Source organism: Giraffa tippelskirchi, chromosome 13 (genome assembly GCF_054371585.1).
Source record: "Giraffa tippelskirchi isolate mGirTip1 chromosome 13, T2T-mGirTip1v1.2.pri, whole genome shotgun sequence".
Taxonomy (NCBI): domain Eukaryota; kingdom Metazoa; phylum Chordata; class Mammalia; order Artiodactyla; family Giraffidae; genus Giraffa; species Giraffa tippelskirchi.
In genome coordinates this window covers 9,026,435-9,145,819 of record NC_137287.1, presented here as the reverse complement: position 1 = coordinate 9,145,819, position 119,385 = coordinate 9,026,435, and the positions used below count along the sequence as shown (strand labels likewise).

The window sequence follows — 119,385 nt, the reverse complement described above, 5'->3', positions numbered from 1 at the left end:
TGGACGTCTGTCACAGCAAGATCAGAAACTCAGCTGCATCACTTGGGTGGTTTATTCTCTCCGAGCCTCAGTTTTCTCATCTGCAGAAGGGGTTTCTACCACAGCCCAAGGCCTTCAGTGAGTTCAGCCCCAGCTTGACACAAGGGCGGGGCCCAGGTGCGGCAAGTGGACGAGCTGGAACTGGGGGTTGTGGTTGTGGCATCTTCCGTCTGAGCTCGGCTCAGATGGATGGGGGGCCCTCGGCCTCAGTTTCCCCCTCTTGAGTCTTATTAAAAGCACAGGTCCAGGGGCTTCCCTGGAGGCCTGGTGGTTAAGAATCCACCTTCCAATGCAGGAGATGCGGGTTCCATCCCTGATGGAGCACCCGAGATCCCACAAGCCGTGGGGGCAGCTGAGCCCTCGCAATGCAACTGCGAGTGCCCTAGCGCTCACACACCACAGCTAGAGAAGCCGGCGCACTGCAACGGAAGATCCCACGTGCCGCAACTAAGACCCAATGCAGCCAAATGAATAAATAAATATATATTTTTAAAAGCGCAGGCTCAGACCCTTTCCAGAGGTGTGTTGGCTCAGACACTGGAGGGGTTGGAATTTTGTACTTTAGTACCCAGTCCCCAGCTCTTTCTGATACACATTCAAGTTTGAGGAGCATTAGCTTTCATGTTCTCCAAGGGTCATCTTTTGCTTTTGAATTGTGGTGTTGGACAGCAAGGAGATTCAACCAGTCTATCCTAAAGGAAATCAGTCCTGAATATTCATTAGAAGGACTGATGCTGAAGGTGAAACTCCAATACTTTGGCCACCTGATGCAAAGAGCTGACTCATTTGAAAAGACCCTGGTGCTGGGAAAGGTTGAAGGCAGGAGGAGAAGGGGACGACAGAGGATGAGATGGTTGGATGGCATCACTGACTCAATGGACATGAGTTTGAGTAAACTCAGGGAGTTGGTGATGGACAGGGAAGCCTGGCATGCTGCAGTCCATGGGGTCGTGAAGAGTCGGACACGACTGAGCGACTGAAAGGAACTGAACTGAAGGGTTGTCTGGGTTCCGGCATCTGTGCTTTATCCACTCCCAGCCCCGCAGGTCCGGTCCACAGCCACGTCCCTTGTGCCACATGGCACTCCACACTGGCTCCTCTGTCACAGGCTGCCAGTGCCCAGCCCAGCAGCCAGGGAGGCCTGACATCTGGTTGGGCCATATCAGGCCTGCGATGGGGGATTCCACACGCAAGCACCCTCTGTGTAGCAGGCATCCTGTAGACCCATTCGCCACCGGCCCCTGGGAGCTCTGGGCCAGGCATGAGCACACAGTGTGGTCTGTGAAGCACTGAAGTGGCCCTGGGCACTGGAGCCAGAGGGTCACCCAGCTCAGCCTGAAGAGGAATGGGTTGCCGAGGCCGCGTCCTCTGGCCCTATGGGAAATAGTGAACCAAGAGCACAGCCCTCTCTGGCCTCCACTCCGTGGGCCTACTGGTCCAGGGCCTCAGCAGGTGCTAAAATAGTCCTTTTTGCTCCAGGATTTTCTGCTGCATCCTCTCACCCCCAGGAGAAGGCATCACATAGGGTCTCCCTGTCTCGCCCACCACCCTTCCATACCACTCCATCCTCCAAGGGGAGGTCTGGTCCAGGCCTTGAAGCCAAGTCTTTGCTTGTGCATCAGCACATGCAAGCGGGTCTTTGCATGCCCAGTCCTTCTAAATCCAGTGTCCTGCATGCCCCGCCTGGTCAGCTCCTCCTCCTCCAGATCTCAGTCTTCTTGACCGCACTGATCCCGGCCCCCACCCCACCAAGGCTCTCAGAGCTGCTCAGGAAAGAGCAGGGGGAAACTCTGAGCCCTGGCTCCAGTTGGAATTGTATGTTGGGTGAGTAATGATTGGAGCCCTGTCTGACTCACCCATTAAACTCATGTGAGGGCGGACGTGGGGAGGGGTCCTGGTGGTCCCCCGCACCCAAGAGCACTGTAGAGCTCTACAAACGTTTGCTGAATGAATGAATGAATGGATGGATGGATGGATGAATGAAAAGGGCCTCATCTGTCTGCTGTCACGTGACTTGCTGGTCTCTTGTTTTCTCTCTCTCGCTCTTTCGGTTAATCTCCATCTGCCGTCTGTTTGTTGTCTCTTTGTGAAGTTCTCTCCAGCAAAATGTGCGTGTGAGTCTGTTTCTATGTCCTTGTGCCTGCCCTGGCCTCGGTCTCTCCTCCCTCATCATCTCTGTCTCTCTCTGACTGTGTCCATCTCTCTGTCCGCATCAGCTCCTTCGTGGGGTGCTCTCTGGCATCTCTGTCTCTCCCCGAGCCTGTGTCTCTCCCAGCTCTCCCGGGGTCTGTCGTCTCTCTCTGTCTCTGCGTCTCTGTGTTTCTGTCTCTCTCTCTCTCTGGGGGTCCTCGTGTCTCTTGCTCCCTGCAACTCTCCTTGCGCCCCGGTTTGTGCCGTCTCTGCTCTCTGCCTCCTCCTCCGACTCTCCTCCACTGGAATCTTTCAAGAACAGAGAGAGGCATGTAATTGAGCTGGGGCCGTCTCCATGGTTGCAGCTGTGGAGTAACTGAAAGATCAATTTGGAACGACCGTCTCTGTAATAATTGCACTGTAATAGTTTCTGGGAGACAGAGTGGGGCTTGGTGTGAGGTGGCCAGGACGGCTGGGGACCCTGGCGGGAAAGGGCCACCTGCAGCGACCAGTACCCCAGGGCCAGGCTATGGAGGGGACGCTTGGCCTTGGCCAGAAACAAGAGGGGAGTGGGTGAGTGGGGAGGGAGGCCAATCTCATGCCCCCACACGCCCTGGCTCAGAGGTGTCCCTGCCTCCCTGTGCCTACCGCCGGGCCCTGCTCCTGTTTATAATTTATGCTTATGATCGGAATTATCAGCAATAATGATAACATGATTATAATTGCCGAGCTGCCTGGCTCGATTGCAGCACTGTTGGTAAATATTATGATAGAGAGTAGCATGAGGTCACTGCCTCCCAGAGATGAAGATGGGGTGGGGGACGGGGAGCCACAAGGGGTTAGGTGGTCCCCACCCCCCCCAGCCGCTCCCAGCCAAACCGACCTGCCCCTCCCCAGACAACTTCTGCTCGGCCAGTTGCTGATCCATTTTAACCCCAATGATCCTCCCCACACCTGCCTTAAATCATTCCTGCTTTAGGCTCAGCCATAAGCTTTTAGAAGGCTGCAGGGTGTCACCCCACCAGCAGAGGGCTCTGCAGAGCTCTCACCTGGGAGGTGAGTGTTAAGTCATCCAAGGACAGGGAGGAGACGTGCCCACCACAGCCACCCAGGGGTCCACTCTGAGCTGAGCCCACTTGGTCTTGGTGGGGCCAGCCTCTCCCTAAGCCTACATCCTCCAGCAGCGTGGAGTGACCGTCTGTCTCTGACGCTATTAAGTGTATGGTTAAAAAAGACAGGGATTCCCTGGTGGCTCAGCTGTGAAATAATCTGCCTGAGATGCAGGAGACCTGAGTTCGATCCCTGGGTTGGGAAGATCCTCTGAAGAAGGAGGAGACTACCCACTCCAGTATTCTGGCCAGGAGAATTCCATGGACTGCAGTCCATGGGATCGTAAAGAGACGGACACGACTGAGCATCTTTCACTAGAAAAGACAGGTGGGCTCTGAGAGTCAGATTGAGGCCGTGAGCGAGCACAGCGGTGACCCAGGAGAGGGCCAGGGTGGTGGCAAGGACAGACTAGCCTTGTACGGGCTGCCTTGTGGGTGGCAGGGCAAGGCCCAGCACTCCTGTCTTATAGCTGGGGCCTCAGAGGCTCAGAGACACTTTCCAAACACACAGGGCAGCAAGGGGGCACAGCCAGGAGGTGCCCTGGGCTTGCCATCTGTGGCGACTTGGAGCCTTCCCGGACAGGACGGAGCCCGCACGGCCCCCAGCCTCCACCCTCCACCACAGCCGTGAGCTGCATTATTCATGAGTCCCACATCCCCCCGGGGATAAACATTCAGGAGGAGCGTTGCAAATCCACTTTCCTGCTCTGAAAATAAATAAATGAGCAGAGAATGCCAGCGCACATGGAGGCCGTGGGCTGAGACTCCTTTGAGCCCTGGGAAGGCTCACAGATGGCCTATTTCTGTCCCCTCACTCGGGGCCCCTGACCGGCAGGGCCTGAGACCCACATGCTGGGCAAGCTGGGTCGAGCCCAGAGGAGCATCTGAGGCCAGAGGCCCCTCTCTGCCCGCTTTGCCTGCCCCGGCCCAGGGAGAGTCCACCCCGCCCCTAATCCAGGTGACCCAGGTGACTCTCTGGTCCTTGGCACTTCTTAGGTCCTCCCAGGCAGTTGGCACAATCTTGGGATCCTCCAGGGACTGGAAGCTGGCCCAACCTGGAGGAATGGCCTTGGCTTGTTGCCAGGGTCAGGCTGAACACTCACTTAACTGGTGCTTTTGTGGCCTGAAGAATAAATATAAGACACAGCACACTCCTGTCTCCACCACCTAGAAGATGCTCCTGCACCACCCCCTTCCCCACCATCCCTTTGGGAAAAGCATGTCACCCAGGAGGCCCTGGGCCCAGAACTCAGGGTGGACCCTTCCCAGAAAGTGCATCGAAGATGGGAATGTTAGTTCAATTGAACCCACGTCAATGGTAATTAAGAAAAGGAGGTCGGTGCTCTAGGCCAAGGTCACAGAAGATGGACTTGGCTTCAGCAGCAAGGGGGTAAATGGAGCACTGCCCATTTGAAGTTCAAGTGGAGACCTTGCATGGTCAGAGAGCTGCAGGAGCTGTATCTTCAGGGCTGGGCTGATGGATGAGGGAGGGCTGGGCAAAGCCATCCGGGTAGCAAATTCGAAGGAATTCATTCAACAAACTCATCAGCTCTGGCCCCTGAGGAAGGCAGAGTGGTGGGCAAAACGTGTGTTCCTGTTGTTCAGGAGACAAGGGGGGGATACACAGACCTGAGAAGCCAGGGTCTCACCCTCAGAGTCTCCCTCTCACATCCCCATAACCAAGGTCCCACTCCAGGGCCACGTCCTGCTGCCAGCAAGCTGAGTGGGGGTGAGATTTCAGCCTCCTCCCCGTTGGCACAAACTGCCCAGTCTTGGAGTTCTCGCCTCCCAGGTCCCAGGAGACGGAGGGACCCTTTGAGATCTCAAAGGGGAAGTGTCCTTTGGGTGCCAGCATGGGACTGTTGGCTCTACTCTGGAGCAGGGAGTCAGGAATTGCTATGCTACTGCAGGCAAGTTCCTTTCCCTCTTTGAACCTGCTTTCTTTTTTTCAAAATAGGAGGAGTTATCTAACACTTGAATGGATTCCCCTGGGCTTCATCCAGTGATCTAAAAAGGGCCATCTAAGCCAGAACCTAACAGAGCCAAGAGATAAAGAGAGATTGTTCAGACTGACGGTTAAGAGTGCAAATCCCAGCTGTGGCCCTTGCTAGCTGTGTGTCTTTGGGCAAATAACCTCACCTCTCTGTGCATCAATGACCACACTGATCAAATGAGGATGAGGAGCTTGCGCACCGTGAAGAGGTGCCGTGGGAGGGAGGGCAATGAGTCTGTGCATCTGAATGGTCAGCCCTCTGTCTGGCACGTGTAAGCCTCCATGGCATCATCTATGAGTGCCCCCCACCTTCAGCTCTGAAGGACCCTCTTGGGGAGGCAGGCCAGGGACCTGGAAGGACAGACACTCTGGAGATCCACACTGACCGAGCCAGGCCTAGGTGACAGGGGCTGATGTCCAGGCCCCCCTCAGCTCACCCGGGCTCAGTGGTGTGAGGTTGCTTCCACCGTCAACTCATCACGGTTAGTGCCCAGCACAGCATCTGCCCAAAGCAGAGCCACGTTCTCACGTGTTTGGAGGCGACCGGTCCCGGCCCTCTGGGCCCTCCTGAGAGGCAACCCTCGACATCTGTGGAATCTGGGTCACCCTCCCAAGCTCCTGGAAGACAATGTCTAGTTCTTTTTATGGTCATGCTATGCAGCATGTGGGATCTTCCTCGACCAGGGATCGAACCTGTGTCCCCTGCATTGGGAGCATAGAGTCTTCACCACTGGATCATCAGAGAAGTCCCACAACATCCTATTCTGAGATCCAACTTATCCAGGCATGGACCTGGAGCTTCCTGTTGCCACTGATGACCAAGACCATCTTTCCCCAAGCTCTCTCTCTTTTTAAAAAATAAACTTATTTATTTATTGGCTATACTCAGTCTTCATTGTGGCGCACAGGCTTCTCTCTAGTTGTGAGCGGAGTTGCGGTGCCAGGGCCTCTCTCTGCGGTCACTTCTCCTGTGGCTGAGCACTCCAGGGCATGCAGGCTTCAGTAGCTGCGGCTCCTGGGCTCTAGAGCTCGGACTCAGTAGTCGTGGTGCACAGGCTTAGTTGCTCTGTGGCATGTGGGATCTTCCCAGACCAGGGATCAAACCCGGGTCTCCTGCATTGGCAGGCAGATTCTTTACCACTGAGCCACCAGGGAAGCCCTCCCCAAGCTCTTGATCATTTCCAATCAGCTGTCTCCACGCATCTAGGACTCTAGTCTGTGTCGTTTTCTCCTCTGTGTCCTACACCCAGAACATTGCCAGAAGTACAGTAGACGTACATTCATTGAATGTGGAGTGGATGAACCTAGGTAGGGCATGGACCTGCAGGACTGGGGTCCCTGTCCTTGGGATACCATCTTCCAGCTCGCCTTATGATGGGTCCTCAGGGGTCAGTGCCAGGCTGTATGCAGCTCCCGCTCAGGTGGACACATGTGCCAGAGCCAGGCATTCGGAGAACCCCAAGGCTCCGAGGTGGGTGGCCACTTGTCGTCCTCAAAGCCTCTGGTCTGCCTGCCAGCCTTCTGTTCACCTCTCCAGGCTCAGCTCTCATGTCACTACCTCCAGGAAGGAGTCCCTGATCTCAAATTGGTCAGCGGCCCCTCTGGGCCCCCCATGGACCCACAGCACTCTGACCCTGCTCAGTAAGGTTTGCAGAGACTTGAATAAAGAAAAAGAAAGCCACACAGCACGTACTTCTCTTCCTACCTCAACCAGGAACGGGCCAGTGACAGAATTTCAGAATGAAGACAGAGGAGTGGAGTGGTGTGTGCCGTTCCACAAGCAGGAAAAAGTGTGTCCTTAAGAGTTCTAAAATATGAAACTTTTTCCTTTCCTCTGCAGTCTCTCTTTCAACTTATCATGGTGTTTTAAAACATTTGCTATTTAATGTCATTCTAAGAAAATGTTAAATGATTAGCATTATGCCACTTTATTCTTTACCATTCATCTTTATATTGTTTATATTATATCCTGGTGGCTCAGAGGGTGAAACGCCTTCCTGAAACGCAGGAGACCCGGGTTCGATCCCTAAGTCAGGAAGATCCCCTGGAGAAGGAAGTGGCACCCCACTCCAGTACTCTCGCCTAGAAAATCTCACGGACGGAGGAGCCTGGTGGGCTACAGTCCATGGGGTCGCAAAGAGTCGGACATGACTGAGCAACTTCACTTTCACTTATATTGTTCAATGCCAGTTTTAAATAAAGCTGAAAGGGAGAATCTCCTGGCGGTCCAGTGGTTAAGACTCTGCGCTTCCACTGCAGGGGGCAAAGGTTCGATCCCTGGTCAGGGAACTAAGATGCTGCATGCTGGGAGGCATGGCCAAAAAATTAAAGAATAAATAAATAAAACTTTAAATGCAGCTGTGAGAACATTTAACTCATATGTGGAAACTCCTCGAAGTTACACAATTTATATCATGCTTTGTACATGCCTGTGTATTTTATTCTGACTCCATTAGTGGGAAGATAGTGCAAAACCAACTCAGCTCTCTTAATATTCGATACACACACATTAAACTAACTCCCTTGACCTTTGGCTTTATGATGTGTGAGGAAGGATCAAAAGGAAAAGAAACCCTGAGTTTCCCTATCTTTTCTTTTCCTTCTATGTCATCATTTTGAGCATGAGTAGTTGGTCATGCAGGGAAGTAAGAAAGGATATGATAGGGTTCCCTGGTTCTTTGTGATTCTTAGAATGTCATTGCCTTTGGACTTCTCTGGTGGTCCAGTAGTTAAGAATCTGCCTGCCAATGCAGGGGACATGGGTTCGATTCCTGGTCTGGGAAGATTTCACATGCCTCGGGGCAACTAAACCTGCGCATAGCAATGAAGACACAGCACAACCATAAATAAATAAATAACTGGGGGAAGAAAAAAAAGTCATTGCCTTCTTTTTGCATCTGAAGCAAGTTCTGGTTTGAACAGAAGGCAGGACTTCTCCAGGTTGTCAGCAGCCCCGACGTCTGGCATGCTCACCTTGCACTTGCTTCGAGTCTCCTGCTCTTGGTGGATCCACGGGAATCTCACGGCCAAGTGGAAGGGGTATCCCCTCTGTTCCTGCCCACGCTCATTTTCCTGTTGGACTTCACTTACAACGCACGCGCACATCCAAAGATAGAACTATTAAGAATTTCAAGATGGCAACAACAGGGCATTTAACTGAGCGAGCAACACTTCTGAGTTCAGGGCCCCGCGTGGCCCAGGATGTGGGTCCTGCTGAAGGGAGCAAGGTTGGCTCCTATGCCTGTTGACACATCATCAGTGCCCACCTGCAGGACTGGTTCATTTTGGTGTCCAAAGGGAGTCTGCGGAACCCTGGAGGTTTGCCTGAAGCCCCCACCACAAGGCTGGTCAAAGGCATCGTCCCTAACTGGATCCTCCTCATAGACCCAAACTTTGGTTTCAGGAGCTCGTTTTCTGCTCCCTTCACCCTCGCCCCCTCACCCCCCATGCTGGTCCTCCTTCCCAGAAACCTGAGACCTGCCTGCCTGCCTCTGCTGCTCACCAGCCGTGCATCCTTGAGTAGGGTACCTCCCCTCTCTGGGTCTCATTTTCCCTGGGGTGAGATGAGAGCTGAGAGCCCCGATGACGTGGCTGTTTCGTGGACTTGCCATCAGCCAGGCCGGCTGGGGGGAGGTGTCCTTCTCCCTTGCCCATCTCTTTGTCAGATGTGGGGACGCTTTTAAGGAACTGTCGGTGTTGACGGTCAGGCGGCCAGGCCCCCTTCCTGGGGCGGGGGTGGGGATGTTCATCCCCAAGTGCATTGGTTTCCTACCAGTTGGAGTTTCCACTGACACCGTTGTATTTTCAGTGCTGGCATTGTGCTTGTATTTAGGTCAGGCCTATTTTAATTCCACTGGGACCAGTGCTGGGCCAAGACCGCCTTCCAGGCCTGCCCAGAGGAGTACTGGGTTGGTTCAGCCCGACTGGGCTGCCGAGGGTTCTGGGAGGTGGCAAGGAGAGGAGCCAGGAGGCATGGAGGGAGACGGGACTGGACAGGCGGCCCTGGCCCCCAGATCCTGGCCCACCTGGAGCCCCTCCATCCTGGCTGGATCCCCCAACACACGCACTTAGCTGTTGAGGAGGAGAGAGACTCCTGGATGGAGCCTCCAGGAACAAGGTTTCAATCCCACCAACGTGCAGTATGATTTTGGCAAGTGATGCCCTCTCCTGCCTCAGTTTCCCCACCTGTGAGGCAAGGGGCCTCTTGATGACCCTAGCCAGCATCACAGGGGCATGCTAGGTCCTCGCGTCCCCATGCTTAAGAGTCCAGACTGGTGTCCTCACGTGGCCACTTGCTAGCTGTGTGACCTTGTCAAGTTATGAGACCTCTCTGTGCCCGAATGGCCCCAGCTGAAAAAGGGAGATAAAAATAGGACCAATCTCACGAGGCTGGAGGGAGTGAAATGACAGAAAGCACATAAAAGTGGTCACGTGGGCCCCGCCTGGAACTCAGGAACTGCTTGGCAGGAGGGAACTGGCAGTGGAGGGTTATTTTCATCACCAACGTCCATCCAAGGTGCCCCTCAGCTCCCAGCCCCCCGCCTTGGCCCAGGCCCAAGCCACGGAGGCCAGGCGTTCATCGACATTCTGACCGCCAGCATCCTTACCTGGCCTGAGTCAACCTACCCCGCATCTATCACTAGATCTGGTAATTAAATACCCTTGATGGTTTTTTATTGGAACGAGGCAGGACCTACACATGACTTGCTTTTTAATTAATAACCAGCCTCTCTCCTCGCTCCCCTCTCCTCCCCCTGCTGTCCTTGAGGACAGGCCAGGGTGAGGGACCCAGAGTCAACCCAGGCCTGTTCGGCCAGCTCTGGAGGGAGGCACGCAGTTATTCCTGATACCCCTCCACCCCCCCGAACATGCTCTGTGCAGAAGAGTCGCCTCTGGGTGGGGCCAGGTCCAACGGAGGCACCTCCGACTTTGGGGAGCGTGTAGTGCCCTGGGGTGGCTAGACCCACAGACGCATCCATTCTAAGAGCAGGCGCTAGAGGAGAAGTCTCTGGAAGAGCAGAGACAGCCAGGCAGCCTGGCTGACCTGGAGACGCCGAGAAGGTGCCTTTGAGCCGCTAAAGTGAAGGATGTCGTAGCTCTCCGGGTGGCAAAGAGGAGATGCAGCTCCCGCAGGAGCGAGAACGGCCCGTGCAAAAGCTGCTCTGAGTGTGGGCGCAGAGGTGGTTGCTGTTGTGCAATAGCTCAGTCATGTCCGACTCTTTGTGACCCCATGGCCTGCAGCACGCCAGGCCTCCCCTGTCCTTCACCATCTCCAGGAGTTTGCTCGCAGAGGGGATGATCAGAAAGGTTGGTCCCTGGGCCGGAGCGCCAGGGAGCCCTGAGGATTCGGGGGGAGAAGGGTCTGAGGGAGCAGACAGGACAGGACTTGAGCACAGGACTGAGGGTAAGTCTCAGGGCAACAGACAGCTACAGCAGGTTGTATACAAGAAGGAAGATCCCCTGAAGAAGGAAATGGCAACCCACTCCAGTATTCTTGCCTGGAGAATTCCATGGACAGAGGAGCCTGGCGGGCTACAGTCCACAAGGTCGCAAAGGGTTGGACACGACTAAGCGACCATCACTCAGGAGGGTGGGGTTACAGAAGCCCCAGGGAAGAGGGATGTCTGAAATGATGATGAGACACCCCAGAAGTAAGCATCTGTGGTAAAAGGTTGCATCTTTGCCCTTTTATTTATTCAGTTATCTCAACTGTGCCTCGTTTCAGAGAAGATTTAAGGCCACTTTCAACAACACGTATATAACACTCATGTCAGTTGGGTCACCCTGTCCCTTATCAAATGACATCACGTCTTTGCAGTGACTTGTTCCTTAAGGCATCACTTCCCCCTCCAGCAGTGTATTCTACGGTTCATCGTTAACCTTGCCGGTTTGCCTCGAACCCCCTTGCTCAGACAAAACACATCCTTTCTCGTCTTTGTTAGGTACATGAGGGTAAGTTTCGTGTACTGGGTTTTAATCTTTTTGCTTATTGATTTGTAGAAATTCTTTATATATGATAGATCCCAATGCTTCTGTGTAAAATTTTAAAACATGTAGCTATATGCACTGCAAATCTTTCCCCAAACTGAGTTAATGTTCACTTCTTTTCAATATTTATTTATTAAAAAAATTTGATTATTTTATTAGAAGTTTTATATTTTAATTTAGTCATAGTTGTCAATATTTTCCTTTAACATTTGCACTGTTTGCATTTTTTCTTTCAGAAAAATTGTTCTATGGCTGATGGTGTTGGTTGCCTCCAATATTAATTCTACCCTTCTGCCTTAGTAACAGAATTCCAGTTTTTAGCTGGACATATTGCCACACAGCTTAAAGACTACATTTCCAGTCCTTTTCCCAGTTGGGTAGGGCCATTAGACTGATATCTGGCGGATGGTATGAGAGTGAAAGCATTCTTTGGGACTTCTGGGACATTTCCCTTCACTACCTTCTTCATTCTGCCATCTAGAATGTAGATGTGATGTCTGGAGCTCCAGAAGTTATTTTGGACTTTGAGGCAACCTCAGAATGGAAGCAACATACTGAATATGGCAGGGTAAAAGTTAGAAGCCTAATTCTTGGTATCACTGTGAATCAGTCATAACAGTTTTTCTGGTTCTGTTTAGTTCTGTTTCATTGTCTATGTCTAGAGTGATTATACCTGAGATATACATGATATTAAATAAGAGAGCGCTTACTTAAGCCACTATTGCTTTGGGTTTTTCCAGTTGAATACACTTCCCTATCCTACATTTTCTTTTCAAAGTTTCACAACTTTACTTTCCACACATAGTTCTTTAATTTGTCTGCAGTTGATTTTTGCTTATGTGGGAGGTGGGAATCTAATTTTATTCTTTTTCCATATGGACAGCTAATTGTCCTAGCATCGTTTATTGAGTAGTTCAAAACAAAGTAAAAGGTGTTTTGGAATACATTTAGTAAAAAGTTACTCAAGACCCACATAGATAACATTGTAAAATTAACTTTGGGACACAAATATGAAAAAAACACTTAAATACAGGGGCTTCCCTGGTGGTCCAGGGATTAAGACTCTGTACTTGCACTGCAGGGGGCCTGGGTTCAATCCCTGATTAGGGAACTAAGATCTTGCAGGCCTTGCTGCTGCTGCTGCTGCTAAGTCGCTTCAGTCGTGTCTGACTCTGTGCGACCCCATAGATGGCAGCCCACCAGGCTCCCCTGTCCCTGGGATTCTCCAGGCAAGAATACTGGAGTGGGTTGCCATTTCCTTCTCCAGTGCATGAAAGGGAAAAGTGAAAGTGAAGTCGCTCAGTCGTGTCCGACTCTTAGCGACCCCATGGACTACAGCCTACCAGGCTCCTCCGTCCATGGGATTTTCCAGGCATGAGTACTGGAGTGGGGTGCCATTGCCTTCTCCTGCAGTCCTTGATGCTTGGCCAAAACAAACAGACAAAAAAACACTTAGATAAATGGAAAGATATACCAGCTTACAGATGGAAGGATAATTCATGGATGGGAAGGTATTTCTCTCCTCAACTAATCTGTAAATCCAATGCCACCCCCAATCAAATCCTAATGTAGGTTTTTCAAGTTATATTTGCAAAGATAAACAAAAACAGGTTAGGAAATTAGGGAAAATAAGAGCAGGAAAAGAAGAAAAACACAGAGATGATGGCTCTTGTAATTGTCAGAGATGGGCCACAATTACCCTATGAAATTTTTGGCATCTGATATATGGAGGGAAACATCTACTTTTATCCAAAAGGTAAGAGCAGACCAGACCACTTTCAAGCAGGAGCTGTGCATTCAATGCTTGGCTCGGGAAGATTCCCTGGAGGAGGAAATGGCATCTGGCTCCACTATTCCTGCTGGGAGAATCCCATGGACAGAAGAGCCTGGCAGGCTACAGTCCATGGGGTTGCAAAGATCTGGACATGACTGAATGATTAAGCAACAATAATAACAAGGTAAACACAATTGTTTCTGGGAACAGTGGAGAAATTTAGTGGGTAACAGCTCAGGGGCACAGGGTTTCTTCGGGGGGTGATGAAAATGTTCTAAAATTGGTTGTGATGAGTCACACAACTCTGTAACTATATGAAAAACCATAGCACTTTAAATGGATGAGCTGTATGGTATATGAAATAGATCTCAACAAAGCTGTTAAAAAAAATAAAAAGAGAACAAAAGAACAACACGCAGTAAGGTGTCATACATGTGTGGGTGTGAGCCCCGAGGCTTCCAGGCTGTAAATAAGACCCCAAACTCAGTGGGGTGACTCGCAGAAATGGGTTGTTATCTAAAAGTCTTTAAAAACCCAGAGCATCTCCCAGAGTCATGAGCTGGAATGGTGGGTCTGAGCCCTCTGACTGATAATTAGCAGACGGGCCAGACCTGGTCTAGGCCCCGGGAAAGTTAAATCCTCTGCCTGCAGGAGAATGCTTCCTTTTTTTTGCTTTTTTAAAAAAAAATTTAGGGACTTCCCTCGTGGTTCAGTGGTTAAGACTTCTCCTTCCAATGCAGGATGTGAGGGTTTGATCCCTGGTTGGGAAGCTAAGATCCCACATGACTCTTGGCCAAAAAAACCCAAAACATTAAAAAAAAAAAAAAAAAGAAAGAAGCAATCTTGTAATGAATTCAATAAAGGCTTTACAGATTTTTTAAAATTTTTATTGAGGTATTATTGTGTACAGAAAAATACACATGACACAAGTGTACAGCATATTGGATTTCATAAACTGAATACTTCATGTAACCAGCACGTAGGTGACGAGATCGAATTTTCCAGGCCCCCAGAAGTACCCCCATACCTCCTGCTTGCCACACCCTGACTTCCAACACCACGGATTATTGTTGCAGGTTTTATTCTGTATACAAATGGGATTGTACAATATGCACTGTTTTGCCTGGCACCTTTTGTTTTTAACAGATCTTTTTTTTTTTTTGAACTGCCTACTACGCTTCTATTCTTTATCACTGGGGGTGAAGGCTGGGAAGGAGGTGAGACAAGCCCATTCTAAGGGATCCTGGTGACCAGTGTTGGTCCTGGCAGGAAGAGGCTGAGGATGGGGAGGTAATCTAAGGGTGGCCTAAATCATGAACCCCAAAGACGATCTCTGTTCACAATAAATTCTGAGAAAGCCAGCTGCTCCTTGGCCCTTGGCCCACCAGGAGGACCTTCACACAGCATCCCTGCATGGCACTACATGAATAGCGCCCCCTGGAGTTGTGCAACATGGTGGCTTGGCTTTCAAGCAGCCTTTCAGAGAACAAGACTGGACCATCCAGGAAATAAGTGTGTCAGGGCAGCCTGGTGTAAAACTGGGCCAAGTTCCTAGTGAAAACACTGTCTTGCCCTCCATCACCAGCTACAGGACCCCAGCATCAGTTCCCATTTAAGACCAGGTGGCATGGGTGGGACCTCCCGCCCAGCATGGCCTCTGGGTCCAGCCATTCTCCTGGCAGAATCTGTTCTGACTCCAATGATGTGGGCATCAGAGATCATGGATTCTAAAGCATGCAGATCCTTAATGAAAGCCTGGGTGGCCTGGCTTGAGATTTGAGGCAACCACGTGCTTCAGTAAATCAAGGTGACATTTGCAAAGAGGCTAGGGAGACTCTTGAGTCTCTTGGAACGAGGTTTTGGGAAAAAGCAGCAGTGAACGGGGAGGGAGATGCACGGGGCTGCCTGAGGGGGCCTGCGAAACAGTCAGGGGAATGAGACAGGATCTCCGAGTAGGGCCACGTGGACTCTTGGGGCGAAGCAGAGGCCGGAGCCAGGAGTGGGGGAAGCAGAGAGTGAGGGCCTGGACTCGGCCATGTGGCCCGGGTTGGTCATCCCTCCGGCCACTCAGGTCACTCCTATGACCTCCAGCAACTGTTTATCCTCCTTGCATCTCATCTGCTCACCTTTCAAACAGGGTTGATGACAAACCTTGAACACCAGCAGCGTAGGGTTTAATGAGGACAAATGCCGAGAGGATGAAGAAAATATAATCCCTGAGAAAAATGATGATTTTAAACTGAGACGATCAAAAGCCAGTGAAGACGTAGAGAATTTTTTTAAATGAGAAAGAAAATGAAGATGACAGCTTTAAATTGTGTATATATAACACAAAGTTGTAATCAACCAGGAAATCGGGCTTAAAGGTTACCCTTAACGAGAGATGAAAGTTAAGAGGTTTAAAATTATGATAAAATAAAGTGACAAAATGAATGTGATTTAAGATCGAAGATCAAAGCCTAAAGTCTGAGATTAAAAGATTAAACTTGGGAAAGGTAAAGAGGTAAAGAGTTTCAGAAGATGCAAACGACCACCCACGAGATGAAGAGAGATTTTTCAAGGAGACGGGACCCTGGATGAAGATGTGACTTTGCAAATGAAGACAGTGCTGTTTACCTTCTAAACAAGAAGTAAACTTGAAAGAGGACTAAGAGAAAAACCTTTTTAAAGGGAACAACATCAAAAAGCTTGGAGAAGATTACAGACGCAGAAAATAAACTGAGATTACAAGTGAGTGAGAACAAATAAGAGACTTTTAAGTGGCTGCATTTTTAATTTTTTTAAATACCTAGTATGCACAATTGTCTGGAGAAGGAAATGGCAACCCACTCCAGTATTCTTGCTTGGAGAACCCCATGGATAGAGGAGCCTGGCAGGTTACAGTCCCATGGGGTTGCAAAGAGTCAGACATGACTTGGTGACTGAACAACAACAACGCACAATTGTACATTTATTTTTACTTGTTTATTTATATTTGCCTGAGCTGGATCTTCCTTCCTGCATGTGGGCTCTCTCTAGGTGTGGAGTGTGGGGCTACTCTTCATTACTGTGCGAGGGCTTCTCATTGCAGGGGCTGCTCTTGTTGTGGAGCAAGGGCTCTAGAATCTGAGGGCTCAGTAGTTGTGGCACACAGGCTTAGCTGCCTGGCAGCAGGTGGGATCTTGCCAGACCAGGCATCGAACCCATGTCCCCTGCATTGGCAGGTGGATTCTTAACCACTGGCCGCCAGGGAAGTCCCAAGGGCTACATTTTTTAGAACGGAGGGCAAACCGGGGAATGTTTGGAGCTCAAGGAAGACGACCGTGAGGAGGGAGAGGTTAAAGATTTAGGTGTGTGTCTCAGGGTGGGGATAGAGCCATCTGACAAAGTTTATTGAGAACCTACTATGTACAGGCACTGGGCTCAATGTGAGGGATATGGATGAGCAATACGTAGTGCCTGCCTCTGGGAGAGGTCCTACCTGAACTTGACACACAAGTTCAGACTGTGGTCTCCGCCATGAGGGGGTGGGGAGCGTGCAGAGGGAGAAAAACGTGTGTGTGTGTGTGCGCGCGTGCACGCACGCGTGAACACGTGCTTGGAATGGTTTCTCCAAGGCTGTGGAGTCTGAGCCAGGATCTGAGGGTTGAGCCCCGATGAGGGTGATGGGTCCCTGGGGGAGGGCCATGCGGGACTGAGGGATGAAGGATAGGAAGGGATGAACCTAATGAGTCTGGGGATGCACGCCTGGTTCGGGGGAAGAAGAAGACGCCCCTGGTAAGTTTCAGGCTCGAGGCTTCTGGGAAATTGGAGGCAAAGTTGTCTGTGTAAGTCAGAGGCCAGGGTGGTCAATGTGAGCGGGAGAGGGAGGCTGTGAGGGGCGTCTCGACGGGTGTGAGGGAAGCCCTGGAGGCAGCAGGTCCTTCCCTCTGCTGGGACACCCGAGGGAAAGAGAAGAAAGCTTTGCCCAAGATTTCAGAGAAGATTCTAGAACTAAGTCTCCTGTTATTTGCTCCATGTCATATTGTCTCCTAAATTTACACTAGGCCCCAAACTTCTGAATTAAGACATTTTTCAGCCCCTTTTGGGGAGTAGGAGGAGGAACAGAAAAAGTACCCTGAGTTGGGGCTGGCCGGGGGGACAGGATGAAAAGGTTGAGGACAGAGGTTCTAGGTCTAGGAGACAGCTCCACGGAGCGGGGCAGGGCCTAGTTAGGAGGGGCGCATTGAGACCCTCGGTGCTGCAGAGCGGGGAGGCCACAGTGACGCGAGGGGGGATGGGTCAGATCCTGGTCTGCAGGGTCCTGGTGACAGAATGAATGTCCACCCCCAGCTGGCCTTGGTCCCACACAGATACTCGCATAGAGGCCGGAAGCAAGACTGGGAGTCCACAGGGGCAGAGAGCTGTAGGGCCACACGCTGGGACGTCTGGGCCCGCATTCGGCTCTGGTTTGTGAATGTGGCCATGTGCCTTCCGTGCTCGGGGCCTCAGTCTCCCCGTTCAGGGTCAGTGGATGGATATGCGGCTGTAAGAGGGCCGAGGGCGACACCTGGCGGCTAGTGGGAAGTATCGCAGGCTTGGCCGGTTGGATGAGTCCCCAGGCAGTCAGGGGGGTGTGTTTCATCCATAGGAGTTTCACCCACAGTTCCCTCTGGAGGAGACGGCCAAGACCTCCCAAACGACCTCGAGGGTCCGACTGATGTCTCCCCGGGGCAGGCGGAGTAAAGAGAGGAAGTGGGACAAGAGAAATCCCAGATCCTGAGACCTGCTTCCTCCAGGAGACAGACCTTGTGTTGGGGAGAGGATGTCACAATTGATTGTCACAACAACCTCATGTGATGTATTCCACTGCCCCTACCAAAGAGAGAGGGAAAAACGTGGCTCTGCGAGGTTTAGGGGTCTGGCGAAGGTCATAAACCTGGTTAGTGACTGAAATTCAAAACCAGACCATCCAATTCTTTTTGTTTGTTTGGGAATATTTTCTTTGGCCACGCTTCACAGTATTCTTGCCTGGAGAATCCCATGGACAGAGAAGCCTGACGGGCTACAGTCCATGGGGTCGCAGACAGTCAGACATGACTGAGCGACTAACGCATATCACAGCTTGTGGGATCTTAGTTCCCTGATCAGGGATCGAACCCGGGCCCTCAGCAGTGAACGCACAGTCTTAGCCACTGAACTGCCAGAGAATTCTCCACGCTGTCCAATTCTTAAGGCTGCTCAGGTTCTTTGCACGTCCCTAGGAGCCACTCTCCAAGGGCCAGTGCTGTGAACATCGGGGCAGAGGTGTCGTGGGGACATCCCACTATTCTCTGAAGTCCCCAGGGGCTCAGTCCCACACCCCAGACACTGCTGCTCTAAGTCTTAATCTTCCCAAAGATCAAGGGTCCCCAGGAGGAGGGACCCAGAGAAATGCTCCCCCCACCCCTGCCCAACTCACCATTCCCAGCATTTCCCTTTGTGACCCTGACTCCTCACACCTGAGGACTGTTCTCCCCATGTACAGATGAGGACATTGAGGCCTTGCTCAGAGCTGCAGGTGAGTTAGGGGAGCCAACAAAAGGCACTCCCAGTGGCAGGGCCAGGACAACGTGAACAACAAAGTAAACAGCAATTGTATTGGATAATAACACAAAGGACAGAATAATTATCTATGAGTCCGTGAAGTGAAGTGAAAGTCGCTCAGTCGTGTCCGACTCTGTACAACCCCATGGACTATACAGTCCGTGGAATTCTCCAGGCCAGAATACTGGAGTGGGTAGCCTTTCCCTTCTCCAGGGGATCTTCCCAACCCAGGGATCGAACCCAGGTCTCCCACATTGCAGGTGGATTCTTTACCAGCTGAACCACAGGGGAAGCACAAAGATACTGGAGTGGGTAGCCTATCGCTTCTCCAACAGATCTTCCTGACCCAGGAATCGAACTGGCGTCTCCTGCACTGCAGGTGGATTCTTTACCAGCTGAGCTATCAGGGTAGCCCCATGAGTCCATAGTGAAATAAATAAATAGATAGATAAATGGGGGAGGGGAAACAACTCTTTCTTAAGGAAGAATTCTAGTCAATAAATGAAGACAGAATAAATGGAGAATTAGAAAACCACTGCTAGAATATCACAGTAATAATCACAGCAGGCAAGCTCTGCAGACAGATGCAAAAATCAGTGGAGGGGGAATTCCCTGGCGGTCCAACGGTTGCAACTCCGAGCTTTCACTGCCAAGGGCACGAGTTTGATCCCTGGTCAGGGAGCTAAGATGCCACAAGCTGTGCAGCATGGCCAAAAGATAAAAAGAAAAGAATCAGAGGCGAAACTTTAAGAAGAAAGGGGGGCATTTGCATAATCTCAAAGCATTTCCTCCAAAATAGTTACGAATTATAAATGGACAAAGGAGTAAGTTGATGGTGGAGAATCCTAGCACACATCACCTTAACCAAGTGATCCAAGTTAACCCTCACTGGTAATAAGACAGATGAAATCAGGTACCCCCGAAATGGCACCCCGACCGGGCACATCACCTCAGGGCTCCATCTAATTTTGAGAAAACACCAAACTGGGGGACATTGGGCGAGATAACTGTTGGGTGTTCTTCAAATGTGTCAAGGTCGTGAAAGACCAGGAAAGTCTGAGAAACTACAGACTGGATGATGAATCCATGCCCTGTGGGATCCTAGCTGGAATTCCGGAACAGAACAGGGATATTTAGAGAAAAAACTAGTGAAATTCAAATAAAATCTGTACTTGAGTTCACAGTACCCTACCAGTGTCAATGTTCTGGTTGGATCACAGTCCTATGATCGGGCAAGAAGTTAACAGGAGAGGAAGCTGGTAAAGGGTATGTGGGAATTCTACTTACAATTCTTCTGCACGGCTGACATTATTTTAACACTTCAAAGTTAGGAAAGTCGACCCAGGGGTTGGTGTGGAGACACCCTCTGTCTGGAGTGGCAGGCTCCCACCCCCTCCCACCGTACCCCAGACCTGGTCCTGGGAGAAGCACTCTTGCTGCCTCTAAACTGGACTGTCCAGGGGCCCAGCAAGCCAGGGGTGGGGGCTCCCAGAGGCAGATGGAGAAGGAGCAACTTTCCTGCTTGGATGGGAAAGTGAAGAAAACCACCGGATGCAGCCTTTAGCCTAAGGGCTTCTGTGGACTCACTTAGGCTCCACAGTGCACAAGATTGGTTTTTTGTTCTCCATTTTACAGATGAAGAAACTGAGACTCACGGAAGTGAAGCAACGTGCCGGGTGCACAGTCAGAGGGTGGTGGGCTGGGATGAACCCCAAGGGTGCCCAGTGCTTGGTCTCTTCCAGGGTGACGCGGTCAGAGACCACTCCCCCGCCCCCGACCTCCACCAGCTGAAGGGTTCCAGGCTGCCCTCCCAGGCTTTGACTTTGTAGCCACCTCTCTGAAGCTGTCTATCCCCCACAGCTGCAGCCCTGGGGCTTCCTACCCACCCCCCACCCCAGGCTCTGAGCACCCTGTGAGCAGGGCTCTGTGGCAGACCGTCGTCACCGCTTCACGCCTGGTGGAGGGACCCCTCACCCTGCTCCAGGTGCCCTCCTTCCATCCTCCACCTTCTGGATGCCAAGCCCTGAGCAGACAAGGACTCAGGAAGCTCCTTTCGTGAGATTCAAGCCCTTGTCCACCCAGCCTCAGGTCCCACCCACCCACCCTCTGGTGGCAGTAAGGGCCAGAGCCACCAGGCCCCTCACCCTCCCCATGACAGTCCCTGTCTGCCCCCACTTCCTTCCTCCCTGCCTCCCCTCACAATCCTTTCTTCACAGCAGTTAACATGGGGTTCCAATGACTGCTGCCCTGGGAGCCATGAGTGGGTGGGGATCTCACTCTTCTTTGACCACGAGCCCCCAGCGTTTCCACCAAAGGTTAAACTAGTCCCTGAAATGCTTTACCCTGGGGAGGGTGACCCATTCAGTGTCATTACCTGCCAGGGGACAAGGCCAACCCAGTGCCTTGGGTAAAATGGGGGAAAAACACATAGGTCACAGTGGTGTTTGGTCTCAGAGGAAAGAATCTTTCTGCAGAAGCTCTCTGAATTTCAAAATACTGGCATGATGAGTTCTGGAAAAATAGAGACCATTTATTTTTGAGGCAGCGGAAGCCTAAGAACTGGGTGCTGTTTGAATCCATCCCCAGCACTTCCCTGGTGGCCCAGTGGTTAGCTCCCTCCACTGCAGGGAGCTGGGGTTCCATCCTTGGTCAGGGATCCCAGAGACACGCAAAGAACCTGACTAGGTTTAAGAACTAGACGGTCTGGAGAATTATCTGGCTGTCCAGTGTTTAAGACTCTGTGCTTTCACTGCCGAGGGCCTGGGTTTGATCCCTAGTAAGGGAACTAAGATTCCACAAGCTTGAAGCACGGTCAGAGCAAAGAAAACAAACAAACAAACAAAAGAATTGGACGGTCTGGTTTTGAATTTCAGTCACTTACCAGGTTTTTTACCTTCGCCAAACACCTCATGCTGCTGCACAGCAAAACAAACAAACAAAAAAACAACAAAGAAACACAAACAAAACCACAAAGACAACAAAACCCACCCCCAATCTGTCTTTCTGCGTTAGTCCCCACGTTGCCTCCCCATCTCCAGCTTGGCGGTGCCCCCAGGGAATGACCTATACAGCCTCCAATAGGCTCCTTTGCCTTGGGTTCAGCCAATGGGAGGGGCCAGCAGAAGTTCAGCCAATGGAAGGGGTCGGCAGAGGTTCAGCCAATGGAAGGGGTCGGCAGAAGGCAGGGGCGGGAGTTGAGAGAGAGGAAGCTGCTGTCTTAGGGCTTCCATGATAGCTCAGTTGGTAAAGAATCCGCCTGCGATGCAGGAGACCCCGGTTTGATTCCTGGATTGGGATGATCCCCTGGAGAAGGGAATAGGCTACCCACCCCAGTATTCTTGGGCTTCCCTTGTGGCTCAACTGGTAAAGAATCCGCGTGCAATGCGGGAGACCTGGGTTCGATCCCTTGGTTGGGAAGATCCCCTGGAGTAAGGGAAAAGCTACCCACTCCAGTGTCCTGGCCTGGAAAGTTCCATGGACTGTATAGCTCATGGGGGTCACAAAGAGTCGCACCTGACTTTCACCTTCTTTTTTTCTCCATCCCTACCGGGCCACACTGCCCGCTGGGGTCCTCTCTGCAGTTGAGTCCTTTGTGTGTCACCGTCCACACCTGACCACACAGCCCCTCCTTTTAAGCTCCCATTACCCCACTGCACAGTCTCACTGCTTCCTCCAAGACTCTGCTGATGCAGTGCCCAAGAAAGGGCACAAAGCTGGACACATTCAGCTGGTAACCTCAAGAGCCTTGTTTGGTCTCTATGGAGAGGGGTGGGGGGTGGGAGGGGATCCTCAGTTGCACAGCCTGCAAAATGACCATAAAGCTGGCAAAACAGTGATTATGTGATTTAAAGACATCTTACTGCAGGAGACAGCATTAGCTGTCTTAAGCGTTCTCACTGGACTCATCAAATTTGTTAGCTGATCCGTCACTATTTTGTACAGGGGAGACTTCGATTTTTCCTTGTGGGCCCACTTAAATCTCCAACAGATTCAAATCCAAACCCTCATGCCTCTCTGGCAGCCTCACCTGGCTTCCACAGCTGCCCCCTTTCTCTGGTTCTCTGCCGCTTTTGTTGAGCTCCCTCTTCTCGGACAAGGCAGCTCACTTCCACACTTGTTCCACACCAGGCCCCCTGAGGCCCTTATCAGCCATTCACATTTGAGTAAGAATTAGCTAGCAGTCCACCAGGAACAGGATCAAGTCAGACTCCTGGCACCTGGGTGTTCATGAACTAGGAGATGTTGTGGGGAGGCCACGAGGCCCACAGAGAGAGAAGCAGAAACTGTAGGGGTCCTGGACCTCAGTCACAAGCTTTATTGTCTCGAGCACGGACTCGCCACACTTCAACAATTCCACTTTGGGGGAGGGAAGGGGAGGGTGCAGGAGGGCTTGGGGAGGGGCACGGCTGAGCACACACTGGGCAGGCGCAGATGCTCATGGGGAAAGCGCTTGCCACCTGCCAGCCCATCCCGGGGGGCTCAGCTCCTCTCAGAGTGGGCTTTTGGCTGTTAGTAGACTAATCAGTGCCTCCAGTGGGCAGGGCAGCTGCCTGATTTTGCTGGAAAGAGTAGTATTTGACTCTGGGTTAAGCCACTACAGCATTGCTTCTAGACCGTTGTTAATGAAACCGCATGCAAGAGCTACCGAAAGCCAACGGGGAGCGAGGAGGGGCCGATAGGACTAACTGGCCGCCCCCAGGGTGGGCTGCTTTGGGGCAAGGACGTGAAGACCACCCACCTGTATCTGGGAGCACTCAGGGGTGACCTGGGCACCACCTGCATACCTGTCCTGGTGCAAATGGGGAACACTATGCTGGACCATCAGGCACCCCTCTACCCCTAGGGGAGAGGCCCCTAAGCTGGGGGAGGTGGGGCAGGCCTCCATGGAGACGCTGCAGTGCAACGCAACCACCTATGGGTCTCCCGGCTCTAGAGGTGGGGCTTTGGGCAGACTCTGGCTTTCCCATCGCAAACGAGGCTGGAGTAACTTGGCAGGCTTGAGGGGAGGTGGGGAGATTTTTCTTCCCCAATCAATCCTTGGGTTCTTTTCTTGGCTACAGGAGACAGGACTTAAAATGCCCCAGGCAGATGCCTTTACCACTGAAAGGGGGCTGTTGGGCTGTGTGTTCAGATGCGTGTGCGTGGCCATGCCTCCCTGAAGGCTCACACACGTGTACCTGGCTGATTCTGTGCACGATGAGGCTGCAGGCACGTTTGCAGTGTGTGCAGTCGCAGCCCTGCCAGGCCTGGGGCTCCATCCTGGAGCCCGAGGGTGAGCGTCCGCGTGGTCCGAGCATGACTGACTGCAAAGGTCCCACCCACATGGCATGTGCACATGCGTGACCCCTCTGAGTGTGCCTGTGCCAAGGGTCAGAAGGTGTATACGTCAGGGTCTGCATGGGTGAATCTGCCGGGAGGCCGGTTTCAGAACATTAAGTCAACCCGGGGGACGGCATATGACCTACCAGTCAAAACACACCCAAAGGGCTGGTTTGGAGCCTCCCTGTGACCTCCCTGCCCCAGCTCCAAGCCAGGTCTCTGGGGATGGGTGGGGGAAGGGAAGGGGCTTCCAGACTTTCCTAATACTGTGGCTCCTGGCCTTGGGGACCACCCTCCGGACAGCAGCAGTGTGGAGCTGCGTGTGCGCTGGGGTCAGAGCGAAGAACCCACCTCCCAGCACTTTGAACCCAGGGCCTTGCTGGGCAGACGGGCTGAGGGGAACTTGTACCACTGTTTGAAAGAGGCTCAGTGTGTGGGGACAAGAAGCCCTGGGGACTGCCTTAGTCTGGAAGAGGCTGCAGAAAAGGGGGTCTCCTCCTGCCTCCTAATGACGGGACTTCTCTCCTTGGTGCCTGAAGGGGAAGCCAGGGCCCTCCTCTGGCCCCTTCCTGGGACAATGGCTCTCGGGGGTCTGAGAGGGACCCCCACGAGAAGGAGGGGAAGAAAGCGAGTGGGGACATGCCCAGGGGCCAAGACGGTCCTCAGGGCAGCGCCTTCTGGGGAGAGGGGCCTGTTCGGATCGCCCCGGCCTCCCCAAGCCAACGCCAGAAACTGCCGGGTGTCCAGGGCGTCCAGGCTGCAGGTCCCAGGGGCTAGGCCAGGCCTGTACTGCTCTCCATGGAAGGTCGTACTTGAGGAAGCCACCTGGTCCGGCAGGGGGGTCGGGGGGTGGGGGATTGTCCACGGCGGTGGGTAGGTCATTGTTACAAACACTGTTCTCGTCTTCAAAGTGACAGTCCTGCCCCCTGCCTGGAGGGGGCGCCGCCGGGGCAGGCTGGAGGGGCTCTGGTCTGGACCGGGCTGCTCCACGGTGTCCCTCAGGGTCAGTGCTTGTCCTGGAGAGAGCAAGGGCTTGGTCAGCAAGGGACTCAGGAGGCTCAGAGGCAAGTGGCAGAGGGGGTGGGGTGGGGCTGGGGGAGGAGAACCGGCCAGTGCCAGGTAGTGGGAACAGCAGGTGCAAAGGCCCTGAGGCAGGAGCACTTTCTGTGCTGAGCGTTTGGGGCACAGAGTGACAGGAAGCAGGGTGGGAGCAGTTTATGGGAAGCTGAAGGAAAGAGGCGAGAGCAGGCAGGATTTACAAAGAGCTCCGAGGGCCTGCGTGGAGGCTGGATCCGAGGAAAGAAAAACTGGTGTTGAGACTCCAAGCCTCAGTTTTCACATCTGTAAACTGGGATGACCCCCGTGTGCCTCGCAGGACAAAGCCACACAAGGTCTGGACATAAACTCCCAAGGGGCCCAATATGGGCGGCTCCTCTGCAGACACATCTCCGACAGGTCCTGCTACAGCTTCCTGCTTCTACCCTACTCTCAGGTCTGGTGAGGGGTCCCCACCTCCCCACATCCATCTCTCTCTGCTTCTCACCCCCAGGGCCAGGCCCTCGGCAGATGCTGTGGCCAGGGTTCTCTGGTCTCCAGGGGAGTGCCTGCAGCCATGGCTCCATTGCCTGAGTTGGAAGGACAAGCCTTCTTTCCTCCAGCCCAAGGTCACACTGGCCCAAGGTCACACAGGGAGCCAGGGACAGAGCCTAACTGGGCTGGCACCTGGGCCCCAGGTGGGCTCTCTAACACTGCAGGAGAATGGCAGGAGCTAACTGTGGGGTGTGGGCCACCAGACACCCCCTTAATACAGAACCCAGCAAAACACATTCCCAGCAAAGGAGTCAGGCCCATGAAAGTCCTGGGAAACCAATTTTCCACCCACAATTTTATAAAACGTAGACTTTACAGAGACGGCTTAAGAAAGAAAGAAGATGCTATGTTTAAAATATTCAGTTGAAAAAAAAACCAGGAGGTGAACTTGAATATTAGAGCATGCTTTGTTGCTGTTCAGTCGCTAAGCTGCGTCCGACTCTTTGTGACCCCATGGACTGCAGCACGACAGGCTTCCCTGTCCTTCACCATCTCCCGGAATTTGCTCAAACTCGCATCTGTTGAGATGGAGCACTCTATCTACTCCATTACATAATTTAGGGAGCGGTGCAGTGGTTAGGATTCCACCCTTCCACTGCAGGAGGCCAGCTTAGATCCCTGGTTGGAGAACCAAGATCCCACAAGCAGTGTGGTATGGCCAAAAAAACTAAAATGAAATAATTTACGTGGTACTTTGCAACCATCACAATAAAGACGGCTCAGGCAAGATTCATAGACCGATGATGAATCCAGGGGGCATTTGAGTCAGGAACAGAGAATTCACAAGGTCTTCCAAGGTCTCCACTGAATGTTCATTCAGAAAGAACCAGTAACCGTACAGTAGGAGTCAGACAACACCTTGACCAGGTGGTTAAGATTCACACCTGGAATGAAGGGCAGATGGACATCACATGCCCCAGTCGTGATGCCTGGAGAAGAACATGACCTTGACCGAGTATTTCAGCCTGAACTGCAGAACCCGGCTCTAATCACCCCAAAGGACAGTCAAACCCCAAAGGAGGAATCTTCTATTAAGCAAAGAGGGAGGGATTGTGTTTCAAAAATGCCAATGTCATAAAAATCCAAGCGAAATGGAGGAAATGTTCCAGATGCAAGGAGACTAAAGAAGACATAACAAGTAAATGCAACAAGCGTCATTAACCTTAGATTGGACCCTGGACTGGGGCAGGGAGAGAGCCGTGAAAACACGCCAGGGTCAACTGAAGAAAACAGGTAGGGAGTGTGATTGGCTATATTAACAAACCTCATAACAGCATGACATTTGCTGAGATTAATAACTGTACTGTGTTTACGTAAAATCATGCCCTATTTCTCAGGGAATACAGACTGAATATACAATTATACTCAAATGGTTCAGAAAAATATTACATGCATATAACACACATCTACACACAGAGAACAAAAAGTAAAGCAAATGGGGCAAAATCTTAACCACATGTTACGGGGGGAAAGGAGAGCTGATGTTCTAGGTGCTATTTAGTTTTAGTTTGTATCTGTGTATAGGTATTTGTGGGCTTCCCTGGTGGCTCAGCGGTAAAGAATCCGCCAGCAAGGCAGGAGACGCAGGTTTGATTGCTGGGTCAGGAAGATCCCCTGGAGGAGGGCATGGCAACTTACTCCAGTATTCTTGCCTGGAGAATCCCCATGGACAGAGGAGCCTGGTGGACTACAGTCCATGGGGTCACAAAGAGTCAGATAGAACTGAGTAACTAACACTGTCACTTTCAGTTATTTATTTATTTGGCTGCACCAGGTCTTAATTGCAGCACGAGGGATCTTAAGTCTTCATTGTAGCCTGTGGGGTTTTCTAACTGTGGCCTGTGGGATCTAGTTCCCCAACCAGGGGTCGAACCAGGGCCCTCTGCACTGGGAGCTCGGAGTCTTTGCCACTGGACCACCAGGAAAGTCCCTCTAGGTGTTTTTTTTTTTTTTAATTCTTGTAACTTCTTTGCCGATTAAAAATTATTTCTAAATAAAAAGAATGTATAGGGACTTCTCCTGGTGGTCCAGTGGTTAAGACTTTGCCTTCCCACGCAGGACGTACAGGTTTGATCCCTGGTCAGGAAGCTAAGATTCCACATGCCTTGGGGTCAAAAAACCAAAACATAAAACAGAAGCTAACATTGTAACAAATTCAATAAAGACTTTACAAATGGTCCACATTAAAAAAAAAAATCTTAAAAATACAATTGTAAAAAAAAGCAAGATTATGTATTAGTCGCTCAGTCATGTCTGATTCTTTGCGCCCCATGGACTGTAGCCCGCCAGGCTCCTTTGTCCATGGAATTCTCCAGGCAAGAAAACTGGAGTGGGTTGCCATTTCCTCCTCCAGGGGATCTTCCTGACCGGGGATCAAACTCGGGTCTCTTGCACTGGCAGGCAGATTGTTTACTGTCTGAGCCACCAGGAATAAAAATTTTTTTTAAAAAGTTAATGTGTACATAGGTTTATAGACATATATACACACACACTATGAACTGTGGAAAATTCTTAAAGAGATGGGAATACCAGACCACCCGACCTGCCTCTTGAGAAACCTGTATGCAGGTCAGGAAGCCACAGTTAGAACTGGACATGGAACAACAGACTGGTTCCAAATAGGAAAAGGAGTACGTCAAGGCTGTATATTTTCATCCTGCTTATTTAACTTAAATGCAGAGTACATCATGTGAAATGCTGGGCTGGATGAAGCACAAGCTGGAATCAAGATTGCCGGGAGAAATATCAATAACCTCAGATATGCAGATGACACCACCCTTATGGCAGAAAGTGAAGAGGAACTAAAAAGCCTCTTGATGAAAGTGCAAGATGAGAGTGAAAGAGTTGGCTTAAAGCTCAACATTCAGAAAACTAAGATCATGGCATCTGGTCCCATCACTTCATGGGAAATAGATGGGGAAACAGAGGAAACAGTGTCAGACTTTATTTTGGGGGGCTCCAAAATCACTGCAGATGGTAACTGCAGCCATGAAATTAAAAGACGCTTACTCCTTGGAAGGAAAGTTATGACCAACCTAGATAGCATATTAAAAAGCAGAGACATTACTATGCCAACAAAGGTCCATCTAGTCAAGGCTATGGTTTTTCCAGTAGTCATGTATGGATGTGAGAGTTGGATTATGAAGAAAGCTGAGTGCCGAAGAATTGATGCTTTTGAACTGTGGTGTTGGAGAAGACTCTTGAGAGTCCCTTGGACTGCAAGAAGATCCAACCAGTCCATCCTAAAGGAGATCAGTCCTGGGTGTTCATTGGAAGGACTGATGTTGAAGCTGAAACTCCAATACTTTGGCCACCTGATGCAAAGAGTTGACTCATTGGAAAAGACCCTGATGCTGGGTAGGATTGGGGGCGGGAGGAGAAGGGGACGACAGAGGATGAGATGGCTGGATGGCATCACCAACTCGATGGACATGAGTTTGGGTAGACTCCGGGAGTTGGTGATGGACAGGGAGGCCTGGCGTGCTGCGATTCATGGGGTCGCAAAGAGTCGGACACAACTGAGGGACTAAACTGAACTGATACACACATATAACAATCTTCGTTATTTGCAGGAGTTCTGTTCTATAGAATCAAACTGTCATGGAACCAGCAAAAACTCAACCATTGCTCCCAGTGGAAATACAAGGTTCCTGCAAATCTCTGATCTGACATTTTCATCGATCAATCAACAGGTAACCATGTTTCATGCGTGCTTCTGTTTAAAACACTTCACTGAATATATATTGTTGACTCATTAATAATGAACTCAAGGCCGGCAGCACTATAACTCATGCCTGAATGGAGCTTCTCTAAAGTATTTTCTGGAAGGCACGTTGCAGCCTTCCTGCCCTTAGGAACACTAGACGGCTCTTCCAGAACACAAGATGACGCTTGGGGGCCATTTTAAACAGTGGAAATCACCAAGAAAAAAAAGGATGAAAATGTGAGAAACGTGTCACTAAATAGACCATGAAAAGGATGCTTGTTTGCAGAATGTTTGTACAAGCATGCTGTTTTGTGCAAGCTCATCTGGGAACGTGCCATGTCTCAGGCGATTCCATTATTCTCTGCTCTGTATGTGCCCATGAATGACCACAAAAGTGCTGTCAGTGGGGAGTTTGGGGTTACAGATAAATGTTACCAAGCAGGTGAGTTTGCAAACAGGGAATAGTTCGGACTGGCTGTACATGTGGACATACATACACATATGCACATGTGCATGCTGAGCAAAGTTCAGGAAGTATGTCACTTAAAAATGTCAACCTTGGTCATCTCTGGGTAGAAGAGCTACTGGTGAGTGTTTTTTTTTCCTGGCCATGTTGCACAGCTTGTGGGATCTTAGATCCCTGACCAGAGATCAAACCTGTGTCCCCTGCAGTGGACGTGTGGAGTCCTAACCACTGGAGCACCAGGAAATGTCCAATGTTTTCTTCCTTATGTATTTTTGAGTTTTTTCCCAAAAGTTTCCCAATAGCACATATTATTTTATAAGAAAAGGTTGTTTTGGAAAGAGGAACAAGGTTAAAAGAGCAGGATGGGAACTGAATCAAGTTTGACTCCACGGCCCCTCCTCTATGAGCGACCCAAAGGCTCTTGCAAAATGTGTCTTTGTACTTTTGGTGCCTTTTCAAAGTTTCCTCTCCAGAGAAGTCAGCCTGTACGCGAGGTCCGTGGGAGTGACAGAGCAAACCCCCCCGGGGTCAGGGTGCCCCTCACCTCTTGTTTGTGGGCCTTGTCTTGCTGGTGGATGCCGTTTGCAGAACCGGAATTGCCGACGGCCTGTTAAAGAGTCAAGGGCGAGAAGCTGAGCCAGGTTCACCAGACAGCATTTCCCGGTTCGTCCACTAGATGGCGAGATCTTCCCAACGGGACCATCTCAGGCTCGGAACTCCGAGCGTGTGTATGTGAGCGCTAAGTCACTTGAGTCGTGTCCCACTCTGTGCGACCCTATGGACCATAGCCTGCCAGGCTCCTCTGTCCATGGGATTTCCCAGGCAAGAATACTGAAGTGGGTTGCCATGCCCTCCTCTACGGGATCTTCCCTACCCAGGCATCGAACCCGTGTCTCTGTGTCTCCTGCACTGCAGGTGGGTTCTTTACCATCAGTGCCACCTGGGAAGCCCGGAACTCTGAGCAGAGCCCATCAAAATGGGGAAATCTAGGCTCTCAGGACAAGGCTGCATCTCCACCCTTCGTCTGAGCTCCTCAGAATAAAGCCACGGGCCCCTCGGGCTGGGACTTCCAGGGGGCAAGGCTGAAGCTCTCCCCCCAGACCTGGGGGGCACCCAGCTCACCTGGGACTTGTCGGGGCAGCTCCTCATGGCCTCCACGAGCCTCTCCACCTGCTGAGCCTGGTCCAGCGCGTCCCGTAGCGCGTCCTCCGTGCTTATCAGCTGGTGCTGCAGCCGCAGGAGCTCTGGTGCCGAGGACGAGGACGGGTCGATGAGGGAGTAGCGCCTCTGATCCGACAGGGACTTCTCTTTGTCCTGGAAGCAGCAGGAGAGAGGACGAGTGTGTGTGTGCGCGCGCGCGCGCGTGTGTGTGTAGAGAGGAAGAGTGTGTGTGTGTGCGCATGCATGCATGTGTGTGTGTGTGCATGTACGTGCTACGGGAGGGTGACCTCTTCTCTGGGCAGGAAACTTGTCTGTCCCACGTCATCTCTGGGTCTGGCCTGGGCATCACCAGGATGCCCCTCAGGCCTCCCCCCTCACCTGAGGGTCCCCACAGAAGCATCTTTCCTGCTCCCTGCCCTGGATTCCCAGGTTCTATTAGATGCCCCATGTTTTCCAAGTCTCCAAACCTAGTACCCCTCCCTCCACTCTTTCCTTCCTGTATCCCCCTGACTCCCTCCACACTGTCTTACGTGGGTCCTTCCTCTTTACCCCTAGACCACCTACAGCCTCATCCCCTGAACCCCTCCTCAGAAGCCCCCACCGCCCGCCTCAATAGGACATTCCTTCCCTTCTCTTCCAAATGCTCCGCAGCTGCCCCCGCCCACCACGGTACCGGAGATGGGCAGACCACAAACCCTCCCTGCACTGCCCTCCTTGGGCGGGTGCTTCTATGTCCTTCTGCTCTGCTCTGATCCTCTACCCAAGCCTCCCTCTCCATCCAAACCTCCCTCACTTCAGGAGGTTTCTAACCACCAAGCGCACCTCTAGTTCACTGTGGTGCTGGGGATGGTACAGGGGGGACAGGGGAGAGACTGGTCACGTGTAAACTTGACCAGCTTGTGGTTCATGGAGACAGCGTGGCTCCACCTCCTCCATGCAGCTCTGGCAAAATCTTGGAATGGTAACTCCCAAGTCCCCACCAGCCCCGGGGTCTTGGTTTCCAAGTTATGCCCAGGCTCACAGCACCATGAGGACCACAGAGGGGTCTGTAACCACTCTCTGGTGGGTAGACCTGCCAAGACTGAAAGGGTGCAGGGCAGCTGGGCCCAGTGGTCCCCACGCCCACAATCTCAGTGCAGAGAGAATAATGGACATCCCCCTCCCTTAACCCTGCAGGTCTAGGGCTGCTCCTGCGGCAGCAGGCCAGTCTTGGGCTCTCCTCCAGCCTGCGAGGACCCTCTTCTTCCATCTCCTCCAGTGTGGCTGAACCCCTGTGGCTGGGCAGGTGGGCAGTGAGAGGCTTTGGAGCAGCTTCCCCTGACAGTAGGCTCCTGGACCTAACCTGTACACACCCTGGAGTTGGCCAGGCCCAGGAACGGGCCACAGGCTTGTCTTGAATGCTGACCAGTGGGGGATGGAGTGGGATGGTTCTGTCCTGCGCTACCAGCCTACCCCACCTGCACTTCTGGGGACTCCGCTTAGTCAGGCCTCTGTTTCCCTCTCGTCCCTGAGATGGATGCATGAATCGCCACTGCGGGACCCTGAACAAGGAGCTGGCTTCTGGTTGATTACTTCCCTGGATGGGGAGCTCACCACCTGGCGGTAGGCCACCCCACCTCTGGACTGGTCAGATTCTTAGGAAATCTTCCTTTGCATTGCATCACCCAGACAGCCACACAACCAGCCGTGATGTCTACAAAAGGGGCTTCCTGTGGCCCTTCCACCAGCCACACTGCTGACCCTGCCAGTGGTTCTAGGGGATTTTGAACCCTCACTGTGACTTGGCAGTCCCTGGGGTGGCTCCAGGAGGTCACCAATCCCCATGGCCTGACAGCAGGTCGCCCCAGCCCCTCCCTGGTGTCCCCCATCCCCTGGCCACCCCCTTCCCCATGTACCAGCCCGGTCAGCTTTTCCCGCAGGACCCGGATGTCATCCTTGAGTTTCTGTTCCTTGATCCGCCACTCGGCCTTGTGGACCTCACGGCTCAGGTCCCTCTCGGGCCCCGGGGAGTGGCGATTGGCCTCCAGCAGCAATACCCGCAGTTCGTTCAGGCTCCTGGAGGGGGGCAGGGGTGCACAGAACTGCAGTCAACCTGGGTCCCTCAGCTCTCGTGCTCCACAACTGGCCAGGTGCCTGAGACTGGCCACCCCAAGGGGGATACCGGCTACTAAGACACAGCATCTGTGCCAGGAGGGCCCAGAGAGGAAGTGTGAGGCTTGAAACCACAGCTGGAGAGATTTGGGTTTGGGAATCAGACAGTCAAGAGGACTCAGCCTTTCTTAGAATTTTTTTGAAGGTTTTTTTTTTTTAAAGAGAATATAATATTTGTTTAATTAAAAATAGTACAGAAGTAGAAATATAATGTTGTATACACAAAACTTATATAATGTTATAAATAAATGTAACTTCCATAAAATACTTTTTATTTTATTTACTTATTTTAAAAAATATTTATATATTTATTTGGCTGCATCAGGTCTTGGCTGTGGCGCACAGGCTTAGTAGTTGCAGCACACAAGCTTGTTGCTGTGCGGTTTATGGGATATTAATTCCCCGACTAGGGATTAAACCTGTGTCCCCTGCGCTGCAAGGCAAACTTTTAACCACTGGACTACCAGGTAAGTCCCAATAAAATACATTTTTAAGGTAATAATAAAATTAAATTAAATAAAAAATAAAGCATTTATCCAAGAGAGCTCGTGGGGCAAGACATTTTAAATACCTGCTATCAAATAAGTTTTACTTCCTACATCAACTCTGGAAGTAGCTGCCTGGAATACTGTGGTAAGACTGATTCTGAGGCCACATCTGGGCATTGCAGAAAAAGACTGCAGTGATCAATTAGCAATGGCAGAGGCTGGGAGAAAATGACACACCCCTTCTTAGCTCTTCCCCTTGCCAGAATCTATTTTAGAGGAGGGGAAAACTCCCTCTCTAGGTGGCCATGGGTAGTTAAGAATAAAGTAGAAGTTTGCTGGCACTGATCCTTTCCCTTCCTTCCTTCTTCCTACTCTGAATGATGGCACCTGATGGCTGGAGCTTCAGCAGCCACCCTGCAACCATGAGGAAGAGTCCATGAGGAAGAGTCTAACAGAACCCAAGAGAACAAAGGTGTTGGCATTGGTACCTTGAGCCACTGAACCAAATGCCAGCTGTAGCTACCTCCAGATTTCTTGTTATGTGAGGAAAATAAATCTCTACTCGTTTAATCTGCCGACACATTTCTAGCTGGTCTCCCATTCCCATCCTAAGTACCAAAGAAGCAACGAGCAGCTCGTGGTGGCCTACATCAACCAAGGAGGGCTTCAAGGAAGAGGAGGTGGGAGTCCTCAATAATTTTTAAGAGTTTCAAGGGGTCCCCAAGACCAAGATATTTGGGAACCACTGATCTTTCCTATGAGCTCTGCTTGGAGAACTGTGTTAAGAAGGATTCTGAGGCTTTGTTGGAGCTTAGCAGCAGACAGTATGGTGATCACTGGTGATACCAGGTCTATCCCTGCCTCGCCTCCAAAAAAGACTGGGTACTATTAGCTGGGTGGAGTGAGGGTCAGGCTGGTCTGACCACTGCCCACGGCTGACTCACCGTTCTTTCCGGAGCAGCTCCTGGCTGATGAGGACCAGCTGGCCCGAGGCATCGTGGGTCTTCCGGGACACGGCCTCCAGCTCTGCTTCCAAGCGCCGCTTCTCTTTCTGGAGGGTGTCCGCCTTCTTCTCCCCCGACCTGCACTTGCTCTCCAGTGCTGAGGCCAGCCAGCAGGGCAGGGAGGGAGAGGGTTGGGATCGCCACGGGAATCTGTCCCACTCGGGGGCCAAGGCCCGGGCAGGGAGCAGGCTTTCCCAGGGAGAGGGGGGTGTTAACAGGGACACGCTCCACTGAGCGGACCTCTCTCATCCAGCAGGCCAGGCAGCAAGGGGCCGAGAAGAGCTACTTAGGAAAAGCAGACCACGGCCCCACACAGCAGCCGGGCCCTCGGGTGTCAGGAAAGCAGTCCAGCCTTCGAGAGACAGGGCCTTGGCGTCTACAGTGTCGCCTGGATGAGGGAAATCTACAACTTCACCTTGGCCCCGGAGGAATCTGAGGTCAACTGACCTTTGTCGGGACCCATTAAGCCACGTAAACATGATGGGGAGTGGACAGAAGGGGGGGTGAGAACCATTTCCTAGGATGGGGGCTGACTCACGGGCACCACCACTGGCATTCTGGTGGACAAGAAGCAGGGCCAGTTTGTCACCAAGTCACAGATTCCAGACCCCCTACCATTCCCCCCGCCCCCACTAGGCTACCCTCTGGCTTCATCCTCATTTCCCCTGGGCCTTGTCTTTTGCTGCAGCCAAAGTCCTTCCCCTCGCAATTCTGAAATCCTGGTATTTCTTCCAGGGGCTGGTGCCCAAATACTATACCAAAAGGTAGAGAGATTGAAACCCAGGGGTCTTCAAGCCCAGAAAGAGAGAAGTCGTGATGCAATTGCAGAACACAGGGAACAGAGACCTGGCTCTGGGGAGAGAAGGTGGCTGGGGTCCCCCATTTGTTTTTTGAGGCTGTGCCATTCGGCCTATGGGATCTTCGTTCCCCTACCATGGATCAAACTACTGACTCCTGCATTGGAAGCGCAGAGTTCTAACCACTGAACCGCCAAGGAAATCCCTGGGGCCCCCACTTATATTACAGATTAAGTGTGGGCTACTGCTCCCCTCTCACCGCTGCCCAGGTGGAAGTCCAGTGCAGGCCAACTGGGCCAGGCTGACTTCTCCTCGAGGCAGAGTGGGGAAGGGCACCCTGACCAGCGTCATCTCCCCCTCCCCTGCTGGACTGGCACATGGCCCAATGAAAGCCCCCGCATCTGCCCTGAAGGAGGGAGACTTACCACTTACTTGGGCCCTGAGCATCTCGGTCTGAGATGTTAAGGCTGTCACCTCTTTGTCCCTCTTGTTCAGCTTGTCCTGCAGGCCTGGGGAGAAGGGAGATATGAGGGGCCATCAATACCCCAGAGCCAACACTGCAGTCCGGTGGACGAGGGGGTGGCCCTCCCATCCAAACCCTAAAATGACATCACACTTGGCCTCCAGAGTCCAAGTTCTTTCTCAAGACAGTCGACCTTCTGGGTGAAGTGAAAGTCGCTCAGTCGTGTCCCACTCTTTGCAATGCCATGGACTACACAGGCCATGGAATTCTCCAGGCCAGAACTAGAGTGCATAGCCTTTCCCTTTTCTAGGGGATGTTCCCAACCCTGGGATTGAACCTAGGTCTCCCGCATTGCAAGCAGATTCTTTACCAGCTGAGCCACACAGGAAGCCTGGGTAACCCACCCTGAAGAAGAGGTGCCAGTGTTGTATGGTCTTGAGCAACTTAACTCTCAGACTCTCAACTTCCTCAAGTGAAAAATGGGGCTAATAAAGGTGCCCACATCACTTGGCCACATGCATTCAACACTGGATAGCCCAGGACAGTCATGAAAAAGATGCATGGAAAGTTCTAGAAATGTATTAACTTTCTGTACATTAATTTATAAAGTCAATGTGATGCCAGTAAAATGCCAGCCAGACTGTAATTTTTGTGGAATCAGATAAGCTAATTCTAAAATCACTCAGAAAAAAATTTTTTTAAATAAGTAAATAAAAATTTTAAAAAAGGAAAAAAATTTAAATAAAATAAACAAAGTCACTTGGAAAAATAAGCATGATCAGCCAAGAGTATCTGGCAAAAAATAAAAAACTTCAAAGAATTAAACACACAGTTACCATGGGTGTGCGTGCTCAGTTGCTGAGCTGTGTTTGACTTTTTGTGAATCCATGGACAGTAGCCCACCAGGCTCCTCTGTCCATGCAATTTTCCAGGCAAGAATACTGGAGCGGGTTGCCATTCCCTTCTCAGGGGATCTTCCTGACCTGAGTCTCCTGCATTAGCAGGCGGATTCTTTACCACTGTGCCACCAGGGAAGCCTGCAATTCCTATACAATTTAACAATTCCCCTCAAAGAGCTGAAAACAGGAACTCAACAAATACCCCCACATGCACACTTATAGCTGCACTATTCACAATGGCTGAAAGGCGGAAGCAACCCAACTGTCCATCGACAGGTGAATGGATAACAAAATTGGGTGCATGCATACGATGGCCTATTGGTCACACATGGGAATGAAGCACTGACCAGTGCTATAACGTGGATGAACCTTGAATATATTATGCAAAGTGAAATAAGCCAGACATAAAAGGCCACATGTTATATGATGCTATCTATATGAAATATCCAGAAGAGGCAAATCCATAGAGACAGAAAGCAGATTAGCAGTTGTCAGCAGCTGCAATGAGGGGAAAATAAGAGAATGACTGATAATGCATATGGGGCTTGCTCTTGGAGTGATGAAAAAGTTTTGGAACTAGACAGAAGAGATGATTGCACAACACTCTGAATATATCAATGCCCCTGAATGGTCTGCTTTAAAATGGTTGATTTTATTTAAATTCTGTCTCAATTAAAAAAAAAAAAAGGTGGAAGGGGGGACTTCCCTAGTTGTCCAGTGGCCAAGACTCTGTGCTCCCAATGCAGGACACTCAGGGTTCAACCCCTGGTCAAGGAATTAGATCCCATATGCTGCAACTAAGACCCAGCAAAGACAAATAAATAAAAAAAGAACAGCTGAGGGAATTTTGAGAAAACAGAGCCGAAGACCAGCCTTGCCAGTAACTGAAATATAAACGAAGCTTCAAAACACTGTAAAAGCGGTGCATGAACAGACAGATAGGTCGTTGGAAAAGAATAAAAAATCTAGAAAGAGTCAATTTCCTGATGGAATTTAAAGATTTGGTAAGTCTGGTTCATTCAAATCAGTGGAAACAGGGAGATGAGATTTTCAAAAATGGTGCTGGGGTAAGTGGGCAATCTTGGGGGAAAAAATAAAAGCGGATCCTTACCTCACACCTGGAGTAAGAATTCGACATGAATCAGAGATTCACACAGAAAAAGAATAAACCCAAGATCCCAAGAATAAAAGATTGATTTTAAAAAATCTACATGGCAAGGGACTTCCCTGGTGGTCCAATGGTTAAGACTTTGCCTTCCAATGCAAGGTGTGTGGGTTCGATGCCTGGTTGGGGAGCAATATTGTAAAACTTTTAAAATGGTCCACATCAAAAAATACCTTGAAAAAAAGAAAAATAACAAAACCAAACACACAATCAAGTTCTCAATAAATAGCCTTCGCCCTCCTCCCTCGGGGGGTGAGTGGCTGGTGCCCTCCTCCCGCGGGGGGTGAGTGGCTGGTGCACGCAGCAGGCAGCTCTTGCTTGTGTGTGCTATGTCACTCAGTCGTGTGCAACTCTTTGTGACTCGATGACTGTAGCCCGCCAGGCTCCTCTGTCCATGGGATTCTCCAGGTAAGAATACTGCAGTGGGTTGCCATCGCCTCCTCCAGAGGATCTTCCCAACCCGGGAATTGAACCCATGTCTCTTACATCTCCTGCACTGGATGGTGGATTCTCTACCACTAGTGCCACCTGGGAAGCCCAAGCAGCTTTTACCAAATACCAGATGATGCAAAACAAAGTTGAACCCAGCTTGGAGGCAAAACCCACCAGTCTTTCCCCAAAACCCCGCATCCCGCCCAGTCCAGTGGCCACTCACCCTCCACAGTCTCCTTCATCCTGATCTTCTCCCCTGAAATGTCGTTGGACTCAATCATCTGAAAGGAGAGCCCTGTAAGGGGGATGCTCGCCTCCCCATCTCGGCCCCCAGCCCCAGCCATCTCACCTCTCCCCAATTCAAGGAGACTTTCATGGACTTGCTGCAGCAGGGGCACAGGTGTTCTCGGTCTGGTTTCCCTGACAAGAGGACCCCCGCTCTGCTGCCAGGGCCCCCCAAGGCTGCTTATATAGCATCCATGTGATCACTTCCTGTCCTTTCTTGTTGGCAAATGTCTATCTTATTAAACAGATGTCTCCTTCCTGGGGATGCCTACAGAGATCGGTCCTGGGACTCTGTTTCCACCATTATCCAGAGGCAAGACTCCCAGCCTCGGTTTCCCATCCATAAAACAAGAATCGACTGCCATGGGGCAGCGTGTGCAGAGCACGCCCAGAGACAGCTCCCAGAGGGACTTCAAGAAATGCTACTTTCTTTCTCTGTGTGCGTGCGTGTGTGCTAAGTCATTTCAGTCGTGTCTGACTCTGCGCGACCCTATGGACTGTAGCCCACCAGGCTCCTCCGTCTATGGGATTCTCCAGGCAAGAATACTGGAGTGGGCTGCCATGCCCTCCTCCAGGGGATCTAACACTTCCTTTAAAAAACAAACCCAGAAGCAAAGAAGCAAAAAATCAACTAAGAAAAAAAAAATCTGCATGGCAAACATCAACGGGCTCCTGGCTGCTTCTTGGCAGAAATTTCTGGCTTCCTGCACAAGCGAAGCTGGCCATCCTCTGAGCCTGCAGTTTGCCAGACCCTAGCACTGTGTGTCAGGGCAGCACAGAGTTGAGCAGGCAGTCACCTCCATCCGCCTGCCCCTCATACCTCTGCTCATACATCCCCAGCCCTGCTTCAGCCAGTCTGGCGTGATTAACAAAGCCCCCTAGGTCTTTATTCATACACATTGTAGGGAAAACGAGGCACACATTAAACTTTTTTTAAAAGTCCCATACTTACACATGAGAACAAAAATCAAGTTGTCCTTGAACTTAAACCTTTGAATCTGGAGGGCATTTGGGTCCAGACCAAGGTCCCATGTGTGTGGAAATCAATGGGCATTTCTAAGGTCACCACCCACCCCCTGGTGTGAGGTCTGTGACAGAGGGGCAGCAGGCCACCCTGTGGAACCACAGCAACCCCCAACCTCCCTGTTAAGGGAGTCTGGGTCCTGGGGCCCCAGGCCTGACCCTCCTGCCCTGAGCAGCCAACCAAGCCATGTGCACACAGCTAACCTGGGGCTCTTCTCCCCTCTGCCCAGCATCCTGGGAGGGCACTTGCTAAGAGAGGCCCCCGCTTGTGCGAAGGGGGCAGATGGCTGGTACAGCGGAGCCTCAAGGCATGACATGGGCAGGGCTCCTTTTACAAAAAAGGCACCACCTGTATGGAGAACTCCTGAATACTGGTTGTTCAAACACTAAACTCTAGATTAAATGTACAAGGGGAACCAGAAGCTCAAGAACCATTGGGGCTGATAAAAAGGCAACCATCTTGGGGTTTCCCTGGTGGTCCAGTGGTTAGGACTCCAAGTTTCTACTGCAGGGGCCCGGGGTTCGATCTCTGGTTGGGTAGCTAAGACCTTGCAAGCCTCGAGGTGAGGGGGAGGTAGAGGGAGGCAACGCTCTTGCTGCAAACTGCCCCTTCATATAAGATTTTGTCATTCTGGTACTTCTCTGGCCCTTAGGCAGCGGGGTTCGACATGAACCCTGCCACTGATGGGCAACAAACTCCGGGAAAGCTACTCTGCCTTGGAATCTCGGTTTGCTCATCTATGAAATGGAGCCAATATGGACCCTAAGGGAGTCCAGGTGAGATGGGGCATCCTAGGGCCTGCACCAGGTGTGCTGCCCAGAGCCACTCATGAGGCCCTTCCTGGCCCCGCAGGAGCACCCATCCATGACACCTGGGGTCCCGGCCTCCCCAGCGTGCTCAGCTGGGACTTCTAGATTTGGAGTAAAGCTGATACGGGTGGCAGCAGTCTTCCCAGGGTCACACCCCTCTGGCCTTCCAGAGCCCACTCCCAGGACCACTCCCCTACCCCACCGCTCCACTCGGAAAAGTGGCTGCTGGACTGTTGTTCTGTCTCATTGGGACTGGCAAATAGGGGGCCACCCTCAGGTCCCCTAGGTCAGCCCTCGGGTCAGAAATGCAACTCCCTTACCCCTGCCCAGCGGTGGGCAGGGTTTGCCTTCCACATCTCTGCAGCCCAGTGCTGGAGCTCCCAGTACCAATGCTCTGGGGAGGCCTGGGTGCCTGCCAGCTGGGGAGAAGGCTGCTGTCTGTGCCCAGGGACACTCCTCTCCAGGCTGGTCTGTGGGGACCCAGCCAGGTCTGCTCAGACTGCTTGGGGGCCCCATGGTCACTCAGGCCTGCTGCCCTTCTGAGAGAAGGGCCAGGGGCTCCTCCTCTGAGCCAGGTGTCCTCCAATCTCAGACAGGTATGCTCTGGGTAGGGTGGGCAATGAGGATGCTTCCCTGGGCTGCAAATAAAAGGTCAATAGACGCCTGAACCCTCCCCCAGCCAGGCCCTTGAGCCCGGGGCCGCTTGCCGCCCGTGGGCAGGAGGGGCAGCGGCCACCTACGTGGGTGTGCTGGGCCGAACACAGCGACTCGACGGCCTGCAGTCTGTTTTCGGTGACCAGAAGCTTCTCCCGCAGCCTCTCGGCCTCCTGTTTGCTCTGGGCCTCGGAGCGCTGCAGCAGCTCATAGTCCAGCATCTTCTTCTCGGCCAGGGAGATCTGCTCCTTGAGGAACTCGATGGCCTGCGCCTGGCCCTGGTACTCCACGTCCAGCTTCTCCAGCTCGCGCACACGCAGCTCGGCGTCACGGCATTGGTCCTGGGCCTCCTGCAGCTCCAGCCGGTGCTGGCTGGCCTGCACCTCCAGCTGGGCCCGCCAGTGCTGCTGCAGGGCAGCCAGCTCCTCCTGGGCCTCCTGCAGCTTCTGCCGCAGGCCCTCCTTCTCCTTCACGTGCACAGCCGTCTCGATGTCATGCTTGGCCCTCAGGTTGCCCAGCTCCAGCTGGTGCTCCATCTTGATGCCCTCCATCACGGCCTTCAGCTCCCCGATCTCCTTCTGCTGGGCGCCGGGGCCCGAGTTCAGGGTGGCCTTGAGATCCTCCAGGGACTTCTGGTGGTCCGAGGCCAGCGAGTCCAGCTTGGACTTCCAGTTGTCCATGAGGCCCATGTTCTCGCTGGTGGCCTGCTGGACCTTGGCCTTCAGGTCCACCACCTCCTGTGCGTACTTCTCGTTGGCCGCCCGCAGCTTGTCCACCTCTGCCTGGTAGGCCCTCAGCGCCTTCTCATACTTGTCCCTCAGCAGGCCGCTCTCCCGCTGGCGCTCCTTGCTGGCTGACAGCAGCCGCTCCCGCAGCCTCAGGGTCTCGGCGGCCTCGGGGTGGTCGGCAGGCGGCGGGCCGGAGTGGAGCAGGCACTGCTGCAGCTCCTCGATCTCCTCGCGACGCAGGCTCAGCTCCTCCTCCAGCTGCAGCACCCGCGACTTCTCAGCCACCGTGGTCAGCTACCGGGAGAGAGGGAGACCGGGGTCAGCGGGCCACCAGGTGCAGGGGCAGGGGGGCGCGGGAGGACGAGACGGGATGGTCATGGGAAGGACGCCCCATCCCATCTGAGCACCGCCCCCTGCCTTGGGCCCCAGTGATTCGGGGACTCAATGGTCCCCGTTGCCCTAGCCGGCTTGTGACAAATCTGTGGTTAGAAGAAACCGTCTGGGGACTTCTCTGGTGGGTCCAGAGGTTAAGACCCCACATTCCAATGCCAGAGGTGAGGGTTCCATCCCTGATAGGGGATCTGAGATCCTGAGTGCTGCGTGGGGCAGCCAAAAATAAATAAACAAAGGGGCTAAGGAAGAAAGTGGTTGGATGGCATCATCGACTCCCTGGATGTGAGTTTGAGCAAACTCCAGGAGACAGTGAAGGACAGGGAAGCCTGGCGTGCTGCAGTCCATGGGGTCGCAAAGAGGCGGACATGACTGAGAGACTGAACAACAACAAAGAGGGGGGAAAAAAGGAAACCATCTATTTGAGGTTATGGTTTTTTCAAGTTTAAGTTATTTTTAAAGGGTGGACATGACAGAGGGGATTTTGCACTATCCTGCTCTAGAAAAGTCTCAGCTAGAATGAGTGGATTCACAGAAAGGCTGTTTGGAGGGGGTGGCCAAAGGGGGTCTGCCATTTTTATGCCTAATGCAGAAAAGAAAAAATGGCCTCAGACCCACCTTCTGATGGAAAACTCTGAGATCAGAGGCTCTACCTGCCCAAATCCCACTTTGATCAAGTCAGTGGTCACAGATTTGAGAGTAATATATTTGAGAGTTTTAAATCTTTTATAAGCTTAGGGAATTTGCTTCTAAAGGTGACCTTTAGTTCAATAAACATGTTTTTGGTTTTTTAAGTAGGGTTGAACCCTTCCTAGAGGAAGATGCCTCGGTGTGGAGGGCTTCAGCCTGTCAACTGTGACTTGGTTTCTGCAAGCAGCCGCTGTGTACACACATGTGTACTGCACACGCAGTCACCTGGCAATGGCCAGCGTGTGGACAGGGACTGTGTGCGTCTGCAGACACCCACAGGCACACACACACTCACTCGTGTGCTGAGGCCAACCTGCAGAAACTGGTGGTCACCCACCCCACACCCTCACGCTATGTACAGTGGTTTTTGTCAATCAGTGCCGGCTGGCTGTTTAACTCTATCACCAGGGGACCTGCAGCTGGGCTGGCCAGCTGTTTGGAGGTGGACCTGCATAGGAGGCCGGTCCCAGGCGGGCATGGAGGGGTCAGCAGTGTCTACAGACTGGACTCAGACCGTGCCCTGGGACCCGGGGGGACTTCACTCCCACACAGAGCTTTCCCTGACCTAGGAACCACTCATACCCTGGGGCTGGTGGAGAATCATATGCCCTGGGACCCCCCACCCCCCCAAAGTCCCATCACTCCCTCAGCCCCAGGTCCTTCAGGCTAGCTCCCGGTTCCCCCGTGCCATCCTATTGAAGACCTTGGATCCCCAGTCCCCCGACCTCTGCCTTCCCCAGCCTGGGGAGAAGGGAGGGGTGGATGGGTCGTCTACACAAGGGGCGGAATGTTCCCAAGAGCCTCCAGTTTCTGAACATGACAGAGCATTGTCTGGGCAAGGCACGGGTGTGGGGTGGGAGAGGCTCTCACGGGACCTTCCCCAGCCAATGGGACCACGAGCTGGGGCGCAAAGTCCCAGAAAACCAAGACCACCCCCCTGCTTCCAACCAGCATCACAAGGCGAGGAGCACAGAAGCACGTTCCTAAACCGCCACTGCCCTCCTAGAAGGGATGCAAAAGGGAGAAACAAAAACCCAACCCAACTGGGAGGAGAGCAGCCAGAGAGAGAGAAAATAATAAAACAGGGAAGCTGACGGGGGCGCCGGCGGGCCAAGGCGCTGGCGGCGGCGGTTACCCGGTTGTCGGCTAGTTCTCGGAGCAGCCGCTCAGCCTGCGCCTTCTCCAGTAGCAGGTTTTGCTCCAGCTCCCCGATGCGTGCGTGCTCCAGCTGCGTCTGGGTCTGCCCACCCGGGGCGGGTGGCGAGGTGGGGACAGGAGAGACAAGCACAGGCGAGAGGAAGCCGGAGGAAGAGAGAGAAAAGAGAGAGAGAGAGGCAGGTCATCTTCTGTGCGCAGGACAGGAGAGCAGGTGGAAGGAAGAGAGGAGGTCTGGGGAGGTGCCCGCCCCTCACTGTGTCTCAGCCGGATCTGTTTAAGGGCGTAGAACAGGCTGCAGCAACCTTGTCCAAGCCGGCCCCTGGATGGGGTGACAAGGGGCACCCGGGTCCCTTCTGTCACCGTCCCCCCACCACGTGGCCCTTCCCCTCGCAGCTCCTGGCGATGAGCCCCTGCCCACTCCCCACCTCTCATCAGGGAGCCTAGAGCCCCTTTCTCACTTTAGGCACAGAAACCTCAACCCAGGAAACCCCCAGGATGGATGGATGAGTAAACGACCCTAGGATTCCTGGTCCCCAGCCCTGTCCTAAAGGTTGAACCAACTGGAAGGAAGGTTTTCAAATACACCCACACCATCATGATTCCCCCAGCTGGGCTCCTAAGTGGAGGCCGGGCTGTGTCTCCCATCGCCCTGCCCCAACCCCGGCCCCAGCAGTGCCCACTCCCCGGGGCCCCCTGCCATGGACGCCTGGTCTCCCGAAAGCACAAGGGCACTTTTGTCCCAGCTTCACAACACCCGCTTCACACGCTAACAAAGCCCGACATTCTCAGGGCATCCAGGCTGGCATTTCGATTTTACCCCAACAGATCTGTGGGGGCAGCAGGAGGCTCAAGGCTCAGGGCATCCAGAAGGGTCTGGACCCCAAGTTCTCGGCAGGGAAAAGCCAGAGGGTTTGCTGCATCCTTCGGCTCAGCCCGTCATCACCAAGGAGAGATAAGGCGATAGCAGACCTGAGCGGCAGTTCTGGGGAAGCAGGCCGAGCACCACAGCACTACTGCGTAAAACCCAAGAACACACACCCAACACAAGCAAGGCAGACGGTGGCAGTGCAGACTGATAGAACTGTCTCAGAAACTCGCACGCAATTCATCAAGAGCTATCGAGACCTTTATGTCCTTCGGCTCCCAATCTTATTCCTGTGAATTTTCCTAAAGGAACAAAGGTGTCCCTCTCTCCCCCAAGAGGGCAGCATGGTGCAGTGCTAAAAGACAGCCATGCTTGGTCTCTTTCGGAAAGTTAAGGGCTAAAGATGGTTACTCAACTCCAGCCTCGCAGGGGCCAAGTTCCCCCCTGCTTCTCTCCCCCTGATGGTGGGCACGGCAATCCTGCCCGGGGCCCACACGAAATTGAAAAAAAAAAGTGCAAGTGTTGCTAAGTCGAGTCCAACTCTTTGCGACCCCAGGCACTAGACACAGCCTGATCACAAATACCATATTGGTGGTCCCAAGGGCAAGAAAAAGCCTCTAGCTTCACAATTTCAAGGTCAACTTCATTTGGTGCCCCAACCACCGCAGAAGCCCCCTTCCCGTCACTTTCAGAACTCTCAGCCTCTTGTTCCCTGGGCTGGGATCGCCCTGTGGGCACAGGGGAACTCATCAGAGGTGCTTGCTTAATTTAATTAAGTTCAGTCCTAGGAGTTTGGGGAGGGAGAGTGCCTCTGAAGGCTAGATTTTAGGGAGATGGACAATCTGGCTTTTATTCTGCTCCAAGGATACTGCCCAGGATGTGAGGAGCAGCAGCCACCTCGCTCATCCGCAGGGTGGTGTAAGAGCGGATGTAATTTTTGTCTCACACACCCACTTCAGAACCTACCACATCCCGCGATGTCTCGGCTGTCTCCCCAACTCACAGGAGAGAGAGGCCATGCCAGCAGGACAACCTCAGGCTCAGAATCACCCAGCAACCTGGGACAGCGTGAAACCTAGAACTCAGATGTCTGGATTTCAGAACTGGGGCCCTTCCCCAAACCAAGCCTGACTCCACGGAGGGGAGACACGGACTTCCGGCAGCAAAACGAAGCAGTGATGGAGGCTCCAGCAGTGGGGCCTCCCTGTGTCCCTGCCCCCGTCCAAATCCTGGAAGCTCGGTGAAGACTGGCCTGAGCCCTTGACCTACCGTTTTTTCTCTTCTCCTTGCATGCACAGTGTCTACCCTACTCTAAAGCACAAAGTCTCTGCCTTGGGACGCCCCTCAGGTAACAGAGTGCTGGTGTTATCAATCAACGGGGGGCTGGGAGGGCGTTTCCCCAACCGCACAAGGGGCTCCTGGAGGTCGTCGCCCCTTTTGATCTCCCTCGAGGCCTGGAGCTGCACACCCAGGTCCCAACAAACAGCTGATTCTGAGTTCCGTCTCTTCCTGTTACAGTGGGTGTTCCCAAGCCAATAAAAAAAACAGCGAGATGCTATTTAATCAATAGAACAGTAACACATGCCCCCTGGATGATAAATCCCCAAATTTCCTATCTACTTCAGAACCTCAGAATGTGATCTTGTTTTGAATATTGTCTTTGCACACGTAAACAGTTAGGATGAAGTCATCCTGGGTTAAGGTGGGCCTGATGACTTCCTTGTAAGGTCACGTGAAGAGACACAGGGAAACACAGGGCGGAAGGTCACGTGACCACGGAGGCAGGGATGCCGCGACAAGCCGAGGAACACCAGCGGCTGCCAGCAATCCTACCAGAGCTGGGAGAGAGGCATGGAATTGACCCTGCCCATACCTCGATTTCAGACTTCTGACCTCCAGCACTGTGAGAGCATCGATGTGTGTTGTCTGGAGCCGCTGCTGAATTGTGATAGTTTTTCTTTCTGCAGCCCCAGAAGGTGCTACAAATGCCTGTCCCTTGCTCCTCCTGGTGGAGATGTCCTGTGGGTATGCTGGTGCGGAGTTTGGGGGAGGGCCAAGGAAATCGCGGGCTTATAAAGGGCATTTAATGCCACAGACTGGACGCTCTCAGATAGAGTGAAGCCTGAGACTGAGCCCCTGGACAGGACAACAGTCAAGGTCAGAAAGGCGGTGAGAGGTTGTCGTGGGACATCTCGCACAGTTGAGGGAGGGAGGACAAGCTGAGAAATGGGGTCACATAGCTGGAGGGGTCCTAGGAGGAGCTCAAGGTGTTCTGGGGGCTTATTTTTGACTTTCAGATGGATGAGGATGAGAGGGACTTGGGTCCATGTGCCTTCCGGTTGCCATGAATATGGTCACAACAGAAACAGCAGCAATGGGACTCCACAGCCCTTGGACTGAACTAGCTGTCCGTCACCGTTTGCCCCACCCTCTTCCTCTCTCAGCCAGGGCTGATTGGATCTGGGGTGGACCGCCGATCCAAAGCAAGACAGCCCATTGGCTAGCCTCGGACCAATCAGCTTCTCTCAAGAGGACAGCTGGGAGGCAGTAAGTGCTGGAGCCTGGGCGGGGCCGGGCAGGTGGATGTCGGGGCAGAAGGGAGATGTGTCAAGAGATATGCAGACGCAGTGACAGACAGACAGACTGACCACGAGTCATGAGAAGAGGGAGGCGAGTGAGGGGGGAATAGGCTCCGTTTCTGATGCTGCTCCTCCTTCCAGTTCTCTGAACTGTCTGCCCTTGGTGCTGTGAGATTTCCCTGCAGCCTTTTAGTAACCCGCCCACCCACCCCCTACCCCGTGATGACTGAAGTTAGCAGTTACCAGATGTCTTTGCAATCACAGGTGCTTTTCCCGGGAGCGACCTCCACCCCCAATCCCTTTGGGAGGGCAGCCACCCCACGGAAGAGCTTGCTAAATGTCAACCACATAACCAGCTCCTTGGCTAAGCGAGAAACTTACATTGGAACACCAGATGCCAGGCTGGGGTTCCTACACCAGGTTGTGCCCCAGTAGCCATCCTTTAAGCTCAGGCAGCAAAACCCGTCCCAACAGGGGCAGCCGTCAGTGACCCGAGACCACACACATCCCTCCCCAGCCAGGGTCATTCAGGGATAGGACAGCCATTTGTACAATTTTGCTGAATGCTGGAAGTCAGAGGGGTTTTAACACGGCTCTTTCACAAAATCAGAAACTGTAGTTTCCCATCGGAGCTCAGAAATGATCCAGTGCAGTGATTCCCAAAGTGTGGTCCCCAGGTCAGCATCACCTGGCAACTCGTTAGAAATGCAAACCCTTGCATCCCACCCAGACCTACTGTATGGCCACCTGGATCCAGAGTTCTGGGTCTGAACACACCTACTGGGTGACGAATTCTTAAGCTGGGAAATCACTGACCTGGTTTAACCTCCTCATTTAACAGAGGAGCAAATGGAGGTCCAGGGAGAGGAAATGGCTGCCCAAGACCAGTTAGGGTCAGCACTGGAATGTGGAGAGGGACTGAGCTGACCGCCTTCTGCCTCATCTGATGGCTCCGGGAGTGCATATTTTCTGTCACCTCCCAGGGAGCAGGGAGGGTCATGGCAGAAAGGCATTCCTACCCACCCAACTGTGAGCAGGCCTAGTGAGCCCTGCGAACTCCAGATGGTTTGGTGAGGAGGGCTGGTGTCTGTCTTGGGTGGCAGGAGTCCTTAGGTGCTTCACTGATTGATGTGAGTGTCCTGCATCCCTCAGCTCAGAAAGGGTGGGTGGGATTGGAGAGTGAGAGTGAAATTCCACTTGTGCCCAGATCCTTCAGCCAGGTGGTGTGACTGGAAGAGGTGCTATCACTGGCCATCCTTATGGGCTACACTCAGGAGTCAGGAGTCCTGGGTCCTGGTCCCAGTGGCTGCTGATGTGCTCCATGACTGGGTGAGTCCCTTCTGCCTTTCTGAGCCTGTTTTCCCATCTATAAATTCTGTAACTCAACCACAAACTATTTCCAGCCAAAGTTTTAGCTGGAATTCAAGATGAACGGAGTGCCCAGGGAACACCTTTAGGGATACTGCCCAAGAAAGAAGGGACAGGGAGCCCAGCCACCATGTCCTCAGGCCCAGCTCTGTGGATTCCCTGGGTCCATCCCTCCCAGCTGCAGACACGGGAAGCGTGGTCCCTCTGGGGCTCCTGGAGCTGAGCCATTCCCACTTCTGATGCCTGAGTCTCTTGTGACTGGCCCCTCTCCACTCTCCCAGGGTATGATCTTTGACTCTTCCCCAGTTTGTCTACCTCATGGTCCCCATGGTCCCCTCCCACAGGGCTCAGAGTTGCTGCCTGGACCTCATGATGATTTTCCCTTTGAGGGCTAAGCCTGGGGTGCAAGCCTAGGGGGAAATTTGGGGGCCTTTGACCATTACCTCCAGGTCTCCCTTGGTGATGGACTCCTCTTCCACTCGGAACTGCAGGTCCTCCACCTTCCTGTGGGGGGGAGAGAGGAGGCTGAGCAGGTTCACCCAGAGGGGTCCGTCTGTGCTCCTGCTCAGTCGTGTCTGACTCTTTGCAACTCCCTGGACTGTAGCCCACCAGGCTCCTCTGTCCATGGGATTCTCTAGGCAAGAATACTGGGGTGGGTTGTCATTTCCTCCTCCAGGGATCTTCCCAACTCAGGCATTAAACCCATGTTTCCTGCATTGTAGGTGGATTCTTTACCAGCTGAGCCATCAGGGAAGCCCATAAGTGACCCCTACCCAGAGGGGTGGGCTTTTCCAAGTCAGCAATGGCAGAGAGAGCCAAGGCCACAAGAAGCCACAAGTCCACATTCAGAGTACCCAGAAGGTACTATCCCAGAGCCTCATGGCTGATGGGGGCGGAGCCTCCTAGAAACCCCCAGCCCTCCCAACTTCCTGGTCCATGCTCTACACAGAGAACATGGACTTCTCTAAAATAGGAGTGTAAGGGAGACACTGCTTAAGCAAAAGATCCCCGGTGTTCTCCTTACTTGCTGCAAGCAATAAATCCTTCCTTTTCCTGCAAAATAGTTGTCTTTAATGCAGCATCTTTCCCCTCTAGAGTGGTTGTGGGAATAAATGATAGAATGGATAGTAAATGGATATTTATTATCCATTACAGCTCTGTTTTCATCATAGCAGGGAGCAGATAGGCTGCAGGAAACAGTCTGTGGGGAAGGAGGGAGGGTGGGCTTCTTCCCCTACTGACCCCATCCTCACTCCCTCCCCTCAGAATCAGGGCCCAGAGTTCCAGCCCCCACTGCTTGGGCTGCTCCCTGATGTGCAGGGCCCCCAGTGCCCTGCTGCAGGTGTGGGGCCCACCCTCAAGGATACCCTCCCACCCACCCACCCCCAAGAGAGCACCAGGGAGAGACACAGGCACGTTACAGCTCAGAAAGCGGCTGCTCCTGGGGCCTCGTGACGGCTCTCAGCACACAGAGGATGAAACTGAGGCCCAGAAAGGGCCAGTGACCTGCCCAAGGTCACACAGCAAGCGCCGGGCAATGCTGGCCCTAGTACCCAGGACTTCCTGAACGCAACTCCCACGATGTCTCAGGGATCTGTTTTTGTTTGTTGGCATCAGGCGCGTTGCCATGGGAACCAGTTGTGTGGGCCCTGCCGACGGGCTCAAGCAGATATAAATAAGCCCTCCTCTCTCAGAGTCAGACAGTAACAACAGCCCCTGGAGCACATGCCTGGGCTGAAAGCCCAAGAGTAGACCCAAGTTGGGGGAGGTGAGGGGCTGGGGCTGGGGGCTGCCTACTGCACAGGGGGAGCAGAAGAATCTGCAGAAATCTGTATGTCAGCAGCTCAGAGACAAAGAAAGGCTCCTGGGCTGAAGGAAACCCTGGCCCTTGTGGGCTCTGAACCCTGCCAGGTGTTCCAGGAACAAGTCAGCCCAGAGACCCCACACGGAGGGAACACAAACCCCACTCACCACTCTGGCAGGTCACAAAGAGCCAGCGGCACCACTAACAAGACTAGTGACCTCAGGGGAGTCCCTTCCCTGCTCTGAGCCTCAGTTTTCTCATCTGTGAGCTGGGGGCAATACCTGCCTCCCGGGTTAATTGTAAGACAGAGAGATGGTGCAGGTAAAGCACCCAGCCCGGGGGCTGACCCTAGGTGCAAAGTGTTTTCAGTGCCCTTTTCCTGCTGCTTCTGAGCCTCAGTTTCCTGACACATGAAATGGAAATGAAGCTTCAGGACACAGGCTGCACGCTCCACTGACAGGACCCACTTGGAGCAGAGGCGGGTATTCCCTGTGCTGAACTGGGTCATGGCGTGGGCACATGGGGTACACGTCTCCCTAGTGAGAGGTTTCCCCCCACTGCCCTCCCTGGGTGTTCTCATGATGCTGCCCGAGCCAGGCAGGGCAGCAACAATGAACCCCACGCAGGAAGGAAAGCAGTGACAAACACGGGGTCTCCCATGTGCCCAGCGCTGTTGCCAGGCACTTCATTAGGGTTATCTTGCAAGTCCTCCCAACAGCCTGCAGAGATGGAGATCATCATCCCACTTTGCAGATGAGAGGACTGAGGCCTGCAGGGCTCATGTCACCAGCCCAGGTGACACAACCAGTACACGGTGGTGGAGGCAGGGTTTGGACTTGCTGGCCCCGAGCCATCCTCACAGAGACTCTGGGAGTGTCCCCCCAGGACGGGGCCCGGGGCGGCACGTACCTCCTCTCCTCCTCCAGCTGGTTCGACAGGTCCACCTTCTCTTTCCGCACACTCTCCACCAGGAGCCGGGCCCGCTGAAGCTTTTCTTCTGCTTCTGCAACATACTGGGCCCCGAGCGGAGGCCCCAGACAGGGTCGGCCTCCTCCCGGGGGACCGGGAGCCAGGGTAGGGAGGGATGGGGAGAAGCAGCAGAGATGCAAGGAGGCAGGCCTGGAATCCCAGTCACCCCTGCTCACCCTCCAGCCCAGTCAGGCAGGAACTGTGGGTCTAGATGTGAAGGAAGGAGGACCAGCCTCACCCAGCGGGAACCGCAGGTCCACCTGCCCCCAGGACCTGCCCTGTCCCTCCACCCTTGAGGGCCTATAAGACCTTCTGTCTTGTGAATGCCCTTGTCACAGCACATACGTGAGCTTGGCCTTAATAATTCCAGAACCCGAGGGAAGAGGGAGCCGGGCTCCAAATGGGGACAGGGGCCCAGGAGGGAGCTCCCAGGTAGGGGACAAGCGCCAGGGAAGAAGAGACACGTGATGGCGGCAGAATCGAGGTGATGGGTGACGCCTTCCTTCCCTGAAACCCGGCCCAGGAATCTGCTCAGAAACGTGATCTGAAATGTGGACATCAGTACCCCCAAAAAAATTTAGTACTAGAAATTATTTAGAAAAAGTGAGGAATTGGAAAACCACGTGAACACCAGCAGGGAACAGGCCACGTGGGTAAGGACACAGCCTGTGATAGATAGCAACGCAGCCCTTCAAACGGGGAAGAATTTTCCATGACCTAGAAATCATGGTCATCCTATGTGTGTCAGTCGCTTCAGTCGGGTCCGACTCTTTGCAACTCCACGGACTGTAACCCGCCAGGCTCCTCTGGCTTTGGGATTCTCCAGGCAAGAATACTGGAGTGGGCTGCCATTCCCTTCTCCAGGGGATCTTGCCGAGCCTGGGATCGATCCCCGGTCTCCCACATTCTTTACTGTCTGGGCCACCAGGGAAGCCCTGCTCACACTATAGGAAGTAGGAAAAAGCAGGATACACAAGTCTGTATCCAGGTTCCGGAGGAATGTGGACCTGCCACTGGAAGGAAAATCACCAGGAGGATGGGGGAGGTTGGTAACCCGCATCTCACTGTCTTTTGCACACCCCGAGTGCTCCTCTCTGAGCGTGAGGGATGCAGAAGACTGGCCCGAGGAGGCCGCTGGGGACCCCACCGCCCCAACCTGCCCACCCACCTGCTCGTGCTGCGCCTTGAGCAGGGCGATCTCCTTCTCCACCTCGCAGATGTGGCTCGTGGCCTTGGCCACCTCGGCCCGCTCCAGGTCCCGTTCGGCCAGCAGCTGCTCTATGTGCTGCTGCTTCTCCTTCAGCGCCTCCTGCAAGGCCGTGGTGCCCGAGATCTTGCGGGCGTATCGCGAGGAGGTCTCAGTGAGCTGCGGGGAGGGGCGGGGGCAGGCGGGACTCAGGGGTGTGGCGCTCCATCCAGACCACCCCCAGTCACCCCACAGGCGGAGGGCAGGGGGGGGGGCGGGGCCCAAGTGCCTGGACTCCTAGGGTCCGGCTCCTCCCCCCTCCCCAGGGCCCCAGACACTCTGCCTACTTACGTGGAGGGAATCGTGATGTTTGAGATCCAGGGAACTCCCTGCTCCCAGGAAAGTTACAGCCCCTGGGGCTCCACCTCATGGCAGGGTCCCTCATCTGGGCTACCTTCTCCTGGACTAGGAGGAACCCCGTGTAGACAGAGCTCTGCACGGCAACCTCACCTTCTCTCCTCACCCCAGGTGGCTGTACCAGCCTTTCTAAACTGCTTGCCCTCCACCCGTATGACCTACTCTGCATTTGTATGACCCTCTTTAATTCCTAGGAAAGGGTTTTAGACTACTGACACAGCAGTAATAGAAAAATAATAAATGTAAATGGGTCAATTTCTCTGTTACAAAAATGTATACTTTCTTTTTTAAAATTATTTATTTGTTGGTGGTGCTGGTGGTGGCACGTGGGCTTTCTCTAGTTGTGGCCTGTGGGTTCAGTGGTTGTGGCTCACGGATTTAATTGCCCTGTGACCTGTGGGATCTTAGTTCCTGGACCAAGGGTTGAACCCATGTCCCCTGCATTGGCAGGCAGATTCTTAACCACTGGACCATCAGGGAAATCCTTACACTTTCATCTTTGTTCAATAACTCTAAACTTCTGCCTTAGCACCTGAAATGTATATTTCAGTTTAAGAGCCTAAGTTACCAAGTTTCCATGTTCTTTTATAGAAACTTCTATTAAATATTTAAAGAAGAAAAAAAAAACACCCTCCAAACTGACAGACGCCTGGAGCCACAGCAAGTCAGAGGACACCTGAATCTCTATGGCCCCACCCTCCATATCCCCATATACACACCAGGGTAGCCCTCCCCAGGGCCCCATCCTCACCAGGCCACTGCGGCTGGGCCGGCCACCCACGGAGGAGGCCACGGAGCTGACAGAGCTGATGGAGGAGCTGCTGGGACTGTGGGTCAGCGCTGACACACCCATGGCCATACGCTTGGTCTTCTTGGCCTTGGCCGGGCTGGTGGACGGGAAGCCGATTCGGATCACCTTGTGGATGGGCGCGAAGAGACCAAACTTGGGTGGGCACTGGAAGTACCTGGAGGGACAGGACAGACCATGCTGCCATTACCGCCCCACAGCCTGGAGCCTGGCCAGCCTTCCCCACCTTTTCAGAGCCCAAAAAATGGCAAGAGGTTCCTCCTTGGGGACCCATCACCCAAGACCAACAGGCAGGACTCCCAGAAAAGGAACAGAGGTGAGCAGTGTCTGCTATTCTGCACAGCCATTGGACATATTTCTGGGGAATGGGGGAATAACAATCGATGAGCATCTGCTCTCTGCCAGTCCCTTTTCATAAATGCTCATTTCAATCCCCCGACCACATTATTGTTATCCATTTTTCACAAATGAGACTTAGGCTCAGAGAGGTTAAGCAACCTGCCACAGTCACACAGCTGGTTAAAAGGCAAAGTCGAGACTGGACCCAGTGGACTCCAAAGCCCTCATTGCTTTGCCTCTGCTCACACACCAGAGGCCCCCAGCCATATCTGCAACCCTAATCTCCTGGATGCCCCTGGACCACCCCCAGAGCCAAGATTCTCTGCCCATGGAGCTCCCTGCATGGAGAAGCAGAAACGGGAAGGAAGCACCTTAGGGGTGGGGTGGGGGATGCTGACCAACCTTCCTCTGAATTCTGAAAGCAAGAGAAAGTTGAGAGAAACATTCGCCTTGAAAACAGGAAGGCAAATGTTGTCATGGAAACTCTGGAGTATCTTCTCTCAAAACCTCTCTGGCCGTGGATTCCACACGGGACCAGGAAACTAGTCCTGCACAGTTTCCGGCTCACCGTGAAACTGCCATGCCATCCCGCCGCTTCCTGCATTTAGGTCTTTGTTCAGGCTGACCCCCAGCCTAGCAGACCTTCCTTCTCAGAGCTGTCCCAGCCTCACTTGGACCGCAGAATCCAGCCCAGGGACAAAAACAGGCTTGCGGGCCACCTTCTCTTAGCCTCACACCCCTGACACTGCTCACTCATCACATCACCCTTCCCATCCCCAATGGGCCCATCCGCAGTCTTAGACCCTCCGGATCCAGAATTCCTGACAGTCAGTTCCCTTTAATTAGAGATGCTGAGAAACCTGGGACCCAGCTGTGAGCCTAACCTTGATTGTAGAGCACCAAGCACTGATTATTTCCTGTGTCACCCCAGGCATCTCCCAGAAGGCAGGGACCACTGCCTCTCCTTTTCTGGTACTCCTACTGCCTTTAGCCAAGGTGGCATGGGGAAAGGAACACAGGGACAGATGACTCTCCTAGCACTTGTTCATGACTCTCTGCATGATCTCGAGAAATGACCTCTCTGGCCTTGGTTATCTCATCTGTAAAATGGGAGTGACAGTCCCACCACCTGCTTCCATGAGCTGCTATGACAGGAGGGAGGTGGAAGCACCTATACATGGTATCAGGCACAGCCACCGGATGCTCCACACTGGCATCCTCAGATGCCCCAACCCCGTCCCATGAACCCATCCCAGAAGAGGACCCCCCTTCCTCCTGCCCCAGGGGAAGCCCACCATACCTGGTACCCGCCACCGCCCCATCGTTCTTCCCAAGGGGCTCGTCCAGTTCCACGCCACACCACTCGCCCTTGGCAAAGTCTGTCTCCCCCACATACCGCACCACGCCAGTCTTCGTCCCGCCAACCTGGTGGCACACAGAGAGACTCAGGTCCAGAGGATGCAGTGGGAAGAGCAGAGATGGCACAGGTACCCAGGCGCCCAGGCTCATCCCACCCCTCCCTTCCAGCATGCAAGGTTTAGGGGAGATGGAGGGAGCTCGCGGACAGCTGGGAGGGATACAGGTGTAACCAATGCTTCCCAAGGCTGTCCTGAGCAAGAACTCTGGAGTCAGAAAGACAGATTTGTATTCAAACGCTGCCACTTACAAGCTGTGTGAGCTTGGGCCAGTTACCTAACCTGTCTGAGCTGTTAGCACTGCTTCATCTGTCAAAAGAGCTCTGGTGAGGATTAAGTACTGTTTGTGCAGTGTCTGGTACATACAAGAGCTCAATAAATATCCTTAAAAATGGTTTGAATGGGGGTTGCCAGGAGCTGGGTGGGAGGGGAAATGGGGTTATTGTTTAATGGGAATGAGTTTCAGTTTCACAAGATAAAAGAGATCTCTTGTACTACAACAATATGAATCTATTACTTAACATCACTGCATTGTACTCAAAAATGGTAAGAAGGTAAATGTTATGTGTATTTTATTTTTTTAATTTTTAAAATTAATTTTTATTGGAGTATAGCTGCTTTTCAATGTGGTGTTAATTTTTGCTGTACAGCAAAGTGAATCAGCTATACATATACATATATCTCCTCTGCTTGGGATTTCCTTCCAATTTAGGTCAGCACAGAGGACTGAGGAGAGTTCCCTGTGCTGTACAGCAGGTTCTTAGTTTTCGATTTTATACCTAGTAGCGTATAGTGTAAATGTCAACCCCAATCTCCCAGTTCATCCCACCTGCTTGTTATGCGTATTTTACCACAGTTAAAAAACTCATAGAACAGGCCAATAATCAGGAATATTACTGTAAAAAACAGTTGAAAAAACTTTTAGTTAAGTTTACATATATATACATAAAGGGGCTTCCCTGATGGCTCAAACGGTAAAGAACCTGCCGGCAATGCAAGAGACCAGGGTTTGATCCCTGGGTGAGGAAAATCCCCTGGAGAAGGAAACGGCAACCTACCCCAGTGTTCTTGCCTGGGAAATCCCATGGACAGAGGAGCCTGGTGGGCTACAGTCCATGAGGATGCAGAGTCGGACACGACTGAGCAACTAACACACAGGTATACATAAAGAGTCAAATACTTACAAAGCCTTAAAAAGCCCTGGGAGTTTCCCTACCTCTCCCCAGAAGCACTTCAGCTGTTCACGATGAAGTTTTTGGTGCTGACTGCATATTTCTAATTGACATGCTTATATTGCTACTTGCCAATTTTTCAGTTTGGAGTGACATCCATTGACTTCTCATCAAGGAAGGGGAGGCTGAACCCAACCCTACTGGCTCTCCACTCTTTCCACATATCAATGGCTTAATTTTGATCAGACTCCAGGCTGATGGTGCTGGGACTTAAGTAAACACTAGTCACAGACACAGATGGGTGGATACAGAAACTTTTCCTTCCCACGACCAATTTTCCCTACAGATAACAACTGACTTCTATGATTGATTGTTATGTTTTACAACCTTCACATTAGGTTAACCCCAAACTCTCTCAACCCTCTAAAATCTCCTGCCAAGATGTGTAGAGGCATTGAGAACTCCATTAAATTCTTTCTGGAGAAGACTCTCCTGGAGCTGGGAGTCCCTCTGCTGTGTAGCCACCACTCCAGGGCCACCTGTCACCATTGCCCTGAGGGGGTCCCTCTTCTTCCCTCCTGGGCTGGATTTCCCATTTCTTGGATGCAATATCTTCTTTTTTCTTGGTTTATTCACTTATTTTGGTAGAGCCTTCCACTGCTTTCTAAGAAGAGGTGCAAGAGGAAATAAAATATTTGAGCCTTTGCCTATCTGAAAAAAAAATTTCTTTTTTGTCTGTGCAGCTTGCAGGATCTTAGTTCCCTGACCAGGGGCTGAACCTGGGCCAAGGCAGTGAAAGTACCAAATCTTAACCATTAGGCCACCGGAGAACTCCTGAGTTGCAAGGTTTAGTATTCAAATCTTCAATGTGTCTGTTGCATAGCTGGTCCTTAAGAAATGGTGGGAATGAAGCAAGTTTTAATCAGGGAGCTGGTTCCTTTGGGGGCACACACCTGAGGCATACTTAGGGGTGTCAGAGAAGGTAACCTTTAGAAGGTCCTATTTTGGTTCAGATAAATATGGTAGGGGCTTCCCTGGTGGCTCAGACAGTAAAGAATCTGCCTGCAATGTGGGAAGTCCCGAGTTTGATCCTTGGGTCGAGAAGATCCCCTGGAGAAGGGAATGGCTACCCACTCAAGTATTCTTGCCTGGAGAAGTTCATGGACAGAGGAGCCTGGCGAGGCTACAGTCTATGGGGCCACATAACAGCGGGACACAACTGGGCGACTAACACAAACATGGTAGATAAATAACACACTTATTTTCACCCTTTCTTGAATTTGCACTAGAAAGACAGTGAAGGGACTCTTTTTTTTTTTTTTTTAAGGTATTAAGCCCTCAAAAACAAAGAGAACAGGAGAAAAGATGGTAGACATAGCACTGGAAACCCAGGGCAACTAGGTCCACAGGCAGCTGCAGGGAAAGCAGAAAAGCAATCAGTGTTTCTCTCAGAAGCCCCCTGAGGCAGATCCCTTTATAATTATGGGATAATTTTTTCGGACCACGTCATGCAGCTTGCAGGATCTTAATTCTCCAACCAGGGATCAAACCTGGGCCCTCGGCAGTGAAAGAGTGAAGTCTCAATCACTGGATTACCCAGGAATTCCCAAGAAATATATGACACATATCCACCATTACAGTATCATACAGAATAGTTTCACTGCCCTAAAAATTCTCTGTGCTCCCCAAAGACCTCGAATAGCCAAAGCAATCTTGAGAAAGAAAAACGAAACTGGAGGAATCAGGTTCCCTGACTTCAGACTATGACAAAGTTACACTAATCCAGACAATATGGTACTGGCACAAAACAGAAATATAGATCAATAGAACAAGATAGAAAGCCCAGGGATAAACCCACGCATCTATAGTCATCTAATCTATGATAAAGGAAGCAAGAATATACAATGGAGTGAGGACAGTCTCTTCAATAAGTTGTGCTGGGAAAACTAAACAGCTACATATAAAAGAATGAAATTAGAACACTCCCTAACACCATACACAAAGATAAACTCAAATTGGATTACTAACGCAAGGTTGGACAATATAAAACTCTTAGAGGAAAACATAGGCAGAACACATTTTGACATAAATCACAGCAAGATCTTTTTTGATCTACCTTCTAGAATAATAGAAATAAAAACAAAAATAAACAAATGGGATCTAATTAAACTTACAAGCTTTTGCACAGCAAAGGAAACTGTAAACAAAATGAGAACACAATCCACAGAATGTAAATTGTACAACCATTGTGGACAACAGTATGGAGGCTCTTTAAAAAACTAACTACAGGCCCAGAAAGGTTAAGACACTTGCCCAGGGTCACACAGCAACAGCCTCCAGAGCCCCTACTTCACTTGTCTCGCTGGTCCCTCTGTGGTTCTGACTAAGTGTGGGTGCCCCAGCTTGAATCCCACCCGAGCCCTGTAGGTCCCCCGCCCTGCCCAGGGTGGGGAATCCAGCTCGCCCACGTGGGGTGGCGGTGAAGGTGGGGGCAGGGACTCACCAGCACGCGGTCTCCCAGGCGCAGATCCTTGTCGCCGCGCTTCACGGAGCCGCTGTCGGAGAGGTTGGAGCCCGACTCATTGCCGGTCTTGACGGAGCTGTTGAGGACGCTCTCCCGCAGGGGGATGACGCGGCTGGTGAGCGGCGGCGTGGCGGTGCCCGAGTGCAGCGACAGGTTCTGGGCGGTCAGCGACTCGACCGAGTGGGCGTCGCTGCCCGAGCCCTCAGCCGCGGGCTGCCGTGTGAGCTTGGAGGGCCGCGTGAAGATGCCCTGCAGGGCCGGGCACTCGAAGTAGCGCACGCCGCCCACCGCGCCGTCGTTCTTGCCCACCGGCTCGTCCAGCACCACGCCCGCCCACTGGCCCGGCGCGAACTGCGTCTCCCCCAGGTACTGCACCACGCCCGGCTTCACGCCGTTCACCCACACGCGCTCGCCCACCACGAAGTCCCCGGCGAACTCGTCGCCCACCTCGGCCGCCTTGGCACCGGGCTTCTCAGGGGCAGCGGGGGCCGCAGCCTGGGGGCCCGAAGCCTGCTTGTGCAGGGGGGAGCCTGCGGAGAGAGGACAGAAGTGGAGGTTAGGGCTCGGGTCCGGGGAGGGGGTGGGGGGCTGGACCCTCGTTGGCCCCCCAGAACGCGGTCTGGCTGGGAGGGGGCCGGTGCCGGCTGAAAGATGGGGAAACTGAGGCAGGTGGGGCTGGGAGTGGGGCTTGGGGTGGGTCTCGTGGCTCCTGGGCCGCGTAGGTATCCCCTACTCTGCCAATCCCTCTGGAAGATTCCAGGGATGAAAAGCTCAGGACAGTGCCTCCTCAGAAGGCTTTCCACCCAAAATAAATAAGTAAATAAATAGAGTTATAGGGAGTTCCCTGGTTGCCTAGTGGTTAGGATTACCGCCTTTCACTGACAGGGCCCAGGTTCAATCCCTGGTGGGGAAACTGAGATCCTGCAAGGCCCACCCCCAAAGAAAAAAAGTTACAGAGGACTTCTCTGGTGGCCCAGTGGTTAAGACTTCGCCTTCCAATGTAGGAGGTGTGGGTTCTATCTCTGGTCAGGGAGCTAAGATGTATGCTAAGTCGCTTCATCTGTTTCCAACTCTTTGTGACCCTATGGACTGTAGCCCACCAGGCTCCTCTGTCCATGGGCTTCTCCAGGCAAGAATACTGGACTGGGTTATCCGTGCCCGCCTCCAGGGCATCTACCCAACCCAGGGATCTAACCCACATCTCACATCTCCTGCATTGGCAGGCAGGTTTTTTACCACTAGGGCCACCTGGGAAGTCCTAAGATCCCACAAGCCCTGTGCTCAAAAAACCAAAACATAAAATACAAGAGCAGCAGTATTGCAACAAATTTAATAAAGACTTTAAAAATGGTCCACATAAAAAAATATTTCAAAAATTTTAAATTTTAGAAAATTAAAAAAAAAAAAGACTTTCCACTGCTCGGGGTCACTCAAAACTGAGGGCAGAATGAACCCATGATGGAGGGTTACAAGCTGCTACTTCCTCACCCCGGTGGGCTCAGGCCCTCAGCTGTTAATCTGAGACCGCCCATGGCCCCATGTGGGACTCAGATCTTGTGGGGGGATCTCTGTGCCCCCCACTTTCCTCCCCAGACAGTTCTGGGCTCCTAACTATTCCTTGACAGCTGGCCACAGACATCTCAGGACAAGGAAGGAGGCAGTAAACCCTCTTACTCCACTCCTGTTATCTTCCCCTCCTCTCCCATCCCCAAGCTGCAGCCCAAGACTCAGGGTGCACAGACCAGGACAAGAGGGGGTGAGGAGTGTGGGAGGTGGAAGCAAGCACTTAATCTCATTCCTGGACTGAACTTCAGGCTCTGTGGCCTGAACTGGGTCCCCTGATTTTGCCCTTCTTTATAGAAAGAATGACCCTGAGGCTCAGGCATGGGCCTTGCCCAAGGCCACACAGCAGAAATGGGGACAAAAACCCTCGCTGGGGGGCCTGACTCCCAGGCCTGGGCTCAGATGTGCTGTAAACTCAGAAAAAGAATGGAAGGGGGACAGCCTGCTCGTATACGTGTGCGTGCGTGCCAAGTCGCGTTAGTCATGTCTGACTCTTTGTGACCCTATGGACTGTAGCCCACCAGGCTCCTCTGACCATGGGATTCTCCAGGCAAGAATACTGGAGTGAGTTGCCATACCCTCCTCAGGGGATCTTCCCGACCCAGGGATGGAACCTGCATCTCATGTCTCCTGCATTGGCAGGCCTGGTCACTCACAAAAGGACCAGAGCAGAGCTCAAACCCACCATGCTTTGTGCATGTCTGGCTCCTGGGCCGAATGCAGGGCCTTGTATGCAAGTGGGTGTTTGGAAAGCCTGCCCATTTAAGCCTCAAGGTTTGGAGGCCACTCCTCCCTCCTGCCAGATGAATTATCAGGCAGGGAAGGATTCAATGTTTTCCTCCTCTACTCCAGAGGCTGATGCACTTGTCAAACACAGACTGAGACAGAAGGCAAGCATACACTGCCATGCCCCTATCAGAGATGCTTGTGTTTCTGGTTCTTTCCACAGGCAGCCAGTAAAGGGGCTACCGGGGCAGCGGCTCCGCCAGCATCCTCCCAGTACCCAAGGTCAAGGAGCCCAGGACCATAGGCCTGGCTGCATGCTGTCTCAAGGCTGGAAGAACAGAGCTCCTGGGGGGATAAGGAAGTCATACGACTCTAAGGCAAGACGCACATACAAGGCCAAGCAGGCAGGTACCCCTCTGGGACACTAGTAGTGGTGGGAAAGCAAGTGATTGCCCAGGGCCTAGGCAGCCAGAATGGGGGTCTTAACTGAGGGGCTCCCTCCCAGCTGTGAGCTGAGCTCCTGGGAAATCTGTGAGCTTTGTACTGAACTTAATTAACAACCACAGTGATCGCACCCATGAACTGATGCTCTGTGCTAAGAGGTGGACATAGAATAGCTGATACGACCCTCACAGTTAACCCTGTGAAGTGATTTTGTGATCCCATTTTACAGATGAGGAAACCGAGGCTTGGAGATATCAGTTGCTTTATCTAGGCACCCAGGCAGGAGGCGGCAGAGCCAAGCTCCAACCAAAGGCCTCTGGCTCTTGGTGCTGGCGCTTTCATTCATCCAACAAATGTGTACAAAACACTCATCACGCCAAGCCCCAAACTACAACCACCCAAACTACAATCTTGGACTCCCCTGCATGGACCCATTTCCTAGATTCTGGCCAAACCCTACGATTCCCTTCGAACAGGGAACAATCTCATCTTATACTCCTTCCTGGAGAGGGATGTGTCCTGTTTCTTGTGGGACCCTGGGTGGGTGGGTCCCCAAGGTTCTTCTCTTCCACCCTTGAGATCCCAAGAGGAAGAGGCCGTGGTGGCTAAGGAAGCAGACTCTGGAGCCCCACCTCGGTCTCCTCACCTGGCCCCCATCACGGGGCTGCTGAGTAATGATGCACATAAAGCCTTAGGAAGGGTGCCTGGGCCACACGAGAGAACAAGTGCCAACCATTCTTATTGTGATGAGAATGACTGATACTCAAATGAAAGGATTAGAAAAAATTTAAAGTCACAAAAGGTCCAGGGGCAGAAGAAGGGCTTCCAGGGAGATTCTGGTGACCTTGGACAAATAGCTCTGCCTCACCCCACCCTCTGGAGCAGCCGACTTCATCCTACTGTTCCCCACGCCCAGGCTGAGCTCTGGGTCCCCAGTTCTCATTTAGGACCATCCTGTTACCAGGAACTTCTGCTGGGATTATACCAGTATGGGGACTGGGAACCCCGCAAAGTCAGGTGGGTCCCTTCCTTAAAAAAAATAATAAGCTGCTCCAAAAAGCAGTCATAGCGGGAGGAAGCCACAAATCAGATGGAGCTCCAACCCCAGGTCCGGAATAGCACTGCCCAAGTAGCCCATGGGTCATGCTAACGAGGGGTCAAGGTTATCATCATTAAAACAGCAGCTACCATTCATTGAGTGCTGACCCCATGCCCTCAATGGACTGGGTGCTTTTTATACATTATATTCTTATCTTGCAGATTAGGAAACGGAGTTTACAAAACTTGCCCAGAGTTACCTAGGCTGGTGTATTAAAAAGAAGAGACATCACTTTGCCGACAAAGGTTTGCCTAGTCAAAGCTATGGTTTTTCCAGTATCCATGTATGGATGTGAGAGCTGGACCATGAAGAAAGCTGAGCACTGAAGAATTGATGCTTTCGAACTGTGGTGCTGGAGAAGACTTTTGAGAGTCCCTTGGACAGCAAGGAGGTCAAACCAGTCCATCCTAAAGGAAATCAACCCTGAACATTCTTTGGAAGGACTGATGCTGAAGCTGAAGGTCCAATATTTTGGCCACCTGATAGGAAGAGCTGACTCGTTGGAAAAGACCCTGATGTTGGGAAAGATTGAAAGCAGGAGGAGAAAGGCTACAGAGGATGAGATGGTTGGATGGCATCATCGGCTCAATGGACGTGAGTTTGAACAGACTCCAGGAGACAGTGAAGGACAGGGAAGCCTGGCGTGCTGCAGTCCGTGGGGTCACAAAGAGTCAGACACGACAGGGTGATTGAACAACAACCCAGGCCAGAGCCGGGCCCAGCTGGTTTGGCTCAGAGCCTCCTGGTAAGGAAGGCCCGCTCCTCAGGGGCTCGGCGGGCATCATTGCCTTTCCCATCTCCGCTTCCAGAACACTTCCTGGAGCAGAGGGGCTCTGTGATGTCTGCTTAACCAAACAGCCATGGCCCAGGTGAGAGCCTACCTGTCGCCTGTGCTGAGAACCCAACAGGGATCCCCGGTCGAGGGGGACCCAGAGTGGCTATTCTTGGCAAGAAGCTGCCTACTCAGCTGTCCTCCCAGCTGTCCCAGCCCACGCAGACCCCCAGGTAATCTCCATTCTTCCTCAATCCCACCCCTTCCAGGGGTCACAGGCCCAGGGACCAGTTGTTTCAACAGCTGCTAAAATCCAGGCCAGGAGCCGGGCAGCCACACTTGGGTGTTCCGCTGCGTTTTTCCTCCTTGGTGGCCCAGCCTGTCAGGCACAAACCTTCATTAAATCCTCCACTCACCCCGGGGCAGCTGGTAGCCGCCTGAGCTGGGGAAGACATGGCAACCCCACAGAGCCCCCTTCCCTCCAGGGAGCCATCCTTCACACGCTGGCTGGGCCCGACCAAGTCCCTTCTCAGGTGTGGGCCTTGGTTTCCCCATGGGACTGTGAAGGGTGAGGTCAGAAATTGCTAGGGTTCTGGGAAGCAAGGACATTCGACAAGCCTCACCTCTTCTCCCAGAGGAGCCAGTATGTTGTCACAGAGCTGGCTGATGGGCTGAGCCCGTGGGGCAGTTCTGGAAGCTCCTTGAAGGCAGGACCTGGGCCTCCCTGCCCTCTTAATTCCCTCAGGGGCCAGCAGCAAAGCCCCAAGAAAGCAAAGAGCAGCGACAGACCTAAACCTCACACCAGCAGCTGATCCCTCCCCAGAAACCAGGCACAAAGGACTGACTGCTGGTTTCAAGTTCAAAGTAGAACTTTGATGAAAAGGGCCAAAGGATGTGATGTGGAGGGACAGCAGCTGGTGGTCTGGTCCAATGTCCGGAGGAGGGGTTGCCCAGATGAGAGTGCATCCTCTCCTTTTTCAGCAAAGTCTTTGGTCCCACTCTCCCTGGGAAGCCATTGCTGTTGTCGTCCAGTCACTCAGTCATGTCCAACTCTGCAACCCCATGGAATGCAGCACACCAGGCTTTCCTGTCCTTCACCATCTCCCCGAGCTTGCTCAAACTCATGTCCATTGAGTCGATGATGCCATCCAACCATCTCATCCTCTGTTGCCTCCTCCTCCTGCCTTCAATCTTTCCCAGCATCAGGGTCTTTTCCAATGAGTCGGCTCTTCCCATCCGGTGGCCAAAGTATTGTAGCTTCAGCTTCAGCATCAGTCCTTCCAGTGAATTCAGGGTTGATTTCTTTAGGATGGACTGGTTGGATCTCCTTGCTGTCCAAGGGACCCTCAAGAGTCTTCTCCAGCACCACAGGTTGAAAGCATCAACTTTTCAGTGCTCAGCCTTCTTTATGGTCCAATGGGCACAGGCATTTTTCACACCTGCTGAATCTCAGCCACCAGGTATCCCATTTGCTGAGCACCCAGTCAAATGCCAGCTCAGCCAAAGGGGTGGGGTGGGGACCTCAGCTACAACTCAGTGGACCTCCTGCCTGGCAAGAAGGCACCAAGGACATAGGGGCCTGGGGTTGGGAAGAGAAGCTCACTGTGAATGGGGGTGGAAGCACCTCCCTGAACCTCTGCCCCGACAGTCACCTGCTCATTCCCCCACCTCCTCCAAGAAGCCTTCCCTGACTGCTTCACCTAAAAGCCCACTTGCCTGCAGCACCCTCTACCTGCTTCATTCTTCCAGAGATCTATCCCATCTTCAAAAATTGTATGTCTGTCTCCCAGACTTAAACGGAAGCTCATAATGTGCTGTGTTTCCTCTCTAGCACCCAGGCCAGGATCCTGTAGCAGGTCCTCAGTGCCAGCTGCTCTGTGCAGCTTGCACAGAACTGGGATCTACCTGGCTCTGTGCATGGAATAGTCACTTCCTGGGCTGCAGGGAGCCAGTCCAGGAATCAGAGGCTCACTCTAGGGACCTTCTGGTTCGCCTGGTCTCCTTTCAGCCTTTGGACCTCCCTGAGCCCTTCCCATTTTCCCTGTGTTTTCAGAGGAAAGCTGAGAACCTCCTTCTCCTTTTAGAAGCAAACCTCCATCCCCCTTTGGTCTTCCCTGGGGCCCGCCTCCCCGCCACCTCTCTCCTCTCCCCACACCGGCCCTCTGACAGAGGACAGAGCCCACGTGTGGCATGCACACCCTCCTGGCCCCCAAAACACCTTCCTTTGCCTCACCCCCCTCCTGCTGTCACCCATTCTCCTTCCCAGAAAACAAGTTTTTCTCCCTCTATTTAAACATTTATTACATGGATCACTCAGGCACACTGCAGAAAAAATTTTAAACATATAATAGTTACTGATTTTTAAAAAAGGACCTAGAGTTCCATCATATAAACAGAATCACAGTTAACATCCTGGGCTTTGTTTCTCTAGGCTTTGTCCTGTGCACGTACGTGTGTGTGTGTGTGTGTGTGTGTGTGTGTGTGTGTGTGTGTGTGTATACACAGTACTTAAAAGTCCAAAACACCAGCCAGGACGTAGTTAGATACTTATTACTCACAGACAGAGGAGGCTGGCGGGTTACAGTCCTCTGTTCTTCTTGCACTGGGTGTTCTTCCACCCAGCAGCATCTAGAAGGGAGTGGTTCCATCCCCCGACGGACCTCTTGCTTCCTCATCCCTCTCTGACCCTCAGCTGCTGACCCCCACCCCAGCCCCCTGGCTCTGGAAACGTCTGCAAGGATGCCATGTCCTCCTCATTCACTGCAGGAGACTCTTCCTGGCCTTGCGGTGCCCAGCCCTGCTGTCCACGCCCCTCTCAAGGCTCCCTGCTCCCATGACAGGACTGGGTCCCCTCTGCCTCCTCCACTCCAGCCCAACCCCAGTGGTCCTCTCCAATGGGGTGGTCTCCATCTATCTCTTTCCACCTATATTCTGGCCAGTGGTGTGCTGGGAAAGGCTTAACTGATTCTCCAAGAGAAAAGAACAGTAATACTGGGTTGGCCAAAAAGTTCATCCTGGTTTTTCCATAAGATGCTACAGAAAAAACTAAATGAACTTCTTGGCCAGCCCAATAATAATCATAATAACCCTGATTTTTAGCCTTTGCCAGTTCCCATAGTGTAAATTCTCCCACCATGGTCCATCTCAAGATGCCAGCATGATGCCATTGAACAGAGAGCTGGAAAGAGATTATATATAGTACTTCCAATACAGAGAAAATAACCTCAAAAACAGGCTTCCCCGCTGGCTCAGCAGTAAAGAATCTGCCTGCAATACAGGATATGCAGAAAATGTGAGTTTGATCTCTGGGTCAAGAAGATCCCCTGGAGGAGGGCTGGCAACTCACTCTACTATTCTTGCTGGGAAAATACCATAGACAGAGGAGGCTGGCGGGCTACAGTCCACGGGGTGGCAAAGAGTCAGACGCACTGAGGCGACTAAGCATGCATGCAACCTCAAAAACACAGATGCTAAAAAATCTTACTAGGAGTAAACAGAAGTATTTTACCAATAAAACAATAGCAGTATTAGGGGTATAAATTAGTGGTATAAATGCTACTAGGAGTACTACTAGAAGTCATGAGTTTTGAATATTTATTACCTTAGTTTTTAATAGAATGTGCTTAATTTTAAGTTCACACAATCTGATTGTTTAAATAAGGGTTGTGAATATGGCTTGCAAAATTCCTAACAATTTCACAGTTGGTTCTCATGAGCCAGTCTGGGCCAGCGCCAGCACACCACTGGCCGTGTCCCAGCCCACACCCTGGCTAGTGGCCCATCTGAGACCCATCTAAATTCTCTAGACCCTGTGAATGAGAGACAGGAAGAGGAGACGGAGAAGGACAAAACCCCTGGCCTGTCTCCAATGCTGGGAGGGGGTGGGCAGGAAGCGAGAGGTAGGAAAAATATTCCTCTTCTGTGGTCAGTACCTGGGAACCCCGTGCTCTACACTGGGCTCCCCTGTAATCTAACCCTCTCAATCTAACCCTCTTCTGTGCCTTTAGCTACTGTTCATATGCTGCCATGTTTCTGCCTTTTTTAAAAAGACGTTAATAAAGTCTCCTTGTAAAAGATCCAAATGATGTGGACACAGTGGGGGAAGGAGAGGTGGGAAGAGTTGAGAGAGTTGCACTGAAACATATACATGATCATATGTAAAACAGATAGCCCATAGGAATTTGCTGTATGACACACGGAGCTCAAACCTGGTGCTCTGCAACAACCTAGAGGATGGGCTGGGAGGTGGGAGGGAGACTCAAGAGGAAGGGAACATATGTATACGTGTGGCTGGTTCACGTTAATGTATGGCAGAAAACAACACAAGCAGTTCAGTTCAGTCGCTCAGTTGTGTCCGACTCTTTGTGACCCCATAGACTGCAGCACGCCAACACAATATCATAAAGCAATTATCTTCTAATTAAAAATAAATTCAAAAAAAAAGATCCAAGTGACACAAAAAGATGGAGAATGGAAAAAAAAAAAAGATGGAGAATGAAGTTGGACCTCAGTTGTTCTTCCCAGTCCAGTTCCCCTCCCTGGCCACCAGACTTGCCCTTCCAGCAGCTGCCTCCTCCTGGATGTCCTCCAGGACTTCACACTTGACATTCTGAACCATAGTGACCCCACCTCTGTCCTCCCTATCTCAGGAGTACCCCCACCCACCCATTTTCTCAGGACACTAACCCTCATTGCTCCTCCCTTTTCCCCCCACCTCCCCACTCCCAATCCAGTTATTCACCAAGTCCTGGAAATTTCACAGAAGAAATAATTCCTAAATCCATACCTCCCTCAAGGGTCTCAGAGACCCCTTCTGAGATCAAGTCCTTGAGATTTCACACCTTGCCCAGCAAAGAAGCTTCCAGAAGGGTTTCCCAGCCTCCAGTCTCCAGCCCCCAGCTTCAGGCCCTCTTCCAGAGCCATCAGAGCAAGCTCCCTGAAGGCAAACCCACCACCTCCTCAGTCCCCCTGATTCACTTAACTCTCGATTTGGGGATCACTTTTTACGTTAACCTTTGGCTTTTATGAGAAGCCCATGTTACCTGTGTAATAAAGTGAATAATGTGCAATAAAAAACAAAATAGAATATTTGAGAAAGAAAATAATAAAATAGGAAATGTCATCTGCGGCCCATTCCCCAAGGAAATCATTTATAAAGAAAAAAACTGACTCAGTGTCTTGTCATTCACAAAACAAAACTCCCAAAATAGTAAGCAGTTATATAAATTATGATCAAGCCTTGCAGATTATTAAGTACTCTTTAAAAATAATTTTTTCAAAAAAAAATTTTCTTTCAAGTGACATGGGGAAGTGTTGATGATGTGATGTTTGGTGAGAAAGGGTTCAAGAGGGTCCCAAGGCAAAGTACATGGGCATGAATATCTAGGCATAGGGGAAATGGGAACAGGGAACAGGATAAAAAGGAATCAACTTAAAAAAAATCAAAAGAGGCCTTGGAGGGACCCACCGTGGCAATACGACACGAACTAAGGGGCATGATGAAGTCGCCCGTCTGCCCCTGAAGGCCAGAGGGGATAAAGTGTATCTGTAAAGGTCCCATGGGGCTTCCCAGGTAGTGCTAGTTGTAAACAGCCCGCCTGTCAATGCAGGAGACATAGAAAGGACGCAGGTTCGATCCCTGGGTTGGGAAAAACCCCTGGAGGAAGGCATGGCAATCCACTTCAGTATTCTTGCCTGGAGAAACCTGCAGACAGAATCCCTGGACAGAGTCCCTGGCAGGCTATGGTCCACGGGGTCCCAAAGAGTCAGACACGACTAAGGAAGTGACTTAACACACACATAAATATCCCATAGAACGTAGGTCCACAGAGTGTTAATAGGTCTCATGGAAACAAAACCTTAATCTCAAAATTCAAACAAACTTGAGAAGCAGGGGCTTAAGGAAAGTTAAGGTGGCTTTGCTGCAGGACTTGTCAGAGCCTTTAATGTGCAAAGGAGCAGTGTGATGCCTTAGGAGGGGCAATGAATAAGGTGACTACATGATTTATCATCCAAAGCCAGACACTGTGGAGAGAAAGCTGACGCTATTAATACCAAGACTGCAAGCATAAACCAGGGCTGTCCCGGGCAGTACATGGTCACTCTGACCTAAAATTACAGCTAAAATTACCTAAAATTTTCCTCTCTGTGTCACTTAAGGAAACCCTGCCTGCCCATCAGACCAGCTCCAGCACCGCTCATGGGCACTGCCATGGAGCTCCACTCTGCCTCAGTTTGCACAGCCTGCCACCCAAGCTGCCAGGGTACATGTCTGCACCGCCCCACCCAGAACATATGTCCTGGGAGGCAGGGTCCACACAGACTGCCTCTCCGGCCCCAAAGCCCCAGGATGGGGCTCAAACACAGCCTGGCTAAGACCCTGACCTCCCCTCCGTGGTGACCCCGAAGCAACGCACATAAATGCCCCACAAGCCCCACAGCAGCTTTCTGCTCTAAGACCCCTGCTCTCCTAGCAAGTATTCAACACAAAGGTCAAAAAGAAGGGATGGGGTCTCCAGAGCATTCCACAAGGGTGCCAACTTTCCCCTTGCCCGCTCCACCTCCCCGCTCCAGCTCCTTGACAGCACATGCCCATATCGTCTCTGGAAAGACCCCTCCCAACCCACTCTGACCAAGGCAGGCCCACCCCTGTGGCCACCACAGGCCCGGCATCTCCTCTGCTACGGTCTTTCCAGCCATCTATCCCCTGAAGAAGGAACCCTCTACCAGCCCACTAAGGACAGATCCCAGTCCTAGGGATCGCTCAGCATCCTTCCTGAGCCAAAGGGAACTCAGAAGCCCCTCTTCCATTCCCCTTACTCCCAAATCAGGCGGACAGAGCACCGACCCAGCAGACTCGGCTGAGGCCCCAGGGAGACAAAGGCACGGGAGGCTTACCCCGGAAAGAGCAGAGCCAGGTCCCCATGGAGAAGCCCTGCTATGGCCACGCCAGCCGCGGCGGGCAGGCGCTGGCAGCTGGGCCCCCACCCCCCCTGCTCTCATCCCCCCCACCACCATTCCCGATCGATTCTGGGCGACGTCAGGAGCATTAGGAGGCTGCCCTGCCCCCCGCTCGTCCTCAGTCCAGCCACAGAAAAGCTCAGCTTGGCTTTCCCCATCCTGAGGGCATAAAAAAAATTTAGGATGTGGTTAGGGGAGGAGAGCGGGAGCATTGACCTTGAAGGGAGTGCATGCCGCCCGGGGCCAGCGCTGGCTCTGCACGAGCAAGCGCTGGAAGCTCCTGGTTCCGCCCAGGCTTGCAAAGCATCTAGGACAAGTCAGTTAAAATGGGCATGATGCCACCTACCCTCCTAGGGAGGACTTCTCAGGTGGCACTAGTGATAAAGAACCTGCCTGCAATGGAGGAGATGCAGGAGACTCGGGTTCGATCCCTGGGTCAGGCAGATCCCCTGGAGGAGAGCATGGCAACCCACTCCAGTATTCTTGCCAGGAGAATCCCGTGGACAGAGGAGCCTGGCGGGCTATAGTCCATGGGGTCACAGAGTGGGACACGACTGAAGCGATTGAGCAAACACACACACACACACACACACCCTCCCTCTTCGGGAGCATGGGGACCAAGCTTGAGAGACACAGACCTCCGGGGTGGAGCGGAGGGGGGGTCAGCTGTGGAATCACAGCTTGCTCTAGGACTAGAGGCCAGCTGTGAAGCTCTGTGAATGCCCCATCCCAGGTATGTCAGGCTGGCTCTCATGTCTGGAGCACCCACAGGGTGTGGGGGTACCCGGGCCCCAGCTCAATAAGCCAGACCTGAAAAGCTCTATGCCCCTTGGGGGAGATCGTAGAATAAGAAGTAGACCCCGTTCTGAGTGGCCACTTCTCGTGTGAAGGGAACGCCCATGCACGCCCGTCCTTGGTCTCCTGTCCTGGATGCTCCGCATGTGGAAAGGCCTCAGGCCCACAGGTCACACAGATCTCATCCTAATGCAGACAGATGGCTCCTCCTACCCTGCCCACTGGCCCTGGGTCTGAGCAGAGTATGGGACTGGACTCAGGACTCCAGCCATCCCAGCCGCCTTACCCCTGGTTGCGGGCAGTGGGTGCCAGCAGCCTGAACCAGCTTTTTTTTTAATTTCTTTCTTAGTTTATATTTTTTTAGCTGCACTGGATCCTCGTTGCTGTGCTCAAGCTTTCTCTGGTTGCGGAAAGTGGCTACTCTCTAGTGGCAGTGCACAGGCTTCTCTTGTTGCAGAGCATGGGCCCTAGAGAGCTTGGGCTTCAGTAGTTGTGGCGCATGGGCCCAGCTGCTCCGCAGAATGTGGGATCTTCCCGGACCAGGGATCGAACCCCTGTCCTCTGCATTGGCAGATGGACTCTCAATGACAAGACCACCAGGGAGGTCCCCTGAGCTGGCTTTAGACGTGTCTCACAACCCCAGTCCTGCCACTTTCTGGCCCTGTAACTCTGGGCAACTCAGCTGAGATCTCCAAGCCTCAGTTTTGTCATCTTTAAAATGGACAGAAGAGCAGTTCTTTCACTGGCTAGTTAACGAGAAAGAGACATGAAAAGACACCTGCTGCTGGGCTGGCTCGTAACAAAGTGAGTGTCAAACGCCATCCCCTGATAGATACGACATCTCTGGGGCTGGGCCACAGTGTGAGGGATGCGAGAGGGGAGAGACCCTCCAAGGACCCACCTGCCCCAGCTGGGGGCAAGGGTAGAAGGACCTCAACAGTGGTTTGTGGTCTGTCCCTTCGCTCAGCCACCCTTGAGTCTCCTCCAGGTCCCTGCGGCCAGTGCTTGTTCCAGAGGGACACCCACAGCCTGGCCTGGCCTGCCCCCGACCTGAGGTTCGGAAGCGGACTCAGAAGGGTGAAGGGTCCTGTGCAAGCCCACCATGGTCCTGTCTTTCCCATGATGGCCCAGCAGTGTTGGACCACTGAGGGCTGCTCCTGACCCACAGCGAGGACCATCACCAGCAGCATCTGGGGGCCTGGAGGCCTGAAATCCCCCTGCATCTTCCTCAGGCCTAGGATAGAGCCCCAATCCCCAGGGAAGCCTGGGTCTCAGCGCCCCATCTCCCTTCCTGCCCCTCTTCTGCCCTGGTCCACTCACAACCCTCCAAGGACCCCTCAAGCTGCTCTCCATCCGTTCTAGTCCTCAGAGACTTCAAGACTCAGAATTTTTGCAGCCACTGCTGCCTGTGCCCGGATGCCCTTCCCCTGACCTCAGCTGGGCAGCTTCCTGCTCGTCAACTCAGATCTTTGCAACCAGTGTCACCTCCTGAGCGAGGACCCCCCTACTTCCACCTGATTTGAAGCAGCCTCCAGGGGTTCCATCCTATCTGGCTGGGCTCCCCTGACCTCGAGCCCCATCCAGGTCTTGGTCCACTGGTGGGTCCCAGGCTGCCATCCTGGGCACCTGCCCTGACCACCTCTGGGTCACCTCCTGGTATGGGAGACCCCCGCCCATGTCCCCCTCCACCCTGGGCCATCCTGCTCCTTGTACGTCACCACTCTGGGAACCAACACAGGCTGGGGTGGGCTGGGGCATTGGTCCAGGCCCGGCCCTTGGCAGACCCTCTGCCTGGAGGCTGAGTTCATACTTTGGGAGGCTGCCACTGCCCTGATTCCCAGAGCAACTGCCCCCTCCAACCACCGCCAGGCTCCAGCTTCTGCCAGGCCCTCTCTCGGCGCCCCAGTGCCCAGTGCCCACCCCCAGAGTCCCAGTGTCCCCTGGGGACGGGCACCTCCAGCACCTTGGGAAGCCGATGGCCCTTCCACGGTATGGGTGAGGGAGCCCATGGGCCAGCAGGAGTTGTAGGGGGACACCGTCCTCTGCTGCTGCTGCCCCCATCCCATCTCTGCAGGGACTCTTGGTATGAGACCTGGAGCTGTGCCAAAAATGCCTCCCTTCCCCTCTCACAGGGTCCTCGCCCTGGCCAACTACTCCCTCCCCCAGCCCAGGGTCTGTGTCTCTCTGACCTGCTAAGGCAGCAGGTGCCAGAGCGGGAAGGAGGGCGGCACCCAGTGCAGCTGCCCCCTTTGGCCGCCAGCATGTCCCTCGGTGGGGGCGTGGCTCTTGATCAGTTGGGCATTCACGGAGTGGCACCCCCTCTCCCCAGAACAGGCCCCCCTGCAGGGATGGGGTCCAGGCAGTCAGACCACCCAGGCCCCACCCTCAGGGGCTCCCAGACCAGGGTGACCAGGAGGCAACCCGCAGGCCCCACAGTGTGATCCGATCCCCTTCCCTCCAGGGAACACGATGATGGAGCCGTTCAAGATGACGGCAAAGATGACACTGCTTAGGGGGGCATGAAATGCACAGCAGTCAGGTGCAGGTTCGGATACAAACCATGCCTTAACTGCTTGAAACAACAAATGCAATAGGAAAGAAGACCAGAAGGAAATAGAGGACGATGGTGGTGGTGGTGGTGGGGTGATTAGGTTAAATGGAGGAGTAATGGGAGTTCCTTCTTTTATCACTCAGATCTTTCCATAATGAGATTATGGATGGATGAAAGGAAAAGAAATTACTCTCTAATGAGCCTTGTGCCTGCAGGCACTTCACGTTTATTAACTCAGTTGATTCCATGAGAGAAATGTTATTATCCCATTTGTGGCTCTGAGAGGTCAAGTAACTCTTCCAAGGTCACACAGCAGGGGCAGAGCTAGGAGGGACGTGAGAGCTGGATCACAGCCAGAACTCAGGCCTCTAGATCAGAGCGGGGGCAAGGAGGAAAGAATCTAGAAGGTGCTATGGGCTCTCCTGAATAGGGAAGAGGGTCAGGGAGGGGCCTCACTTGAGCCCTTCTCCAATCAGTGTGTGTGTGTGTGTGTGTGTGTGTGCACACATGCACACTCAGTCATGTCTGACTCTTTGCGACCCCATGGACTGCAGCCCACCAGGCTCCTCTGGAATTTTCCAAGCAAGAATACTGCAGTGGGTTGCCATTTCCTTCTCCAGGGGATTTTCCCGATCCAGAGATCGAACCCACATCTCTTGTGACTCCTGCACTGGCAGGCGGGCTCTTTACCTGCCGAGCCACCAGGGAAGCCCTCTCCAATCAAGGGGCTACACAACTCCCACCCACACTAGACCAAGCTCAGCCTACTTGGTGCCTCTGCCCAAGCTCTTCCTTCAGGTCCCATGTCATCCTCCTTCACATTTACATTCCTCCAGCCTCAAGATTAACTCACTCACACTTCCTCCAGGAAGTCTTCCCCGCAGCCCACTCATGGTGGTCAGTCCCTTGACCTCTCACAGCCCTGGCAGTGAGTGCAAACATCCTCACCTGGGTGACCACGTGCCTCCTTGCCCTTCTCCCCCTAATCCCGTTTGTAACCCCTGCAACCCTCTCTCCAAGCTTGAAGGATGCTTAGCCAACACCCAGATGTTCTCTGCCATAATAACATCTTCCAACAGGTCCCATCACACTTAAAACAAACCCAGTCCCCCTGCCCTTCATCACCTGCCTCTGCCGCCCTCCCCAACTTCATCTCATACTCCTCATTTCCCAATTCCTTCTATCATATTCCTTTTGATTGAAAATGTCCCAGCAGCTTCCCACCATTAGGATGGAAGTGAAACTCCCTGTATAACCCCAAATTGTCCCCCGCAACCAGTCTACCCCTATCTCACCGGCACACTTCCCACTGGTCGTATTGTAGCCACACTCATTTTTTTACTCCCTCCCTTATACTCACCATGGTCCCTTCTGCCACTGGGCCTTTGCATTGCTGTTCCCTCCGCCTGGAATGCCTTCCCCTCCTCATCTAGTAAACTGTCACCCTCAGACCTCAGCTCACACGTGCCCTTCTCAGGGAAGGTTTTGCTGACCTTCGGGACCATGTCAGGCCCCAGGTAGAGGACCTCACGATACTCCGCACCACCCCCCACCAGGTTGGCAGTCCCCTAAGGGCTGGGACCACATCCAGTTTTGCTCAAAACGAGAGCTCCAGTGGTTAGGACCACATCCACAGAGCAGGCCCTTGATTTATATTTGTTGAATGAACAGGATATTCTACAGCCATTTATAAATGATGGACATGTGAGATTTTTAGTGACATGAGAAAATCCACTTGATCATGTTAAAGGAAAAAAGCATGGAAGCATGTAAATTATCATCTGTGAAACGAATTGCCAGTCCAGGTTCAATGCATGATACAGGGTGCTCAGGGGTGGTGTACCAGGATGACCCGGAGGGATGGGATGGGGAGGTAGGTGGAAGGGGGGTTCTGGAAGGGGAAAACATGTACACCCATGGTGGATTCATGTCAATGTATGGCAAAACAAATAAAAAAAATTAAAAAAGGAAAAAAGCAGATTTTCAGGTTGTATATGCAGCATGATTACAAACAGCTAAGAAAAAAGTGAAAAGATAAAAACCAAGATAATAATACTGGGTTGGCCAAAAAGTTTGTTTGGGTTTTACCGTTACATCGTACGGAAAAACCCGAATGAACTCTTTAGTCAACCCAACAGTTGCCTCTGGAGAGGATGAGTGGCAATTTTACCCCTGCATCAAACTTTAACTAGTACACAGTGGACTATCTTACTTTTATCACCAGAAAAAGCCAACAGCTAACAGCTGTCCTCAACCCATTTGCCTTCAGAGCTGGTGCCTCCAGCCAGAGCACCCAGCCTTAGCCTTGCCCTGTGGCACCCTGTGCCCACCCACAGGAGGTTACATAAACAAAGGTCAAAGGGCATGGGTCTGGGTGGCATGCAAGAAAGCTGGTAGGAAGATGGGGACCATCTCAGACCCCAGCAGAGGAATGAGTGGGGGCAGGGAGGTGGGCAGAGGTTGGAGTGTGAATGGGCTGTGTTTTCCAGGCTGAGTGATGTGGGCAAGGTGCCGTGCCTCCCTGGGCCTCCACTGCCTCATCCCTGAGGGAAGCCAACAGCGGTATCCTGGAGCTGGAAGGGTGTCAAAAGGAACAATGTATCCAAAGCATGTGTCGCTAGCTAATATTCAGAGGGATGTGGGCAGACATCAAGAAGAACTTCCGGGAACCACTGGCCTCCGGGCTGGTCAGGAAGCAGCTCAAGTTCCTTCAGCTCTTCCAGAAGAACCGTTACTCCCCAACTCCCTCAGCCCCTCACCCCTCTACCCTCAGCCCTACGCACCTTCCTTAGAGCCAGTGGCTGCCACGGTGGTAGAGGCCGAGGTTGACCCAGTGGACGTCCGACCCATGGGGCTTGAGTGCTTCCCCCCACGGCCGGGGGGCTTCAGGCCGCTGGGCTTCTGCATGGTGGTGCCACTGGGTGGGCACAGAAGGTCCGTGCAGGTCACGTGCTCTCCGCCATGGTCACTCACCTGTGGACAGACAACAGGAGGGACAACATCATATCACCAGATGACATCACACCCCTGGCCCCATGAAGCGGAGACCACGATCATCCCCATTTTCTAGATGGGGAAGTTGAGGTACAGAGAAGTGGTCACAAGTGTCGGCTGTGCATGAGCAGATGTTGTCGGGACTTGTGTCCTGGTGTGCTGGACACTGGGTCCGGCTCGCTCTCTCTGCCCAGGTCCTGGGCTCAGGAGGTGAGAATGGAGAGTGAGCTGGCTCGGGGGTCTGCAGCACTGGCTGTATTAGCCCCAGACGCCCCAGAGCAGGACCACGTGGGTCATCACGGCCACCGACAGCTGAATGCGGCTCTCACCACCAGAGCACAGGCCGGCAGGTTCTGGCATGCAGGGCAACCCAGTGGGTCACTGCCCAGTGGACCCCAGGCCCCCTAGGGCTAGCCAACAGCTCACATCCTTCTTGATGTGGGCGGACAAAGCAACATCTAATTTAATCAACCAGTCTCACCACGCAGGCCACACGCCAGCTATTGAGTCCAGCACCCGCCCACCCCATCCCTGGTGCAGGGACACACCCACACACAAAGAAGCTTATACCTGCCCCAACCTCCCACCAGGATGGACTCAGCATGTCCCCTGCACGCCCTCCCACTGTTACAGCTCCCTGCTTTCATGACTAAGCAGAGAAGGATGCGATGTACACGGCATGCAGGGCACTAGGGTCTGACAAAGGGGACTCCTGAGAGGGGAAGTCCCCGTATCCATGGTGATCAGTTCAGGGTACCAGGTGACAGCAAGATGGGCCTGGCTGCAGGGGGGCTGGGGGAGAAGCAGGAAGGACGGGCCCAGCATCCCCTACTCTACCCCCCCTGCCCTGGGCGCACACCCTCTCCTGTACCAGGTGTCCGTGGAGGACTCACCATCCGCTGGGCCCTGTCCTGCCCCCAGAGCCACAGGCAGGACGTGCCCTCCGCCTTGGGGGCCCACTGTCCAGTGGGGAGAGGGGATACAGAGCACTACAGATGGACAGAGGATTCTAGGAGAAAGCATCACCCCCCTAGGGGCGCCGTATCTCATCCCACTCTTGGACATAGAACACTATTCCTTTTTAGGGAACACTTTTCTCCATTTTTTTTGCCCCCCAATTTTAAAATTGGGGGGGAAAATTTTAAAATTTTATTATTTATTTTTGGCTGCCCTGGGTCTTCATTACTGCACTCGGGCTTTTCTCTAGTTGTGGCGAGAGGGGGCCTTCTCTCCAGTTGCAGTGTTCAGGCTTCTCTTGTTGCGGCGCACAGGCTCTAGGGCATGCGGGCTTCAGGAGCTGCGGCCCCTGAGCTCAGCAGTTGCGGCTCCCGGGCTCTAGAGCACAGGCTCAATAGTTGTGGCGCACGGGTTTAGTTGCTCCAAAGCATGTGGGATCTTCCTGGATCAGGGATTAAACCGGTGTCCCCTGCATTGCCAGGTGGATTCTTCACCACCGAGCCACCAGGGAGATCCCCTTTTCTCCATTCTTGATGCACATGATCTATGTGTGCACGCTAAGTCGTTTCAGTCGTGTCTGACTCTGTGCAACCCCCTGGACTGTAGCCCGCCAGGCTCCTCTGTCCATGGGATTCTCCAGGCAAGAATACTGGAGTGGGTTGCCATGCCCTCCTCCAGGGAATCTTCCTGACCGAGGGATTGAACCTGCATCTCTTATGTCTCCTGCCCTGGCAGGTGGGCTTTTTACCACTAGTGCCACCTGGGAAGCCCCATATGACTTATGTGAGCTGATCCCAAATCCCCACACCTAGAGTGGACACGTGACCCAGGCCTGGTCAGAGCCCCATGGTTAGCTGAAGGAAGGTGGTGTGACCCAAGGAGCATCAGGGCCCGGACTCTGGTTGGAAGCTTTGGGAAGAGGTGCTCTTCTTGTTCCGGGGCTGCCTGGCTGTGGGGCGAAAGCCAGGAGCTGCAGGATTACCACATGGCAGAGCCTGCCAGGGAGCAGTGCCAGCGCAGAGAAAGCAGAGCCGAGTCCCAGGATTCGGAGGGCCTGGATCCAGCTGAACCTGAAGGTGGTCCCTTGAGCCCTTCACTCACATCAGCCAACAAATCCTCACACACACACAGGCATTGTTATATCTTTTTGCCTAATTCTCTTTGAGGGACACCTGCAATCAGCTTCCCAGGCGGGGCAGTGGTAAAGAATCTACCTGCCAATGCAAGAGACGTCGGTTTGATCCCTGGGTCTGGAATACCGCTGGAGGAGGGCATGGCAACCCACTCCAGTATTCTTGCCTGGAGAATCCCATGGACAGAGGAGCCTAGTGGAGGGCATGGCAACTCACTCCAGTATTCTTGTCTGCGTGGACAGAGAAGCCTGGCAGGCTACAGTCCATGGGGTTGAAAAGAGTCAGATACGACTTAGCGACTGAGCACACAGGCACGTCACCCGCAATCAAATACGTTCTGACTAATACAGAAGCCAACCCACAGTGCTCCCAGCGGGAATATGCAGAGTGTCCCCAGAATGGCTCTCAGGCCAGCCAGATGAGCCAGCAACACTATTACCCATCCTGGCACGGCCATGGGAAGAGTCAGCTCCTCACACAGGGCGGCTAGACATCAGAGAAGAGGAAAATGAACTCCCCTAAGCCACAGAACGGTGGTACCCCCATGCCCAAGTGAGCTGATGGGAACGAGGCATAGCTGCCAGCCTTGACCTGCACCCCCTGCCCCAGAATCCGCCAAATCCAGCATTCTAATTGCCTGACCAATTCTCTAATACCCCAGGAATTCTGGGGCCCGGGAGTCACTCGCTGTTAGGCATGGGTCACGCTACAAATCATGTATCTAATAAATGTCATCTATTCACCAATGTATAAAGAACACTTGGACTTCCCTGATGGTCTAGTGGTTGAGGATCCACCTGCCAATGCAGGGGACACCAGTTCGATTCCTGGTCCAAGAAGATTCCACCCACAACTACTGAAGCCTGCGTGCCCTAGAGTCCGTGCTCTGCAACAAGAGAAGCCACCGCGATGAGAAGCCCATGCACCGCAACTAGAGAAAGCCCCACGGGCAGCAACAGACCCAGTGCAACCAAAAATAATAAATAGGTGACTTTTAAAAAGAGAACACTTGACAACTTACTAATAAGACCTAATAAATAAAAGGAACAAAGAGCTGAATACCCACTTCACCAATGAAGATGTGCAGACAGCAACAAGCACGTGGAAAGCTGACCAACATCATCAGTCATGAGGGTAATATGGGTCAAAACCACAATGTGATACCACTTCATGCTGACTGGAGCGGTTAACATCGGAAAACCTGACAATACCAAGTACTGATGACGATATGGAGGAATCAGAACAGATTGTTGAGAGAAATGAAAAACTGTGCAAACCCGTTGGAAAACAGTTTTTGACAGTTTCTTGAAAAGTTAATATATACCTACTATATGACCCAACCACCAAAGAGAAATAAAAACATATATCCATACAAACATTTGTTAAAAAAAAAAAAATTGTTCATAGTGACCTTATTCACAAAACATGGAAACACCCCAAATGTCCATCAACTAGTGAACACATGAACACATTAATACAACAGGACACAGAGATCCCTTGGCATCCTCGGGGGATTGGTTCAGGACCCTCTGCAGATACCCAAATGGGACGATGCTCAAGTCCCTCATATAAAATGATATCGTGCAGTCAGCCCTTCATACCTGCAGATGCAGAACCCAACTATCCTTTTTTTTTGGCCATGCCATATGGCATGGCCACTGGGGCCTCCCTGGTGGCTCAAACGGTAAAAAAATCTGCCTGCAATGTGGGAGACCCAAATTTGATCCCTGGGTTGGGAAGATCCCTTGGAGAAAGGAATGGCAACCCAGTCCAGTCCTCTTGCCTGGAGAATTTCATGGACAGAGGAGCCTTACAGACTACAGTCCATGGGGTCGCAAAGAGTCGGACATGACTGAGTGACTAACACTTTCCCTTTCATGTGGCACATGGAACCCTATTTCCCCAATCAGGGATTGAACACACACCCCCTGCATTGGAAGGCAGCGTCTTCACCACTGGACCACCAGGGAAGTCCCCGACTACAGATATATGCAACAATATTGAACGAGCCTCCAAAAACACCATGCCAAGTGAAAGAAACCAGACACAAAAGACTACATATCGTTTGAAATCTGAAAACTATAGACACAGAAAGATCAGCAGTTGCTGGGGGTTGAGCAGGGACTGACTTCACAAGAGAACATTCCGGGTGGTAGAAATATTCTGACACTGAACTGTGGTGATGGCTGCCCACCCATATGCTTATACTAAAAGTCATCAAACTGTACACTTAAAATGGATAGATTTAATGGTAGGTAAATTAGATCTCAACATTTTTTTTTAAGCCGATAAAAAATAAAATTCCTGAAGACTCCCCACAGAAGTTAGTGCAAATGGCCTTCAAGGTCCTCCTCATGCCCCACCTCACCCTCCCTCGCCCACTCCGCTCTGGCCACACTTGCTCACGCTAAGCGTGTTCTGGCCTCAGGGCCTTTGCACATGCTGTTGCCTCTGCCTGGAGCGCTTTTCCCTCAGATATCCAGTGTGCTGCTCATCTCCTTCAAGCACCTGCTCCAATGTCCCCTTGTAAGAGTACAACCCCTCCCGACCCCTCCCCTGCTTTGTATTTCTCTACTGCCTGAGGATAGGACTTGAGTCTGTTTTGTTTCCTGTGGTATCCTTGGTCCTGATGTAGGCCTGGTGGCTGCAGGTGCTCGGTGAATCACTTGAATGGTTAATGACACTGGCTTATAGCAATGAAAGGCCCGGGAAGCTCCCCTCACCTCCCCAGAGCCCAACCTTCAGGACTGAGCAGCTTGTAATGATCAGCCCAGCTGGTTGTCTGACACTGCGGCTTTTCAGGCAGCTGGTCTGCTCACTAGCTTGCCTGCCCTCTGAGACAGGGACCAGGCGACAAAACTCTGGCATTCTAGCCTCCTCAGCCAGCCTCGCTGACGATGACCCTGCATTTCCTCACCTCTCTCCTGACACTCCCTCACGTCCCAGACTCTGCCTGTGCTTTTTTCTCCCACCTGCTTCACTTCGCATATTCTAACCACATATGAGACACTTGGCCTGATGCCGCCTCTTCCAGGAAGTCCCCCAGGACCTTTGACCCACAGAGACTTCAGGATCACACACTGAGCCAAGAAAGGATACTGTTCTCTTATCTTCATCTGCCTCCCAGGAGCCCATGGGCCACCCAGGGTGGGGCCAGTCTCCTCTCTGAGAACCCCAGCCTCAGGACGGTGCCTGGCACAGAAGTCGTGACTCAGAAACCCGATAGGACAACAAATTTGCTGTGGCTCAGAGGACAACAAATCTCCAGGAACACTGCTCTCAGGGGAAGTTTCCAGAGGCTCCCATAGTCACCCTCCTGCCTTCCCAGGCCCTGATGACCCAGAAGCATTCAGTACAAGGAACCTACTGTGTGCCGGGCCATACGCCCTGGTGAGGCAGTGGGCATCCTACAGGTGAACATCGCATGTGCAGGAAAGTCTGAAGATGCACCCAAAGCCACAGACGGCTCAGCAGCTGGGCGGGAGCCAGACCCAGGTCTGGCCCCGCCTCCCCGTGCTGCCTGGACCAGGCCTGGAATAACATTTGTGAGACCCCTGGCCTCTGGGGAGAGCTCCCACGTGCCTCAGTGACAAAGGAGACCAGAGGAGCCGACGGAAGAGTGCAGAACCCAGGCGGTGTAACCCAGTACCCGGAGGGCTGGGGTCAGGGGAGGAGAGGCCAGCCGCCCACCCCCAGCCCCACCCCCACCCCCGCCCCCGTGCAGGGCTCCCTCGCTGGGGGAAATGGAACAGGAAGAGGGGGAGGAGGCCCCTTTATGACTCATCCCCGCTCGTGGGATACAGGAAGAGAGGGGTTTCTTGGAAAAAGCTGGGACATGGGGACACGCTGGCCTCTGACCACGCTGCGGCCAATGGGGGAGGCCTGGGAGGAAGTACTGCTTTCAGTCTCACGGAGTCCAAATTCCAGACCCATCACGAATAGCTGTAGGACCCTGGCCGGGTGTGAGCCTCAGCATCATCACCTGTAAAATGGGAGGGAACACTGCTGCTACGTGGGGAGCACGGATGAGTGAGTCCGTGGGGGCAGCCCCACGAGGGTGCCTCTGTGCCCGGCACACAGGCTGTGCAGAAGGGGCGGCGTCTCTGCGATCAGGTCTCTGTTATATTCTCCGCAGGCCTGGGACGCACACGCTGCCTCCCCCTGGGACCCGGGGCCACGACAAGGCGGGCATCGCAGAGGCAGGCGAGGGCGGGAGGCATTCAGACCAACAGGCCCCTTTTGTGCCGCCTTCAATCGCCATTGACTGAAGACAAACCCAGGCTGCATTTCAGGGTTTCCATTTCAGCTGTCCCGGGGGGTGGCAGGCCGCAGTTTGGGGGGGAGGGGGGAGGATGGGGCCCAAGAGCTTTCTGCCAACCGGAGGCCCAGGGTGCGGCCCGGCAGATCGGAGAAAGGTGCCAAATAGGACAGCGGAAAGCCCATGCCCTCGTGCCAGCCTCGCCCAGAGGGCAGCCCTCCCTCCCGGCCAACAGAGGCGGCTCTCCGCAAGGGGGGGCCTCCGTGGGGGGACTGTGCCTCCTCCCCACCCCACGGATCCCCGTGGCTGGGGTGCCCAAGCTCCCTCTGCTCTTCCGAGCCACGTGCCAGCCAGAGATGGACTCAGTGTGGCCCCCTGCCCACTCACCGCAAACCCAAAGGCTGGGGACCACAACAGTGCCATGGGTGGGGTGGGGGAGGGGAGGAAGAGCGCTGTAACCTGGAGCTCGGGGTAGGGGCTGGGGGCCAGGCTGGGGAAACTGCGGGGCACAGACCCCACCCTGCCAGGCAGACCAAGCAGCTGAGGATTTAGAGTGCTTAAAATGGGGCGGGGGTGGGGGGTATCCAGAGACTGAAAGGGACACTTGGCTGGCGGGGGGTGGGGTGAGGGTCTCCCAGTGGTGCCCAGACATTGGGATGCTGGGTGGGGCGGGGGATAAAGCCCCACGGAAGACATCAAGCAAAGAATCCAACAGTTAACATGGGCATTTTTTTTTTCTTGGAAGGCACAAAGAAATCAGTTTTATCATGTCAAGTATGTATATACGATGTAGAGAATTTCTAATCAAATCCTTTAAAGTTTTTTGCTCTGTTTCATTTTTCTACACCTTTGAAGAATATTTTTCAAAAAACTGTATTATTGGAGTATAACTGCTTTATGATGTTGTGTTAGTTTCTGCTGTACAACAAAGTCAAGGATACATCTCTCCTTTCCCTCTTGACCCTCCCACCCCCTGCCAACCCCACCCCTCTAGATCATCATAGCACACGGGGCTGTGCTCCCTGTGCTACTCCATCAGCTATTTATTGATTGATTTTAATCAGAGGACAATTACTTTGCAATATTGTGATGGTTTTTGCCATCCACCGATATGAACTGGCCATAGGTATACGTGTCCCCTCCATTCTGAATCCCCCTCCCCAGCTGTTTTACACAGGCAGTGTATATATGTCAACGCCACTCTCCCCGTCTGCCCCACCCTCCTCTGCCCGCCTTGTCCACATGTCCATTCTCCAGGTCTGTGTTTCTATTCCTTCCCTAAAGATAGGTTTGTCTGTACCATTTTTCCAGATTCCATATATATATATATATATGCATTAATATATGATATTTTTTTTCTTTCTGACTCACTTCACTCTGTGTCCAGAGGAGCATTTTAGGGAAAGCTCCAGGAGCTGATGAGGATGAGGGGGGTGGGGGCGGCTGCGACAGACAGGGACTCCAGGAGGCCTGAACTGAGACAGAGGCAGGGGCTGGAGGGGACAGAGAGGGGACAGATGCTGAGCAGGTGGCAAACAGCAGTGGGGTGGTGGGAGGAGGTGGGGTAAGGAGGGCTAAGGAAAGGATGGCAGGAGGCAGGAGAGTCAATGCCAGGTGGGACCTGGGAGAAGGGAGGGGCTGGGGCGGGGCGCTCATTTGGCGACAGGCTAGGTGTGAAGTGACGCTAGGTGTGAAGTGATGGGGTCTGGGGCACCCACCTGGTGTGCAGGGTCAGGGGCTGGAGGGGAAGAAGAAAGGGACCCCGGGGCACCGAGCTGAGGGCACCCGATGACAGCCGTGCATGAGCAGGCCAGCTTTCGAGGAGCCATGTGGGGCCTCCCCAGTCATCAGGGAAATGCAAATCCAAGCCGCCAGGAGATCCTGTTCCCCACCCAATCAGATGGGCGCAAAGTCAAACAGCCAGGTGATACCAAGTTGCTGGAAAGGCCTTGGGGTAGGGCCTACCAGTGGGCACAGGGAAGATGGGGGCAGGGTGCCGTGCGGGTGCACAGGAAACCCAACCACGGACCTTGGCCGAGCGTCCAGGAGGCACCTCCATGGTGCTGATCCACAGCACCCCCAGCAAATGTGGCTTGAGAGATGGGGCTGGGTCGGGGCAAGTGGGGTCTTCATTTCTATTTTTTTTAATGCAGGAGACCTGGGTTCCATCCTTGGGTTGGGAAGATCCCCTGGAGAAGGGAATGGCAACCCACTCCAGTATTCTTGCCTGGAGAATCCCCATGGACAGAGGAGCCTGATGGGCTATAGTCATGGGTCACAAAGAGTTGGACACGACTGAGCAAGTGACACTTTCACTTTTCATTGTTTATTAGGCTGAGCTGGGTCTTTGCTGCAGCATTCTCAATCTTCCATCTTCCTTGTGGTATGTATGCAGGATCTTTTTAGCTGAGGCATGTGGGACCTAGATCTCTGACCAGGGATCAAACTTGGGCCCTCCTGCACTGGGAGCACAGAATCTTGCCACTGGACCACGAGGGAAGTCCTGCTTCATTACTATTTGTAAGATTTGCTTCTTTAAGTCCTGCAGGCTGTACATGGGAGTTCACTGTACCCTGTCTATTCTTCTGGAGGGCCTAAAATATTTCAAAACATTTTTAAAAATTACTTTTATTTATTTTTTGTCCACCTAGTGAGGCATGCAGCATTTGGTTCCCTGGCCCGGGATCGAACCCGTGCCCCCTGAAATAGAAGTGTGGATTCTTAACCACTGGACTGCTAGGGAAGTCCCTCAAAACATTTTTAAATTAAAAAAAAATTTTTTTAAGACAGACACAAGGGGAGGGGGAGAGGAAACAGTTTGCACACTCACCAAGAGGAATAGGGGGCAGGCCCCAAACAGAGTGAACCCCAGGTGCTGACCCCAGGCTCCAAATGGTAGACCCTTATACAAGCATGGTATGGGTGCCCCCAGCCCTGCCCCACTGGGCACCCCAACATTCACACCTGCACTAGAACCCCAGTGCTACCAAATCCACTGTGACCACCGCCCCCATGAGCCTCCACCCAGCCGGCACCCACCGCCCATCCCATCCTGCTGGGGAAGGAGGCCCATTTGTTTGCATGTGACTGAGGCTCAGGAAATTTCAGCCAGTGGTGAAGCTGAAATCCCCATGGTCAAGTGGAGAGTGGGGCACCCTCCCTGTGAGTCCTGCCAGCTCACAGCAGCCACCCCTGAGGCCTGGGAGGGCCGGGGAGTTGGAGCCCGTCTGCCTGTGCCCCCAGCCCCACACCTGTCACCCGGTTGGTGGGAACCACAGGGCAGGACCACAGGGGACCACAGCCCAACATTCACACAGCCACAGGCCAGCGGCAGGACACTCCAAGAAGGACGGGGCTGTGGTGGGCCCCATCTGGGGTCCGAGTTGCTCTGGGGATGCCTGGCAGTCATTCAAAACGTGCGGAAGGGACTTGGCCCAAGCCTCACAGCTGGGCTAGGCTGGGAACCCGGCTTCACCAGCTGATGTGGCTTCAAGGAGGAGGGAGAGAGGATGAAGCTGGGGAGGCGCACCCACAGGACTGAGGAGGGAAGGACAGGCGGACCTAAGAGCCCTGGTCGACTCCCCATCTCCCTGGTACCTGCAGGGGGAGACATAAGCAGGGGCTGAGTCCAGAAGGCCGGGATGTAGTCCCACCTGCTTGCCATCCTGCCATCCTCCCAGCCCCTGAGCTTGGGGCTGCGGTTAATTTGTAAGTCAGTGTCTTCCTTGTCCTGCCCACTGAAAGGGCGACTGCAGAGTTCTGGGAACGGCCAGCCTGTCAGTCCTCCCTGAGCTGGACAGACGGGGGTGTGGCCATCTTCCCTTGGGCTTGGAGTTCAGATCTTGTCTCCCAGCAAAGGGGATCAGGGCTTCCCCTCCCTGCCCTGCCAGTCCAGGGAGAGGAAGGAATTTGGATATACTTTTGTGCATTACACACACACACACACACACACACACAGCTGGCATGCTCAGAACCAGGGCACGGCCATGGCCCCAGAGCCCCAGCCCTGGCTGTGTGGCCACGCCCCAGACTCAGTGACCGGACAGCTGGTATCTTCCTGCCACTGGTCCAGGACACTGGGCAGGCATTAGCCTGACTCTGCTGGATGGGGTCCCCCATCAGGCCCAAAGAGAAGGGCTAGTTGCCCCCTGACCCACCTTTATTCCCATTTCATGGGATGGGAAAACTGAGGCCCAGGGCAGAAATGTGAAGCGAACAGGACAGTAAGAGACAACTGCCCAAATGAAGAAGAGCCGTGCCGGGTAAGAAGGTCCTTACCAGACAGAATTGGAGTCACAGGGAAGGGCGGGGCTGCTGAGGTCACCCAGCCATCAGGGCAACAGGAAGGAACGGGCTCTGGTATCCTGCCTCCCTGGCCAGGATGCTGATCCAGTCGTCTTTCACTACTGTCTCCTTCCTTTCTGGTTTCCATGGCAGCTCCATCTAACCCATCCAGGCCAGGGCAGCTGCAGGAGAGCTACCCATCTCCTGGGTTCTCCTCCCCAACCCAGCGTGCTGGGCCTCCTCCCTGGGGTTGGGATTTGCACAAGCAACTCAAAAAGACCCTTGAGCAAAAGGAGAGTCTTTACAGTAAGTGGTGCTGGGTCAAAGGGATAGCCAAGAGCGGGAAAAAAAACAACAAAAAACCCCCATGATCCTTTCTGTGACTGGCAGAATAATGGCTCCATCCTGGTCCTTGTGAATATATCAGTTTACGTGGCAAAAGGGAATTAAGGCTGTGGATAGAACTAAGCTGCTGATCAGCTGACCTGAGAGGAGATTATTCTGAATGATCCAGGCAGACTCAATGTAATCACGAGGGTCCTTATAGGTGGAAAAGGGAGGCAGGAGAGACAGAGGCAGAGAGATGACTGCCTGCAAAGGACCCGGTCCGACACTGCTGGCTTTGAGGATGGAGGCAGGGGCTGACAGCCAAAGAATGCAAGTGGCCTCTAAGAAGTTGGAAAAGGTTTCCAGAAACAGATTTTTCCTTAGAATTCCTAGAAGGAACGCAGCCCCGCTGACATCCTGATTTCAGCCTGGTGAGATCCATGTCAGACTTCTGACCTCCAGAAGTGTAAGATAATACATCTGTGTTGTTTTAAACCACTAAGTTTGTGGTCATTTGTTATAAGAGCCACAGGAAACTAATACGCTTGCTTCACATCATACACAACAATCAGCTCCAGACAGAGGGCAGGAACTAAACGTGAAAGGTAAAACAGCACAGTTTTTAGAAGACATGAAAGAGGATCTGCCTAACGCTGGAGTAAGGCAGAGGTTTCAACACAGGAAGTGCTGAAAGGGAAGAGATGGACAAACTGGACAATATGCTTCTGTGACTCAAATAATACCACTGGGGTTGGGGGGAAGGAGAGAGAGAGAGAGAATGAATTTGTAATTCCTGTACTCTGCAAAGGATTCCTATTCAAAATATGGAAAAAATTCAACAAATCAAGTGAGCAAAAACTCAGCAAGACTTAAACAAGCCCTTCACCCCAGAAAAGGGTATTTGAATGACCAATAAACAGATGAAAAGAAGTTCACCTTCATTAGTCACCATGACAACACTACATCCACTGGAATGTATAAAAGGAAGCATGGACCCCAAGTGTTGGTGAGGATGTGGAATATCCAGACGCTCGTGCACTGCTAGTACAAGTGGAAATTGGTGTAAGCAATGTGGAAAACAGCCTGGCGTTACACGCCGCAGCTGAGCGTGACCCAGCAATCCCACACCTCGCTACGTGTGCATGCGTGCCCAGTCACTTCAGCCGTGTCTGACTCTTTGCAACCTCATGGACTGTAGCCTGCCAGGCTCCTCTGTCCAAAGGAGTTCTCCAGGCAAGAATACTAGAGTGGGTTGTCATGCCCTCCTCTAGGGGATCTTCCCGACCCAGGGATCGAACCAGCATCTCTTATGTCTCCTGCATTGGCACTTCACCACTAGAGCCACCCGAGAAGCCCATTCCGAGCTATGTCGCCACAGAAAAGTGCACATACATGCACCAGGAGACATGGACTATTCCTAATATCCCCGAACCGAAAATAACCCAAATATCCATCACCGTCAGAGTGAGTAAATAAGTGGTGGTTTACTCACACAACGGAATAAAGCACAGCAATGAGAATGAACGAACTACAGCTACAGGCAACAATGCGTGTGAACCTTGTGAATCTCCAGTGAAAGAAGGCAGCTGTGAAAGTGCTGAAGGTTTGATTGTATGCTTCCGTTTAAAAAGAAGGTCAGGGACTTCCCTGGTGGCCGAGTGGTTAAGAATCCCTCTTGCAATGTAGGAGGCACTGGTTCGAACTCTGGTCCGGGAAGATCGCACATACTACATGGCCACTGAGCTCGTGAGCTGCAACTACTGAAGCCTGTGTGCTCTAGGGACCGTGCTCTGCAAAAGAGGCCTCTGCAGAGAGAAGTCCCCGCACCACGAGTAGTCCCCGCTCGCCGCCACTAGAGAAAGCCCGCACAAGGCAATGAAGACCCAGTGCAGCCAAAAATAAATAAAATTTTTAAAAATAAAAAGAAGTTCAAAGACAGGCAAAAATTTATTGATGGTGCCAGAAATCAGGGAAGGGGTCACCCTTGGGTCAGGCGTGTGGACTGGAAGGGAAAACAAGAGGGGCTCTGGGGGAGCTAGCGGGTTCTGATTCTGGATTTGAGTGCCACACAGGTATTGCAGTTTGAGAAAAGTTGACAAAAGACTACACTCATGATCTACACACTTGTCCATATGGACACTGTACCTCAACAAAAAGGCTTTGTTTTTTTTTAATTCCCTGGGCTTGGGGGGAGTGGCAGCAGGAGTAGAGGAGGCGGGGCAGGCCCAGATCATTACACCAGGCATGATCCCTACTGCGCTGGGGCCTCCTCCACCTCTGCAGATGACCCCAGCCAGGACCTAACCATGTGGACCCACTGACGCATCTGACTCCCCCAAGGGTCTGTGGACTGCCCACAGGCACGCTCAGGCCCCACGGGGCTCCAGCTCCCAGGACCTGGCACAGAGGGGTTCTGTGCTCACCAAAGAGCCTTCCAGGCACAGCTTTCCTCCCTAAAGAAGGCACGCTGACTCCCACCCCAGCGTCCTCTCACTCCCAGGCCTCCCTCTGTAGGCAGGGGGTAGGAGGAGGCTGAGCCCGCTGAGGTCAGAGCCTGGCTCCTCACCCACATGAGAGGTGGGGACACCAATCAGGGCCCACCATGAACGGCGAGGATGTGGGTGGTGTGGAGAAGGGATGAACCAGCCAGGGGTCCATGGGTACCACCTATACCTCTAAAGGGCCAGCCAGGCCTTCTGGCAGGGGGTGGGGGGCAGTGCAAAGGAAGGGGGAAGCCGGGACAGAATTTAGTGGCCCCAGGGGTGAGGTCAGTGACTAACAAGCCCTCAAAGTCTGTATTTTCTTTTATTGCTTCCAGGAAGGCACTCCCCATCAATGCCCCCCAGTCACCAAATTCTGCCAGAATATCACCAACACCCAGGCACAGCCACGCACAGTCTGTCACATCTCCAGGCCTTTGCACAGTCTGTTCCTTCTGCTAGAATCCCTTCCTCTCATCCACTGGCAAGATCCCTGGCCTCTCTCACTGAGAACAGCTTTAAAGGGCAGGTTAGAATATCTTGTTTGTGGCAGGGCTCTTGGTACCTAGGACAGCGCCCAACCCACAGGGGAGCTCAAAAGATGTTTAAGGAATACATGAATGAATAAAACACCCTACTCTGCCTTCATCAGCTTCCCAGGTGTCACTAGTGGTAAAGAGACCACTGCCGCTGCAAGAGACATAAGAGATGCAGGTTCGATCCCTAGGTTGGGAAGATCTGGATGAGGGCATGCAACCCACTCCAGTATTCTTGCCTGGAGAATCCCATGGACAGAGGAGCTCAGCGAGCTAAGGTCCATAGGGTTGCAAAGAGTTGGACATGACTGAAGCAACTTAGCATGCACACATGCACACCTCCAACATCCTTCTCATGTTGAGTTGGAGGCCCACGGCAGCTTGTCACACCCTAAGGCCACACTCCCTGGCCAGCTTGGAGGGATCTCTGGAAAGGAGAGAGAGGAGTAACTCAACACTCCGATTAACTCACATTGTTCTAGAATCCCAGCGCCAAACACACCTGGCACAGAGCCACTGCTCACCAGTGAATCCAACAGGCAAAGAATCAGGTAGTGAGTCCCCTGTCACTGGGGGGTAATCAAGCAGAGACTGAAGCCTACTCTCAGAATGGGTTCCTGCCCCAATTCCTGCTGCCCTGAGAGGCTCTCATGAGCTGGCGTGGCTATTATCACTGTCAATAACAACACAAACCAGAACTTGCTGAGCATCTCCCCCCAATCCAGGGCTGGGCCACTGCAGCTGTGCCCTGCATTGTGCCTGACTGTGAACCTGGGTGGTGTACCAGGTGCAGGAGTCTGGGTGGGATGGTGCTGTATCTATCCCCCACCAAGCTGTCCCAGCACAAGGAATCATAGTCCTGTAACATTCATCCTGCTGCAGGCACGTCTAAGCCCTTTATAGATATAACCCTGTGAAGAAGATGCTGTCATGAGCTCCACTTACTAACTGGGAAACTGAGGCCCAGAGCCAGCAGGTCGCTTGCTGAAGATGATACAACTGAGCGGTGGCAGGTGGGATTCCCACTCAGGTCCCCTGGCCATGGAGTTCACATTTTTAAACACTGCTCTTTTTAAAAACTTATTTATTTGGGGCCATGCTGCACAGCATGTGGGATCTTAGTTCCCCAACCAGGGATCGAACTTGTGCCCCCTGCACTGGAAGCATGAAGTCTTAACCACTGGACCACCAGGGATAGATAGTAGATAGATAGTGAAGTCGCTCAGTCGTGTCCAACTCTTTGCGACCCCGTGGACTGTAGCCCACCAGGCTCCTCCATCCACAAGATTTTCCAGGCAAGAGTACTGGAGTGGGTTGCCATTGTCTTCTCCAGGAGATCTTCCCGACCCAGGGATCGAACCTGGGTCTCCAGCATTGTAGGCAGACGCTTCACTGTCTGAGCCACCAGGGAAGTTCCTCTTAACCACTGCTCTTTACTGCCTCAGAACTGAGACCAACGCTCCTCCAGGCACTGGGTTGGGAGAACAAGGGCACAGTTTGAAGTAGCAGGTAAGGAGGGTGCCCCACGGCCCTGGGTGCCGAGACCACAGTCCATTGCGTGTCTGCCAGCTCCCTCCTGCTTCTGGCCTATTTCCTGGGCCCCTTCCACCCAGCACCCTGAGCTCCAGCTTCCCTGAGCTTCTCCCTGCTCCTGAAGACACCCCAGCCAGCTGCCTGCTATGCCAGAATGCCTTCACCCCTCTTCTGCGTGCGTGCTAAGTTGCTTTAGTCGTGTCCAACTCTGTGCGGCCCTATAGACTATAGCCTGCCAGGCTCCTCTGTCCATGGGATTCTCCAGGAAAGAATACTGGAGTGGGTTGCCATGCCCTCCTCCAGGGGATCTTCTCAACCCAGGGACTGAACTTGCATCTCTTATGTCTCCTGCCCCGGAGGTGAGTTGTTTACCACTAGCGCCACCTGGGAAGCCCCTCACCCCTCTTCTACCCCTGAGTCAAGTCCTGGGGCTCAGCGGGTGTGTCCAGAACTCTCTGCACATCCCTGTATCACAGACCCCCCGGCACCCTTGCAGGATGGGGACTCTCTGGTAGGGACCAGTTGGGCTCCTGGTCCCAGGGTCTCACGCTTTCCCCTAGAGCCTGTCAGGCTCTCCTGGAGGGGACTGGCTGTGAGCATCAACCCCAGCTTCCCTGCCGCTCCTGCTAAGAAGCCTCCGGGAGGAGGGTTATTAAGATCACAAGGCGGCTGCAGTCCGCCCTTCCCTCTGCCAGGGACCCCCTCCCAGGACCGCGCTGTCCGGCCCCTCCCTGGACCTGCTGCCCCTCACTCAGGCTTTCATGTTATATATAGCAGGGGCTTACACAAGACCATGTGACAATGCAAAGCCACTCCAAACTCCTTACAGCCCCTGGATATGGCTGCTCGAAAGCTGGGAGTCAAATTACCGCCAGTAGAAGGTGCCGCAGCCCCTCCAGCTTCATCTGATGTTTGCTACCCGGGGCTCCCCCTGCCCCGAATGTCTCACATCTTTTCCATCTCCTTAGACTGCGTTTACTTTTGTAAATCACCTCGAGTCTTTTCTGGAATTGGACAAAGAACACAGGAGACCCTTCTGGGCGTCTTCTCTCCTCTCCTCTGCGTTCCCAGTGCCTAGCGCAGCCCTCGGTCAGAGAGTAGCTGAATGCAGGCTGAGTGAGTGAACCGACAAGCAGATGAACTTAGGCAGGGAACAGTCTACAGCAGAAGAGGGAACAGCAGGAGCGAAATGAGGATACGTGCCACGCATGTGTGTGTGTGCCAAGTCGCTTCAGTCGTGTCCGACTCTTTGCGACCCTATGGACGGTATTACTCCGTGCTCCTCTGTCCATGGGATTCTCCAGGCAAGAATACTGGACTGGGTTGTCATGTCCTTCTCCAGGAGATCTTTCCGACCCTGGGATCGAACCTGCATCTCTTATGTCTCCTGCATTGGCAGGCGGGTTCTTTACCACTAGTGCCACCTGGGAAGCCCCCCAAATCAGGATACAAGGTAGCAAAAAAAAAAGCGGAAAACACCTAATGTCATTTCCTCCTTCATTGCAGGGAGGGTCCTACAACCAGATGCCCGACCTCACAGTGGGCCTGGAAGAATGGTGGGCTCCATACTGAGCCCCCCAGCAGGACACGCAATTCCCCTGTCCCCAAACTTCTCCTTCACTTTTCTCTCTCTGTGCCCCTCAGGAAGGCGTGCCTTATCGACCCCGAGTCCGCCCATCCTTCAGGACACAGCGCAGTCCTGTTTCCCCCAGAGAGCCCCCTCGGCCATCCCACCCACGACGTGCCCTGCCTCTGAGTCACCCTTGGGGACTTGAACCATTGTCGGGGGCAGTGACCCCACTGGGCATGGAGACTCTTCTACTCTGGCCTTAAAAATGCTCCTCAAAAGTCATTTATACTTTCAGGAAGGGGACTTAATGTCTTCCTGACTCAGCAAACGCCTCTTGAAGGTGGGGTCTGAAACTAAGGTGCACTCTGCTCCCTCCACGCTGAGGGGCTGGCTTCTGCTCAGCCATCACCCACTCCCACCCACCACGCTGGATGCTGGAGAGTGAGGCTGGGGCATCCCAGGGGGGAGCCGAGGCCAGGCTGGGGGCGAGGAGGAGCCAGAGCGGCCCTGCATCACCTCCTTTAGGGACGAGAGACTGAAAAACCAGGCCCTCGTTGTGAGCCCCAAATTTCCCCTCTCCCGGTGAAGAGACCAAAAAGGCGAAGATGGAAGTGAATGAGGGGTGGGCGTCTCCCTAGGCTGCGGCTGGAGTCAGAGATACATTCCAGGGTCAGAGCCAGGGCGCTCCGTGAAGACGGCAGCCGGTAAGTGGACGTGGCCCCAAACTCATGCCTCGTTAATCAAAACCACCTGCTATGCTCTACTTTCTATTCAGAGGGGAAATGTTTCATTATCGTTTTGAAGCATTTCCTCTGAAAACATGAGCTCTGTGTTACTGTTTCTGTACGTCCAGTAAGGAAAGGAGAGGTGGGATGGGGTGGGTCCCTTGCTGGCACCCGCCCCCCTTCCCGACCCCAGTCCCCTGGTGCCAAAGGGGAGCCTGTCCTGGGCCCCAAGCCGGGTGGGGAGGCCTGCAGTGGGCTCCCAAGGACAGTGATGCCCCCCACTCCCCTGTCCTCTCTGCAGCCCACACACCCCACATCATAACCCCGTACCAGTTGTGCCCAGCCCTGTCCCCCACCCGCAGACCCAGAGACAGCATGGCCTGCCCTCCAGCAGCCCAGCAGATGGGGTGGGCGTCCTCACCCTAGCTGGGCCCATCAGGCTCTCCGGCACCCAGAGACTGAGGGGAGCGCCCCTGGGTGGTCCTGGGGCCTTCAGCTGAAGCCACCCTTCGGGGCGGCCACGCCAGCAGCTCAGAGAGAGGAGCCGCGACAGAGGCACCAGGAGAGGACAGCAAAAGAAACTGGAGTCCAGAGAGAGGAAGGCCGGAGGAGGGGCTGCCTGCCAGCTTCCCGGCTCCTGGGGGAGCCAGGCTGCCTGCAGTTGTTTCCTGCAAAGTTCCTTCCCTCTCAACTCCCCTTTCACTTAACCTAATTGGAGGCGGTCCCTGCTCGCAGCAACAGAATAATCGAAAGAGGGGTGTCGGGGGCCCTCCCCCGTCTCCCAGCTCAGGGCCAGGCCTGGCCATCAAGCCCAGGTCACTAAACAGTTTATAAAAGGTGAGGCCCCGGGTATATAAAAGGCAGGGCACCGCCAGCTGGGAGCAGGCCCTGAGAGCCAAAGAGGGTCTGGACTTTGAACTTGAGCCCGCGGGATGGAGGTGTCTGAGGAAGGCGCGGCCAAAACCTTGCTTTCAGGAAGTGAACCAGATGGGCAAGTGGGATAGTGGAAGGAAGTTATGTCGTCCAGGTACACAGTAGGTGCTCAATAAATGCATGGAAGGACTTCCCTGGTGGTCCAGTGGCTAAGATTCCAAGCTGCCAATGCAGAGGTTTGGGTCTGATCCCTGGTCAGGGAACTAAAGAGCTCGCATGCTGAAACTAAGACTCGGAGCAGCCAAAATAAATAAATAAATGTAAATGTGTGGAGTGCAAACAGGGAAAACACTCCACGTCTTGAATTCCTCATCCATAAAATGTAAGCAACGTTATCAAGATATCCACAAACTACTACACGCCGTCAAAGAGCTTAAAACAGTTCCTGGCAGAGTAAGCACTCAGTATACACTGTTGCTGTTTTTTAACCTAAACAAAGGCTGACATTCTCCCCAGTGACCACTGGGCAGGTGCTTTGGTGTGAAGGTGCCCTCCCTCCTCCAGCTTCATAAGTTGAAATCCTATCCCCCAGGGAGACAGTATTAGGAGGTGGGGCCTTTGGGGTGATTAGGTCAGGAGGGTGGAGCGCTGGTGAATGGGATTAGTGCCCTTGTAAAAGAGACCCCACAGTGCTCCGAGCCCCTCTACGAGCCCCTCTACTGTGTGAGAACACAAAAATAAGTATGACTGGGAAGAGGGTCCTCACCCAACCATGCTGACACGTGGATCTCAGCCTTCCAGCCTCCGGAGCTGTGAGAAGTAAATGGGCTGTTTAAAGCCACCCAGTCTGCAGTCGTTTGTTAGAACTGCTCAGACTAAGATAACGGGGAACCGGGAGGGCCAAGAATACAGCTCCTCTCCTCTGGGTGCTGAAGCAGAAGTAGGGGGAGATGGCATCAAGAGGGCAGGATCAGTCTTTAGGGTAGCAGCTCTAGGGACAGAAAGGTCAGGAGGAAACTGTTCCCCATCTCGTGGGCCAGAGCAGAGGGAGCAAGAATAGCATCAACAAGGGAGGCTGGACCAGGAAAGACAGAACAGCCCAGGGAGGAGGCTGCACTGAGGCAGAGAACAGCAGGGCCTCGGGCGAGGCTAACCAGCAAGACTGCCTGACAATGGACAAACAGCTGGGGAGGGGACAGGACGGGCCACTCCTGGGTGTAGATGGAGGCTGGAGGGCCACCCTATACAGCAGTGACAACAAACACCAGGCATTCTCTCCACTGCAGTACACACGCTTCGCACACATTTATCTCTTCATTCAATTTTCTCAACAACCCTAAAAGGGAGACACCTTGAGTATCCTCATGTTACAGATGGGGAAACTGAAGCAGAGACAGGTATCAAGACTTGTCTGAGGTCACACAACTAGTAAGTGGCAGGGCTGGGCTTTGAACCCAGGCCGTCAGGCTCCAGCAGTCAAACTTAATTGCCAGAGTGGAGACCAGATGCTGAAAGGGGATTGCTGCCTCTGTGAGTAGGTTCCTCACTTGGGACTTCAGGCTCTGGGTATGGAATTCCAGGCACCTCCTTCCCAGCCTGCTGGCTGCACCTGGGGACCCACAGGTGCACAGTTCTGCTTGCTAAGGCTCCTCCCAGGTCTCCTCCACCAGACTCTTCTGCCTCTGAAACTCCCCTCCGGCCCATCCCCACCATCCCTCCCACCATCCCTCCCAATCCCACCATCTCTCCCAGTCCCAACATCCCTCCCAGTCCTACCATCCCTCCCAGGCCAGGACTGCAGATGCCAAGGCATCCTGGGCTTATGGAGAAGGGCGTCATGCCCCAGTCACCCAAATCCTTTGCTGCCCTTCTGACCCACCAGCCACCCCGTCTCTTGCCTCTTTTTCTGACTCCCACCGCTTGCCCACGCTATTTCCTCTCCCTCGAGCCACCCCCTTTGGGATCCTGGCAGCAAACTTCTACACCAGGCTCCACCAAGCTTCCTGCTCCACCCCATCCTCCAGGTGTGCTCCCAACTCCCCCATCACTGTGCTCCGCTGATGCTGCTGGGTTGTGCTCCATGGGGGCAGTGAAGCGCCAGCCCTGTGTACCTGCCAGCCCCTGGCAGTGCTGGGCCAGGTGACAGCAGCTGGATGAATGAAGGGCTCATTGTTTACGTTACAACTGGTGCGGAGTCTTGCCCCCACGTGGTCCTCCCAGCACCCTCCTCCTCCTCTGCCTGCTATCCCTAGGCCAGCACCATCCCCCATGAGCCTCCCTTGGGCATCTCACAGCAGCAAGAGCAGCCCTCCCCTCAAAGTGGACCTCCCACTTCTCACCCAAAAGGGAAGAGGCAGCAAATCAGAGGTTGGGGGATTTGCAGCTGGGTGGGTGACTTCCCCTTAGGTGCCCCCTCTTATCCAGGGTGGGGCTGGGGTTTGCGTGGCAGTGCCCAGTGGGCACCCTGCCCCGCCCAGGCCCCGCCTAAAGGACCCAAACGGGCGGGCCCTGGAGGCCCAGCTGTAGCATCCTCGGGGTGGACAGGGCCCCTCCCCGTAGGGAGGGTAGAAAATGTGCTGCCTCACCAGCCACCAGCGCCAGACTGGCGGGGGGGGGGGGGCGGGGAGCACCCCTGCGGGAAGACGCCCCACCTCATCCTTCTATTCCCCCTGCGCCATGCACTTTAACCAAGTTTTGCAAAGGGCATTGGCCAGGCGACCACAGCCCGTGGGGCGGGGGCTCCGTGTCCTCCCAGACCCCGGATCTGGAGAAGAGGGGCCGTGCGGCCGCGCCCACCAGGCTCAGCTCCCCCCATCCCCCGCGCGGGGCCTGGGAGCCCAGAGCCCTGCGGCGAGTCCAGCCGCCCAGCGCTGCCCTTGGAAGGAGCGACCGGCGACTCCCTAGCATCTGTGCCGAACCCCCGTTAGGGGCACCGAGGGCGCTGGGGATGCCTCCACCGAGGGGACCCGCAGCCTGGGAAGGGCTCCCCAACGCCAGCAGAGCCCCCTCCTCGCCTGCAGGGGACGGGGAAGTTGGGGCGGGGGGTGCACCCAGAACGAGCTCCCGCTCACGCCCACCCGCCGGGCCCCGACCCCTTCGGCCTCCCCTCACGCCCCGACAATGCCTCCGGGTCGGCCGCCCGGCTCCGGACCAGGCCCGGGGCTACCGCCGCCTCCCGCAATCCCTCGGTCCTTTGTTGCCCGGCGAGCCCCCTCCCTCGGGGTTCGTCCGGCTGTTCCTACCTTCGCCCCTCCAGCAGCAGGCGGAGCGGCGGGCGGCGGAGGCGCCCGACACCCGTCCTCTCCCGGCGCCGGGGCACCGGCGGGGCCAGAGGATGCTGCGGCCCCCTCCCCGCGCGCCGCTGCCCACCGCCTGCAGCCCCTCCCGGCGCCGGGGTTCCGCGTTCGCGCTCCGGGTCCGGGCCTCGCGCGCCGCGTGTGCGGCCGGCTGGGCGGCGGCAGGAAGGCAGGTAGGCGCCGAGCCGGGCAGCCCTGGCCGCCGCCTGCGCTCCCGGCGGCGGAGCCCGAGCCGAGGTGAGCGGGAGCGGAGCGAGCGGCCCGGCTCCGGGAGGGAACAAAAGGGGCCGGCGCTGGGGCGGGCACGAGAGGGCGGGGCCTGGCGCGGCGGGGGTCAGGCGGGCGCTCGCGCGGCCTCGCGTTTCTCAGGCTGCGGCGCTGCGCCGCAAGGGGGCGGGCGGGCGGAAAACGCCCCGGCGCCTCGTCCACCGGCTCCTAGAGGCGGTCAGTGGCTGCGCGTCCGAGGCGTGCCAGCCCCGCACCTCGGCGCCGGGCACCTATCGGCGCTTCCATCGTGTGTGACGGAAGAGAACATCCTTCAGCCTTGCTCGGCTCACAAGGATGTCCCAGACCCCTGAGAGAGGTGGAAGCTGCGGAGAGGGCTGGGGAGGTTCCTGGAGTTTCTGGGAAGGCTTCACTGGGGAGGTGACGTTTGAACTGGACAGGATGAGGAGGCGACAGTGTAGACCTGGAAACTCCAGGTCTTCCTGGACGGTCTTGAGGCCAAAACGGATGGGGACAAACGGCACGGGTGTCTTGATGATTTGCTTGTTTGGAAAAACAAATCTTCGGTCCCCAAGATACAGATTGAACCCTGCACCATCCTCCCAAGGCAGGAGCTGTCTCCCAGAATATCAGAGGACCGACACAACTACCCGCCTACCCCTCCACCCCGGGGAAGTCAAGGGCAGAGGCTAAGTCCTCCCCCTTACTGTATGGGAATGTGGGTGTTGGGGGAGGTGTGATCAGTACAGTAGGCCTCTGGGGAGGGCAGGTACCAGGCCCAGGCTTGTTTATATGCCCTAAGGCACCCAGTGCAGAGCTTGGCCAAGCGTTCCTTAGCGCATATAAGGACGCCTGTTGAGTTGGGCTTCCCCGGTGGCTCAGCAGTAAAGAATTCGCCTGCAGTGCCGGAGATGAAGGTTTGATCCCTAGTGGCTCAGATGGTAAAGAGTCTGCCGAAATGCAGGAGACCCAAGTTCGAACCCTGGGTCAGGAAGATCCCATGGAGAAGGTAATGGCTACCCACTTCAGAATTCTTACTTGGAGAATTCCATGGACAGAGGAGCCTGGTTCGCTACAGTCCACGGGGTCCCAAAGAGTTGGACATGACTGAGCACACACACACACACACACACACACACATTCCTCCACTGGAATCCATAATCTTTGAGAACTGAGTTAATTTCTTTAAAAAATATATATATATAAATGTATTTTGGCCACCTGGGACTTCCCTGGTGGTCCAGTGGCCAAGACTCTAAGCTCCCAATGCAGGGGGCCAGGGTTTGATCCCTGATCAGGGAACTAGATCCCTCATGCCACAAGGAAGATGGAAGATTCTGCATGCTGTAACTAAGACTCAGCGCAGCCTAAACAAATTTTTTTTTTTTTTTTTAATTTTCGGCTATGCCACAGGGCATGCAGGATCTTAGTTCCCCAGTCAAGAATTGAACCCATGTCCCCTGCAGTAGAGTCTTTGCCACTGGACCACCAGGGGAGTCCTCTTAACCTCTTGAACTCAGTTTCCCCACTGATAAATTGGGGATAGTGTTTCACTTCACCTCGGCAAACCCATCATGGTATTGATGATGGAGGCTGGAGCACTGGACCAGCCTGGAGAAGGTCCTCGGCTGGTTGGGAGAGCCAGACCCAGAGACCATGGCAGAAGGAGGGTACCCAGTGAGCCCGGTGGACCGCAGGCTTCTGGAGGAGGTCGGCATGATGGGAAGGGCGTGGAGAGGGCTGTGCTCAGGGAACAGGGAGTGAATTATTCCACGTGGCTGGTGTGGACGGCCTTGCTACTAAGAAATAAGACCCGGGGCAAAGTGCAGTGATAAGAATCCAGCTCCATCACCTACCAGCTAGTGGGCAATCCTCTCTGGGCCTTGGTTCCTCCATCTATAAAATGGTCTAGTGACGCACTTATCTGCGAGGGCTGGCCATTATCAAGCTTGAATACATTAATCTACGTGAAGTGCTAAGAATGAATAGCGCCTGCATTCATGAAATGTGACCCTTTATTTCCAAAGGGCGCGGTTAGAAAAGGACTTGAGTGCATATTGTGAGTGGTGCCCTCCCACAGCTACCAAATAGTCGATGCCTTCCTTAAACTTGGGCTTCCCTGGTGGCTCAGATGGTAAAAAATCTGCCTGCAGTGCAGGAGACCTGGGTTGGGAAGATTCCCCTGGAGAAGTGAATGTCTACCCACTCCAGTATTCTTGCCTGGAGAATTCCATGGACAGAGGAGCCTGGCGGGCTATAGTCCACTGGGTTACAAAGAGTCGGACACGACTTAATGACTAAGCAACAATGAGGACAACAGGAAGGGAGCCCAGGATGATCACGGAGGCTGGGGGGCTCCTGATGATGGAAAGTAGGTAGGACCCAATCAGAAACAACTCAGCAAGTTCTCCGGGCAGCTCGTGGGGGCAGACTGAAGCCCTGAGAGACCAGCTGGAGGGCTGTGGGGCTCCAGGCTGCAGCTGGGCGGCTGGGAAGCTGTGGGGGAGGAGGACAGCACAGGAAGCAAAGGGAGGGGGCCAAACCAGGGGTTCTTACACGTCTTTAGGGTCACACATGCCTTGGAACTCTGAAATCCATGGAGACTCTCCCCAGAAACATGCAATATGCTTACCCGCCTACATGCATCCACACATGGACACACACACACACACACACACACACACAGTTTTGCAGGCAGGTTCAGGCCATTCACAGACCCTGGAAGCCCATCTGGTCTGTGTACCCAGGTTCTAGGGTGGTAGAGAGAGCTCAGAACAGACGGGTCAGTGGGATGTAACAAAAAGTGTGATTTGTCCAAATAAGGGTGGAGGGGGTGACCCAGATCAAATGACACCAGGGCCCTGGGGGCACCTCTTCCTTCTGTGACACCCGAGGCTTCCGGAAACAGAAAATTGGCCAAAGTTCCCAGAACCTCAGCCCATCAGGAATGGGCTAAGAAGTTTAAGTTTTCTTGCTGGAAATGAAACCACCATTCTGTCCCAGCCCCTCTTTGCACAGGTGGGGAAACCAAGGTCTAAAGAGAGGCAAGGGGACTTCCCTGGTGGTCCAGGATTTAGGACTCCGTGCTCCCAATGCCGGAGGCATGGGTTCTATTCCTAGCCGGGGAATTAAGATCCCATGTGGCAAAAAATAAAAAAGAGAGGCAAGGGTTTACCCAAGTGCCACCGCGATACACCTGAGCTCACCTGTGCCACGCCTGGCAGGTGCAGTCACCGCCTCCTCCCACCTCAGCCCCCACCAGCCCCCTCCTCACTGACAGCCCCACCCCCAGTTATTCAGAGCAGCAAGAAACACCCCAGGGTACTAGCTTCTCCTCACCTGAACGGTGGGCAGAGCTGCAAAGGGGCGACTCACCTGAGAGTGAACAAACCAGGCTTGTTCCGGATGAGCAAGGAGACCTGCTTCTACCTTGTTGAAGCTCGGATTGGCATTTTCTGCTGTGGATGTGGAGGGTGGAGCCGGGCACGATGCCCTGGGCATCAGACCTGGGGAGGGGGGCTGGGGGGGCTGGGGGAGGGGCTATCCCCGCAGACCTCTCACCCAGCCCTTTTGTCTCCACAGAAAGTGCTGATTTGCCAGTTTTCTTGCTGACATGGGCGGCAACTGGCAGCCCCACAAGAAGTGGGGGGGTTTCATGGGAAGAGCCTGTTGGGAATAACTGGCTGGTCAGGGCAAAGCTCTCTGGGGAGGGGGGTGCTTGCAGGGGGGCAGTCCCTTTCCTCGAATATGTGTTATTGTTTAATTTTTTAGGACCAACAGGACATTCACCTGATGGAATATTTTGTAAACTCCAAATTGCTGTTGACAAGGAATTTGTAATAAACAACCTGACAAACACGCCTGGATTTCTGTCAAATGAAAAAAGCATAGCATGAAATTGTGGTCCAGTTGAATCCCAACCTGGTAACCCATCGAGAGGGGAACTGGTAACCCTGGTGACCTTTCGGTAGGGAGAACCAATGGGACTTTTCCCTTTTCTGCCTTTTCCAACAAAAGAAATGTAAACCCAATCCCGTTTCTGTTCAAACGACTGCTTGGATATTGTGCATCTGTTAAAAACACAAAAAAATGATTGTTTCGATGTTGTCGTGGCCTTGGACTGGGAGTGACATCACCACGGAGACGTCAGCTGAGGCCGCCTCACTCTGAAAGCCACACCCTTCCTCTCAAACACAAGGACGTTGCCTGAGCCCGGTTCTTCCTCAAGAGGAAGCCATGCCCCCTCCCTCTGGTGGACACAGGGTTGATAACAGCCAGTACCCGGGCTCAATGAGTGACCCAACGCTGGCATTGCTGAGTAATTATTACAGGGTGAAAGTGAAAGTCCCTCAGTCATGTCCGACTCTTTGTGACCCCATGAATCGCAGCACGCCAGGCCTCCCTGTCCATCACCAACTCCCGGAGTCTACCCAAACTCATGTCCATTGAGTCGGTGATGCCATCCAACCATCTCATCCTCTGTCGTCCCCTTCTTCTCCTGCCCCCAATCCTTCCCAGCATTAGGGTCTTTTCCAATGAGTCAATTCTTCGCATGAGGTGGCCAAAGTATTGGAGTTTCAGCTTCAGCATTAGTCCTTCCAATGAACACCCAGGACTGATCTCCTTTAGGATGGACTGGTTGGATCTTCTTGCAGTCCAAGGGACTCTCAAGAGTCTTCTCCAACACCACAGTTCAAAAGCATCAATTCTTCGGCGCTCAGCTTTCTTCATAATCCAACTCTCACATCCATACATGACTGCTGGAAAAACCATAGCCTTGACTAGACGGACCTTTGTCGGCAAAGTAATGTCTCTGCTTTTAAATATGCTATCTAGGTTGGCCATAACCTTCCTTCCAAGGAGTAAGCGTCTTTTAATTTCATGGCTGCAATCACCATCAGCAGTGATTTTGGAGCCCAAAACAATAAAGTCTGACTGTGTGTCAGACTTTAAACTTTAAAGTCTGACTGTGTGTCAGACTTTAAACTTCCACTGTGTCCCCATCTATTTCCCACGAAGTGATGGGACCAGATGCCACGATCTTAGTTTCCTGAACGTTGAGCTTTAAGCCAACTTGTCCCCTCTCCTCTTTCACTTTCATCAAGAGGCTCTTTTGTTCTTTTTCACTTTCTGCCATAAGGGTTGTGTCATCTGCATATCTGAGGTTATTGATATTTCTCCCGGCAATATTGATTCCAGCTTGTGTTTCTTCCAGCCCAGCGTTTCTCATGATGTACTCTGCATAGAAGTTAAATAAGCAGGGTGACAATATACAGCCTTGACGTACTCCTTTTCCTATTTGGAACCAGGGTAGTTGTATGGATTGTGGAAATCCACAAAGACCACCCAGAGGAGAAGCAGCAAAGGCTGTTCGTCCAGTGCTTGCCCTAGCAGGGGAGTCAGAAGCATCACTTCGTTTGGCAGAGACTCACGGGCCTCCAGGGAGTGGGAATGCTTCAGAGAGGACCTGAGGGAAGGCACAGGGATGTCTCTTTTTTCCAACTGTGCCGAGTCTAGTTGTAGCCAGATCCTCAAATCTTCGTTGTGGCATGTAGGATCTTTTATTTTTTTATTTTTATGTTTTTAGTTTCAACATGCAAGGTCTAGTTCCCCCACCAGGGATCAAACCCAGGCCCCCTGCATTGGGAGTGCGGAGTCTTAGCCACTGGACCAACAGGAGAGTCCTTCAGGTGTGCCTTGATGGGAGGCTGTTGGCCAGAGAGGCTGGAGGCCAGGTAAACTAAATCACCTCTGTGATTGGTGAGGCGGGCCTATTTGGCTTTGGGGTTGGTCCTAAGCTGGAAGTAGAAGCAAAAACTCCCAAAGCCAGCCATAATTATGAGGTCATTTGAGGATAAAAGAAATCAACTCACAGAGAGGTTAAGGGACATACCCAAGTTCACACAGCTTGTGAGGGCAAGATTAGCCAGGCTCCCTGACTTCAGGGGGCTTCCCTGATGGCTCAGCAGTAAAGAATCTGATCCCTGGGTCAGGAAGAACTCCTGGAGGAAGGAATGGCAACCCACTCCAGTATTCTTGCCCAGAGAATCCCGCAGACAGAGGAGCCTGGTGGGCCGCAGTCCATGGGGTCACAGAAGTGACGTGGTTGAGCAACTAAGCACGCATGCACACGCATGCACACGCATGCACACGCATGCACACCAGGCCTCAGAGCTGGGCGCCCTCCTGCCAGTAAGAGGAGAGCAGGGAGATCCATGGCACCTTAAACTCCAATCTCAGGGACTTCCCTGGGGGTCCAATGGTTAAGACTCTGTACTTTCACTGCAAGGGGCTCAGGTTCAATCCCTGGTTGGGGAACTAAGACCCTCCATGCCACACAGCCAAAAAAAAAAAAAGAGAAAATTTCTGAAATGAATAAAAATGAAAATACAGCACATCAACTTAAAAAAATTTCTTTAAAAAAATAACCAACTGCAATCTGAGCTCTGCTTGCTCCCAGCTTTGTGACCCTGGGCAGGTGACACAGGAATCTCACCTCCCCCACAGGGCTCTTATAAAAGGGCCAGTTCCACGTGCACATGCTGAGTGCCTACTGTGTACTGCATTGATTAGTCGCTGTAGGCCAGCACCCGTTGAAGCACCTGAGATTCTGTAAGCTCACATCCTCCTCAGGACGCCCCAGGAGCAGGGGCAGTACCTGCCCCGTTTACTGGTGAGGGTCTGAAACTACAGGCAGGTAGGGAGCAGCGCCCCGCGGGATCCAGGCCGCCTGGAGCCGGAGTCTGTGTTCTTTTTTGAGCTTTGTTTTTGGCTGCTCTGGGGCTCCCTTGCTGCCGGAGGCTTCTCCAGTTGCAGTGAGCAGGGCCTCCTCTTCGCTGCGGTGCATGGGCTCCAGAGCTTGGGCTCAGTCGTTGTGGGGCACGGGCTTAGTTGCCCCGTGGCATGTGGGGTGATCTTCCTGGACCAGGGATCAAACCCATGTCCCCTGCTTTGGCAAGTGGATTCTTAACCACTGGGCCGCCAGGGAAATCCCCAGAGTCCATGGTTTAATCCCTACACGTCCCGCCTCTCGGGTGAAGCAGTGGCTGTGAGAACGCAGCAGTGGGGGCGCCTGGGAGGAGGGAAGAGGGGGCCTCAAGTCCTCAGCTGAGGCCTGACTGGGGGGGCACTTCTCCTGGGGTGACTCCTGAGTGGGCTCCTTCACCAGGGAGCCTTGGAAATGGGGGACTATGGAGGGAAGACACCAGCCCCTCCATGGGTGGACAACGCCCCCACTCATTGAGCATCAGGTGAGGTGTGTCTAAGGACTTTGCTGCCACCGTGGTTCCCGTTGGGATGGTTCCTCTGGGTGGAAATCTGCCTCTCTGGGAAGAAGCCTTAGGCCCCTGTAACCACCGCACCCCCTAGGCTACCTCCTCCCTGGATCCCCGGCTGGGCCAGAGGCACCCAGCCTCCCTTGGCCCAGGGAAACCTCTGGAAGGGGCTGTCCACTGGGCCCCTCTGCTGTCCAGCCTGAGACTGCACCCCCCCCCAGCTGCTATTCCCCATCCCTCTCTCCACGTCTCCAAGTTTACACATCTGTGCATTGCATCATCGGCCGAGGTGGTGACACACCCTGGAATCATGTTTATTCCGTTTCTGGGAGCCTCTTGCCCGGGGAGCTTGCCAGTGTCTCCCTGCCCAGGATGCTGCCCGCGGGCCCCTGCTCCGTCCAGTAACGCCTGCCCTGCACAGGCAGCACCTTCTCTGCAGTCCCCACAGAAGGGGACAGCTCTTCTGGTCTCCTGTGTCCTTCTGAGAAGTCACACCAATTACCAGTCACCCTCGCCACCAGAAACACAAAGCTCATTACCCGTTTGTGATTTTACCATGAAAAGACAAGAGTGAAAAAAAAAACAAAACACAACAACTGGGCTATCACCATCATTTCCTGCAAGAAAGGACATTTTAGCACCAGAAAAAGGTAAGAGCATCGTTTTGGAATAAAGGACAGCCCTTTGAATGAAGTCAATCTGGGTTTCTGGAAAATTTTTGTTTTGTTCACTTCGAGGCAGATAGAGGTCCAGGTTGGCAGTTGTTCCTGGAACGTTTGGGAAGCAGTGTCCTGAGGAGGTTCGCTCTGGCCTCCAGGCCCGGGTGGTGACTTTCCTGGTCCCGCCCACTCCTGGCGCTCTCAGTCACCCTGGTTGCCTTACCAAACTGCACTGCCTGATCTGGCTTTTCTCAGATCCACCCACACACCCTTCCATCCTCCCCATTTCCACCTTCTGGCGCCCCCTGAGCCTTAATGTTCTTCTACCCCAGTGCCTATGAGCCAGATGTCTGGGGAGAAGCTATGAGGTCATTTGTCCAACCCCTGTTGCTTTCCAGCAGGAAAGATGAAGTACAATTAGACAAAACACTGTTACGAAAACCAGGAGCCCTCTTCAAACAGCAGCCTCCTTTCTCTAAAGCTTACCCCCGTGGCTTCATCATTCATAAACTGGTCCCTCATCCCACAGATGTGGTCCATGTGTGCATAAGAGACAACAGTTAGAAGTCATATTCAAACTGCTAGTGTCCCAGCCACAAAACTCCTTTTTACTGCTTCTGAATACCTTTGCCACTTTTCTGCCCAGTGTATGTCTACAAAATTGCTTTGAAAAGATTTAGGCACAGATACCTTGGTATAAAGCTGATGAGAGCTCTGATGAAGTTGTGGGCAGAATGCTTTGGGCCACATCAAATTCTGGATGCATGGAGCCAAGGGCAGCTTCCTAGAGGAGGAGACAGCCCACAAGTGTCTGGAAGGATATAAGTGTGTGGCAGGCAGGGGGAGGAGCTCAAAAGTGATGTGGGAGGAACTTTCAAGGGCTCCACCCACAGAGCAGCAGGGAACTGGGACTGAGGTGAGGGTGGAGGGGCAGCCTCAGTCTCCTCGTCTGCAAAATGGGAATGACAGGCTCTGACTCCACCTATGCAGACAGATGGACAGACAGAAAGGGTTCAAAGCCTGGGTGCTCTGACGGAGGCATGGCCAGGCTGCTTGGGGTCACGTCTACCTCTCAGTTGTGGGGCTATGAAGTCAGGTTGTGTGCTGGGGGATTCAGGGCAGTGAGGCTGCGGCCTTAGAGCATTTTCACGCCTGTCTTTTCCTGTTGGCCGGACGAGGAGAGGCAGAAGCCACGATGCTGGCTCCGAGTGGGCAGCTCTGAGCAAGATTTAGCAGGGAAGAGAGGAGGAGGAGGAGCCTTTTTTGTCTTTGGCAGGAGGGAGGGTGTCTGTGAATGTCATCAGCGAGCTGGTTCCTCTCCTCCTCCCCCAGCCTGGTGAGCTGAAAGCAGCTTATGCACAAACCTTCCACGGGGCTCCGAGCAAGACACCTAAGAGCTCCCTGACTCAGTCTCCCCATCACACACAGAAAAGCTCCTTCTTCTCCTGGCTAAGCTCTCCCAGCCCTCCCCGAAAAGTCCCAGAGCTGGTGCTGGTGCGGGGCGGGGCGGTGGGGGGAGCCAGGTCCAGAAGCCCACCCCCCACCGTGTGCTTCTTTTCTCTCTGCAACTCCATCTTCCCAGCCGATGCCCTGAAGTGTCCAGAGGCCCCAGAGCAAGTCAGAGGGGCTGCCGCAAATGAAGAGGGTATCATCGGGACTTCCTGGTGGTCCAGTGGTTAAGAATCTGCCTTCCAATGCAGGAGACATGGGGTCGATCCCTGGTCGGGGAGCTAGGATCCCAAATGCTGTTGGGCAACTGAGCCCGCGTACCACAACTAAAGAAGCCTGCATGCTGCAACGAAGAGCCCACACACCCCCTCCCCAGCTTCTCTGATGGCTTGGATGGTAAAGAATCTGCAATTCAATCCCTGGGTCGGGAGGATCCCCTGGAGGAGGGAATGGCTACCCACTCCAGTATTCTTGCCTGGAGAATCCCATGGACAGAGGAGCCTGGTGGGCTGCAGTCCATGGGGTCGCAAAGAGTCAGACATGCCTGAACAACTTAACATTTTCACTTTCATTGCGATATAAATAAATAAATATTAAAGAAAGCGGGTATCACCTGCTGAAGGTCACCCAGCATCATCTACCAAAGGGCCTCCATCTCTCAAATCATGCTGTGCCTGCACGCACCCAGCCTTCAGCTGCAGTCTCCCCGAGTTACTGCCTGAGGCCCCGTGTGTTGTTTTAGGCCACCCCTCCCCACTGTCGTGCCTGCCAGCTCCCCATGAGTGCGGGTGCCTTGGGGACAGTTCACTGGCTGGGGACTGATTCGCCCTCTGGCCCCTTTGCCCCGGGTCTGAGGTCAGCACACTGACCCTGGTCTCTACCCCGGAACCTCATGGAAACCCCTGGATCAGAGCCACAGCAAGGCCTGTAGACCAGAGGAGGGGGAGAGGTGGGGGGTGGTATCTAGAACATAGTAAGAGTGGGGCGGAGGGTCCCTAGACAAGAGTGGGGAAGGGGTAGTGGAATCTCCAGATCAGGGTGCGAATGGGTGGGTGTAAAATAATATAAAGAATATACTGGTCTCTGCCCCTCAGTCCCCAGCACAGAACTCCTAAAATTCTTACAGTTCCCTATGTGAGAAGAGCACCAGCAGCATCTTTTGCTCTGATACTTGGTCTTTGACCCCCAGTTCCTGACATAGGGCTCCTGAAACCCTTGGAGTTTCCTGGGTGACAGGAGTGTCTTCCGGTCTAATGAGCCAACTCAGGGTGGGCTCCTGGATGGGAGCTGGTCACCAGAAAGACCAAGCCATGATAAAGGCTTAGAACTTTTAACCCCACCCTCCAAGAAGGGGAGAGTGGTTGGAACTGGAATTAATGATCGATGGTGCCTACATGATGAGGGTTCCATACAAACCCGCAAAGTATGGAGTTCAGGGAGCTTCTGGGTGGGAGAACTCATCCACATGCCCGGAGGGTGATGCATCCCAACTCTATGAGGATGGAAGCCTCTGCACTCGGGAGCCCTCTGGTCCTCCTCTAGGTATTTCTTCATACGACCATCATCTTTTTAAAAAATATTTATTTATTTATTTGGGTGCCTTATTTATTTGGGTCTTAGTTGCGGCATGTGGAATCACTGACCTTCATGGCAGCACGCGGGATCTTTAGTTGCAGTGGTGGAATCTAGTTCCCTGACCAGCAATCAGGAGGTCCCTACACTGGGAGCACGGAGTCTTAGCCACTGGACCACCAGGGAAGTCCCTAGCTATCCATCTTTATTCTTTATCATATACTCTGTTAGTTCAGTTCAGTCACTCAGTCATGTCTGACTCTTTGCAACCCCGTGGACGGCAGTACGCCAGGCTTCCCTGTCCATCCCCAACTCCCAGAACTTGCTCAAACTCATGTCCATCGAGTTGGTGAAGCCAGGCAACCATCTCATCCTCTGTTATATAACAAACCAGTAAACATAAGTGTTTCCCTGAGTTCTGTGAGCTCTTCTAGCAAATGACTGAACCCAAGGTGGGGGAGATGTGTGGGAACATCCAGTTTACAGTCAATTGATCAGAAGCACAGATGACAACCTGGACTTATGGCTAGCATCTCGGTGGTGGGGTGTGTAGGAGGGGTTGGAACAGTCTTGTGGGACTCAACCCTTAATCTATGGGTTCGGTGCTAACTCCAGGTAGAGAATGTCAGAACTGAGTTAAATTGTACGACCCCTGGGAATTCCCTGGTGGTCCTGCGGGTGGTTAGGATCCTGCACTTTCACTGCCTGAGGACCAGGGGTTCGATCCCTGGTGGAGGAACTATGATCTCGCAAGCCTTGCAGTACAACTGAAAAAGCAAAAGCCAAAATTGGGTGGGCCATGCGAGTCTCCTCCATAGTGAAATAATTAGTTATCCATGCACATGTCCATTTTCTATGGGGTGGTTTGTCTTTTCTTGTAATGATTTACAGGATTATTCACACTTGAGAAGGCTGGAGAAGAAAGTTTTTTAAAGAGAAGGCATCAGATTATTCATGAATTGACAAGCTGTCTCCTAGTCTGTGGCTTGTCATTCTACTCTGTTTATCATGTCTGTGAATGGACAGAAGTTTTAAATGTTTCCAGGTGGCCTGCCAATGGGAAAGAACACGCCTGCCAATGCAGGAGACGAAGGAGAACTGGGGTTTGAGCCCTTGGACGAGGACATGGCAATCCACTCCAGTACACTTGCCTAGAGAATCCCACGGACAGAGGAGCCTGGTGGGCTACAGTCCACGGGGTTGCAAAGATTCCTAGATGACTGAAGTGACTTAGCGCCCACCCACGTGCATGCACACACATAGTCAAACTTATCATCAAATTTATCAGGGTCCCAGGACACAGTGGGAGAGAATGACTCCAGTGGCTTGCAAGGGTCCACCCAGCCCCAGGCAGGCAGGTTCTCCTAACAACCCCCCAAGGTTGATTCATCACCCCATCAGCCCTGCCCCCAACTCCCCCCCAGGGCCCCCCCCCATCCCCCATGCAGTTGGGGCAGCCAGGGCTCCTGCCTTTCCGGTTTCTCTCCTGAGCCTGGGGCTTCAGTCCAGATGTCACCCACCCCCTCCCTGACTCTCGACCCCCGTGGGAGGGCAGATCCAGCGGGGCTGTTTGCAGACGCGAGCCCCTCGCTCCTTTCCTCTGGGCCCAGGGTGAAGTTCGAAGCTTGGCCCACGGCAGGGCCAGATTCTAGTAGATTCATATGGTCGCTGAAGCCAGGAATGCTTGACTTCCTGTTTTGTTTTCCGTCAGCAGTTCTAAACCAGAACTTTCTTTCCCATAAGAAGTATTTCCTCGATCGATGTGGTGTGGTCGAAAAAAAACAAAAAAAAAAAAAAAAAAGAAGTATTTCCTCAGGTTACGAACACTGTCGCCCCACTCTGAAACCAGGGGAAATTTGGGGGACTTCTTATTTGGATTCAAATTAAAATTAAGGCCATCCAAGGAAGCAGCGAGCACAGAAGAATTGGTGCTTTTGCATTGTGGTGCTACGGGAAGACTCTTGAGAATCCCTTGGACAGCAAGGATATCGAAGCAGTCAATCCTAAAGGAAATCAACCCTCAACATGCATTAGAAGGACTGATGCTGAAGCTGAAGTTCCAATACTTTGGCTACCTTATGCGAAGAGCCTATTCATTGGAAAAGACTCTGATGCTGGGAAAGATTGAGGGTAGGAGGCCAAGAGGGTGACAGAGGATGAGATGGTTGGATGGCATCACCGACTCAATGGACATGAGTTTGAGCAAACTCTGGGAGGTAGCGGAGGACAGAGAAGCCTGGTGTGCTGCAGTCCATGGGGTCGAAAAAGAGTCAGACAGGACTTAAGTGACTGAACCACAAAGGAAGCAGTGAAAGTTTACAGCCTAGATCTAACTGGGTTCAAATACTGCATCCCCTACTCCAGACATTTGCTGGCTGCCTGGCTTTGGGTTAATGGATCAAGAACTTGTTTGGTTCTCTTCTGTATAAAAATAGGAAGAAGGATTTCTTTGCTACAAACTTGTAGAGATTAAATAAAATGTCACAGGAAATAGCTTCCAGTACTAACCCTGGTGTAGGAAAAACAGTCCAAAAAAACAAAACTTCTCCCAACTGAGGTTTTGTACAGAAGTCGAAACTGAGAACTAGACCAAGTAAGAGGCGAAAACTCATGACAAGAAAGGCTGGTGAAGAATTGTTTTTTAAAGAGGAGGCATCAGAAAGACAAGGGAGAAAAACTGCTGAGGCTAAAAGAAGCAAGTCCAGGCACCAACCTGAATTCATGTCTGTAATTAAGGAATAACTTCGTGTCATTTCCCAGGAATTGCCACATCTTTGAAAGGAGCAAAGAATGTGAAATATTCAATCAATCTATAAGATCTCTATCACTCACCCGTGCTTGCATGCTAACTTGATTCAATCGTGTCTGACTCTTTGCCACCCTATGGATTGTAACCCACCAGGCTCCTCTGTCCATGAATTCTCCAGGCAAGAATACTGGAGCAGGTTGCCATTTCCTTCTCCGGGGAATCTTCCTGACCCAGAGATCGAATGGGCCTCTGTTATGTCTCCTGCATCAGCCAGCAGATTCTTTACCACTAGCACCACCTGGAAACCCCATATACACTGCTTATGGCCAAATGAAAGAGCCAATCTGAAAAGGTTATATACTGTGTGATTCCAATTATACGACATTCTGGAAAAGGCAAAACCATGGCAAAAGCAAAAAGATGAGTGATTGCCTGGGACTGGAAGGGAGGATTGAACGGGTGGCACACAGGTGAGTCCTAGGTACCAAAACTATTGTGCCTGCTACTGTCATCGTGAATACATCCATGGCATCACAGCTTTGTCAAAATTCATAAACTGATTACCATAAAGAGTGAACTTTGGGAATTCCCTGGTGGTCCAGTGCTAGAACACTGTGCTTTCACTGCCAAGGGCCCAGGTTCAACCCCTGGGTGGGGAACTAAGATGCCCCAAGCCTCATTGTGTGGCAAAAAAAAAAAAAAAGAATGAAACAATGTAAACTATGGGCTTTAGATAATCATAAGGTATCAATGTCGATTCACTAATTGTAATTAAGGCACCACATTAAAGCAAGATGCTAATAATAAGGGAAGCTGAGCCCCCGGGAATTGGGTATAGTGGAACTCTATATTATCTACTTAATTTTCTGTAAATCTAAAACTGTCTGAAGAATACAGTATTAATTTTAAATTTTTGTGTGATGCAGTGGAAAGAACCAAGTGACAGGGAAGCAGACAGATTATCACTGATCAGTTGAACTGGCCGAGCAAGCCCCCTGTCCTCTGGGCCTGATTTCTCCTCTTTAAAATAGGACACTGCGCTAGATTTTCTCTAAACACCCTCTCCAGCTCTAAGATGCTATGACTTTAACATTTCTGAAGGATAAACCAGAGTGTTAAGTTTCTCAGGGAACAGCCCTATGAAAAAAGTTCAGAGTGTATGCACTGCAAGTAGTTTCGATCCAGGAACCCTCAGTATAGAAAAAGCCAAATCTCCCGCCCCGGGTCACCTTGACCCGGCCAATTCAAATTTCCTCCAAATACCACGCGGGCGGCGACAGCAACCGAAACGCTAAACTGCCTCTGGTCCCTACCAGCTGGCGGGGGTTTCTTCCCCTTCTCGGCTCGGCCTGGAAACTCATCTTTTATTCATGAAAACTGAGGCCCTAGGAGGCCTCGGCATAAACAGGATGTAAATATTTGCGGCTGGTGGGGAGAGGTGGCATTTGATCGGGGACTGTCCAGAGTGGGGGCCGCCTGGACAATGCTTACTTGGGACCCGCCCACCGCCATCTCCTCTATAGGTTGCGTTTGGGGGGCATGTTCAGGCTCTCCCTCCTGATTGGAGACCGGGTTTGGGACTCCCGTGCCCTCCAAGTCAGACCGGATGCTGATTAACCCTCCGATTAACCCTCCGGGGCATCCCGTCCTCCTAGTCGTCGGCTCCCTTCATCCGCATTCCTCGGTGCTGCACGGAATTGGCTTTCAGGCCCTCGCAGAAGTGCCTGATCTCCTCTCCAGCCCCTCACCTGCCCTTCCTGCAGCCGGGCATCCTTTGTCTCCGCTATATAGAGCGCTCCTAACACCCGCTCTCCCTCGCCCGTCATTCCCCCAAACTGTTCCTTCTCAAAGCGCTGTCCCTTTGCTTCTTCCAATTGCTCCACCAGGTGTGAACTCACCTCTGTGAACTTCAACTGTTCTCCTAGCCACCACCCCCCCAGAAGTTTGCACGGACTATATCCTTTCCTGGTACCCAGGGCCGCCCCATCTCGGGTTGGAGCGGGGCAGGGGGCTTGCCCGGGAGAATAACTCCCTCTCAGCTCTCAGGATCTGGCCGGGGTGTCACTTCCTCCAAAGAACCATCCTGATGCTTCCTCCAAATCTGGGTTCAGAGTCCCCCTCCCTGCATCCCAGACTTGGGATTTTCCCTTACTGGAGCATCTTCCGCTGAGCGGAAGCCCCTCTTCATCCATATCCCCCACTTCAACAGGGCTTAGACTCTCTGGCCCTGTTCACTAAAGAAATACTTATTGAATAAATGAATGGATGGAGGGAGAGATGTATGGGTGGATGGGGGGAGGGAGGGAGGGAGGGATGAATGAAGGGATGGGGCCATGGATAGATAGATGGATGGATGGATGGATGGAGAGAGGGATGGAGGGATGGGTGAAGAGATGAATGGATGGATGGATGCAGACATGACTCAGTTACCAACTTTGTGGCCATCTCTTCTTGTTCCCACCCTCAGATGGAACCCTTCACTCCCACACATCTGCTCCATGGACATCAGACCCTACTCTTTTACGACCTTACACACACTGTGACCTTACACTTGCTGTGTCTCCTCACGTCCTCCCTGCCTCCACCTGTGTACCACACATCTCTGCACCCAGGACACTTCCTGGAGCATAAGAGGCTGCGTTCTTGCTGGAATCTGGCCAGGCAGGAGGCACCCAGCTGCCTCAGATAGGAGGAAAACATTTCCATCTGTGAGACATTCTTCTTGGAAATGATGCCCTCTGGGCTTCCCAGGGAATGTGGCATGCTGGTGTGAGCATGAGTGGGCATGCTGGGACTCAGCTTTGTTTAAAATGTTCAGCATGCCTTCTTCAGATGAGACCTATGCTTTGTCATGTCTGGGATTAGGGCAGACATCAAATATACCTCCCCAAATTGGGGCACCAGCTGGCCAGACTGGATCCAGGTGAATCTTTTGCAGAGGAGGTGGTACGGAAAGAGAAATAATGTCCTGGGGAAATTGCTTTGAAAAGAATGTCAAACTGCTTAAATGAGGTTTTTTGAATGCAATTAATCAATCCCTAATTGATCCTGTGAGGACACACAGTTTTCTTCAGTATAGGACCTCCCCCCCCCTTTCTTTGGCCATGCAGCTTGTGGGATCTTAGTTCCCTGACCAGGGATTGAACCCACACTCTAGGCAGTGAAAACACGGAGTCCTAACCATTGGACCACTAGAGGATTCCCAGGACTTCTTAAAGTGGGTTTCCTGATCTGGCAGTCCAAATACCCCCACGCCACAGAGTACCTAACAGGAAGGAAAAAACAAACAAAACCCACAGATCAGCCTAACAAGCCTGCCCCTTGCTCTGACGTTCTTGTTGGGAGTATCCCCCTCTCCCTTGATCTGCACTGATGCCCCTGCATTTATTGACACTTTAGCAGGGGTTCAGCCTGGCTGCATGCCCAGGCTCCCAGACCTATTAAATCAGAACCTCTGGAGTGGATTCGAGCCTTTGAATTTGTGTAAAATCTCTAGGTGATTCTCTGCAGCCGGGCTTAAGCAAAAATCAGCTCTTTTAGCAATCATCCTCATAGCGTTAAAATGTAGTCATTTTAACCTTACTGATAGGAAAAGAGTAATGGGACAAAGTGGGTGCTTAAACAGTTAATCCCACTAGGAGATTGTAAGTAAAGAAAAAAGTACAGGAGAAGCTGTCAGTTAATGATCACTCAAGAAAGCAGGTTTGCTTAACCACCAACCAAGCAGGCTTGCTTAGCAACAATCCACACAGCAGGAGCATGAGACATGCCCCCAAACAATAAAACAATGATGGAATCAGAAGCCACATTCTGTCCAGTGAGCTCAGTAAGGTAATGATCCCTAGGACATGCTTCTCGGTGCCCATGCAAAACAAAAATACAAGGAAAAGGTGACATCCTGAAACCTGAGATGATTTACCGTGTTTCAGTATATGCTACCTCCTTCTTGCTCTTTTTCATCGCACCCTGACAGTCTTGGCTTGACCACGTAGGGGCAGGAAAGCTCCTCTCCACGACGACATGGAGGAGGAGTTGTTGGTGGAAACCTGAGGTCTATTCAAGAATGAGGAAGAGGGCTTCCCCGGTGGCTTGGTGATAAAGAATCTTCCTGCCAACACAGGAGACTCGGGTTGAACCCTGGTCCGGGAAGATTCCACATGCCTTGGAGCAACTAAGCCCATGCGCCATAATGACTGAGCCCGAGCGCTAGAGCCTGGAAGCCACAACTACTGAAGCCTGTGCTCCGCAACGAGAGAAGCCACGTGATGAGAAGCCCGCGCACAGCAACGAAGAGCGGTGAGCCTACAGGCTACAACTACTGAAGCCCGAACGTTCTAGAGCCTGTGTCCAAAACCGAGAAAAGCCTGGGAACGAGAACAGCCAAATAAATACATAAAAAATCTAAAAAAGAATGAAGAAGGTGGCCTTCTCCCCCTCCCCACTTTTGATTGTAAAACTGTAGCCCACTAAATTCTTGAGGTGACACACCCTTATCTGCCCGCTTGTACCTCTCACAAGCGTCCTATACAAATAAACTCTTTCCCTACTTGTCACTCTGCATCTTGCTGAATTCTTTCCACGCCAGGACAGAAGAACCTACACTCTACTGAGTACTGAGATGCGTTCTGCCGGTTTCGTTATTAGTGGAGGGATTCCTGAGACGCTGCATTTCTAACCTGTTTCTGGCTGATACTGATGCTGCTGGACCCTGGACCACACCTGAAGTGGTGAGACTTTAGACAAAATGTGCGAGCGCTAAGTCGCTTCAGTCATGTCTGACTCTTCGCGATCCTATGGACTCCTCTGTCCATGGAATTCTCCAGGCAAGAATACTGCGCTCTTCCAGAGGATCATCCCGACCCGGGGATCGAACCAGAGTCTCCTGCGTTGCAGGCAGATTCTTTATCGTCTGAGCTGCCGGGGATAGCCAGGACAAAACTGAACAAACTTCAGGCTCTAGTGTGGCATCCAAACCAGATTGAGATGGGAGTGGACTGAGAGGTAGTCACACGGAGGCCAGGGCAGACACGCTGACTGAGAGCCGGAGGCAGGGAGAGCTTGGATGGATAAACAAAACAACAAAATGAGAAGCAAAAAAAATCCAAACAGACCAATGATCTGGGCTCTCAAATGTGGGGGCAAATGGTCTGGCAGATCCGGCAGCCCACCCGGTTCCTACCTCCCACCTCATCACAGAGCACAAGTCAGGCGGCCCCTGTCGTGAAAACCCTGAGGCGTGGGGAAACATTCGTCCCTGTTTAAGAAGGCCAGGAAGTGCGTAAAGCAGTTTTCAAATTTTCCCAAGCGAAAAACTTTGCAAGCAAGAGCCACGGGACTGAAATTGCTTTTGTGTAGACTAGCTGGTTCTCTGGGAGGGTTCTCAAAGGATCTTTACTCAGGGATGTTTGTGTTAAGTCGCTAAATCGTTTCAGTTGCGGCCAACTCTGTGTGACCCCATGGACTGTAGCCCGCCAGGCTCTTCTGTCCATGGGATTCTCCAGGCAAGGATACTGGAGTGGGGTGCCATGCCCTCCTCCAGGGGATCCTCTTGACCCAGGGGCTGAACCTGAGTCTCTTAGTCTCCTGCATTGGCAGGTGGATTCCTTACCGCTCAGGAGAGGTGCTCTGAAATCCGCAGCCCCACCCCCTCTAAAATGCTACCTTGTGAAGAAAAACGAAGGCTTTTTAGAAGGTGCATCTCAAGGTCCTGTGTAGGCATCTTGCCCTCGCCCCTCTAAATGGAGGTATCTGGGGGCTGGGACCTGAGCTTTTCCACTGAGGGGTGTAGACTTTTAAAAATCATGCATCCTCAGGACACTTTTGCTCGGGAATGTTGATTTAAACTTGACCTGTACTTCCTTTTCTAAATGATATGTCTTCAGGATAATTTTATTTGTTTGTTCATTTTTGGCCATGCACTATGCGGGATCTTAGTTCCCCCACTAGGGATCAAACTTTCACAGCTGAGCTTGAAGGTCATCGATCCCTGGATTGGGAAGATTCCCCTGGAGAAAGGAATGGCCACCCACTCTAGTATTCTTGCCTGGAGAATTCCATGGACAAAGGAGCCTGGGGGGCTACAGTCCATAGGGTCGCAAAGTCGGACACGACTGAGCAACTAACGCTTACACTTTTCCCAGGTCATCTCCCCGTGGGGCCTGGGCCGCTCCAGCCTCCAG

At 53.0% G+C, this 119,385-nt stretch overlaps 1 protein-coding gene across 4 annotated transcripts; it reads right to left on the bottom strand.

Moving 5' to 3' along the window:
- Positions 1–22,869: 22,869 nt before the first annotated feature.
- On the bottom strand, positions 22,870–102,957 carry CLIP2 (CAP-Gly domain containing linker protein 2). Of its 4 annotated transcripts, none has more exons than XM_081557980.1 (17): positions 99,225–99,561; positions 77,096–77,285; positions 59,382–59,932; positions 55,592–55,716; positions 53,896–54,109; positions 52,710–52,907; positions 51,482–51,585; positions 49,212–49,272; positions 43,934–44,038; positions 41,077–42,012; positions 38,442–38,499; positions 35,685–35,768; positions 34,403–34,559; positions 32,715–32,874; positions 30,781–30,972; positions 30,203–30,265; positions 22,870–24,912 (listed from the first exon to the last, which is right to left on the bottom strand). In XM_081557980.1, exons 2-17 carry the CDS (start codon positions 77,217–77,219, stop codon positions 24,901–24,903), a joined length of 3,144 nt encoding a protein of 1,047 aa, XP_081414106.1. In that variant the 5' UTR covers positions 77,220–77,285; positions 99,225–99,561; the 3' UTR covers positions 22,870–24,900. The 4 variants fall into 4 exon arrangements, with proteins under 4 accessions (XP_081414106.1, XP_081414105.1, XP_081414107.1 ...); XM_081557979.1 differs by lacking the exon at positions 99,225–99,561 and adding an exon at positions 82,764–83,129; XM_081557981.1 differs by lacking the exons at positions 43,934–44,038; positions 99,225–99,561 and adding an exon at positions 102,879–102,957.
- Between the last annotated feature and the right edge of the window lie 16,428 nt (positions 102,958–119,385).

What these genes read in the sequence shown, in the direction of transcription:
- CLIP2 (XM_081557979.1), bottom strand. Translation starts at nt 82,817, where the DNA reads ATGTTCACCTGTAGGATGCCCACTGCCTCACCAGGGCGTATGGCCCGG. An exon ending in GAGCTGCTCCGGAAAGAACG is followed by an intron (nt 32,875 to 34,402) that starts GTGAGTCAGCCG and finishes GCCCCCCTCCAG; the next exon opens with GAGCCTGAACGAACTGCGGG. An exon ending in GCTGCCCCGACAAGTCCCAG is followed by an intron (nt 30,266 to 30,780) that starts GTGAGCTGGGTG and finishes ACTCTTTAACAG; the next exon opens with GCCGTCGGCAATTCCGGTTC.